We start from the raw sequence: 132,288 nt of genomic DNA on the forward strand, positions 1-132,288 counted from the left end.
TGTTTTATAGGGGCTGTGATTGGGCAATCGATACCATTCAAAGCGTCATCACGTAAAGGCATCCAGGGGAAGACGTAAGCAGTGTCCGTATACTCATAGCAATAACAGTGGCCTTAAAACTGACTCCAGAACAGGGGCCAAAATGTGTGAAATCTGACAACATGTCAGGGAAATTGCTGTAGAATGAGTTCTGTTCCACTCAGAGACAAAATTTCAACGGCTATAGAAACTATAGACTGTTTTCTATCCAATAATAATAATAATAATATGCATATTGTACGATCAAGAATTTTGTAGGAAGCCGTTTAAAAAATTACACGATTCCCATAAATAGTGACAACAGCACCCCCTAGCCTTAACAGGTTTTAATGCATCATCTGTGGATCTGTTTAGGCGGTATGCAAATAGAAGTGGGTCTAGGGTTTCTGGGATAATGGTGTTGATGGCCACGGACGTGAGTGCTACATCCTTAGATTTTGTGCACCGGCTGTTGTTTACAAATATGCACAGTTCAATGTAAATGAAGAATCCATTGAATTTAACCACTTCTGGGAAAATTGGAAAACTCTAAACAAACACGAAACAGTTATCTTTCCAAAAAGATGATGTATGGATAAGCCACTTCTCCAATCATTTGGCTCTATAACAAAGAACAAAAAATATATACATGATCAAATACAAATCTTAGAATCAACTATTAAAGACTACCAGAACCCACTGGATTCTCCAATTACATTGAATGAGCTACAGGACAAAATAAAAACCCTCCAACCCAAAAAGGCATGTGGTGTTGATGGTATCCTTAATGAAATGATCAAATATACAGAGCACAAATTTACAATTGGCTATACTTAAACTCTTCAACATCATCCTCAGCTCTGGCATGGTCCCCAATATTTGGAGCCAAGGACTGATCACCCCAATCCACAAAAGTGAAAACAAATTTGACCCCAATAACTACTGGGGGATATGCATCAACAGCAACCTTGGGAAAATACTCTGCATTATCATTAACAGCAGACTCGTACAGTTCCTCAGAGAAAACAATGTACTGAGCAAATGTCAAATTGGCTTTTTACCAAATTACCATACCACAGACCATGTATTCACCCTACACACCCTAATTGACAAACAAACAAACCAAAAATAAGACAAAGTCTTCACATGCTTTGTTGATTTCAAAAAAGCCTTCGACTAAATTTGGCATGAGGGTTTGCTATACAAAATGATGGAGTGGTGTTGGGGGGAAAACATGTGATATTCCATGTACACATGTACAAAAAAAACAAGTGTCCTGTTAAATGTGGCAAAAAACATACATTTTTTTCCACAGGGCCGGGGGGTGAGACAGGGATGCAGCTTAAGCCCCACCCTCTTCAACATATATATCAATGAATTGGCAAGGGCACAAGAACTGTCTGCAGCACCCAAATGTCTACTGTTTTCTGTCAAATGTCTACTGTTTGCTGTCAAATGTCTACTGTTTGCTGATGATCTGGTGCTTCTGTCCCCAACCAAGGAGGGCCTACAGCAGCACCTAGATCTTCTAAACATATTCTGTCAGACCTGAGCCCTGACAGTAAACCTCAGTGAGACAAAAATAATGGTGTTCCAAAAAAGGTCCAGTTGCCAGGACCACAAATACAAATTCCATCTAGACACCGTTGCCCTAGAGCACACAAAAACCTATACATGCCTCAGCCTAAACATCAGCGCCACAGGTAACTTCCACAAAGCTGTGAACGAGCTGAGAGATGCCATAAAATTTGACATACCAATTTGGATCTGGCTAACAATAATTGAATCAGTTATAGAACCCATTGCCCTTGATGGTTGTGAGGTCTGGGGTCCGCTCACCAACCAAGAATTCACAAAACTGGCCAAACACCAAATTGAGAATCTGCATGCAGAATTCTGCAAAAATATCCTCCGTGTACAACGTAGAACACCAAATAATGCATGCAGAGCAGAATTAGGCCGATACCCACTAATTATCAAAATCCAGAAAAGAGCCGTTAAATTCTACAACCACCTAAAAGGAACCGATTCCCAAACCTTCCATAACAAAGCCATCACCTACAGAGAGATGAACCTGGAGAAGAGTCCCCTAAGCAAGCTGGTCCTGGGGCTCTGTTCACAAACACAAACACACCCCACAGAGCCCCAGGACAACAGCACAATTAGACCCAACCAAATCAGGAGAAAACAAAAGATAATTACTTGACACATTGGAAAGAATTAACAAAACAACAGAGCAAACTAGAATGCTATTTGGCCCTAAACAGAGAGTACACAGTGGCAGAATACCTGACCACTGTGACTGACCCAAACTTAAGGAAAGCTTTGACTATGTACAGACTCAGTGAGCATAGCCTTGCTATTGAGAAAGGCCGCCGTAGGCAGACATGGCTCTCAAGAGAAGACAGGCTATGTGTTCACTGCCCACAAAATGAGGTGGAAACTGAGCTGCACTTCCTGACCTCCTGCCCAATGTATGACCATATTAGAGAGATATATTTCCCTCAGATTACACAGATCCACAAAGAATTCGAAAACAAATCCAATTTTGATAAACTCCCATATCTACTGGGTGAAATTCCACAGTGTGCCATCACAGCAGCAAGATTTGTGACCTGTTGCCACAAGAAAAGGGCAACCAGTGAAGAACAAACACCATTGTAAATACACCTCATATTTATGCTTATTTATTTTCCCTTGTGTACTTTAACCATTTGTACATTGTTACAACACTGTATATATATATATATATATATATATATATATATATATATATATATATATATATATATATAATATGACATTTGTAATGTCTTTATTGATTTGAAACTTTTGTATGTGTAATGTTTACTGTTAATTTTTATTGTTTACTTCACTTTTGTATATTATCTACCTCACTTGCTTTGGCAATGTTAACACGTTTCCCATGCCAATTAAAACCTCTTCTGGCTGCAGGGTGAATATTGAAAAAACTGGAAAATATGCGCACATTTTCAAACGGCCTCTTAAGAAATTTTTGATCTTACAATATGCATATATTTACTACTATTGGATAGAAAACAGTCTATAGTTTCTCAAAACCTTTGAATTATTTCTCTAAGTGGAACAGAACTATTTTTACAGCCCATTTTCTATCCAGAATTGAGATTTCCAAATGCGATGTCTCTCTTTAAGACCTTGTCTATAAAAGGTCATGTCACTTAGGACCGTAGAAACACGTCATACGCCTTCATCTGGGTGTAATGCGGAAGTGAGAGAAAAAAGCAGTTGAATATCTCTTCCAGGGGCTGAACACAACATCTTGTAGTGAGACCTGCGCACTTTATTTTTATTTCTGGGCGCGAGGTAGAACCTGGACTCGGCTCCTGGAATACGCTCGTTAAAGGTGAATATGACCTCTGGCTATGATATTATTTGATACATGTCACAAAATCATCCTAAAGTATGTTTTTTCAATATACTTTAATTATATTATTGAAATTTATTCTGGACTTTAGACGTGATGCTTTGGAAGAATTTTTTGAAGAAAGAGAGATTAGCGCCGCACGGCCATTGTGCTTGCTAGCCCAAGAGGGAAATAGTTCGTTCTGGAACCCAACTAAAGACTGTACTGGACAATGGACCCCTTTACAACATTCTGATGGAATATCAACAAAGATAAGGACCCAATTTGGGATGCTTTTTCATATATCTGTCGAACTGTGCTATGCTAGCGTTTGACTAGAATCAATGCTGCCGTATGCTAGCTAATGTTGTAAGCTAATATAACGATATATTGTGTTTTCGCTGTAAAACACTTCAAAAATCGGAAATATTGGCTCTATTCACACGATCTTTGTCTTTCATTAGCTATCCACCATATGTTTTTCTGAAATGTTTTATGAGGTGTAATTAGTAGTTGACGTTGGTGTCTGTATTTTCTCTGGCTACTCCCGTGCGATTTCAGACTGTAGCTATGATGTAGCTATGATGGGAGCAGTAATGTAAAACTGATTTATAGCTAAAATATGCACATTTTATGAACAAAACATAGATTTATTGTGTAACATGTTATAGGACTGTCATCTGAGGTAGTTTTTTCTAGGTTGTTTAGGTTGGTTCTAGGTTAGTTAGGTTGGCTTGTGCATGCTACTTGAATCATACTTGTGCTGCTGCTACATGTCTGTCCACTTTTTTATTTGGTGGTGAACTAACATAAATATATGTGGTGTTTTCTCTGTAAAACATTTTAAAAAATCGGACATGTTGGCTGGATTGACAAGATGTTTATCTTTCAAATGCTGTATTGGACTTGTTAATGTGTGAAAGTTAAATATTTAAAAAAAAATAGATTTTGAATTTCGTGCCCTGCAATAGAGCTGGATGTTGTCATAAGTGTACCGACATCGGGACAGCCCGCCTAACAGGTTTTAAGCCCCTTGAATTGAATTGAATTGAATTGAATTGAGAGAAAGACAAATGGAGAGAGAGAGAGAGAGCGAGACAAATGGAGAGAGAGAGAGAGAAATGGAGAGAGAGAGAGAGAGAGAGACAAATGGAGAGAGAGAGAGAGAGAGACAAATGGAGAGAGAGAGAGAGACAAATGGAGAGAGAGAGAGACAAATGGAGAGAGAGAGAGAGAGAGAGAGAGAGAGAGACAAATGGAGAGAGAGACACAAATGGAGAGAGAGACACAAATGGAGAGAGAGAGACACAAATGGAGAGAGAGAGACACAAATGGAGAGAGAGAGACACAAATGGAGAGAGAGAGAGAGACAGACAGACAGACAGACAGACACTTGAATTGAATTTAGAGCGAGAGGGACAGAGAGAGACAGACAGCAGTGCTCCCCATGTGGCTGCCTATTTCTCCCATTAGTACCAAGACTCTGCTGTAGCTAGTGCAGTAGTGGTCTGTCTGAGGAGGTCTGCTTCTCATTTCAGCATAGTGGGGCTTTAGAGAGGAGTCTAATGGCTGACTCGAGTTTTAACCCTGTCACTTCAAACCTGCCCTGCCACCCCCAACCACCAAGCCCCACACTGAGCCTCTCAGTCACACTCACACTATACCATTAAATATGAAACAGCCCGTCGCTGTCTCATGTCAGCCCCTTAGTGCCTGGCACTCTATTCATCAGAGCCGGAATGGAGGCCAATGCAGGCTGATGTTGAGACATTCATTAGAGCCGGAATTAACGTGTGAGTGTGCCTTGGGCTGTATCGATCTTAATCCATGGTATAAAGGATCTGTCAGGGGTCTGGCCTGAGAATGTGTGACTCCTCAGAGGATAAAATACAGGTGATACCCTGAACTTGGAAGGAGATGGCGCCAACAGGGATGGTCGCCTCGCTTTGCGTTCTTAGGAAACTATGCAGTATTTTGTTTTTTTATGTATTATTTCTTACGCTGTTACCCCAGGAAATCTTAAGTCTTAATACATACAGCCAGGAAGAACTATTGGATATAAGAGCAACATCAACTTACCAACATTATGACCAGGAATACGACTTTCCCGAAGTGGATCCTCTGTTTGGTCCACCACAATGGATCGGATCCCAGTAGGCGACCCAAAAACAATGGCGCCGCAGAAGGGGCAGACGGAGTGGTCTTCTGGTCAGGCTCCGTAGACGGGCACATCGCTCACCGCTCCCGAGTATACTACTCACCAATGTCTAGTCTCTTGACAACAAGGTAGACAAAATTCGAGCAAGGTTTGCCATCCAGAGAGACATCAGAGATTGTAACATTCTGTTTCATGGAAACATGGCTCACTCGGGATATGTTATCAGAGTCGGTACAGCCACCCGGTTTCTTCACGCATCGCGCCAACAGAAACAAACATCTCTCTGGTAAGAAGAAAGGCGGCGGTGTATGCCTTATGACTAACGAGTTGTGGTGTGATCATAACATAAAGGAACTCAAGTCCTTTTGTTCACCTGACCTATAATTCCTTACAATCAAATGCCGACCGCATTATCTACCAAGAGAATTCTATTTGATTATAATCACAGCCGTGTATATCTCCCCCAAGCAGACACCTCGACGGCCCTGAAAGAACTTCATTGGACTCTATGTAAACTGGAAACCACATATCCTGAGGCTGCATTTATTGTAGCTGGGGATTTTAACAAGGCTCCCTAAATTTGATCAGGATATTGAATGCGCGACCCTGACTGGCAAATTCTGGATTATTGCTACTCTAATTTCCGCTACGCATACAAAGCCCTCCCTCGCCCTCCTTTCGGCAAATCTCACCACGACTCCATTTTGTTCCTGCCAGCCTATACAGAGAAACTAAAACAGGAAACGCCCATGCTCAGGTCTGTTCAACGCTGGTCCGACCAATCTGATTCCACGCTTCAAGATTGCTTCAATCACGTGGACTGGGATATGTTCCAGATAGCCTCAGACAACAACATTGATGTATACACTGATTCAGTGAGCGAGTTAATTAGCAAGTGCATCGGTGATGTTGTACCCACAGTGACTATTAAAACCTTCCCCAACCAAAAACCGTGGACTGATGGCAGCATTCGCGCAAAACTGAAAGCGCGAACCACTGCTTTTAATCATGGCAAGGCGACTGGAAACATGACTGAATACAAACAGTGTAGCTATTCCCTCCGCAAGGCAATCAAACAAGCTAAGCATCAGTATAGAGACAAAGTAGAGTCGCAATTCAACGGCTCAGGGTCTACAGTCAATCAAGGATTACAAAGAGAAAACCAGCCCCGACGCAGACACCATTTTCTTGCTTCCAGACAAACTAAATATCTTATTTGCTCGCTTTGAGGACAATACAGTGCCACTGACATGGCCCGCTACCAAAACCTGTGGGCTCTCCTTCACCGCAACCAACGTGAGTAAAACATTTACACGTGTTAAACCTCGCAAGGCTGCCGGACCAGCATCCCTAGCCGCGTCCTCAGAGCATGCGCAGACCAGCTGGCTGGTGTGTTTACGGACATATTCAATAAATCCCTATCCCAGTCTGCTGTTCCCACATGCTTCAAGAGGGCCACCATTGTTCCTGTTCCCAAGAAAGCTAAGGTAACTGAGCTAAACAACTATTGCCCCATAGCACTCACTTCCGTCATCATGAAGTGCTTTGAGAGACTAGTCAAGGATCATATCACTTCTACCCTACCTGACACCCTAGACCCACTCCAATTTGCTTACCGCCCCAATAGGTCCACAGACGACGCAATCGCAATCACACTGCATACTGCCCTAACCCATCTGGAATACCTATGTAAGAATGCTGTTACGAATCCCTTTGGCCCGGCAGTCTAGGGGAGATGGTAACGAGACCCGTAACATAACTCATGCAAAGTATAATAGTGAAAACGTAACAGAGAGAACGAAAAACCACAGACAACTAAATTACCATCAAACACTCATGGTTTATTTGGTAAACAAATGGTAAAGGGGGGACCCAAGGAAAGAAACAAATATCTAAAAACACCCCTAAGCTAGACTAGCCTACTTCAATACTGGATAGCTAGCTAACGAAAAATACAGAGGGTGGTCCGCCCAGTTCTAACTAGTGTATTTAGACAAAGTTCACCTACGGGTAGTGTCTGCCCATGCGCAACTTGTCTTGGTACGCCCTTTTCCCACCATCAAACAAACAGTCAAACACCATAACAAAAACAATACTCACAGGGTAACGGACAAAGTGACATGTAGTTGCAAAAACAAGAGCTCTACAGAGAGATTGCATGACAGAGAGATCGAGCTCCAGAAAGAACAACTGAATGGGTTTTTAAACCAAGGGAAAGGGGATGTGATTGGGTAATGGAAACAGGAGGAGGTATGTCTTCTGATTGATGACTGATTGGGGAATGATGATTGCCACATGTGAGGGGAGAAGGAGAGAAAAGAAACACACACAGGATACCTGTATCCGTAACAGCTGTTCATCAATTACAGCTCAGCACTTAACACCATAGTACCCTCCAAACTCGTCATCAAGCTCGAGACCCTGGGTCTCGACCCTGCCCTGAGCAGCTGGGTCCTGGACTTTCTGACGGGACGCCCCCAGGTGGTGAGGGTAGGAAACATCTCCACCCCGCTGATCCTCAACACTGGGGCCCCACAAGGGTGCGTTCTCAGCTCTCTCCTGTACTCCCTGTTCACCCATGACTGCATGGCCATGCACGCCTCCAACTCAATCATCAAGTTTGCAGACGACACTACAGTGGTAGGCTTGATTACCAACAACAACGAGACGGCCTACAGGGAGGAGATGAGGGCCATTGGAGTGTGGTGTCAGGAAAATAACCTCACCCTCAACGTCAACAAACAAAGGAGATGATCACGGACAAACTGAAATGGTCCACACACACAGACAGTGTGGTGAAGAAGACGCAACAGCGCCTCTTCAACCTAGGAGGCTGAAGAAATTTGGCTTGTCACCAAAAACACTCACAAACTTTTACAGAAGCACAATCGAGAGCATCCTGTTGGGCTGCATCACCGCCTGGTACGGCAACTGCTCCGCCCAAAACCGTAAGGCTCTCCAGAGGGTAGTGAGATCTGCACAATGCATCACCCGGGGCAAACTACCTGCCCTCCAGGACACCTACACCACCCGATGTCACAGGAAGGCCATAAAGATCATCAAGGACAACAACCACCCAAGTCACTGCCTGTTCACCCCGCTATCATCCAGAAGGCGAGGTCAGTACAGGTGCATCAAAGCTGGGACAGAGAGACTGAAAAACAGCTTCTATCTCAAGGCCATCAGACTGTTAAACAGCCATCACTAACATTGAGTGGCTGCTGACAACATACTGACTCAAATCTCTAGCCACTTTAATAATAAAAAATTGGATGTAATAAATGTATCACTAGTCACTTTAAACAACGCCACATTATATAAGGTTTACATTCCCTACATTACTCATCTCATATGTATATACTGTACTCTATACCATCTACTGCATCTTGACTATGCCGTTCGGCCATCGCTTATTCATATATTTATATGCACATATTCTGATTCATTCCTTTACACTTGTGTGTATAAGGTAGTTGTTGTGAAATTGTTAGATTACTTGTTAGTAATTACTTTATTATTACTGCACGGTCGGAACTAGAAGTACAAGCATTTTGCTACATTCCCATTAACATCTGCTAACCATGTGTATGTGACCAATAACATTTGATTTGATTTGAATCATGGACCATTTAACCTAAAGCATACTGTAATTACCAGAAGGTGTGTGCTACGTTCCACTGTTTCCAGTCAACATAGCTTCCTTTACGCTCCTCCTACAGAGACTATATTTTCACAGTGAAAGGAGAAGTGGAGGAAAAAGCAGATGAAAGATGTGCAGTCGAGTAAGTGAAGGAAGGAGCTGGTGTTTGTTGTGGTATTTTCTCCCTGAGGGTTATTTTCCTTCTATTAAAAATGTTACAAATAGAGCACTGTATTAATACCGACAGACCCAGCGTATTTGTTGACATCTCTCTGACTGTTCTCTGGGGCTAAGACACACACACACACACAGACACACACACACGCTCTAAATGAGTGACAGAAGGCATATAGTCCATAGAAACGTCTTCCTTAGAGCAGACGCCAGTAAATCGGGCTGGCTACGGTGTGGCTATTACTGGCGTGAGGCTTGTGTCTGAATTCACCACAATAGAGTGTGGTTCAGAGATGGGATATACTGTATTAACCTACAGTTCAGTGAGTCACTTCCACAATTTATGAGAGTCATACTGTATGTTTATCTCTGTATGTTAGGTTTAGCTCTCCACCTGCTGAGCTCTGACCCAAAAGGCAGTGTGTAAGAAGCCTAAAAGTACAAAAGTCTAAGGGGGATTCCCTTTTAATGCACTTTTCTCTATGATTATTCTGACCTTGAATTTAAGCATGAGAATAGCATGCTATTCACCAGCTATTCATTTGAGGTGGAGCAGGAGGGCAGCTAGACATTGGTGGTTGATTACACACTTTTCCTGCCTGTCAATCTCAATCCAGCTGCTGTAAATCCAGCTCACTCCCCCCTAACATACTGTACACATTGTACACATGCGCATGCACGCACACACACACAAACCCTGCATTTCTTCCACAGGTGGTAATTGCTTGTTTTTAAATGTGTCCTCTGACAGAGTGAAAGGATAACACATGGGTCATATAAATCTCCCTCAGTCTTCACCTCTCCACCTCCATTTCTCACTCTCTCTCTCCCTCACTTTTTTTCAGTCCACTCCTGCCCAACTCTCCCCATCTCTTTCTTCCACTCCATTGCTCTCTCGCCATCTCTGTATTTGTCATCTCTTTCTCCTGGTAGCCTGCTGTGGCAGTTCATCATTTTTAATGACTGACCTGTTGTTAACCCTTTTTCATGTCTGGCCCAAACAGAGGGACTAATTTACTGCCCAGTCAAAACACCCCGTGGCCAGCGGAAAACAGATCATTCACAGCACACGTATATGGTTCATCGCTGCATTATCTAATAAACATACATTCAAACCTCTCCCCTGATAAATAGTTACTGCTCTTAAAAGTGTCATATCCATTTAATACATTGATTTGGCTCATTGTAAGGGGTCTACTATGTCAGAGTCACTGTAGGTTCTACTGTGTGCTTAATTTGAGTTACTTTTGGTTCCTTTTTGATATTTTCAACCAGTGCCTTTAAAAACTTCTGTTGATTTGTGTGTTTCACAATTGTTGCTCCAGCTTCAAACACAGTGCCAGAAAGGTTTTTCTGAATGGATAATTGGCTCCCTGAGAGATCCAGATGTGATCTTCCGGACAGCTGGGCTCTGGGACTGGCAAGAGAGTACCCACTTCCTAGCATTGTGGGGAAAATAGATTTCCTACCTGTCAGAATGTGGGAGAAGAGAACCATGGAGGGCAATAGCAGAGCAGGATGGGTACAGGACTGGAGATCTCCCTCAAGACATACCTCAGCCAAACACTTAAACTATTTCTGACAATCATGGCTACTTCCGAGCGTGTACATGCTTAAGTATAACTACTCTTGATTTGGCGAATGCTAAGATGCCAGAAACCTCATTTATACGTTCAGGGAAAGCTCCTGGTCCTACCTCATAAACACTGTCTTGCTCACATAAACACTACAAAAAGCATGAGCTCCCCCTTATCTGTGTGGCTTCCTATGTTCTGGAACAGCCTTCCCAGTTAACCCCAAGCGTTCTGACCATGTTCCCGGTGTGCCTCTGCTGTGTGGCAAGGGTCGTGTTCAGACGAAATGAGGATGCTCGCACTGGCTCCAAACACCACATAGGAGTCATAGATCAAAGAGGCCTCTTAAGCCTTGTTCACAATACAGGACTTAATGCTCAAATCAGTTTTGGTTTTTCAAATCTGTTTTGGAAACTGACTGTCCAAACAGCAAGTTACAAGTAACCAAATCGGATTTGTGTGTGTTCAGACAGCAGTCATTTGCTGACATGCTATGGTAGGTGTCATAGTAACGACTGGTGTGTGCACAGTGGTGTAGGCTGATTGGTGGTAGTGCTTGTGCTTCCTATCACTCAGAAGTTATGTAGCAAGCTAAGGCAGGGTCTGTCTTGGGCCAAGACCAAATTTGGGAAACCCTGAGATGAGGTGACAACAATGCCTGCCATGGACGTTTTGCAGTTGCTTTGAATGTTCAAAACAGTGTAGGAACACTTTTAAAGCCTCAAAGGATAAGATGATCCAACTTTCAAAACAAGTCATTTTTTGCTAGCTACAGCAGTCAACTAGTTAGGTAGCCATTTAGCTTTCTAGCACATTCACTCATTTGTTTGTTTAAACAATTAATAAGCTAGTTAGCTACCACATGTTCTTGTCAAACTGTCAGAGTAGCTAGCAAGCTACAAGATATGCCAAATAAGTCTAAAAACCACTTGATGGCAAATAAATCAGATTTTACCATTCAGCCTTGTCGCATGGCCAGGAATCATATTTGTATCTGATTTCAAACCACCTACGAAGGTGGTTTGAAATGTGGCTTGAAATACCCAACTCCATGTGCTTTTTGGCTGTTCAGACTGCAGGAAAAATAACAGATTAGAATATGAAAAACCCCAAAAAGGACTTGAACAAGGCTTTTCACAACAAGCGGCCACAGATACATTGCCTGGCTGATGCGCGAGCTGCAACTCACTGGTCTGGAAACTCCGGCTTGTAAAAGGGGGAGGATAGCTCCAATTTTTAGCTTTTTTTTTTTATTGGTTCTCATATGCACGCTATTTGCATGCGCAACGCCCCCCATGCTTCCTCATCAATTTGCTACACCGCACTAGAGCCAAGATAAAGTTAGGCTAGCTGGCTAACTAAAACTGTAGGGAAAACAACTCAGTGATAGAGCTTTCTGAAAAGAAGATAGAGAGATGACACTGCCACATAATATTGACCAACTTAGGGATTTAATTAAAATAGGAGTAACTTGAAGCATTTCCAGCCTTTGTGTGAGGGGAGGATGTACTGTATATTAGTGGTCTTGCCAACAGGCTTTGGGTAAAGCCTCATTTACCAGCTAGCTAGTTCTAGTCTTCAAGAAGCAATGAAAACATCCTCTACATGCTAAAGTCCATGGTGGATGGAAGAACAAATCCGATAGGCAACAGCCCTGGGTCTCAGAGCGGTGGTTGTGGAGGAAGACAATAATGCTATATGGGAAAGTAAATGCAACCTTGTCTTCGGAAGTCCGGAGAGCCGTTTGGGGAAGACAGGGGGAGATGTTGGCTTCAGTCCAATACAACTCCAAAATCGTCAGAATTGTTAAGGATGAAGTTCATATGGCCTACATCAGTAGTGGCTCCTCAGAGGAGGAAATTGAGGACCATCCTCAGTGAATTTCATAAAACCTTTAATTGTAAAATATTTAAAAGTAAAAAATGTTGATAAAACTATAATCACGTCACCAAATTATTGATTATAATACATTATTTTGCAAAGACGGTCTACAGTAGCCTTAACAGCACTCTGTAGGGTAGCACCATTGTGTAGCCGGAGTACAGCAAGTTTCCGTCCTCCTCTGTGTACATTGACTTCAATACAAAACGTAGGAGGCTCATGGTTCTCACCCCCTTCCATAGACTTACACAGTAATTATGACAAGCTTCTATCTCAAGGCCTTCAGACTGTTAAATAGCCATCACTAGCACATTAGAGGCTGCTGCCCTATATACATAGACTTGAAATCACTGGCCACTTTAATAATTGGAACACTAGTCACTTTAATAATGTTTACATATTTTGCATTGCTCATCTCATATGTATAAACTGTATTCTATCCTATTCTACTGTATCTTAATATATGTCGCTCTGACGTTGCTCATCCAAAAATAATATATTCATAAATCCATTCATTTACTTTAGATTGTGAATATTGTTAGATATTACTTGTTAGAAATTACTGCAATGTTGGAGCTAGAACCACAAGCATTTCGCTACATCCGCAATAACATCTGCTAAACACGTGTATGTGACACGGCAACCGGGAGTTTCCGAATGGAAAGGAGTCATGGGACTACATTGAAGTGCTCTGCTTGCCCCTCAATTTAAGAGTTGTGGTGTAGGGGTTACTGACCGACCATCATCAACATCACTGACTTCTGAGTCTAGCAAAAGCCGGACTGAACGGAGAAGACGACGTGAGTCAATGGAGAGCCTGAGGTAATGTTAACCGGTCAAGAGAGTTGCAACTCTAGTTAAAGGTAACCAGCTAATTGCGTCTGAAGTGTTTTGTGTAACACCCCCCAGCAAATAACATTAGCAAGAAACTCAACTGCAATACAGTTTCTCCTTGTAGCCCTGTTATTAGGTAGTTACTGTAGCTAGCTTCCACCTCAGATAGCACTGTAATAATTTTTTTTTACATATTTTCTTTTTTAGAATGCTTTGTTAGCTCCACCTCATTTAGCTAGACTGAAGTTGACGTAGCTTATGTTTGCTGAAAAATATATGTCCGTGTGTGTGTGTTGACATAGCATACAAGACAGGTAGCTTGTTAACGCCAACTGATATACACTGCTCAAAAAAATAAAGGGAACACTTAAACAACACAATGTAACTCCAAGTCAATCACACTTCTGTGAAATCAAACTGTCCACTTAGGAAGCAACACTGATTGACAATACATTTCACATGCTGTTGTGCAAATGGAATAGACAAAAGGTGGAAATTCTAGGCAATTAGCAAGACACCCCCAAAAAAGGAGTGATTCTGCAGGTGGTGACCACAGACCACTTCTCAGTTCCTATGCTTCCTGGCTGATGTTTTGGTCACTTTTGAATGCTGGCGGTGCTCTCACTCTAGTGGTAGCATGAGATGGAGTCTACAACCCACACAAGTGGCTCAGGTAGTGCAGTTCATCCAGGATGGCACATCAATGCGAGCTGTGGCAAAAAGGTTTGCTGTGTCTGTCAGCGTAGTGTCCAGAGCATGGAGGCGCTACCAGGAGACAGGCCAGTACATCAGGAGACGTGGAGGAGGCCGTAGGAGGGCAACAACCCAGCAGCAGGACCGCTACCTCCGCCTTTGTGCAAGGAGGTGCACTGCCAGAGCCCTGCAAAATAACCTCCAGCAGGCCACAAATGTGCATGTGTCTGCTCAAACGGTCAGAAACAGACTCCATGAGGGTGGTATGAGGGCCCGACGTCCACAGGTGGGGGTTGTGCTTACAGCCCAACACCGTGCAGGACGTTTGGCATTTGCCAGAGAACACCAAGATTGGCAAATTCGCCACTGGCGCCCTGTGCTCTTCACAGATGAAAGCAGGTTCACACTGAGCACATGAGCAACAACTGAAACATAAACTAAACAAGTTCCACAGGCATGTGACTAACAGAAATGGAATAATGTGTCCCTGAACAAAGGGGGGAGGTCAAAATCAAAAGTAACAGTCAGTATCTGGTGTGGCCACCAGCTGAATTAAGTACTGCAGTGCATCTCCTCCTCATGGACTGCACCAGATTTGCCAGTTCTTGCTGTGAGATGTTACCCCACTCTTCCACCAAGGCACCTGCAAGTTCCCGGACATTTCTGGGGGAATGGCCCTAGCCCTCACCCTCCGATCCAACAGGTCCCAGACGTGCTCAATGGGATTGAGATCCGGGCTCTTCGCTGGCCATGGCAGAACACTGACATTCCTGTCTTGCAGGAAATTACGCACAGAACAAGCAGTATGGCTGGTGGCATTGTCATGCTGGAGGGTCATGTCAGGATGAGCCTGCAGGAAGGGTACCACATGAGGAAGTAGGATTTCTTCCCTGTAACGCACAGCGTTAATATTGCCTGCAATGACAACAAGCTCAGTCCGATGATGCTGTGACACACTGCCCTAGACCATGACGGACCGTCCACATCGATCCCGCTCCAGAGTACAGGCCTCTGTGTAACACTCATTTCTTCGACGATAACGCGAATCCGATCATCACCCCTGGTGAGACAAAACCGCACCTCGTCAGTGAAGAGCACTTTTTGCCAGTCCTGTCTGGTCCAGCAGCGGTGGGTTTGTGTTCATAGGCGACGTTGCTGCTGATGATGTCTGGTGAGGACTTGCCTTACAACAGGCCTACAAGCCCTCAGTCCAGCCTCTCTCAGCCTATTGCGGACAGTCTGAGCACTGATGGAGGCATTGTGCATTCCTGGTGTAACTCGGGCAGTTGTTGTTGCCATCCTGTACCTGTCCCACAGGTGTGATTTTCGGATGTACCGATCCTGTGCAGGTGTTGTTACACGTGGTCTACCACTGCGATGATGATCAGCAGTCCGTCCTGTCTCCCTGTAGTGCTGTCTTAGGTGTCTCACAGTACGGACATTGCAATATATTACCCTGTCCACATCTGTAGTCCTCATGCCTCCTTGCAGCATGTGTAAGGCATGTTCACGCAGATGAGCAGGGACCCTGGGCATCTTTCTTTTGGTGTTTTTCAGAATCAGTAGAAAGGCCTCTTTAGTGTCATAAGTTTTAATTACTGTGACCTTTAATTGCCTACCGTCTGTAAGCTGTTAGTGTCTTATTGACCGTTCCACAGGTGCATGTTCATTAATTGTTTATGGTTCATTGAACAAGCATGGTTAACAGGTTTAAACCCTTTAAAATTAAGATCTGTGAAGTTATTTGTATTTTTACGAATTATCTTTGAAAGACAGGGTCCTGAAAAAGGAACGTTTCTTTTTTTGCTGAGTTTACCAGCGAAGAGTGTGTGCAAGATCTGAAATACATAGTCATAGTGTTTGCCAGTGATGCAACAGTGCCAATACGGCGATTTAGTTGACTGGTGTTCTAAATACTAGAGTTTGTCCCCTTTAATGCCACAATTGCTAAAGTGAAAACCATTAGGTTTAAGGAAACCAATGTGATTTAGAGCATAAACAGCATGTACAGAGAAGAACATGACATTCCTCAAGTATCCTTCACACACTAGCTTTGAGCATGCTGTTGGGTGGGAGGGGCATGCCCAAGTGGATTGCAACAGAATGCCAAACTCATTGGCTGTGAGCTTCTGCTGGACATCCTCTGAGCTGGAGGCCCCAATCACCATCAAAGCTGTCTGAGTGGGGTGAAGGTACGCTGTATTTCACCCAGAAGCCCTTGCAGCCATGTGCGCCATGCCTCCAGCATGATTTTGAGCCTCAGAGGGGATGTGGGGTGGAGCCAGAACCTGGAACCTAGTGCAGGATGCTGTTCTATAGGGAGGCAATTCAATTATTCAATAACACTGCTCAAGTAGATAAAACATTAATTGATATAGCCAACTGAAGTAATTGGCCAATTAGCAATGGCAACCTGTAAGTCAAATACTTATAATAAAAGCAGACATCCAGTTGTGATAACAGATGAAAGCAGAAGCTCATTGCAGTACAGCAGTCCACATGCTGGTAGTGTCAGCCAAGCCTAACATACCTGCAGTGGCCACAAGGTGACATTCATGTCTCCATTGGCAATGAACATAGACCCTGGGATCCAGTGGTGAAGAGCATGGCTTTTCCTGTAGGGAAACGAGGTGAGACATTGAGGGACAACAGAAAGGGAACCATGAAGGAGAATGGCAAAACCAACCATTTGAAGTTTATTCAAGGCCCATTGCTGTACATTTCTCCTGTTTCACATTGTATAACGGCTGATGAAACAGTGTGATCAGAGTCATTCCTGATCATTGCTGGTTGACAATTCCATCTACACATGGCCTTCTAATCAGCAGGCTTTGCATTGGAGTAGATGCTTGCCAGTGACATCAAACCCAGCAGTAAACTAGTTAGACTAAACAAGTTCCCCAGCCTAGTTTCCCCTCCACTGTGGTAGCAAAATTCTTGCATGAGAAAGTTGCAAAAAAGCAATTGTTTTTTTGAACCTTTTTTTTTTTTTTTTTAATGAAACACTAGCGCCTTAATTGTTAACCAGAAATGACAACAGACCTGCATTGGGATTTTAAGGGATTGCATACCTTACCTTGAAAATGCCCTGTCTGTAAATTGCTAAAAGACCATTATTGTTGCAATACTGTTAATGAGGTACTTAGACCAAATCATTTCCAGTTTAACAGCTGCATTGGCCTTTCAACAGTGATTATGGGATTGCATTCCTTACCTTGATGCCCTGGCTGTACCTATTTTCTGAAGTGTAGGCAAATCCTAGTGTGAGCACCCGGTCCATCCTGCCCTTCATGACAGCAGGACAGTGAACCAGCACATGGGGACCTGAGATGTGGGAGACACTAGTCAACCAGTACCATGAATGGGTGCATTTCAGCCACCAGCCAAAAAGTAAAGCGCTGAAGGGTCTACACTTAAAATAAGTTCTAGGCTCAAGCTGATGAAGTCAATTTTCCTAAGTCAGTAGACAATACTACAGCAGATCACCTGGAATATGACAACCTCCGCTTCAGAGAGTTTGCGGTGTTCCTCAGTGATATCAGCAGAGTCCGCCCTCCTTCCATGCCAGCATGGTCTCCTCTCCATACTGGAAGTGCTCAGCATCCTTCACCTCCCCTGGTAAAGAATAACAGAAGTGAGAAAAAGCACTTGCCCACAGAAAAGAGTTATGACCTTATTAAGCATTTAACAGGCACTCAAGCTTACAGATTATTCACTACTGCAATTAAGCAACACATTGTTCAGTCTGTTACCAGTGATGTCTTCAGCAGTAGCAGAGGCTTTAAACTTCATGGCATAGAGGTCAGACACCTCCACCTTACAGCCCTGAGTAGTCAGAACTGTCTCAGCCATGTCTTTGGCTGCAGCGTTAAATGACCCAGTACTCTGGTGGGCGTACACGATCAGAACCTTCTTATCAGCTGCAACAGAAGATAAAAAAAATGAGATGAAAATGGCACACACAAACATTTAGGACTGTTACACATCACTCACCCATTTTGTATAGTGTTGCACTAAGGATAAAGGTGGCTTGGAGAGGAAACTGACTGTGACTGAAAAATGGCTGAGACTGCTGCTTTTGTAATGCTCTTTGGACCGAACATACCCTCTCACACAGCTGCCTGTCAATCAGCAATCAAGCTAATCATCTGTCAATTAATCAATCAATCTGTCATTTTTCTCTCCCTCTCCCCTGGAGAAGCTCAAATGGGTTTGTGCGACTTTTAGCTGATTCCGCCAGACATTTTATAGATAAAAGATATGTAGCACCTGGTTTTGAAATCTGTCCATGTTTTTCTACTATAAGAGAAAACAACAGCTGATTCAAAGGGGGGTGTGGTGGATTTCAAAACCCTTCCATGCACTTCCATACACTACAGCTTCCTCGGCAGAAGGAGGCTATCGAGGAGAGGAGGGCACTCTTCTGTTCGCCTACTAACAAATTGACACTCTCCTCAACCACTTATCGGTTTCCAGATCTCGGGTGAGAGGAGGAAGGACAAGTCTAGGAGAGGACAGACTTTTTTCCAATTGAGAATATCCCCCCTTATCACAGTTTTGGACAGTGTTCCTTGTTGCCTGTGAAGCATGCCAAGCATTGTTGAAGCTATTCTGGACAACATTTGTATCCTATGGTGCAGACAGTGTGGAACGACTGACCTTGGCCAACCAAACTATATCCCTGGGTTTTCGTATATGTGTACAGGTGCAGGTGTGTGCATCTGTGTGTGAGCTTAGAGTATTTTCATGCTGGCATCAGGGTGTTTTGTGTGTGTGTGTGTGTGTGTGTGTGTGTGTGTGTGTGTGTGTGTGTGTGTGTGTGTGTGTGTGTGTGTGTGTGTGTGTGTGTGTGTGTGTGTGTTCGCTATAGGTGCAGATAGGTTTCTAAAGGGATGGTATATTTTTGATAACATCCGAAGCTTAGCAGTAAACTTTCAAGGATTGTATGTAATTTATAACATGACATCTAGTGGCCTTTTTCCTCCCAGATTATCGCAGGTGTCTAATTATCAGTGGCCCTGTGTGGACTTACCACATGTACAAAATATAAAACAATCTGATTTTAAAATAGAAAATATGATGACAAGGCTATAAAAGGTTATATTTAGGATAACCTATCAGCTTAGTGAACACCATATTTATTTTTCTAGCAATGTCAATCTGTCTTTGTTGTAAATGTTTTGGCACGAAAGTGGTGGCAGTTGTGAAAAGTAAATAGTTGGAGGAGTTGCAAAGTTAATACCATTGTTGATTATGCTTTAATCATTAATTAGGCTTTTTTCTCTTAAACCATATGGTCGATCTACTAACAACACATGGACATTATGGACACATAAAAAAGTAATACTTTATATGAAGAAAAAAAGTGTTATTCAAGTATAAATGACCAAAGTTACCATAGTTTACCTGATAATTACCAAAATTACTGAAAATACTGGTAACTGTGGTAAATAACCTGTGTGCAACCCTATGTGCAGATGTGATTGAGTAGTTGTGCACTTTACTCTGCTGTGTTGCTCCTGTAATGTTGTTATAGGTCCCCTCTCCAGGCAGTGGTCTCTCTGCGGTTAAACTGACTCACGGGATGCGGTCTCATGAAAAGGAACTCTGACCAACACGGAAAAGACAACAAAGCCTGGGCAGGCCTACATCTGGACACACACACACTAACCCTGTTTCCATGGGGGTACTAAGGAACAACTGCTACTCATTAGCATTTGGGTATGCATGCATGTAAACACAGAATGAGCCAGAACATGAGTGAGACATATGGGTTTGGTTTGTCACGCCATTCTCTCTATCTCTATTTCTAAGTTTGCTTGACGTCAGTACAGACGTGCTTTTTTGGGGAGTCTTTTTGTGTGTGGTATGTGTGGACTGGTACAGGGCATTGCAAGATGGTAGCAGTCCAGTGTGAAGATATAGACTGAACAAAAATATAAACACAACATGCAACAATTTCAAAGATTTTACTGAGTTACAGTTCATATAAGGAACTCAGTCAATTGAAATGAATTCATTAGGCCCTAGTCTATGGATTGCACATGACTGGGAATGCAGATATGCATCTGTTGGTCACAGATACCTTTAAAAAATGGTAGGGGCGTGGATCAGAAAACCAGTCAGTGTGACCCCTATTTGCCTCATGCAGCATGACACATCTCTTTGCGTAGAGTTGATACCTTGATTATGGCCTGTGGCTGGGCAAAGTTTCTGGATATTGGCGGAAACTGGAACATGCTGCCATACATCAATCCAGAGCATCCCAAACATGCTCAGGGAGTGACATGTCTGGTGAGTATGCAACTAGGACTTTTCAGCTTCCAGGAATTCAGTACAGATCCTTGAGATATGGGGCTGAGCATTAGCATGCTGAAACATGAGGTGATGGCAGTGGATGACTGGCACAACAATGGGCCTCAGGATCTGCTCACCGTGTCTCTATGCATTCAAATTGCCATCGATAAAATGTTATTGTGTTTGTTGTCTGTAGCTTATGCCTGCCCATACCATAACCCACCTCCACCATGGAGCACTCTGTTCACAATGTTGACATCAGCAAACCGTTCGCCCACACATCGCCATACACGAGGTCTGCTGTTGTGAGACTGGTTGGGCATACTGTCAAATTCTCTGAAGCAACGTTGGATGTGGTTTATGGTAAATAAATTTACATTAAATTCTCTGGCAAAAGCTCTGGTGGACATTCCTACAGTCAGTGTGCCAATTGCACGCTCCCTCAAAACTTGAGACATCTGTGGCATTATGTTGTGTGACAAAACAGCACATTTTAGTGTGGCCTTTTATTGTCCCCAGCACAAGGTGCACCTGTGTAATGATCATGCTGTTTAATTAGCTTCTTGATTTGTGACACTTGTGTGTATTTGTGTACAACATGATAGAGAAATAAGTTTTTTGTGTGTCTGGAACATTTCTGAGATCTTTTATTTCAGCTCATTAAACATGGAATAAACAGTTTTTATATGTTGCGTTTTAAATATTTGCTCAGTGTATGTTTGGCCTATGCTGATGTGTTTTCAGGGTGCTGATGGTGTATCATGTGTTGCTCTTACTGGAATGTTTCTCAGTTCACTGTAAAGGTACATGTATTATGCTCAGTATGTTGTGAAGGTAAGGTACAGATGTAGTCGGAAGTTTACATACACTTAGGTTGGAGTCATTAAAACGCTCAGGAAGGAGACCCGTTCTGTCTCCTAGAGATTAACGTACTTTGGTGTGAAAAGTGCAAATCAATCCCAGAACAACAGCAAAGGAGCTTGTGAAGATGCTGGAGGAAACAGGTACAAAAGTATCTATATCCACAGTGAAAAGAGTCCTATATCGACATAACCTGAAAGGCCGCTCAGCAAGGAAGAAGCCACTGCTCCAAAACCGCCATAAAAATGCCAGACTACGGTTTGCAACTGCACATTGGGACAAAGATTGTACTTTTTTGGAGAAATATCCTCTGGTCTGATGAAACAACAATGTAACTGTTTGGCCATAATGACCATTGTTATGTTTGGAGGAAAAGGGGGAGGCGTGCAAGCTGAAGAACACCATCCCAACCGTGAAGCGCGGGGGTGGAAGCATCATGTTGTGGGTGTGCTTTGCTACAGGAGGGACTTGTGCACTTCACAAAATAGATGGCATCACGAGGAAGGAAAATTATGTGGATATATTGAAGCAACATCTCAAGACATCAGTCAGGAAGTTAAAGCTTGGTCGCAAATGGGTCTTCCAAATGGACAATGACCCCAAGCATACTTCCAAAGTTGTGGCAAAATGGCTTAAGGACAACAGGGTCAAAGTATCGGAGTGGCCCTGACCTCAATCCCATAGAAAATTTGTGGGCAAAAACTGAACAAGTGTGTGCGAGCAAGGAGGCCTACAAACCTGACTCAGTTACACCAGCTCTGTCAGGAGGAATGGGCCAAAATTCACCCAACTTATTGTGGGAAGCTTGTGGAAGGCTACCCAAAACGTTTGACCCAAGTTAAACAATTTACAAGCAATGCTACCAAATACTAATTGAGTATATGTAAACTTCTGACCCACTGGGAATGTGATGAAAGAAATTAAAGCTGAAATAAATCATTCTCTCTACTATTATTCTGACATTTGACATTCTTAAAATAAAGTGGTGATCCTAACTAACCTAAAACAGGGAATTTTTACTAGGATTAAATGTCAGCAATTGTGAAGAGTTTAAATATATTTGGCAAAGGTGAATGTAAACTTCCGACTTCAAATATATGTCATATGTTTTGCTTGGGGATATGTTTATTGTGAGTGTTGCCTATATCATGTGTTGTGCTGGGGGGTATACACTGAGTTTACAAAACATTAAGAACACCTGCTCCTTCCATGACAGACGGACCAGGTGAATCCAGGTGAAAGCTATGATCCCTTATTGATGTCACTTGTTAAATCCACTTAGATCTGTGTAGATGAAGGGGAGGGGACCGGTTAAAGAAGGATGGTTAAGCCTTGAGGCAATTGAGACATGGATTGTGTATGTATGCCGTTCAGAGGGTGAATGGGCAATACTAAATATTTAAGTGCCTTTGAAGTATTTTTACTAAAGTACTTTACACCAGTGGTGTTGCGTAAGGTTAGATATCAGACTGGGGCACACAGGCTCCAGGGGGTTATAACAGCACGAAGGAAACATATGCAACGCACCTTTAAAAGGTCCCCTCGTATAACGCAGACCATGCAGTTTACAGAGTGAACAGATGTCACAAACACTTTCATGTACACACACATTTTCATTCCAGAAGCGCCAATGATGCTCTGGGTTGGGAAATGGGAGGTATTACTGCCATCTTGTGGTCATTGTACAGTGTTCCAGTGCATTTTATGAAAACGAGCCATGGGTTCATCCTTGGTGTAAATACTGAGTGGAACATTTTAAGATAGGAATATTGATACATTTTTCATGTTTTACTTGTTACATTTGAAATCCATTTACAAAGACAAAGATGCTGATATTATCTGTGCTGAAAGTTTGAGTAATGACTGATCTCCCATGACGGGATTGGTAAAAGCTGTAGTGGAACCCTTGTTTTCAACCATCTTAGATTGTGTTAAATCAGTGATAACTTCAAGGAAGGGAAAAAATACTAAGGCTTTTTCAAAGTGTAAGAACAGAGCCAATCAGTGTGTTTAAACAATGCTGACAGGTGTGTGTAATAATCTTAGCTGGTAGGCAATTCACTAAATGAGAAACAGGGCGGAGTCATGTGACTATAAAAGATGTTCTTAGTACAGAGAGGTCTTTATTGTGGTTGCTGTAAAGCAGGCCATAGTCATAACAATAATCATCGTCATCAACATCATCATGGGGCAGCTGGCGCGAGGATCTCTATATTTATTTGTGCTTCTCTGTTTGGGCTGGGTTTGTGAAGCACATTGGAACTCACAGAGAGGGCCTGCTCGACAACCTGTCTCATTGAGCTACGATGATGTGTCATCAACTAAACCTGAGCTTAGGGAGCAAGTCCAGGACCAAGCCAGGCCCCAGGTCACAGCCTGGGCTCCTGATCCCGAGTCTGTTGTGAAGGTGGTGTTGACCCCTCCAGAACTTGTCAGGAGTGTGGGGGCCCGCTGTGGGGAGAGCAGGGTGCGGGTGGAGGCCAAACTGGACCTGTTTGGGACGGGCCAGCTAGTGAAGGCGGAGGATGTCTCCCTGGGAGGTTGTGTCCCCACGGAGTTGGACCTTTCAGCCCAGGTCCTGCTGTTTGAGTCGGAGCTGCACGCCTGTGGAAGTGTGCTGACGGTAAGGGCTTCAGTGTTCGGAATAGCTAGCTAGTAATTTAATGCGGTTCTACATGTACTGTGATTTCTTCCACTGCATGAAGGTTACTTAAATATGGTGTAATGTTTTTTGGGGTGTAAGATGACAGAGGACTACCTTGTCTATGCCTTCACCCTGATCTACACCCCAACACCGGAAGGTGTCAGTTCCATTGTCAGGACCAATGATGCCACAGTCTGCATTGAGTGCCACTATCTGAGGTGTGTGGCTTACTATAGTTCCAGAATAAATGTACCATTATACTATGATCTCAATGGAAACCTGATCCCTTACCCTCTGCCTACCCCCAGGAGACTCAATGTGAGTAGCAATGCCCTGAGGCCCACCTGGCTTCCCTATGGTGCTACCAAAGTAGCTGAGGACTCCCTGACCTTCACCCTTGCACTCATGAATGGTGGGTAATCCTCTGAACAATCTGGGTTCAATAGAGCACACCTACTGTTAATCCATCTATGCACATCTGCTCTGTTTACTGTACAGTGAGTGCATCTGTTTTCAAATGTTTCATAGACGACTGGAAGTATGAGAGGTCATCTAATGTCTACTTCCTGGGAGACATTATTCATCTGGTGGCATCTGTGCAGCAGTATCACCATGTGCCCATGCGTGTGTTTGTGGACAGCTGTGTGGCCACCCTGGTCCCTGACACCAACTCCACTCCCATATATGACTTCATCCAGAACCATGGGTAAGGGCCAATATGAAAATATATCTTATTGTCTTTAAATTTGCATTCACCCCCCCTCCTGCAACTGTCTTGAATTTAGACTCCCCTCAATGAGTGCTTTCCACACCTCACTCTTGTACTAAGGAAATTAATGTTTCCCCTTATCCATATATAGCTATGGTAGAACGCAAGTAGCTACCATCAGAGGGACCAGGATGTCCCACTACCCTCCTAACCTACCTTTGCCCATCCAGGTGTGTAACTGATGCCCTGCAGACAGGCTCTGTCTCCCAGTTCCTGGTCCGCTCTCAGCTGGACAGACTCCACCTCCAGCTAGAGGCCTTCCGCTTCCAGCAGCAGACCAGCCCCAATGTGAGTCACTTTGTCGGGGCTGCGGACAGGCCTTTGATGGGGTTATACCATAATGGCGTTTACTTAAAACATGCCAAATCTGAGGTTGTATTCAGTGTCTCAAAGTAATTCTAATCTAGAATTAGGTCTACTCTTAAATTCTTTGTTTCAAAGGTCAATCTCATCGTAGTTCAGCACTTCTGAGGTGCTTTGAATGTGGGCCATATGTATGCACGGCTTAGGACTTAATGTAAATATCAGAAACAAAGGGAATGTATTTGACTTGGGATGTGTGCATATGGTGTTGAGTCCATATTAAATTTCCACCAGTTAATAGAAATCTCTCATAGATCTACATCACATGTAGCCTGAAGGCCTCTGTAGCAACTGCTCCCCTAGACATGGAGCACAAGGCCTGCTCCTTCGCTTTAGGACCCAACCGGTATGCATGGGCTTCTCTTTGTCATTGGTATTGTTAGAGGCCTATCAATGGTATAGCGTCATAATCCACTCTTCTCCAGCTGGGTGGGAGCTGATGGAGATGATGAGGTGTGTGGCTGCTGTCAGACTTCCTGTGGCCAGAGGAAGGGGAGGAGTCTGCCCTCTGATACAGGTATGTGTTGTGTTCCCCCTCAGATTCTGCTGATGCATGCCAGGTCTTACAATGCCTGGATAGGTATTTTGCATGTCAAATAACATGTTATAGCAATCTGGTGCCCAACGACATGGTATGTGACCATTGGTTAATGCATGCAACATCGGAGCAGGGGAATGCTTGAAGATGAAGAAAAGCGTAATTGTACTAGAATGAATCTGACCTATATGGAGAAATTGTTTAAGTGATTTCAATGGCTAAATTAGCCCTATACAAGAGCTATGTGTGACTGGAGTTCTTCTCTCTCCAGATGTAGTGTGGGAAGAGGATGCTATGCTGGGGCCAATCTTCATTCAGGACACCTACGTGAAATGGGACCAGGAAGTACATGCTGGAGAGCAGGAAGTGCAGGCTGAAGCACAGCACTCTCATATGTTGGCTGAGGATCCATCTGAAGCAGGTAACTATGCTACAACACAAACTTTACCTTAATTGAGTGTTATTAATCTTAAAATAAATTGTTCCATGTAGCCTGAGCATTGTTGGATCACATTAAATCCAAGTCCTTTTGTATCCTAGGTGTCTCTGCAGAGGCAGTTGTGGTGGGATTGGTGATGGTGTTGGGCCTTCTCTGTGTGGGCATTCTGATAACTGTCCTGTACATGAGGAACAAGCCCAATACCTACTCCAGTGATTTACCCACAACCTTTAACTGAAATGAATAATAAACATGGCAGCAATGCGTTTTCTCTACCTACCTGGATGCTGTGTTAATTATTTTTTGTCTTTGCTTGGCGGTGGTTCACTGAGTTAATGTTCAGCTGGCCAGCAGAATGCATGATGGGCTTCTTGCTGCCACTCCTCCACTAGATGGAGACAGATGTTAGCCTGCTGTACCAGTGCAGTGTTTTGTAATTATCTTAGACTTCAAGGTTGAATCATTTGGTTTCCCATTGTCAAACATGTTTCATTGAATGTGAATAATGAGCATCCCAGATGGCGGTCCATGAGTTGTGGCTGTATTTTGGAAGGACTCGGTGCCTCAAAGGCACAAACACTAAACTTAAACCAAATTAATGTCACTGATCTAATCACAGTAACAAACACGATTTACTGTTAATCCATAGCACTGGCACAACATTGCTCATTTGGGTAGCAAACAAATTAAAATGACCAGCCGTGCTGACTGGTTAAGGCATGGTGATGGGTGCGTTCACTTAATTTATTCATAGGTGACCGAAGACTACCTTCAAAGTACATTGCTTAAGAGTCTACAATCTTGTCATTTCAGTTATTACGGTCAACCAGGTCAGTCTTACACCTGTTGGACTGACTACTGTGCTGCAAGTATCAGTCATGCTGACATGATGGTGTCATGACACAATTTATCCACCAAGGAGCAGAATTCTGCATGTTCTCAGGTCCCATGTGTGGTTCATAAGAGGAGCATCTGGGAACCAGCATATACCATCTACGGTTCAATGCAGCTAATTTAATAAATCATTTCTGGGTGACAATTAAGTACCTTACTGTGATTTGAGTTCCATTAAATTTGCCAAAAATGGCTCTTTAGCATAACTACATGTCCAAGTTGCTCATCGAGCATCCAATTCCAAAATGATGATTTAATATGGTTGAGCAATTAGTCCTGGCTTGCAGTCAGCATTCCATATTTATCCCAAAGGTATTCGATGGGGTTGAGGTCAGGTCTCTGTGCAGGCCAGTTTTTCTCAACAAACCATTTCTGTATGGACCTCGCTTTGTGCATGGGGGCATTGTCATGCTGTAATGGCAAGGGCCTTCTCCAAACTGTTGTGACAAAGTTGGAAGCACAGAATTGTCTGGATGTCATTGTATGCTGTAGTGTTAACATTTCCCTTCACTGGAACTAAGGGGCCTAGCCCGAACCAACAGCCCCAGACCATTATTCCTCCAGTTGTAACTATTCAGTGGGGCACGTAGAGTTGTCTTGGCAGCTGCCAAACCTAGATTTGTCCATCGGACTGCCAGATGGTGAAGTGTGATTCATCACGCCAGAGAACAAGTTTCCACTGCTCCAGAGTCCAATGGCTGCAAGCTTTACACCATTCCAGCCGACGCTTGGCATGGAAACCCATTTCATGAACCGAGGACAGACCATCTTTTTATGCGCTTCAGAACTCGGCCGTCCTGTTCTGTAAGCTTGTGAGGCCAATCCACTTTGCTGCCGAGCCGTTGTTGCTGCTTGCGTTTCCATTTCATATTAACAGTACTTACAGACCGGGGCAGCTCTAGCAGGGCAGAAATTTGACAAGCTGACTTGTTGGAAAGGTGGCATCCTATGACGGTGTCACGTTGAAAGTTACTGGGCTCTTCAGTACAGTTTATTCTTCTGCTAATATTAGTCTATAAAGATTGCATGGCGGTGTGCTCTCTTATTCACCTGTCAGCAACGTGTGTGGCTGAAAAAGCCGAATCCACTAATTTGAAGGGGTGTTCACATACTAGTGTATTCTCAAGCAAGAATTTTGCTAGGGCTATTTGGTGTGTAGATTGAGTGGCGAGGGGAAAACAAGCTCATTGGCAGAGGTTTGGAACTATTAACCAATTTACCACATTGGGATGCCACCATGGAAAGCTGAAATTCCTGCCAATGCAAACCTGATTAGAAGATCCTGTGTATATTGTATTTTCATCCAGCAACTATCAGGAAATAACACTAGTTTCAAAAGCTCTTGTACAATATGGAAAAACTGAAGTTCGACTGCACTGAGCCTTACACGGGTTGTGATGGTACCAGGTACAGCATTGATTAATGGTATGTTAGCCATGTTCACTTTTATTTTATTAGCATTTCTGCTGTTGAACCATCATCCATTGATCATTTGTATTTATTCTGATGGTGGCAATATCACAGTTATAATACTGCAGGCCCTACCAGGGTTGGGTAGGTTACTTTCTAAATGCAATCTATTACTATCAAAAAGAAAGGAGGACCAAGGCACTCTCCATATAATGAATTAAAATGTAATAAAACGTTTTATTTTGTGCTTAGAGCAATCCGTTAGTAGTTACCTTTCCCAAACTGTAATCAGTAACGTACCTTTTTGAGTTTCTAAATGTAAAACTAATCCAATAAGTAATCTAGTTGTTCAAAAGTATCTGAGTACATGTAATCAGTTACTCCCCAACCTTAGGCCTATGTATTGGGAACACACAGGCTACATTATAAGGAAATTCTGATGAAATGCTCGGGCTACATGGAACAACTTCCAATAGAGGCGTTAGATGTGGTCTCGTTGTCTCTCGTTTCCTTGCAATGCTGTCAAACAGTGTTAAGTTATCGGTTATATTTGAGATGGATTCCAACATTATTGGTGTGGCTTGTTATGCATATATACTGAACAAAAATATAAACGCAACATGCAACAAATTCAACGATTTTACTGAGTTACAGTTCATATAAGTAAATCAGTCAATTTAAATAAAGTCATTAGACCCTAATCTATTGATTTCACATGACTGGGCAGGGGTGCAGCCATGGGTGGGCCTGGGAGGGCATAGGCCCACCCACTTGGGAGCCAGGCCCACCCACTGGAGAACCAGGGTCATTCAATCAGAATTAGTTTTTCCCCACAAAAGGGCTTTATTACAGACAGAAATACTCCTCAGTTTCATTAGCTGTCCAGGTGGCTGGTCTCAGGTGATCCCGCAGGAAAAGAAGCCGGACGTGGAGGTCCTGGGCTGCCGTGGATATACGTGGTCTGTGGTTGTGAGGCCGGTTGGACGTATTGCCAAATTCTCTAAAACGATGTTGGCAACAGCGCTCGTGGACATTCCTGCAGTCAGCATGCCAATTGCATGCTCCCTCAAAACTAGAGACATCGGTGGCATTGTGTTGTGTGACAAAACTGCACATTTTAGAGTGGACTTTTATTGTCCCCAGCACAAGCTGCACCTGAGTAATGATCATGCTGTTTAGTCAGCTTCTTGATATGCCACACCTGTCAGGTGGATGGATTATCTTGGCAAAGGAGAAATGCTCACTAACAGGTATGTTAACAAATTTGGAGAGAAATAAGCTTTTGTGAGTATGGACAATTCCTGGGATCTCTTATTCAGCTCATGAAACATGGTACCAACACTTTACATGTTACGTTTATATTTTTGTTCAGTATAAATCCTTCTGTTCTTGTGCCACCATCCAATAATGTAGGCCTACGAGCAGACAAAAAAGATGCCTATGAGGTCTGTGTGTAGGCCTATATCTTGGTTAGGCATGGTAGGGAACCATGAGATTTTCCTGTCCTATAGTTAACTTCAACACATTTTTTGTCACTAGATCTGGTAAATCACATTCAACGCACAAACTGAGCAATCAATTTGCATGTGTTATTCCACAGTGTATGGACTTCCCAAGAAAAAATAACAGTTAAAATGTCCAAACAAACCCTAATTTTCCATCCTTTGGTCTACAGCTGTGGGTTTATAAATAATGGAATTGGTTTTTGGGCAGGTTCGGGTCCGGCCATCCATCCTTGAAGGGAATGGCTCGGTTCTGCTGCTAGATTCGATTAATTCCCGTTCCGTCACTCTTCATTCCCTGTCCCCCAGTTGCATCCCTTTGCGCCGTATAATATTATAACAATCAGCCACGGCTTTGGTGGAGGCGCGAGGAGATGGGCAGATGGCTCGTAATTAGGTTGAGGCGCAAGCCAGGGGAGACTACGCCCCCGGGTCTCGAGGGAGAGTGTTTCTAGAAGTGCAGGTGCGTTGGGTTTTGATCAAAAACGGCCTAGCAGAACTGTCCGAGATTTAAAGCATCAAAAAAACTATCCTCTCACCAGAAGAGCAACTTCTCAAAAGCGTGTTTACTTAATTAGAGAACGTGGATGCTCCAATTAAGTCCATGGAGTTAAAACAGGGGGATTGATTGGTTCCACCGCTTAATAGTGTTCATGAAATTCTAGTAGGCCATGTCCTACCAAATATGTCCAAACCTCAAATTGATGGATGTCACAGCATGACACTTTTAAGAGCTGTCAATATAAACTACAATTCAAGACCATGGACAGCTTCGTGGAGCCACACCAATGCTCGTCCATGGTGCTGATTTTGAGCGCAATTTTTGTCAATCTTTCAATAGAGCCAATAATGGTGTGCTGTCCATGGGGCTGAATTATTTGGCGCTCCCGCGGGTTAGTGTGACCTCATCATCCCATAATAAATCGTCCTGTGGTAGGCCTATGTGTGGGATACACAGACAATCGAGATAGAAGAGGGCATGAAGCCCTGTTTCGCCATGGCACACAAACATCGAATCATGCTAACAACGTCACCATGGGAGTCGGTCTAAAGCAGACTGCTGGGTGAGACAGATATGCAGATATACTGTAGGTCCTCATCAGACAGGTAGCAGGTCCAATTTATCTCCAGAAATAGTACATATGAAATAAAATGTCTTTACAGTCTCATAAGAAATGCAGCGGAAATGTGTGCAGTAGCGTTTTGCAAGGCCCTACTCCTGTACAAGCTCATCCTGGCTCATCCTGCCTGTATCAGACTAATAAATTAGGCCCAGATTTACCATAATGGTAGAATAAGGGTCTGATTTAGCCAACAGCTGTGACCCAGGGTTACCTAGCAACATGTTAAGCCCAGAAAATAGTGTATTCACTCTTAGAAAACCTTTTTTGGGGGGGGTTCTAACCTTTTGGTTCTTTGGATGAGATTAAAGAACACTACTAAAAAAGGTTCATATATAGACACTCAGTGGCCAGTTTATTAGGTACACCACCCGTTCACGAAAATGGTTCGCTCCTACAAACAGTGTCACATAGCCATGGCTTGCTAGCAGGCAGACAGGCATTGAAGCATTCAGTTACTGTTTGATCGAATGTTAGAATGGGCAAACCTAGTGGCCTAAGCGACTTTGAGCGTGATATGATCATCGGTAGGCCTCCTGGGCTTTTCTTGCACGGCAGTATCTAGGGTTTACTGAGACTGCCACAAACAAAAAAACATCCAGTCAGCAGAAGACATATGGGCAAAAACAGTTTGTTGATGAGTGGTCGATGGAGAATGGCAAGAATCGCGCAAGCTAACAGGTGGGTCACAAACAGGCAAATAATGGCGCAGTACAACAGTGGTGTGCAGAACAGCATCTTGGAATGCGCAATTCGTTGGTCCTTGTCACAAATGGGCTATTGCAGCAGACGACCACACCGGGTTCCACTCCTATCAGCTCAAAACAAGAAGAAGCGGCTCCAGTAGGCAACACTGGACAATTGAGGAGTGGAAAAACATTGCCTGGTCTGACAAATCCCTGTTACTCTTGCGTCATGCTGATGGCGGAGTCAGAATTTAGCTTAAGCAGCATTAGCCATGGCCCCATCCTGTCTGGTGTCAACAGTACAGGCTGGTGGTGGTGGTGTAATGATGTGGTAAAATCTTCCTGGCACACGTAAGGTCTCTTGATACCTATTCAGCGTTGTTTCCATTCCCCACAAAATTCAAGCTGTTCTGCAGGCAAAGGGAGTTCGACCCAGTACTAGGTTGGGGCAACTAATGAACTGGCCAATAAGTGTATGTACCCATTGAAGGCAAAGAACTTTCAGGGGTTCTATCCCTACCCCAGAGTGTAATGGGGATTTTAGAAATCAACAGCTAAGAAAAGCTAAACCAGTTACATCAAACTCTGAAATTACAGCTGAAATCGACTTTTAATTTGTTGTAACTGTTTTCCATTGACATTTGTATCCATATTAATGATGCTGCATGATTTTGCCTGATCAGAAAAATGGCTAGCAGACATCCGATACAGCTCTCTATGGCAAGGGGAAATTCATATTTTGCAACATTGTTGCCGAGGTCTAAGTGGCAAACAACAAGGTTCATACAAACCTGTGCTGCTGCAAGCTAAATGCTAGCTAGAAGCAAGAGGAGATATTGTGTTTATTAAAAGCATAAAATCAGATACAAAAAATGGTTCTATTTAGCAGGGTTTCCCAAACTTAGTCCAGGACCAAGTTTGGTCCTGCTATATAGAACCGTTTGGATCAGTCAATTCAAAATGTAACTGCCAATGCCATTGGATTAAAAAAACAACTGCCAATCCATCCAGCATGATGAGGCAAGAGGATGGTGGTTGAACCAACTTGCAAGTAGCCTACCAATAAAGCATGTTATTTTCCAATGTATTAAGTTAAGCAAAGTTGATTATTTAATTCAAATATATTAAACCAAGGTCATATGATAAACTATAGTCAAGATAAGCAAAGTTTATCTGCTGTTTATCTGCTGGCTGGGAGGAGGTACAGTATGTATAAATTATTTATAACAAGTCTTGGTGATTCAATAGCCTACTTAATCATTACATGACTTTAAACGCACTATCTTTTCCTCAAACTGCCAGTAACTCCGAACTATCAGAGGCAGATGATATCTCTTCTGGTTTGTGCTAACAATAAATGCATGTAAATTGTTCTTCTACATTGTAATAATTATATGTCTTCATAGCATTTTGTCTTCATGTTTATTTCTGCAGATTAACTCATGTTTATTTCTCCAGATTAACTCATGTTTATTTCTCCAGATTAACTCATGTTTATTTCTGCAGATTAACTCATGTTTATTTCTCCAGATTAACTCATGTTTATTTCTGCAGATTAACTCATGTTTATTTCTGTAGATGAACTCATGTTTATTTCTGCAGATGAACTCATGTTTATTTCTCCAGATGAACTCATGTTTATTTCTCCAGATTAACTCATGTTTATTTCTGCAGATTAACTCATGTTTATTTCTGTAGATTAACTCATGTTTATTTCTGCAGATGAACTCATGTTTATTTCTCCAGATGAACTCATGTTTATTTCTGCAGATGAACTCATGTTTATTTCTGTAGATGAACTCATGTTTATTTCTGCAGATGAGCTCATGTTTATTTCTGTAGATGAACTCATGTTTATTTCTGTAGATTAACTCATGTTTATTTCTGTAGATTAACTCATGTTTATTTCTGCAGATTAACTCATGTTTATTTCTGCAGATTAACTCATGTTTATTTCTCCAGATGAACTCATGTTTATTTCTCCAGATGAACTCATGTTTATTTCTGTAGATTAACTCATGTTTATTTCTGTAGATTAACTCATGTTTATTTCTGCAGATTAACTCTTGTTTATTTCTGCAGATTAACTCTTGTTTATTTCTGCAGATAAACTCATGTTTATTTCTGAAGATTAACTTTTTGCTGTTTTTTTATTTTTCTCTGGAACCAGTCAAACAGGTAGCCCTGCAGCTAAGGATTTGAATCCCGGGACGGGCGCTGGACAAAAATGGGTGGAATTGATCTGACAACTGGAGGGCTGCTGGGTGTTCACATCCTCAAAACATTCCACTACTTTGGTCCCTGGCGCAAGGCTCCTAACCCCACAACATGCTTTCCATCCAGAGGCACTGCACGCAGCTTGAACCAGCTTGAACCTGAAGCTTGAATCTTAACTGTATGTGTGAAGTCTGCTGTTTGGGGGGGGGGGGGGGTTGAGAATGGAGCAGAATATACATTTCTGTTGTTCACTGTAACTAATGGCCAAAGTATATTGCATTTTATTGTATTGTATTGTAAAGAAGTCAGCCAGAGTTGACGAGGCCATCATTCAAACGAAGCGATTCCCCCCGAGCCACAAACGTATATAATGACAATAACTTCTGAAAACTATGCTGGTATACTTTTGTCCATTATTTATTTGTTTATTAAAATACATTCTTAGCTCAAAATATGACTATTTTATAGTAGTAGCCATAATTCATAAATTGCACCATGTAGGGTTCTATATGGAACCATTTAGGTTCAGTGAAGTTCTGGACTAAAAAGCTCTTTCAATGCTTTAGTCCTAAACTAGGCTTAATCAGTGTCTGGAAAATTGGATAGATCCCTAGAGGGAGAGATGGGCATCTATGGAGACAGAGACATACAACAGACTGTTATCAGACTCACTCAGAGCTTACAGGCAAACACACATCTGTGGAAGTGAGCAAACAGGCAAGAGTGGTCCTGTCGCACAGGCACACACACACATATATAGACACATTCACGCACACACATTCTGCATGTCCCAGTGCAGCACACATAAGTGATGTCCAGCCTGTATAGATTGTACTGAGCTGGGTGAAGACCTTCAGAGCACAGTGTGTCACAGTCAGGACTGAATAAATGTATTAGACCCTGAGTTTACTGCATAGTCGTATAGTGGAAAGGTCACTCACATCCTCTAAGGGAGTGTGTTACTCTCCTCTTCTTATCTCCTGTCCTCTGCTTTACTCCTCTCCTCTCCTATTCACTCCTTTCCTCCCTCCTCCCCACCTCTCCTTTCACTCCTCTCTGCCTTTTTCTTCTCCTCTCAAGGATGATTGGGCACCCATCTTTGGATGTTTTCTGTTTTCTTTACCCATACTCCCACAGGGCCAAGGGGCTGAAGTGATGTTCACTCATCCATAACAGAAAGAGCCCCAACACAGAGGGAGTTTATAATAGACATTCTGTTGAAAGTATCTTGTGTGGGTCTGTACATTACTGTAGCATGTTACAGATCTACCATATACTAGTTCATTGATCCTGACATATGTTGTTCAGAATCACTCCTTGTGACACTATGGGTCATTATGGTAGGGTAGAGGCAAGTGGTAATCTCTCTTTCTAACCTTTCTCTCTCTCTCTCTCTCTCTCTCCTCACTCTCTCTCTTTCACCATTTCTGTGGATCAGAGGAACCCCTGTGACATTGACATACCCATCCAGTTCTCTCCTGTTGATTACAGGTCTCAGTTCAGAGGAATCTCTGTGACATTGACATACCCATCCAGTTCCCTCCTGAACACCCTGTAAACCAGAAACAGGTGTCCTGTCTGATGCCTATTTCAATACATCACTGAGATTTGCGTAGCATTTAGCTGCTTAGCGTGCGTCGCTAATTGAAGTGGATGGATTTTTTAATGGGGAAGCTAACATTAGCATTTCACCAACAGTCATGCATACATGGGGATGCCCAGCAGTGATGCTCTCAGTCTCAGGTGTGTGTTCTGCCCACAGCGAATACATCTCCTCTTCTTTTTCATTCACCCTTCTCCGAACCAATTACACATTTGCTAAGCGGTTTTTCTGCTGCTTTGTTGTTGTTTTTTCTTGCTTGTATTTTAATCACTGTTCAGTGTGGGAATTAAGTGGAAGGAAGCTTGGGGGAAAAACTGGAATGGATTTCAAAGCTAACATGGAATGGATGGACTACTGTACAGTATTGTATTGTACTATTTTCTATATTCTATTGTATTCCTACCATTCTTAGTCAGAGGGGTGGGGAATGTTGCTTCAGGTGAGAGGAGATGACTGAAGGGAAGTGTGTGGGGACACGCACGCACACACACACACACACACAATGTGTGTATATGTCTGTGACATCTAGCAGCCATACAGTTGGGCTAGTATTATTCCATAAATAAAATACCTCTGCCTGTAAAACTGCATTCCAAATCGGATCAATTATACATGGAAAACCTTGGAATAATTTGTATTGATTTCTGCAGGCACCTTTCCTGAGCTCAGTCTCAGTCTCAGCATGAACTAAAAAGCAGGGGATGAATTATTACCTAAATTATTTTCAACACACATGCAGCAAAAAGGATTTATTATTATTTTCTTTAACTATTACATGTTTTGTTTTTTTGCACACATGTGCGTGTGTGTGTGTGTGTGTGTGTGTGTGTGTGTGTGTGTGTGTGTGTGTGTGTGTGTGTGTGTGTGTGTGTGTGTGTGTGTGAGAAGCAATGGAACAATCACTCCATCCCTTGTTTTTTCCTTCATTCCCTCCCTTACTCCTCACGCCCTCCCTCTCCTGTCTTCCAGTAGCCATGGTTACAAAGGTGATCGATTAGATGCCATCTGATTCCAGACCATCAGAAACAAAAGATGACAGCAGATGGCAACCAGACAGACAGAGATAGAGAAAACAGAGAACAGAGAAATGAACTGAGTTTCACTCTGCATTTTGGTCAATCATGGTACTTCACCATCTGCAGTCGATGAGAGTCTCCACTCAAACAATGAAAGATACAGAAACAAGCAAACAGTCAGAATATGAGTGAGAGAAATGGGACGGCTTCAAAACCTTGGCGATACAGACCTTGGCGATACCTTGGACAAGAAAACACTGTAGGGAGGAAGAGAGGGAAGATGAAAGGGATGAAAGAGAAGGAATGGTGAAATGAAGGAAAAAGAAGGCTTAATACAAAGTAACAGATGGTCCTCAAACACCCTAGACTCAAGGGAGACTGGGAGAGCACACACACGCACACACACAGACACACACTTGAATATTTTATTTGGTTCCACAATGACACGTATGTAGTTTGAGGGTTCTTTCAATGGTGGTTGGATGACTCTCTACAGAGGACATAAACTGGGATGGAGACTGATCACTATTTCGTAGATTTAATCATCAACTGCACACAGATACAGTCATGCAGGAACTCAGCTACTTCCTGTTCTCTCTTTAAATTAACTCACATTCCACCAATCACAAAACAGCAAGGTGGTTTCTAGATAAATACTCAATAGAAATTATCATTCCAAACAACTGATTCCACTCTCTTTTTGACTAACCAACAGTGAAACAGAAAATAACAACTCTCATAAAATGTCCCTACACATACAAGGAAGGATCCATATTTTAAGGGTCACAGATTGACTTGGTTCCACACACACAGACAGATGAGAGATAAGGTTTGGGGCTCCCTCCATCCTTTTACATGATGGAACAGATGGTTTCCATGCTAGAGCAGACCTGGGGTACCCAAAAGAGAGAGGGGGGGGGGGGGGGGATGAGAGAGAGTGGAGCAGAGGAAGAAGAAAAGGGGGAGAGTCTTACTTTGGTTTATCCATATAGAAATATAGTGAAAATGAAGTTGGCATATTGTTACTGTTGTACTATAAAATGAGGTTTTCCCATAAGGGTCCATTGTTTGGGTGGCTAACTGGTTGGTAGGCTACAGCACGCTGGAGAGAGCACAAGTTGGTAGAATCCACCCCCACTGAAAGTTGGTAGAATCCATCCCCACTGAAAGTTGGTAGAATCCACCCCCACTGGAAGTTGGTAGAATCCATCCCCACTGAAAGTTGGTAGAATCCATCCCCATTGATTCAGTGTTTAAGGTGAATTAAGCTGTTGAAAGGATTCCCAATTCATCATCCTGTCAAAAGGTGCCACAGAAAATCAATAGGTGTGATCTATCCTTCCGGTCTGGGTGACAGGCAGCTGAATATGCTGTTGCACGATTACATTACTGCAAAATGATGACAACATGGAACTGAGACACTTCCTTTTCATAGTACACAACATGACTCCTCCCATAACAATAACCTCTGGGCTCTGTTATGCAAGTCTTTTTAAAGAATTAATAGCAAAGTAATTCATAAGTTAGTTTTCATGTGGTACCGTTGTCATATTATGCATTGTAGAGTTACAGGGAAACAGTGAGTTTATATGTGAGTCTGTGATGACTGGTGACAGGGTCTGTGTGTGTGGGGGGGAGGGGGAAGTTGGTTTGACAGAGAAAGCCTAATTACATGATAGCACTGAGCCTCCCCACTCCTCACCCCTGGCCTTGTATGACACTCCTCAGTCTGGCTCGGTCCTGTTCTACTTCACCCCTGGCCTCTGAGCCAAGTTGAGAGGTGCAATACTCTACCCTCTGTAAGGTCCAATTACTGTAAACAGCTGTTTTACCTTGGGACACACACTATACACACACACACACACACACACTTTTTGTTCTGATGTACACCCCCCCCCCACACACACACACACTATACACACACACACACACTTTTTTGTCTGACCCACACCCACACACCCACACACACACACACACACACCTATACACACCCCTCCCCTGTGACAGTGTGTGTTCATTCTGGCAGTATGGCCTCTTTATTCCCATGACACCCCTACACAGTCTGACTGGGATGGGGCCACACCACGCCTTATGTTCCTTTCTCATCGATGCTGTTTCATTCATTTATTAGAGTCTGCTTGTTTTTCTGAGTGTGAGGGGGCATATTGTACATGTATTGTGGTAGCATGAGCTTAATATAATGATATTTCAGGAAACTGGTCCAAGTAATAGAGTAACGTTTATTGAGCTTCTGTTGGTCTGTTTATGTTTCTCATTGGTTATACAGGGAAACACGTGACTTCCAATATATCCTCCATCTCTCCTCCACCTCACCCTACCAACCTTGTAGAGTAGCTCCATTAACTCCCCAGGCCTATTAAAGTGACAGTGATAGCAGAGCAGGTGTAATTCTGTAGTTTTACAGCATATGAGGTAACAAAGCCCTATCTTCTCTCCTCCTTTACTGCTCCCAGACCTGTCTATGAGCGCATTGAGCTGTTAAACCTGCATTTTTCATCACCAGGACCATGTCCACCAAGGCTGGGCTGCCTCGGACCATTAGACCGTTTTACTTATTCAATACTAAAGGTGCTCCTAAAACAGGCTGGTGGCTATCTGCTTTGACTGTGGTGGTCAGCTATGTGTGAGTGGATGGGGGAGTAAGATAGCAGCTGTTTCAGGTTGATTCAGTAATGGAGTTGATTTGTGTTTTGGAGATGACATATAGATACACATTTTTTTTAATTGTTTTTTTTTATATTTCTCCTTTATTTAACCAGGTAGGCTAGTTGAGAACAAGTTCTCATTTACAACTGTGACCTGGCCAAGATAAAGCAAAGCAGTTCGAAACATACATAGAACACATACAACAACACATACAACAAATGAAGCACACAGTGCAGCCACAAGGCACAGAAACAGACGAAAATCCTTACTGGAACAGTTGCATTACATCAATAAAACGGATTCATCAATATGGTGTCCTGTCACTTATGGACATCATGATCATCTCAGGAACACATTTAGTCAAATGATTAAAGTATGTGTCCAGAACCGGGATCTGTCCAATACACACTACCATATGTCACCATTGGTGTCCATATATCCCTGCAGGGGAAAGAAGGAAAGAGGGTGTAAGAAGAAAAAAGCAGACAATACAATTCCACATGTATTGCTTCTTGTGCCGTCACTCCGCGGGAGGCTTTATTAGGGGTCGGCTCGTCTTATCTCTCACACGATCTGGCACGCGCAAGAGGGCAGCACGTGTGGAGGAGAGACAAGTCTAGAGGAGGCAGGAGGATTCCCTGTAATCGGTCCTCTCACAGAAGAATGGCCCCTGGCATGCAGTTTACTATAGTGCGTCTGATATGATCATAATATCACGGAAAAACAAGACGGACTACAGGAGCAGTCGTTTTGTCCACGAGCGCACCCTGTCACGACGACAACTTTCTTTGTTTTCCTATAGCGGAGGTCAAGAGACAACACTTCTGAATATCTTTATCCTCAGACAATCAAGTGATGCTCCGAAAAAGTGAAAGAAAACATTAACACCTGGTTAAGGCCTAGTTAATAGTCACGTAAAATAGTTTTGAATAGTCAAACATTTCATTTGAAGACCTTTGATGGCATCACCTTTAAATGTAGTTTTTCCTCGAACATGAAATGTTGATGAGAAGGGTTGGAAATGTTTGGCCGTGAGAGAAACCAACAAGAGTCACAGTTTTTAACGTGGAAATAACTCCTCAGCGGTACACACTTCTTGGATACAGTTCAACAAATGTATAAGGTGAGTTTAAACATTCCTACAATTGAAACAAACATTTTGGAAGAACATAAGAACGTTTTATAGGCCTATCTGTTTCCATTTTCCAATTATGTTTATTTTGGTATGGAAATAATTCCAGTGTTGTATAATTATTTATGTTATCCCCTCTAATCTAAAAGTAACATGATAAATATTGTGCCTTTATATAACGCGCATAAAGGATATATCGTTTGTATATCAGCATAATCATAGCCTATACAGCACGCGAATCGTATGCGAGACAGATGGTCAGCTGCTCACGTGAATTCAGAGCTCTCCCAATAATTAATTTCAATTAAGTCTTCATTCATGTCTGCCTTGTTTTGTGATGTATGTTCGTAGCTATCGGATTTAATCGAATGCAGCCTGTGGAAATTTGTTCCCATGAAATGGACAGACGAGACAGTTTTAAAATGGGCAGACTAGCTAGAATTGCTAAACTTTATGAGTAGTAGGCTAATAGGCTATTTCGATAGACCCTACTACATAGAGCTTTTAAAAAATCCAGATAAGACAATCCATATGGATTGTGTTTACACAGGCAGTCCACTTCTGATATTTTTGCCACTAATTGGTCTTTTGACCAATCACATCAGATCTTTTTCAGAGCTGATCTGATTGGCCAGAAAAATATCAGAATTTAGCTGCTTAATAGGCCTAGACAATGAAGTGAGTTGTTAGAATCAGCACCAAGGACAGTGCACAACAAGAGTGCGAACATGCATCTCACCAAAATATTTTCTCACTTTTAAAAATCTAATTGTCCACAGAAACCTAACACATTCTCACGCCTGATCTCTCCTCTGTTATAAGACTAAACCCATATATCTCACACAGGGGTTGTTGAACTTTTGATCTGAAAACTGATCACAGAACAGACTGCTTGAAGATGATGCTAAGTCCAGACCAGCCAGATGCCGGGCTGCCCACAGAGACCCTGCTGAACGGCATCAAGATGGAGTGCGCCCCCATGCCCGCGGAGCCCACAGAAGGCGAGGGCAAGGCGCGATCTCTGTCCATGCCTTCCCTCAGCAGGGAGGAGAAGAGGAGGCGGCGGCGTGCCACAGACAAGTACCGGTCCGCACACGCCACGAGAGAGCGCATCCGCGTTGAGGCCTTCAACGTTGGGTTCGCCGAGCTGAGGAAACTTCTCCCGACACTTCCGCCAGACAAGAAGCTGTCCAAGATCGAGATCCTCCGGCTGGCAATCTGCTACATCACCTACCTCAACCATGTGCTGGACGCGTAGGGGACGCATTAGGGATAGACATCTGTCAGTGAAGGAGAGAAGACTGAACATGGGGAAGATCTCAAGTGCATACTCTTCGCATCCTCTCTCCTTTCTTCTCTTCTCCTTCTCAAAACGAATTGGATGAGAAAACCAGAGGTTACTCCTCTCTGACCATCTCCTCCAATGGGTTTTGAAAAGGAGACAAGGAGAGAGGAGAGAGGACACAAGGAGTATGTAATTGAGATCTTCCCATGGAGACCGAGAAGGGTGCACATTGTTGCCACATATCTGACCTCGGAGCCCTGTCGTGCCTATGGTGTCTGCCGAAGTCCCCTGGTGTGGTGCCACTAGGCCAGGGACACATAATAAAACAGGACCTAATGTCTCTCTCTCTTTCACAGTGCTGTGATGGAAAGAAACTGCTGCCCCACTGGACTTCCCCACAGACTTATTCAGTGCTGCTGCTGAGTCACCTCAATCCAAATTTGTTGTCAGAAAATGCAATAATGTCGGGTTGTCCTACTTCTTATAGGCCTATGTTCCTAGTATTGAAAGCTATAGTACTGTTAGCTTATAGACTTTACTGCCAGGGCCAAACTTCTCTCCATGGACAGGGCTGATTTAAAGGACCTATAGCTGCAGAGACGTGCTGAAATCAGCACTGATGTTCAAAGTAGAATATAACTCTGCACTTATTTACAGAAATTAGATGTTTCATATTGTATTTGTTGTTGGTTTGTGGATTAGGCCTGGTAAGTTATTTATTTCTCAATGAATGTTTACATTGTGTAATTTCTTATGTCTGGTGTTTGCACATGCATATTTATTTTAATTATATAACAATCATTTATACTCTGACAACAGAACTGATATTGCTGCTCTTTAATTGCAGTTTTTATGAGATTTGATCTGTTTAACATTTTTCCCCAAAAAGGTGATATCCTTGTTAAGTCCAAAGGTTGCAAGGGAAATAGCAATATTTTGTTTAGTATGGTGAGACAGTTTCAGATTTAGGCTGACAATTTTTAATTGTTCGATTTTTCGATTGTCCAGACGTTTGTTGGTTTCTTGCTTTTTTTAGACAATTTTTTGGGGTTGACAAAAACTCCATAGTTTACTGTAGCCAAAACCTGCTTTCCAAAGATTGCTTAACATTTCAGGGTGTCCTTTCGTAGTAACCCATGGATATGAAACATAGAAATAGAATTTGTTAAATCAAATAAACAGCTTTTTAATTTAAAATATTCTTAAATGTTTGGTGTTGTATGGACATTCTGGAAAGATAGACAGATGTTCATGTGGAATTTCGAAAAACAAAAAAAATCTGCTAAAGATGTCGGTGACGCCAGGCTATTTCATATTTTCTCCAGATTGGAGAGACGAGGTCTGGGGCACTGGGCCAGTGTCCGAGCTGGAGCTTCGCTCTGTAGTCGGCGGACAGACGCTCTCCCCACGGACGGGGCAGGTGTTCCTCCAGACGAGCCGAGACAACCACATTACGGCCCATCTGTCTGCCACGTCCCCCGGGACACGGGCGGGCACACGCACACGCACACACACACACACTTAGGGAGAGATGACCTGGGAATTATGGACAAGAGAAAAAAAAGCATATTGGCTGGACAAAGAGGCTATTCGTGAAATAAATAATAATGACAATAATTGTAGGCTATAGGCCGAACAATAATTATATAGCCTACCCTTAATTATTTGAATATTGGAAAGCCCATTGAACAATAATTCGACCTAAAAGCATCACAGAAAACCCTACATGAAAAACATAAAATATTTATAAACAAACAAGATTTTCTACATGGAAATTCATGTCAGTTTTGTGAATGCAGAAGAAGCAGGTTGTAGTTCTAATTCGTAAGACAACAAAAACAATTGAAACAGACTGCTACTTTGTTCCAGGTAATTCATTACAACTAAACAATACAAATATATATAGGCTATAGGCTACATCAAGTAAAACCGGATAGCTAGAGAGCTTGCATTAACTACATGCCAGAAGAGAATCAAATGAAATATCACATAGCCTACATATATGAAAGGGAAGTGAAATGGGACAACTTATCAGTTGTACAACTGAATGCATTCAACTGAAATGTGTCTACCGCATTTATCCCAACCCCTCTGAATCAGAGTCAAGTTGTATTACTTGTATCCTATATGAAGTCATTTTCATCTATAGTGAAACAATAGCATTTCTTTACATTTTCCACAGACCACAAAATGTTAATTACACATATCATAAAGGGATTATATCCTTTCTTCCTTTTTCTTTTCATTCCATTTCACATTCTTGTCATCTATCCATTATAACCAGTATCTGTTTGTGTGCTCTCTCTCTCTGTCTCTGTCTCTCTGTCTGTCTCTCGCTCTCTCTCTATGTCTCTGTCTCTCTCTCTCTCTGTCTGTCTCTCGCTCTCTGTCTCTGTCTGTCTTTCTCTCTCTCTGTCTCTCTATGTCTGTCTGTCTCTCTCTCTCTCTGGCATATTTATACAAAAAAATAACGGAAATATCACATTTACATAAGAATTCAGACCCTTTACTCTGTACTTTGTTGAAGCACCTTTGATGCTACAAGCTTGGCAGACCTGTATTTGGGGAGTTTCTCCCATTTTTCTCTGCAGATCTTCTCCAACTCTGCCAGGTTGGATGGGGAGCATTGCTGCACAGCTATTTTCAGGTCTTTCCAGAGATGTTCGATCAGGTTCAAGTCCGTGCAATGGCTGTGCCACTCAAGGACATTCAGAGACTTGTCCCAAAGCCACTACTGCAATTCTTGGCTGTGTTCTTGGAGTCGTTGTCCGGTTGGAAGGTGAACCTTTGCCCCACTCTCGGATCCTGAGTGCTCTGGAGCAGGTTTTCATCAAGGATCTCTCTGTACTTTGCTCAGTTCATCTCTCCCTCAATGCTGTGACTAGTCTCCCACAGCATGATGCTTCAACCAACATGCTTCATTGTAGGGATGGTGCCAGGTTTTCTCCAGATGTGACGCTTGGCATTCAGGCCAAAAGGTTCAATCTTGGTTTCATTAGGCCAGAGAATCTTGTTTCTCATGATCTGAGAGTCTTTACGTGCCTTTTGGCAAACTCCAAGCAGGCTGTCATGTGCCTTTTATTGAGGAGTGGCTTCCGTCTGGCCACTCTACCATAAAGGCCTGATTGGTGCAGTGCTGCAGAGATGGTTGTCCTTCTGAAAGGTTCTCCCATCTCCACAGAGGAACTGGAGCTCTGTCAGAGTGATCGTCAGGTTCTTGGTCACTTCCTTGATGAAGGCCCTTCTCCCCTAATTGCTCAGGAAGAGTCTTGGTGATTCCAAACTTCTTCCATTTAAGAATGATGGAGGCCACTGTTATTGAGGACCTTCAATGCTGCAGACATGTTTTTGTACCATTCCCCAGATCTCTGCCTCAACACAATCCTGTCTTGGCTTGGTTTTTGCTCCGACAAGCACTGTCAACTGTGGGACCTTATATAGACAGGTGTGTGCCTTTCCAAATCATGTCCAATGAATTGAATTTACCACAGGTGGACTCCAATCAAGTTGTAGAAACATCTCAAGGATGATCAATGGAAACAAGATGCACCTTTTGCAAAATTTGCAAAAATGTCTAAAAACCTGTTTTCACTTTGTCATTATGGGGTATTGTGTGTAGATTGACGAGGGAAAAAAGTAATTGTATCAATTTTAGAAAAAGACTAATGTAACAAAATGTGGAAAAGGTCAAGGGGAATACTTTCCGAATGCACTGTATAAGAAGCCCATCTCACCCTCTCTATCCTTGCCCCTCCCCCATCACTGGTCATTTTTGTGAGAACCCTGACAGCTGGACACGTCTGACATGTATCTTTACTAACAATGGAATTGCAGAGACTATCAATGGCCGTCAGTCACAATTGAAAAGTTTTAATTTCTTCCCTTATTCAAGATGTTTATTACTAATATTGATTTATTTAAAGCAAGGGATGATAAGGGCCACAGAGAGAGAGAGAGAGAGAGAGACAGTGAGAGAGAATAATTGCAAATGGGTGAGTTTGTGGTGCAAGGCTGCCCTCTGTTGGTCTATAGAACTACATGTTCAGCCAGCACCAGCACGTCAATGATCAAATACAATTTTATTTGTCATATACATGTATTTAGCAGATGTTATTGCGGGTGTATCGAAATGTATGTGTTTCTAGCTCCAACAGTGCAGTAATATCTAACAAGTAATATCTAACAATTTCACAACAATACACAATACACACAAATCTAAAGTAAAGGAATGGAATTAAGAATATATAAATATTTGGACGAGCATTGTCGGAGCAGCATAGGCTAAGAGACAGTAGAATAGAATTCAATAGAATACAGTGTATACGTATGAGATGAGTAATGCAAAATATGTAAACATTATTAAAGTGACCAGTGTTCCCTTATCAAAGTGGCCAGTGATTTGAAGCCTATGTATATTAGGGCAGCAGCCTCTAAGGTGCTATTTAACAGTCTGACAGTCTGATGGCCTTGAGATACAAGCTGTTTTTCAGGATGATAGCGGGGTGAACAGGCAGTGGCTCGGGTGGCTGTTGTCCTTGATGATCAGCAGCTCTTTAAATGTCAGTGCATTTTTTTAAAGATGGGAACATTCACAAACAAACTGACTAAGGAGAGTCTGGCAAATCTCTAGCCACAACTACCCCTTCAACATTGACAGATCTGAGAGAATTGTTAAGGTAAAAGCAGGCTGTGGAAGATGTTATGTGGGCGGTGTCATCATTTAATGCATTCAGTCCTTCACATCTGCTAAGACCATAAGGACTTTGTCTAATTAGATGAAGTGGTTAATGACAGAAATGGAACAATGCTTATGTGGTTCCTAATTTATTGTACAGCAAAGTATAGCCATGGCTAGCTACAGTGTCATGGATGTTGTCACAACTGACTGCCTTTGACCCGTTCACTGTGTGTGTGTGTGTGTTCCTATGTTACTGAGCTCATAATTCTACATACTGTAGGAAAGACTACATTTCATCACTGAATGAATTGCTAATAAATTAATTAATATATTCTACATTTGGGAGATGATGATAACTGCCTACACAGCGATGCCCTCTAGCGTATACCTATCATCGCCCCAATCTCCCCCAGAATCCCTTCACTGTCTGTCCACAACTGTACTACTCCCATGGAGAAGCAGCAACACCGTCTGTGGATCAGTTCGTTTTGCAGCCTAGGTGTATAGCAGGCTGTATTTCACGCCCAAACGCAGGTGAAGGAATGTCGCTCCCGTGAAAAGGTGAGTTATGTGCGCATTGTAAATATATTGTAGCCAATTCATCTGTGATTCATATCGTAATTCAACGCTATTCGGTGGCTCAACAACTGGAGCTCGAAGCACGAGACCAGGATCAGAGTGAAGTTCAGTGCCGCCGCGAATCAAGTGACGGTTCTTTGCCGTCGCATTACATTGACTTAGTTAAAAATTCTCACTGCTATGATATGTTTTGATGTTTATCATATTTGTTGCAATACAACCGCATAACGTTTTAAATGAGCTGGCATCTCGTTCAGCTGGCATCTCGTTCACGATCCAGTAGAAAACAGATAGGCTACAGTCATAGCCGCGGGAAGTATGGGTGCTGAGCGTCCTCTGAAAAATCTGAATAAAAAACAAAACAATAATAGGAATATAATTTCATGTTGTTTTTCTTCACAAAAGTAATGCACTGGGCCTTTACTGGTGTATTAGCACAGGGTTTCACAAAGTTGGTCCTGGTGCACGTTTTGTTTTTTTCCATCGCACAACACAGTTGATTCAAATAACCAACTCATCGTCAAGCTTTGATCATTTGAATCAGATGTTTAGTGCCTTGGGGAGGGGACGGAGTTTGGGAACCCCTGTATTAGCAAACAGATATAGCCCTCTGTAGCGCAGCAGGCTACATAATCTTTGCTCCAGCTAAAGGTAGGCCTAACTACTTACAAAAAGCGTGTTTAAAAAATAGACATGTTTTATTGTCACCAGATAGGTGCCGTGAAATGTGTTGTGATGAAGATCTACAAAAGTAAGTGAATGGCAGTATTAGACTGAACGATATTAGGTCATTTCGTCAAACTTGTGAGGCTCTCCATGCCTATTAGTTGCTGATTCAACATATTTGCTGTGATTTAACTCAATCCAGTTTTAACAGTTCCACACCCTAATTGTTTTAAACTCCCAGAGATGCACCAAACATATTTAGTTGGCCAAATATTCCCAGATTTTCATAAAAAGGCCGCATGTGGTCTCTAAATTTTGCCTAGGCAAAAATAGTTGGGTAGGTGCACAGCAGACAGCAGTGGTCCAGAGCACACCGAGCTTCACTCGGCCATTTCTCACAATGGTGCTCTTTTAGAAAAAGTTAAATCAAAGCTGAATCAATGTTTTGGAAGATCATATCATTATTAATGAGTATTCTACATAACATAACCAAATATAATGGCATAGCATAACGTTACTGTTACACCAAAAACACCACCTTTATTTATTAGGAGATTTTAGGAGATTTAGCTGAATAGTCAAAAAGAATAGCCCAAACATCTTCCCACGGCTATGGCTACAGTGCGTTAGCCACCCGGTGTAATAGCCGTTTTATAGCTTTCTAAGGTCTTTAACCAGGGTCACTATATCTCAAAGGTCGTCTCCTTTCTTTGAACTCGTAGATGGATCGATCAGATGCGATGTTCACTGGGCTAGGTTCACTGTTAAGCACCATTCTAGTACGTTACCTCAGTGCACACCTGGAATTGCCTGCTATAGCGCCTTTGAATGCAGGATATGGGAGTTTGTAGGCACCTGTCAGCTGCCAAGCACTCTCCTATGGATATATCAGTGGAACCACTACAGTGGTTCTCAACCAGGGGTACTAGGACCCCTGGGGGTACTTGGTCTATCCACTCGTGAGACCATAGATCTACTAGTAAAATGCACATGAGGGGGTACTTCAGGGTACTCCGGGCAGAGCTAAATTCAGTTGGTGGTACAGTAACCAAAAAATGTTGGGAATAACTGGTTTACTACACCTATGTGCTGTTTTAGGAGGCAGGTGGCATACAGTTGAAGTCAGAAGTTTACATACACTTAGGTTGGAGTCATTAAAACTCATTTTTCAACCACTCCACAAATTTCTTGTAACAAACTGTAGTTTTTGCAAGTTGGTTAGGACATTTACTTTGTGCATGACACAAGTCATTTTTCCAACAATTGTTTACAAACAGATTATTTCACTTATAATTCACTGTATCACAATTCCAGTGGGTCAGAAGTTTACATACACTAAGTCGGCTGTGCCTTTAAACAGCTTGAAAAATGATGACATGGCTTTAGAAGCTTCTGATAGGCTAATTGACATCATTTGAGTCATTTGGAGGTGTACCTGTGGATGTATTTCAAGGCCAACCTTCAAGCTCAGTGCCTCTGCTTGACATCATGGGAAAATCAAAAGAAATCAGCCAAGAACTTAGAAAGAAAATTGTAGACCTCCACAAGCCTGGTTCATCCTTGGGAGCAATTTCCAAACGCCTGAAGGTACCACGTTCATCTGTACAAACAATAGTACACAAGTATAAACACCATGGGACCAAGCAACCGTCATACCGCTCAGGAAGGAGAAGTGTTCTGTCTCCTAGAGATGAACGTACTTTGGTGTGAAAAGTGCAAATCAATCCCAGAACAACAGCAAAGGACCTTGTGAAGATGCTGGAGGAAACAGGTACAAAAGTATCTATATCCACAGTAAAACGAGTCCTATATCGACATAACCTGAAAGGCCGCTCATTAACGAAGAAGCCACTGCTCCAAAACCGCCTTAAATAAGCCAGACTACGGTTTGCAACTGCACATGGGGACAAAGATCATACTTTTTGGAGAAATGTCCTCTGGTCTGATGAAACAAAAAAAAACTTGTTTGGCCATAATAACCATCATTATGTTTGGAGGAAAATGGGGGAAGCTTGCAAGCCGAAGAACGCCATCCCAACCGTGAAGCACAGGGGTGGCAGCATCATTTTGTGGGGGTGCTTTGCTGCAGGAGGGACTGGTGCACTTCACAAAGAGGCAGGAAAAGTATGTGGATATATTGAAGCAACATCTCAAGACGTCAGTCAGGAAGTTAAAGCTTGGTCGCAAATGGGTCTTCCAAATGGACATTGACCCCAAGCATACTTCCAAAGTTGTGGCAAAATGGCTTAAGGACAACAGGGTCAAGGTATTGGAGTGGCCATCACAAAGCCCTGACCTCAATCCCATAGAAAATTTGTGGGCAGAACTGAAAAAGCATGTGCGAGCAAGGAGGCCTACAAACCTGACTCAGTTACACCAGCTCTGTCAGGAGGAATAGGCCAAAATTCACCCAACTTATTGTGGGAAGCTTGTGGAAGGCTACCCGGTACGTTTGACCCAATTTAAACAATTTAAAGGCAATGCTACCGAATACTTTTGAGTGTATGTAAACTTCTGACCCACTGGGAATGTGATGAAAGAAACAAAAGCGGGAAAAAATCATTCTCTCTACTATTATTCTGACATTTCACATTCTTAAAATAAAGTGGTGATCCTACCTGACCTAAGACAGGGAATGTTTACTAGGATTAAATGTCAGGAATTGTGAATAAATTAGTTTAAATGAATTCGGCTAAGGTGTATGTAAACGTCCGACTTCAACTGTATGTCTGCGCAACAGTAATACCCATTATAGTAGGCACATACCAAGCCTGTTACCCTGTTAGTGCTCAAGCCTTCTTTCTTCTCTCTCCTGCCGGCATATCCTCAATCATGATCACTGTACTTGGGCTACTGTTTCATTCACATGAATGGGTTTGGATCCAGGGAGGCTGGAGGGCATACCAGAGAACTGTCAGCTCGCTTCTCTTCTTTTTTTTACTCGGGTGTGAGTGTTTGTGACCATTGTCAACTCTCTTCTCTTGTGTGCGGTAGAACCCTGTGTGTTTGTCTTTGTTTTAATGTTTTTTTTCTCCCACTAGCTAACCTTGGACGATGATATCTTATGTGAATGTTTGTTTGTACTTGAACACACATCCCCCCCTTAAAAATAACCCTTTTGTACACTAACACTCACACTTGACTCTTTCCCCCCCTTATTAGCTCTGACTTTGCTACTTTATTGAGGAAACTTACTATGGCTTACTATGGCTGAGATATGTGGTAGTACCACCTTCAGAAAGTATTCATACCCATAGACCTATTCCACATTTTGTTGTTACAGCCTGAACTCAAAATGTATTAAATTTAGCTCAATTTGGAGTGTCATAGCAAAGGGTGTAAATACTTATAGTACCAGTCAAAAGTTTGGGCACACCTACTCATTCCAGGGTTTTTCTTTATTTTTACTGTTTTCTACATTGCACAATAATACTGAAGACATCAAAACTATGAAATAACACATGGAATTATGTAGTAAGCAAAAAAGTGTTAAACATACCAAAATATATTTGATATTCTTCAAAGTAGCCATCCTTTGCCTTGATGACAGCTTTGCACACTCTTGGCATTCTCTCAAACAGATTCACCTGGAATGCTTTTCCATCAGTCTTGAAGGAGTTTCCACATATGCTGAGCTCTTGTTGGCTGCTTTTCTTTCACTCTGCGGTCCAACTCATCCCAAACCATCTCAATTGGGTTGAGGCCAGGTCATCTGATGCAGCACTCCATCACTCTCCTTGATCAAATAGCCTTTACACAGCCTGGAGTTGTGTTTTGGGTCATCGTCCTGTTGAAAAACAAATGATAGTCCCACTAAACGCAAACCAGATGGGATGGTGTATCACTACAGAATGCTGTGGTAGCCATGCCGGTTTGGTGTGCCTTGAATTCTAAATAAATCACCAACAATGTCACCAGCGACGCAACATCACACCACCACCTCCGTGCTTCACGGTGGGAACCACACATGCGGAGATCATCCTTTCACCTACTCTGCATCTCACAAAGATAAGGCGGTTGGAACCAAAAATCTCAGATTTGGACTCATCAGACCAAAGGACAGATTTCTGTTACTTGATCTCTGAAGCATTTATTTGGGCTGCAATCTGAGTTGCAGTTAAGTCTAATGAACTTATCCTCTGCTGCAGAGGTAACTCTGGGTCTTCCTTTCCTGTGGAGGTCCTCATGAGAGCCAGTTTCATCACTGCACTTGAAGAAACTTTGAAAGTTCTTGACATTTTCCAGATTGACTGACCTTCATGTCTTAAAGTAATGATGGACTGTTGTTTCTCTTTGCTTGTTTGAGCTGTTCTTGCCATAATATGGACTTTGCCCTTTTTGATAAAAGACAATCTTCTGTATACCACCCCTACCTTGTCACAACACAACTGATTGTTTCAAACGCATTAAGAAGGAAAGAAATTCCACAAATTAACTTTTAACAAGGCACACCTGTTAATTGAAATACATTCCAGATGACTATCTCATGAAGCTGGTTGAGAGAATACCAGGAATGTGCAAAGCTGTCAAGGCAAAGGGTGGCTACTTTGAAGAATCTAAAATATATTTTGATTTGTTTAACACATTTTTGCTTACATGATTCCATATGTGTTATTTCATAGTGTTGATGTCTTCACTATTATTCTGCAATGTAGAAAATAGTAAAAAAGAAAGAAAAATCCTGAAATGAGTAGGTGTGTCCCAACTTTTGACTGGTACTGTATGTAATTGAGATTTCTGTATTTTATTTTAAATACATTTGCAAAAAAAATCTAAACATGTTTCCACTTTCATTATGGGGTGTTGTGTGTAGATGGGTGAGAATATATATATATATATATATAATCCATTTTGAATTCAGGCTGTAACACAAAATGTGGAATAAGTCAAGGGATATGAGAACTTTCTACATGCACTGCTATCTTAAAGGGATAATCCACCCCAAACCACACATTTTTCTGATTAACAGTTAAATAGCACTATGTGAAAAATGTTGAACAAATGTTTCCTTTTGTCGTTATAACAAGGTTGGTACAAACATGTGAAAATCGTTTTTGGAAAACTGTTGCAGCTCAAGTCTAATTATTATTTCATTTTTTTAAACCATGCAATGCCCTCCCTCTCTGGGCTGGCTGGCTGGCTAGCTAGTTAGAAAACAAAGCTACACACAATAATACCAAAGTCAATATCAGTATGTGAAGCTGCATCAATTTGGGAGTCTTACTCACCGAGTTCAACTTGCAGTCCGTCTCTGCCCAGAGCGAGAGCAGGGTTTCCCACAGAGATATTTTTTAGGAGATGGGGAAACTCCATTAGAATCGTATTAACTCCCAATGTGTACGTTGCCCATAAGTCATGCATTCTGGGTGATTCTGGGACAAGGAGAGCTCTCCTTCAATGAATGAATGGGAGTTAATTGTACAATGTTGCAAATATTTTCCAAGATGGGAGATAATTAATGTTGTAGAGCTTTGGAATCGTGACATTACGGACGTTCAAGGAAAATAAGCAGGCTTCTCAAGTCTTACTTTGAGAAGCGATTGTGTGACGATTAGCTTAGCATCCGCGTGATGCAGCATGACAACGTGAATGTGATGGGTCGACAGTCAGTTGGGTCCGGTGTTTCTCCATTCATTGTTCAATGGGATTCCTATCTCCTTCTCTCTGTTTCCCACAGACACAGGGCACATTTCAACATGGTACTTGAAGCGGAAACGGAGTTGAATAATTTGGTACACTGTTTAGATTGAGCACATCTAAGCGAAATATATAATTTTACAAAAAAAGCAGGAGGAAGGGAAGCGCTACTAAGGTACACAATAGTAGATTTTGGTTGACAGAAGGTGCTCTTTGGTAAAAGGGGTAAATTGGTCATCAAAAAGAAAGAAATCTACCTTTCTGATGGTTCTAGCCTTGAGTTGTATTTTTGATAACATATCTACAGTATTTCACTTTTGAATGTGTATAGTATTGTTTACTAGGTGTTGTCCAATGAATTCTGTAACCACTCCCTCTTCAAATCAGGGTTGATTGCAAAAAGCTGTTCAAAAAAGGACATTCTATTATCATATCTTTGTACTCCCTGACGAAGGCCATGCAGCTGAAACGCGTCTGAGTTTTAAACTTTATTTTCATTGAACATGACATACAAATAAAGGCATTTTAATGAATTATATGAGGAGTGCCTTGGTCCTTTATTTTTGATAAAATATATACTTATCATGACAATATAAGCAGATGGATGTGTTCTAGACAAGTATGCCCATTCTATCTATTGGCTGATCTGAAGTGCAGGTAATTGTTTTAAAAGCGTTATGAAATATGATAGTGTGTTATCCTCTATCTCCAGTGACGATAATTATGTAGCGGATGTGTTGTTACCTACCCTTACCACCTGGTGGCGGCCCGTCAGGAAGTCCAGAATCCAGTTGCAGAGGGAGGTGTTTAGTCCCAGGGCCCTTAGGGCCCTCGAAGCTCATCAATAAGCTATGGTGTTGAACGCCAAGCTGTAGTCAATGAACAGCATTCTCACATAGGTGTTCCTTTTGCTTCTAGTGGGAAAGGGCAGTGTGGAGTGCAATAGAGATTGCATCATCTCTGGATCTGTTGGTGCGGTATGCAAATTAGAGTGGGTCAAGTGTTTCTAGGATGGTGATGTTGATGTGAGCCATGACCAGCCTTTCAAAGCACTTCATGGCTACAGACGTGAGTGCTTACGGGTTGGTAGTCGTTTAGACAGGTTACCTTAGTGTTCTTGGGCACAGGCACCATGGTGGTCTGCTTAAAACATGTTGGTATTACAGACTCGGACAGGGAGAGGTTGAAATGTCAGTGAAGACATTTGCCAGTTGGTCAGCGCATGCTCGCAGTACACGTCCTGGTTAACCTTGTGAATGTTGACCTGTTTAAAGGTCTTACTCACATATGCTGCATTGAGCATGATCACACAGTCTTCCAGAACAGCTGATGCTCTCATGCATGTTTCAGTGTTATTTCCATCAAAGCGAGCATAGAAGTAGTTTAGCTCATCTGGTACGCTCATGTCACTGGGCAGCTCTCGGCTGTGCTTCCCTTTGTAGACTGTAATGGTTTGCAAGCCCTGCCACATCCAACGAGGGTCAGAGCCGGTGTAGTACGATTCGATCTTAGTCCTGTATTGAGGCTTTGCCAGTTTGATGGTTCGTCAGAGGGCATAGCGGGATTTCTTATAAGCATCCGGGATAGAGTACCGCTCCTTGAAAGCGGCAGCTCTAGCCTTTAGCTCAGTGCGGTTAAGTTGAATGCTCTGGATAAGATGACTAAAGTGTAATGATTTATGAGTCATCATGCATTATGGGATCTTAACCAGATCAATGAATGGCTCAATACTTATTGGAGGAACACAAACACACACCATACGCATGTCACATGTTACCATTTACAGTCTCAGCTGTACAGCCTCTATCTAAGCTGTATATGTGTAAACGCTTATGTTCTGCCCTGAGTGGATTTATTTGACTCCTACTGTTAATTAACCCACACTGTCAGACATGTCTGGCTTTACCAGGCAGTGTTCACAACACAAGCTGCAGGGTCACCTCATAAATAATGTGAACTCTTACTGGTTCCCCATACCGCCCAAAGGCCCCCCTGTGTGTGTGTGTGAGTGTGTGTGCATACATGTGATGTGTGTGGGTGCGCTTCAGTATTGTGTTCATCAACAGCTGTTCTAGGGTTATCTCTTGTCAATGGACAGATTGCTCTCTTTATAAAGCCCTGCTGAGGTTCTCTGTCACCATTTTATTTAATTTCCAACAGACTTAAATAGACTTACTTGGCACATTTGATCTACAGTATTTGTGTGTGTGCATTCAGTTTGTGTGTTCCTGTATCTGGCTCATCTTTGCCTTTGTGTCTGTCTGTGTTATTTGTTGTTAATAACTGTGTGTCTTTATGTTTACTTCGTCTTTCATCACATACGCTGTTTGTCGCCCATGTGAATACAGTACATATCTTTGTGTTTGTGGTGGTGAGTAGGCATATGTGTGTTAAACTGCTAAACAAACAAAAATACCATAACACATGCTAAATCCCTGGCATGGCATGGCATTTTGCCACCATCAGGGCATTCTAAGGGAGAGGAGGGGGGCTAATGGGGTGGGTGAGGGAGGGCACAGTGTGGATGCCATGGTAACCAGGGATCCCTGCAGGCTAGGTTAGTCTGTGCCACACAGGATGCTGGCAGGCTGCTTATAACTGAATGTGTTGGCCTTGCTGATCACACAACGCCCTTCCCCTCTGCCCTGTTTATGGGCCAAATGATTCTACAGCTGGGTCAAATGAGTACAAAAAGACATACAGTATACACACGCATGTTTTAGGCGACACAGGCACACGCACACACACACACACACACACACGCACACGCACACGCACACGCACGCGCACACGCACACACACACACACACACACACACACACACACACACAGGGGTTAGATAAACACACACACACACACACACACACACACACACACACACACACACACACACACACACACAGCACATCATTCTTTGGCTGTGTAACTGATGGCATGAGATGAGAGTGATCTGTAGGGAAAAGTTTATACTGAGTGGCCTAACTGACCTTTCATACTGTCTATGTCTCTCTCATGACTGTAATTCTTCCATAGACTTCTCTTTAAGACAAAGGAATGCTTTTAATGTTATTAGTATGGAAGTATGCATCTCTGAGGATGCTATAATAAGCATGCCTATACTCCTGGCTTGACTGGCTCCCTGACCTGAATCTCGGTTCACATCCTAGATAAACAGCCTAATGAGTGTTTATGTAACGTTAGTTTCACTTTCTGATCTCAAGACTGTCTCCTCATTCCACTAAACCACAACGGCATACAGAAATGTCATTATAGAAAATATATTGATCCATATATGGTGTATTTCACACATATGTACTTCCAGTGTATGCCCTACATGCATTTTAAGATGTGTTACTGAATTCTAAGGATGGATATAAAGACAGACAGCTGTCACACTCATTGTTATTTCAGTAGGCTGTATTCATGTTCAGTGTTTAACGCGTTGGTTTGTAACTGATAGTTTGTCTTGCCTATAGGCTGTGATTTTCCACATGACCCGGTTGGCTATATCTCTTTATGTTGACTCTCGGATGACTGGCTGACTTTTCTAAGGGAGATCGCTGCCCCACATACCACTGTGTGCGCACACATGCACACACACGTGAAGGCATCAGCTCTCCAGGGGTTAAAGCCTTGCATTTGGTGTGTGTGTGACAGAGAGAGAAAGGGGACTATGTGAGAGTGATGAATATGAGAAGGGAGTGCTCAGGTACTCTTAAGCCAATGATTCACTCACAGTTCCAACATGCCTTTCTCTGCTCGCTCTCTCTCTCTTACTCACACACATCATTATTATTGCAATCCACAGGGAGCCTTACGCTTCTGTTGTTACCAAGGCAACAGTAGACACTTTAATTCTGGTTGCTCTTTCTCCCTCTCACTGGGGTAAGAATTTGATACTGGAGTAATGTTAGCCCTAGAAGGTGTTTGTCGTTCCTCCCCTTTTTGACTCGTTCATATATTTTCCAAAGAATTCCTGGTATGCTTGTGTTTTTATTTAGAAACCCTCACGTTTCTTGAGTTACAGACACAATGCAGATGCTTTCAGCTGCAGTCATTGTATCATATATCTGGAGTCCTTACATTCCTCAGCTAGCCTCATGCTAAAAACATGTGTAGGGTGCCGTCTTTCGGATGGGACGTTAAACGGGTGTCCTGACTCTCTGAGGTCATTAAAAGATCCCATGGCACTTATCGTAAGAGTAGGGGTGTTAACCCCGGTGTCCTGGCTAAATTCCCAATCTGGCCCTCAAACCATCATGGTCACCTAATAATCCCCAGTTTACAATTGGCTCATTCATCCCCCTCCTCTCCCCTGTAACTATTCCCCAGGTCGTTGCTGCAAATGAGAACGTGTTCTCAGTCAACTTACCTGGTAAAATAACGGTAAATAATAATAATAATAATACAGGTAACACTAAATCCTTCAAATTGATTTATTGAGCTGAACAGTGGGACCCATACAGTAGTCATCATAATATAATGATCACTGTTATACTCAATGAACCAAGAGCAGATATTCACACATATACCATAACACTGGATTTGCATGCACATTTGCTTAGTGTGCTATTTGGGTGTTTGTGTCCCATTGGTCAGGCAGATCATTTATAAGTGTAGTTATATTTGCATAATACTGAGATGAGGGAGTGGTGATTGGCAGGGGGTCATTTGGGCAACTGCATTGGGACAAATGGATCCAGTAAATAAATGAAGTCAGGCATGACGGGGTGTAACGACCCCTGTCTGGAGCATGGATCACACCAGAGTCAGGCATGACGGGGTGTAACGACCCCTGTCTGGAGCATGGATCACACCAGAGTCAGGCATGACGGGGTGTAACGACCCCTGTCTGGAGCATGGATCACACCAGTCAGGCATGACGGGGTGTAACGACCCCTGTCTGGAGCATGGATCACACCAGAGTCAGGCATGACGGGGTGTAACGACCCCTTTCTGGAGCATGGATCACACCAGAGTGAGGCATGACTGGGTGTAACGACCCCTGTCTAGAGCATGGATCACACCAGAGTCAGGCATGACGGGGTGTAACGACCCCTGTCTGGAGCATGGATCACACCAGAGTCAGGCATGACGGGGTGTAACGACCCCTGTCTGGAGCATGGATCACACCAGAGTCAGGCATGACGGGGTGTAACGACCCCTGTCTGGAGCATGGATCACACCAGAGTCAGGCATGACGGGGTGTAACGACCCCTGTCTGGAGCATGGATCACACCAGAGTCAGGCATGACGGGGTGTAACGACCCCTGTCTGGAGCATGGATCACACCAGAGTCAGGCATGACGGGGTGTAACGACCCCTGTCTGGAGCATGGATCACACCAGAGTCAGGCATGACGGGGTGTAACGACCCCTGTCTGGAGCATGGATCACACCAGAGTCAGGCATGACGGGGTGTAACGACCCCTGTCTGGAGCATGGATCACACCAGAGTCAGGCATGACGGGGTGTAACGACCCCTGTCTGGAGCATGGATCACACCAGAGTCAGGCATGACGGGGTGTAACGACCCCTGTCTGGAGCATGGATCACACCAGAGTCAGGCATGACGGAGTGTAACGACCCCTGTCTGGAGCATGGATCACACCAGAGTCAGGCATGACGGAGTGTAACGACCCCTGTCTGGGGAATGGATCACACCAGAGTCAGGCATGACGGAGTGTAACGACCCCTGTCTGGAGCATGGATCACACCAGAGTCAGGCATGACGGGGTGTAACGACCCCTGTCTGGAGCATGGATCACACCAGAGTCAGGCATGACGGGGTGTAACGACCCCTGTCTGGGGCATGGATCACACCAGAGTCAGGCATGACGGGGTGTAACGACCCCTGTCTGGAGCATGGATCACACCAGAGTCAGGCATGACGGGGTGTAACGACCCCTGTCTGGAGCATGGATCACACCAGAGTCAGGCATGACGGGGTGTAACGACCCCTGTCTGGGGCATGGATCACACCAGAGTCAGGCATGACGGTGTTGTGTCTTTGACTATGTCAGATTAATTGCTATGACATGCTATTCTATAAAATAATTTCTCCGTAATTAATATTACCTGATTGAACTAATCATGTAAATATTAATTAACTAGAGGGACACCAAGAAATAATATTTATAGAGCTGTTATCTTCCGAATAAACCCTTAAAGATTTAGTAATATTTTACATCCATAGCAGTCACCTTAATCGTCATTTTATTCAGTCTCGTCTGAAAGTGGTAAATCCTTGTTATCTGCAAGAATCCTGGCTAACAAGTTGAATCAGCAATACAAAATTGGGTTTAATTATTTATTTACTAAATACCTAACTAATCACACAATCACACATACACAATGAAATCATAACTTGATCACAAATTACGTCATACAGAAAAACGTCACTAGCGGGCGGAATAGATATGACAGCTTGTTACACAAAGAAAAGGGTCGGGATTTTAGTGAAAGAGCGGGAGACTGGAACATAGGCGAAGCTGTAGCATCGTAAATACAGTATCTTATGCATTCTATATTACCGCCCATTTGAAAAAGGAAAATGCAATAAATATTTACTCTGAGCTGCGCTTCAGTAGGTTGGTGGTAGATGGACGACCGTATCGCCAACCCGAGTCCTCTGTCCTTTGAAGAATGTCTCTGGTGGTCACTGGATTCGTTGGAGTAGCGTCGTGTGTAGTAGACGGGATACTCTGACTGTCCTTCCTAACCTGCGTTTGTAGCGGCTGTTACTAACTCAACGGCTAGGCGGTATCACTTCTGTAGTGAATACGAGTTCAAAGTTCATACCATTTGCAACCAAAGTCCATGCTGATGTTGGCTTAGTTCTGTAGTTATTATCTGAACCATTCTGATATCGGATCGTCATCCTAGTGTCCGGAACAGGAAGTTATATTTTTGTCAATGGCTTTATAGTGGAGGGAGAGGGGTGTGTCTGAAAAGTTTAAAACCCATGTCTCTTCACAGAGGCGGGCCCCTAGTTGAGCAGAAGCCCAAATTTATGAAAATCCAAATCTCTCATTTGGAAGCTAAAATTACATTTAATCTTCTCACAAATAATTTCATATTCAAACATTTGACTTAAACAACAATTCCATGTGAATCCGATACCTCTGACGTTTAGACTTTCCACAGTAGAGTTTATGTCATTCTATCATTGATGAGAATGTGTCAGAGGGCAACCGAACTGACATAATATACCTTAAGTACCACGGCATATGTTCAGTTGGTCGGATTACCAGAATATAGTTAATTTCCCTCCACTTCTGATGTTCCCAGAATCTCTATGTTAACCAAGGGGTTTTCTTATGTCACATCAGTTATAGTAGGGAGAGGGAAAAGGGGGGAAAGAGGTATTTATGACTGTCATAAACCTACCCCTAGGCCAACGTCATGACAACGGGGTGTAACGACCCCTGTCTGGGGCATGGATCACACCAGAGTCAGGCATGACGGTACGGGCTGGCACATAACTCTTTAGTTTGCCTTGCTTTTAGCTTTACCTGCAGTGTACTCTGTGAATAGGCCTCTGGTAGCAAGCGCAGAACTGAGCTGTATATTTCATTGATAACAGACATGTCTGTCTCTCTTTCTGTCTCTCTGTTTCTCACAGGTCAATATGTCTACTAAAGGACATCTACAGGTTTGTCAACATAGATCCCTGATCTTTTCAGTCTGCTGCCAGTCTGTTTAGTTAGTTAACCCATCTCTTCCTGGATCAGACCACCATCACCCTGCTGCACGACACCCTGAGACCCTCCTCAGACACCTGGCCAATCGCTGGCTCTGAACAGAGTTGCCATGGACACTGAGTCTATCCAGTCTGGCTACTCCAGCCACTCCAACAGATCTAACATACACGGGTAAGACATTATTTCGCCACTCACACTCTCTTACACACACACACACTCCCCACCAGGGAGAGGCTTATGTCTCAATCTGCTGCAGAGCAACTGGATGCTGGTTGTCCCCACTGTATATTGTTTGTCATTTAAGACTAGCTACATGTCGGTTGTTGGAACACAAATAACAGGGATTTTTCTGCCATTGTAATCCTTGGGCAGGTCGCCTAAGCGGTTATTCATATGGCTGCAATCCCGCTACCGGGATCGATATGACAACAACCAGTGATAGTGCAGGGCGCCATATTCAAACAACAGAAATCTCATAATTAAAATTCCTCAGACATTCATGTGTCTTATATAATTTCAAAGGTAATCTTGTTGTTAATCCCACCAAAGTATCCGATTTCAAATATGCTTTTCAGCGAAATCACTACAAACGATTATGTTAGGTCACCACAAAACCACAATAAGCACAGCCATTTTTCCAGCGAAAGATAGCTTTCACAAAAAACAGAAATAGAGATAAAATTAATCACTAACCTTTGATTATCTTCATCAGATGACACTCATAGGACTTCATGTTACACAATACATACATGTTTTGTTTGATTAAGTTCATATTTATATAAAAGAATCTGAGTTTACATTGGCGCGTTAGATTCAATAGTTGCAAAAACATCAAGTGATTTTGCATAGCCACATCGTTTCAACAGAAATACTCATCATAAATGTAGATGATAATACACATGGAATTATAGATACAGTAATCCCTCGTTTATCGCGGGGGTTACGTTCCGAAAATGACCCGCGATAAGTGAAATCCGCGAAATAGAAAACTTTTTTTTTTTTTACAATTAGCAACTATTACATGTATACAAATACAGTGACTCACGTGTAGGCCGTTTCACTGCTCTTCAGACTGGGCCGCTGCATCCTGACTGCGCTCTGCAGTGTTCTCTTCTTCTGAAGCCCGCGGTGCAGGTGTGTTTGTTCGGGAGAAGAACATGGTGATAGGCAGCTGTTGTCGCTCTTTTTTCTTCTTTGCAAAAAGATCCTTGTACACCGACATGCCACCATCGATTACGTTGGAGAACTGTAATGAACGGCTCATCAAAGGGTCCCATTCCTCAGCTACTCGCTTAAGTTCAGTGGCCATTCGCACCATGGTTGCTAAGCGACCAAGCGTTAGTCCTTCCTCATCTCTCGTGTCCAATTCGTAGCATGTTTTGATACAAGAAGCGGGAGTGAGTTTTTAGCGAATCAGAATGCAGAGCACAATGCACCAAAAAAAAAAAAAAAATGCATTATGAAAATCCGCGAAATAGCGAATCCGCGATAAGTGAACCGCGAAGTGGCGAGGGATCACTGTATACCTCTCCTTAATGCAACCGCTGTGTCAGATTTCAAAAAAACTTTACGGAAAAATAAACCATGCAATAATCTGAGACAGAGCTCAGAACAATAGCCAAATTAGCCGCCATGTTGGACTCAACAGAAACCAGAAAATACATGATAAATGTTTCCTTACCTTTGATGAACTTCATCAGAATGCAGTCCTATGAATCCCAGGTCCACAATAAATGCTTGATTTGTTCGATAATGTCCGTTATTTATGTCCAATTAGCTACTTTGGAATTGTTTACCAAAAGCCCTAACCAAAGTCAGAAAGCGCGACCACTATAACGTGACGAAATGTCCAAAAGTTCCGTTACAGTCAGTAGAAACATGTCAAACAATGTACTGAATCAATCTTTAGAATGTTGTTAACATACATCTTGAATAACGTTCCAACCGGAGAACTACATTGACTTCAGTTGAGAGATGGAACGGACGTCCTGCTCATGTGAAGGCGCATGGTGAATGCGTGATCAGCTCGTGGAAGTGATTACTCATTCCTGTCTCCTTCGGCCCCCCTTCACATTAGAGTCATCAGACGTCATAGAGTCATTCCACTGTTGACATCTAGTGGAAGCCGTAGGAAGTGAAAACCCATCCATATCTCTCTGTATTTTCAATGAGAGTTTGGTTGAAAATCTGGCACCCCCAGATAAATTCCAAACAGGAAGTGGAACTTCTCAGGTTTTTCCCTGCCATATGAGCTCTGTTATACTCACAGACATAATTCAAACAGTTTTAGAAACTTCAGAGTGTTTTCTATCCAATACTAATAATAATATGCATATATTAGCAACTATGACATAGGAGCAGGCCGTTTACTCTGGGCACCTCTGTGCACCTTTCATCCAAGCTACTCAATACTGCCCCTGCAGCCATAAGAAGTTAAGACTAGCTACATGTTGGTTGTTGGAAAACAAATTACAGGGATTCTTCTGCCATTGTAATCCTTGAGCAGGTCGCCAAACAGTTATTTTATGGTCACCTAAGTCCAAACAGTGTAAAAAAAATGATATGTGTAGTACACTGAACAAAAAACATAAACGCAACATGTAAAGTGTAGGTCCCATGTTTCATGAACTGAAATATGCCAAAATAATCCATCCACCTGTCAGGTGTGGCATATCAAGAAGCAGATTAAACACCATGATCATTACACAGGTGCACCTTGTGCTGGGGACAATAAAAGGTCACTTTAAATTGTGCAGTTTTGTCACACAATGCCACAGGCGTCTCAAGTTTAGTTTAGAAGGAGCGTGCAATTGGCATGCTGACTGCAGGAATGTCCACCAGAGCTGTTGCCAGAGAATTGAATGTTCATTTCTATCGTCATTTTAGAGAATTTGGCAGTACGTCCAACCGGCCTCACAAACTCAGACCACGTGTAACCACGCCAGCCCAGGACTTCCACATCCGGCTTCTTCACGTGTGGGGTGGGGTGGGGGGGTGGGGTGGGGTGTTGAGGAGTATTTCTGTCTCTAATAAAGCCCTTATGTGGGGGATAAACCCAGTGGGTGGGCATGGCTGTTAAGTGGGTGGTCCTATGCCCACCCATGGCTGCACCCCGGCCCAGTCATGTGAAATCCATAGATTAGGGCATCATTTATTTATTTAAATTGACTAATTTCCATATATGAACTGTAACTTAGTAAAATCTTTGAAATTGTTGCATGTTGTGCAAAGCTGTCATCAAGCCAAAGGGTGGCTACTTTGAAGAATCAAAAAATATATATATATTTTGATTTGTTTAACACTTTTTTGGTTAGTATATGATTCCATATGTGTTATTTCATAGTTTTGATGTCTTCAGTATTATTCTACAATGTATAAAATAGTAAAAATAAAGAAAACCCTTGAATGAGTAGGTGTGTCCAAACTTTTGACTGGTACTGTACATGCATGTATCCATACATATTCATTTTTGGGATGGAAAAAAATGCTTTAAGTGTAAACTTAAACAACTAAAACCAAATTATAAAGTATGTAGAAAAGATAATGGAACTATATAATCTTTGAGAAGTAGCTAACAATCACGAAAATAAAAGCTAGACAGTCAGGGAGAATAAAAAATTCCCAAAACTATGAATTTAGCATGATTTATTTTATTATGTTTGAGCACAGCATTATCTGGCAAATTGCAAGAAACTAGCTTCAAACAAATGTTTTCTCTCAGCTCCATGCCATAATATTGTATGTAGAATCTCAGGAAATTAGCTTTAAAGCTGCAAACTCCTCTCTCAGCTGCATGGCAAAATGTGTAGAATTGCAGGAAATTGACTTCTAAAATGTAGCCGTGCCGATGGCCAATCGTGCTCATTGCCACACCCCCTGCCACTCCCACTGTCACGCCCTGACCTTAGAGATCCTAATTATTCTCTATGTTTGGTTAGGTCAGGGTGTGACTCGGGTGGGAAATTCTATGTCTTCTGTTTCTTTGTTTTTTGGCCAGTGTGGTTCCCAATCAGAGGCAGCTGTCTATCGTTGTCTCTGATTGGGGATCATACTTAGGCAGCCCTTTTTCCCACCATTAGGTGTTGGGATCTTGTTTTCTGTTTAGTGTCTTAACCTGACAGAACTGTGCGCTTTCGTTTTCACTTTTGTTATTTTGTTTGAGTGTTTTTTAAATAAAAGAAACATGAACACTTTCCACGCTGCGCTTTGGTCTACTCTTCCTACCACCAACGAGAGCCATTACACCCACCAACTAAGCCCGTTTTTGATCCCAAAAGAAACCCTGAAATAAAGGCGGGAGAGAGATGAGACGGGTTAATCTAGTGGATTATTGTTGTCACAGCCTTCAACCTATGTTGAAGGCTGTGTTTTTTAAATAAAAGAATCATGAACACTTTCCACGCTGCGCTTTGGTCTACTCTTCCTACCACCAACGAGAGCCGTTACAGAAGATCCCACCAAAAACGGTCCAAACAGCGTGGCCAGGATGAGTGTACATGGGAGGAAATCCTGAATGGAGAAGGACCCTGGACGTGGGTCGGAGAGTATCGCCGTCCAAGGGAGCAGATGGAGGCAGCGAGAGCGGAACGGCGACGAGACAAGGAGTTAGGTCAACAACGGAAGCCCGAGAGACACCTCCCCCCCAAAATTTGGGGGGGGCACACGGGGGGATTGGCGGAGTCAGGGTTTAGACCTGAGCCGACTCCCTTTGCTTACCGTGGGGAGACTGTGTCTGGCACTGTGTCTCCAGTGCGCATTCACAGCCCGGTGTGCCCTGTGCCAGTTCCTTGCATTTGCCATGCTAGAGTGGGCATCCAGCCAGGACGGATTGTGCCGGCTTAGCGGTCCTGGTTTCCAGTGCGTCTCCTCGGTCCAGGTTATCCTGCGCCAGCTCTACGCACAGTATCCCCAGTTCGCCAGCACAACCCAGTGCGGCCTGTGCCAGCTCCTCGTACTTGCCGTGCTACAGGGGGTATTCAGCCAGGACGCGTTGTGCCAGCTCTACGCACTATATGCCTCCAGTGCGCCTTCTTAGCCCAGTGTGTCCTGTGCCAGCTCTCCACACTCACCGAGCTAAAGTGGGTATACAGCCAGGATGCGTTGTGGCAGCTCCCCGCACCAGGCTTCGAGTACGTCTCCTCAGTCCGGTGAGACCTGTTCCGGCTCCACGTACGAAGCCTCCAGTGATGATCCATGGCACGAAGCCTCCAGTGATGATCCATGGCACAAAGCCTCCAGTGATGATCCATGGCCCGGAGCCTGCAGTGATGATCCATGGCCCGGAGCCTGCAGTGATGATCCATGGCACGAAGCCTGCAGCGACGATCCAGGGGAGGGAGCCTCCAGCGACGGTCCCCAGTCTGGAACCTTCGGCAACGGTCCCCAGTCAAGAGCCTCCGGCGAAGGTCCCCGGGCCCGGGGCCCCGGCGACGATCCCTGCACCAGAGGCGCCACCGAAGTGGGGGGAGCCTCAAGCGGAGCGGGGTCTGCGTCCCGCACCGGAGCCTCCACCGAGAGTAGATGCCCACCCAGACCCTCCCCTATAGGTTCAGGTTTGCGGCCGGAGTCCGCACCTTTTGGGGGGTACTGTCACGCCCTGACCTTAGAGATCCTTATTATTCTCTATGTATGATTGGGTCAGGGTGTGACTCGGGTGGGAAATTCTATGTCTTCTGTTTCTTTGTTTTTTGGCCAGTGTGGTTCCCAATCAGAGGCAGCTGTCTATCGTTGTCTCTGATTGGGGATCATACTTAGGCAGCCCTTTTTCCCACCATTAGGTGTTGGGATCTTGTTTTCTGTTTAGTGTCTTAACCTGACAGAACTGTGCGCTTTCGTTTTCGCTTTTGTTATTTTGTTTGAGTGTTTTCTAAATAAAAGAATCATGAACACTTTCCACGCTGCGCTTTGGTCTACTCTTCCTACCACCAACGAGAGCCATTACACCCACCAACTAAGCCCGTTGTTTGATCCCAAAAGAAACCCTGAAATAAAGGCGGGAGAGAGATGAGACGGGTTAAGCTAGTGGATTATTGTTGTCACAGCCTTCAACCTATTTCTCTGATTCACTCTGACTTGTTCTATAAATGAGAGAGGGAGTGTGAGAGACTATTAAGAGGAATTCAGCTTTCTTCTCTTTCATCCTAACCCTCATCCGCTTGTCAGTTTCAGTATTCTTAGTATGTGTGTTCTCTGTAGGGTACAGAGTCGGCGTGAGCATCATAAACTTAGCAGTAAGGACAGTAGCCGGTCGGAGAGGTCTGTCATCAACACCCCCGATGGGCCCACTCAGGCCCCCACCCACAACAACGAGCCCCTGCTGAAAGACCCCACCTCCGTGACTGGAGACGAGGCTCCCAGCCTCCAGGTAAGCTCCAACACATCAAAGTCACACAAACCATGGTTGAGAGATTCAGAAAGCCCTGCACAGCTACAGTATACTGTACAAAACAGAACCTGCTTACAGTAACCCTGTACTCAAGCAATCATCAGCCAACCAATCTCATTCTCTCAGAGTCAAACAGAACCCTTACAGGGACCCAGCTGGCAGTGTGTCACAGGATGCAGGACTGAGGCTTTTGGAAGTAGTGGAAGGCGATGGGAATGTCTTTGATCTTTTGTCCTTTTGTCCCCTGTGACACACACACATGCAGTACACATTTCAGAAAACCTCTAGCCATACCAGTGAGGTTCCAGTGAATGGCATTGCTCTTTTTTCTAGTATTCCCATGTAACACACGCACACAGATGTTAGAATGACCTTCAATCATACCAGTGAGGCTCCTTTGTGTGTTGGGTTAGTAGATTACTGTATGTGTCTGAGCAAAGCCTTTTAGTCAGTCCGTGTTAGTCTGTGTTGTTGTGCTTTGTTATAGTGTGTAACAGGACTAACCAGGGCTCTGAATAATCTATATTCACCCTCTGCCAGAAGAGAGGGCTGCCAAGCAGGTATCAAACACCACCCACCTCTCTCTCTCTCTCTGTCTCTCTCAAATTCAAATTGTTCAGGGTGAATTTATATTTGTGTTTCTGACATCTGTTTTTTGGGGGGAAAATCATGATTTTCGTTTTATTTTTTACTGCCAGGGCCCAATTATGGAAATATTGCTGTAGAATATTAAGGTTCTGTTGAAGACCTTCTTTGGTTGGTGATCGAAGTACCAAGTCATTAGCATATAGCAGGTATTTTACCTCTGTGTCAAGTAGTGTGAGTCCTGGGGCTGCAGAATTGTCCATGTCTGCTAAATCATTGGTATAAATGTTGAAAAGATTTGGACTCAAACTGCAGCACACCTCAACGTTGTGAAAGGAATTCTGTTCTTTGGTTTTTGATTTTTATTGCACACTTGTTTTCTGTGTACATACATTTTATTAAGTCATACACCTTACCACCAAGCCCACCTTGGAGAATTTTATAGAATAGCCCTTCGGGCCAAATATAATTAAATACTTTTTTTAAAGTCATTAAAGCAAGCAAAGATTTTGCCCACTTTTTTTCGGTGGACGTGTTTATTAACTAGTGTCTGTAAGGTGTGTGTATATATGGTCAGTAGTGCGATGGTTGGGGAGAAAGAAGTAAATGTCAAATTGGCTGTCTCGCTCTCTGTCTGTCTCTGTCTGCCTGTCGGTCTCTGTCTGTCTGTCTCTCTCTGTCTGCCTGTCGGTGTCTCTCTCTCTGTCTGCCTGTCTGTCTGTCTCTCTCCCTCTGTCTGTCTGCCTGTCGGTCTCTCTCTGTCTGCCTGTCGGTCTCTCTCTCTCTGTCTGCCTGTCTGTCTGTCTCTCTCCCTCTGTCTGCCTGTCGGTCTCTCTATGTCTGCCTATCGGTCTCTCTCTGTCTGCCTGTCGGTCTCTCTGTCTGCCTGTCGGTCTCTCTCTGTCTGCCTGTCGGTCTCTCTCTGCCTGCCTGTCTGTCTGCCTGTCTGTCTTTCTCCCTCTGTCTGCCTGTCGGTCTCTCTCTGTCTGCCTATCGGTCTCTCTCTGTCTGCCTATCGGTCTCTCTCTGTCTGCCTGTCGGTCTCTCTCTGTCTGCCTGTCGGTCTCTCTCTATCTGCCTGTCGGTCTCTCTCTGTCTGCCTGTCGGTCTCTCTCTGATGGTCTCTCTCTGTCTCTCTGTCGGTCTCTCTCTGTCTGCCTGTTGGTCTCTCTCTGTCGGTCTCTCTGTCTGCCTGTCTGTGTCTCTCTGTCTGCCTGTCTGTGTCTCTCTGTCTGCCTGTCTGTGTCTCTCTCTGTCTGCCTGTCTGTGTCTCTGCCTGTCTGTGTCTCTCTCTGTCTGCCTGTCTGTGTCTCTCTCTGTCTGTGTCTCTCTCTGTCTGTGTGTGTCTCTGTCTGTGTGCGTCTCTGTCTCTGTCTGTCTGTCTGTCTGTCTGTCTGTCTGCCTCTCTCTGTCGGTCTCTCTCTCTCTGTCGGTCTCTCGCTCTCTCTCTCTCTGTCGGTCTCTCGCTCTCTCTCTCTCTGTCGGTCTCTCGCTCTCTCTCTCTCTGTCGGTCTCTCGCTCTCTCTCTCTGTCGGTCTCTCGCTGTCTCTCTCTGTCGGTCTCTCGCTCTCTCTCTCTGTCGGTCTCTCGCTCTCTCTCTCTGTCGGTCTCTCGCTCTCTCTCTGTCGGTCTCTCGCTCTCTCGCTCTCTCTGTCGGTCTCTCGCTTTCTCTGTCGGTCGGTCTTGCGCTCTGTCTTGCTCTGTCTCTGTTTCTCTGTTTCTGTTTCTCTTCCTTCTCTGTGGAGTCTATTCATGGATGCCAAGGGAAACCAGGATTCCCCAAAAAATTGACTCCAGAACTCTGTCTGGTCCAAAGGAGTATGACATTGTTGCCACCTATAGCATTCAATGCAAGGGAAGCCAGTGAGCATGTGGCCTCCCTTGATAAAGAAAAGTATAAAATAATAGATAATCAGCGTTGAGCAAAACTGAGTGAGCTCAACTGTGAATTGTTCTGGGAAGCCAGTTTGGATTTTCACTCCTATCAAATCACATTGAGAGCATACGTCATTGATAGAGACAATTATAATTTTTGTGTTGTCCTCCAGTGGCTAACTAGCGAAAATTGTCCCTTTCCTAAATTCGCAATGGATGGAGTAGGGGATTTAGACTTGGACTTAATACTTCGTACTGGCCATCGATTGTAACGGCGATTCTGATCCAACCATAAATTCCTACATTGTGCTCCTGGCCTGAGAGGATGGAAATTCAGTATGTAGTAGGCTAATGTTAACTAGCTGGCTCATCGTTGCCCATGAAAGGAAGTTAGGCTAGCTAGCAAGCATTTTAGCCAGGTAGCCTAGGACAACAATAACTAAAAGGATGTACTGTATCAGAGTGATAGACCGTTCCATCAACATGAAAGAGGAAGATGGCGTTGGCGTTTCTCTACAAGTAGGATGAGTCAACATGTTTTTTTTCATAGACAGCCACATCATATTTAGACATCATAGACAGCCACATCATATTTAGCTTACATTGATTGGACTAAATTGTTTTTGGTATCTTTTAGTTGGTACTGTATTAGACTAAGCAGAGGTGATTTGATGATGAAATGGTGCTGGAATAGTGGAGGCAGCTCCTGTTTCCTTTGTGACTTGCGGGTAACTCTCAATAGTTGTTTTGTGGTCGAAAATGTTGGAAACATTACAGTGCATTCAGAAAGTTTTCAGACCACTTGGGGCATTGTGTGTAGATTAATGAGGGGGGAAAAACTATTGAATCAATTTTAGAATAAAGCTGTAACGTAACAAAATGTGGAAAAAGTCAAGGGGTCTGAATACTTTCCGAATGCACTGTACAGTACATGCAATATGCTTTGTGGACTTCACCTGACAGAGGTGGCCCTCCGGTTTTGTGATGAAACAAAGGTGTGATTGAATTTATGCTGCCACTGTGTCTTCTTATTGTCTCTGCCTTTAGGCCTATATATCATGGTCACAAGGCATATGAACTAACAGATTATAGAGTAAACAACACAATTATCACGCAGGTTTTAATATGGCATTTTTCTTCTGGTTTGGCCAATTTTTTTTGGGGGGGGGGGGTCTGTCTGTCTGTCTCACTGTCTGTCTGTCTGTCTGTCAGTCTGTCTGTCAGTCTGTCAGTCTGTCATGCCAAAAAGTGTGTCCCCTGTGTTACAATGGGATTCACTAACTCAGTTTTGCTCACCTTAATGACCTAATGTGAAATTTGAGATCATTACAGCCAAGATTACGTTATCTTAATTCCCGCTATGTATACAAAGCTGTTTAAACAAGTATTGTTTCGCTAATAAAATGAAAACATTACTTTAGCATGTCAATCTTGGTGGGTCTAACTCAAAAAAATGGATCCATGCCAGCAATGCCACTACACAACAAGCGGTGCCCACAAACTGTTAGGGCCTTCATAAAGATGTCCCAACCACAGAGCATTCTTTTCAACACCATGGCGTGTGACCACCCCCCCAGTCTGTCTCCCGTATTCTTTCTCTTTGCTCTTGTTTTCTTTATTAGGATGCCGGTGGGCGGAGCCGGGAGGGTCGTCAGCAAAATGGGACACACCTGGGCCTGGATGTGTCCCGGGAAAAATACACCTCTTCCGCATTCAATGAGGAGACTCTCTCCATGCAGACACACTGTTTGATTTTGGTTGTTGCATTTTTGTGTCCGTTTTGTTTGTTTGCACCTTTCAACACCCCTCATTATCACATCTGTGCACGCAACCACTCACTTACACTACTGATTACACACACCATTGTTTATTCTATATAGGTCACTTCAGTTATTAAATGTATTTTTGTTATTCCTTATCTCCATGTTGTCTCCCTTTTTGTTACGGACTTCGAGCCGGTTCGTGACAGGAGTGAATCTTTACCATCGCTACACCTGGCGATCAGCGGAGCCTTGTCTGGCAACGAAACAGTTCATTCAGCCTCATTTACTGCCTTTTTAATAAAACATAGCTGATATAGATGACTTGCTTAAACAAATGTGGTTTCTACTGACAATTGAGATGTACAAACTATGGCATAAGAGGAGGACGAGCGGATAAGAGGCAATCCTTTATTTCGATTAAGACATTAATGAGCGAGCTAGGACGGACGTAGTCAATATAACTATTTGTTCAGCACTTTTGAAATGTACAGCGACAGAATTCAGAACATGAGCAGTTCCAACATTATTCTCCCTGTATACAAAGTCAGAACCTTAGGATAAATTTATTTTTTATTTTATTTATTTAACCTTTATTTAACCAGGTAGGCAAATTGAGAACACGTTCTCATTTACAATTGCGACCTGGCCAAGGTAAAGCAAAGCAGTTCGACACATACAACAACACATAGTTACACATGGAGTAAAATCAAACATATAGTCAATAATACAGTGAAAAAAAAATAAGTCTATATACAATGTGAGCAAGTGAGGTGAGATAAGGGAGGTGAAGGCAAACAGATATATGTATAAATAAATAAAATATAAAAAGGCCATGGAGGCGAAGTGAGTACAACACAGCAAGTAAAATAAAAACTAAAAAACACTGGAATGGTTGGTTTGCATTGGAAGAAAGTGCAAAGTAGAGACAGAAATAATGGGGTGCAAAGGAGCAAAATAAATTAATAAATAAATACAGTAGGTAAAGAGGTAGTTGTTTGGGCTAAATTGTAGATGGGTTAAGTACAGGTGCAGTAATCTATGAGCTGCTCTGACAGCTGGTGCTTAAAGCTAGTGAGGGAGATAGGTGTTTCCAGTTTCAGAGATTTTTGTAGTTCGTTCCAGTCATTGGCAGCAGAGAACTGGAAGGAGAGGCGTCCAAAGGAAGAATTGGTTTTGGGGGTGACTAGAGAGATATACCTGCTGGAGCGCGTGCTACAGGTAGGTGCTGCTATGGTGACCAGCGAGCTGAGATAAGGGGGGACTTTACCTAGCAGGGTCTTGTAGATGACCTGGAACCAGTGGGTTTGGCGACGAGTATGAAGCGAGGGCCAGCCAACGAGAGTGTACAGGTCGCAGTGGTGGGTAGTATATGGGGCTTTGGTGACAAAACGGATGGCACTGTGATAGACTGCATCCAATTTATTGAGTAGGGTTTTGGAGGCTATTTTGTAAATGACATCACCGAAGTCGAGGATTGGTAGGATGGTCAGTTTTACAAGGGTATGTTTGGCAGCATGAGTAAAGGATGCTTTGTTGCGGAATAGGAAGCCAATTCTAGATTTGACTTTGGATTGGAGATGTTTGATGTGGGTCTGGAAGGAGAGTTTACAGTCTAACCAGACACCTAGGTATTTGTAGTTGTCCACATATTCTAAGTCAGAGCCGTCCAAAGTAGTGATGTTGGACAGGCGGGCAGGAGCAGGCAGCGATCGGTTGAAGAGCATGCATTTGGTTTTACATTTACATTTACATTTAAGTCATTTAGCAGACGCTCTTATCCAGAGCGACTTACAAGTACATACAATCATACTTTTTTGTACTGGTCCCCCGTGGGAATCGAACCCACAACCCTGGCGTTGCAGGCGCCATGCTCTACCAACTGAGCCACACGGGACCACTTGTATTTAAGAGCAGTTGGAGGCCACGGAAGGAGAGTTGTATGGCATTGAAGCTCGCCTGGAGGGTTGTTAACACAGTGTCAAAAGAAGGGCCAGAAGTATACAGAATAGTGTCGTCTGCGTAGAGGTGGATCAGAGAATCACCAGCAGCAAGAGCGACATCATTGATGTAAACACAGAAGAGAGTCGGTCCAAGAATTGAACCCTGTGGCACCCCCATAGAGACTGCCAGAGGCCCGGACAACAGACCCTCCGATTTGACACACTGAACTCTATCAGAGAAGTAGTTGGTGAACCAGGCGAGGCAATCATTAGAGAAACCAAGGCTGTCGAGTCTGCCAATGAGGATGTGGTGATTGACAGAGTCAAAAGCCTTGGCCAGGTCAATGAATACGGCTGCACAGTATTGTTTCCTATCGATGGCGGTTACGATATCGTTTATGACCTTGAGCGTGGCTGAGGTGCACCCATGACCAGCTCTGAAACCAGATTGCATAGCGGAGAAGGTGTGGTGTGATTCGAAATGGTCGGTAATCTGTTTGTTGACTTGGCTTTCGAAGACCTTAGAAAGGCAGGGTAGGATAGATATAGGTCTGTAGCAGTTAGGGTCAAGGGTGTCCCCCCCTTTGAAGAGGGGGATAACCGCAGCTGCTTTCCAATCTTTGGGGATCTCAGACGACACGAAAGAGAGGTTGAAGAGGCTAGTAATAGGGGTGGCAACAATTTCAGCAGATAGTTTTAGAAAGAAAGGGTCCAGATTATCTAGCCCGGCTGATTTGTAAGGGTCCAGATTTTGCAGCTCATTAAGAACATCAGCTGACTGTATTTGGGAGAAAGAGAAATGGGGAAGGCTTGGGCGAGTAGCAGAGGGGAGGGCAGTGCTGTTGTCCGGGGTAGGGGTAGCCAGGTGGAAAGCATGGCCAGCCGTAGAAAAATGCTTATTGAAATTCTCAATTATAGTGGATTTGTCGGTGGTGACAGTGTTTCCTATCTTCAGAGCGGTTGGAAGCTGGGAGGAGGTGTTCTTATTCTCCATGGACTTTACGGTGTCCCAGAACTTTTTTGAATTTGTGTTGCAGGAAGCAAATTTCTGCTTGAAAAAGCTAGCCTTGGCTGTTCTAACTGCCTGTGTATATTGGTTTCTGGCTTCCCTGAAAAGTTGCATATCACGGGGGCTGTTCGATGCTAATGCAGAACGCCATAGGATGTTTTTCTGATGGTTAAGGGCAGTCAGGTCAGGAGAGAACCAAGGGCTATATCTGTTCCTGGTTCTAAATTTCTTGAATGGGGCATGCTTATTCAAGATGGTGAGGAAGGCATTTTAAAAAAATGACCAGGCATCCTCTACTGACGGGATGAGATCAATATCCTTCCAGGATATCCCGGCCAGGTCGATTAGGAAGGCCTGCTCGCTGAAGTGTTTCAGGGAGCGTTTGACAGTGATGAGTGGAGGTCGTTTGACCGCTGACCCATTACGGATGCAGGCAATGAGGCAGTGATCGCTGAGATCTTGGTTGAAAACAGCAGAGGTGTATTTGGAGGGCAAGTTTGTTAGGATGATATCTATGAGGGTACCCGTGTTTACGGAATTGGGGTGGTACCTGGTAGGTTCATTGATAATTTGTGTGAGATTGAGGGCATCAAGCTTAGATTGTAGGGTGGCTGGGGTGTTGAGCATGTTCAAATTTAGGTCGCCTAGCAGCACGAGCTCTGAAGATAGATGGGGGGCAATCAGTTCACATATAGTGTCCAGAGCACAGCTGGGGGCAGAGGGTGGTCTATAGCAGGCGGCAACGGTGAGAGACTTGTTTTTAGAGAGGTGGATTTTTAAAAGTAGAAGTTCAAATTGTTTGGGAACAGACCTGGATAGTATAACAGAACTCTGCAGGCAGTCTTTGCAGTAGATTGCAACACCGCCCCCTTTGGCCGTTCTATCTTGTCTGAAAATATTGTAATTGGGGATAAAAATGTCTGAATTTTTGGTGGTCTTCCTAAGCCAGGATTCAGACACGGCTAAAACATCCGGGTTGGTAGAGTGTGCTAAAGCAGTGAACAAAACAAACTTAGGGAGGAGGCTTCTAATGTTAACATGCATGAAGCCAAGGCTATTACGGTTACATAAGTCATCAAAAGAGAGCGCCTGGGGAATAGGAGTGGAGCCAGGTACTGCAGGGCCTGGATTCACCTCTACATCACCAGAGGAACAGAGGAGAAGTAGGATAATGGTACGGCTAAAAGCTATGAGAATTGGTCGCCTAGAGCTACTAGAGCAGAGAGTAAAAGGAAGTTTCTGGGGGCGATAAAATAGTTTAAAGGAATAATGTACAGACAAAGGTATGGTAGGATGTGAATACAGTGGAGGTAAACCTAGGTATTGAGTGATGATGAGAGAGATCTTGTCTCTAGAAACATCATTGAAACCAGGTGATGTCATCGCATATGTGGGTGGTGGAACTGATAGGTTGGATATGGTATAGAGAGCAGGGCTAGAATCTCTACAGTGAAATAAGCCAATAAACACTAACCAGAACAGCAATGGACAAGGCATATTTACATTAAGGAGAGGCATGCTTAATCGAGTGATCAGTAAGGGTCCAGTGAGTAGAGGTTGGTTGGGGTCGTGGCGATCCAGACAGCTGGCCGGGTATATGGCTATCGGTAGCAGCATAGGATGGAGGTCTGTTTGTAGATACCTCGTGCGTTTCCGTCAGTAGGTTCCGTGTAGTGGGGTTTTGTTCAGATAGCAGCCGATAGGACAGCTAACGATTAGCGGGCCTCAGGTGAGCGTTCAGGTAACGTCGGGACGGATTTGCCGGTTGGATAAATCCCTCGGACAGATAACGTCGGCAGTCAGTCGTGAAGGCCCGGTGGGGTTCCGTATCTGCAGCAGCAACAAAAGAAACGGGTCCGGATGGTGATGGAACTCCTCAGCTGGCTAGCTCCAGCATGATTTGAGTTTGCTCCGGGGTCGACGTAAGCCAATAGTCACACGGTATGCAGCTAGCTAGCTGCGAAATCAAGGTGCAAGTGTCCAGAGCCTGCGGTTGGAATCCGGGGAAACTGAGAGAAAAAAAGTCCCGGAATGCTCCGGTCCGAGTCGCGTTGCACAAAAGTAAATAAATAAATAAAGGGGGCATATAAGCAGACAATGAAAGCTCTTACAATATTCAATGATGACATTTCTCTTAAACAGGTTAGACTACACGTGCACCGCCAAGTCAGAACAGTAGGCTAAATTAAGAGGGGAAAAGGGACCAAATTAGTAGGCTGATGCAAATGGGCTACTAACAGCTTACTACACAACATACACTTAGTATTACCTTCTTAGATACACTACACGTATCTCCCTGGCATATTACAAACTTTATGCAGCAGCGTACAATACATTTCTGGGCTCACCTTGTTGTGCTGTTCCGAGTTGGATGTTCATTCAAAACATATTTTCAGAATTCACAGTTGTCTTGAACTCACTGAAGTCTGAGATTTCCCAGTTCCGAGTTTCCAGTTATTTTGAACACTGCAGAAGTCATGCTGGATTGACAGCATGGCCAATGTATTCAACCCTTTCTGGCCCATGGTGTTGCATGTGAATGTTTATCCTTGTTATCTTGGAAAAGAGACCCTTAAACCCAGACTTGGACCACACACCCGCTCCACTGAATAGCAGGCTAGTGATTGCTTTGCAACGCTTGCTGTTAGCCCCTGATTCCTTCCAAACCACTCATTGCGATTTCCAACATGTTGGGTAATGTTTATGTCCTATGAGCACTGATACAGTTGATCTATAATTTCTCTTCATATGACAAGGATTTGCCAGTAGGTTTTCGACTTGATTCATTATGATGAATGCTTGTCTAGTTTGCTAGCTAATATTTTGAAAGTATGATGTTGACATGATCAGTCCAATCAAAGCTATAGTAGATAAGACATTAAATCATGTTATATCTGTGGCCAATGACCTTGAGCCTTCTTGGATGGGCACTTTTAATGGAACTAAAGCAGCACACAAGGGGCTTGAACTTTCTAGCTTTCCCTGTAGATTTTGCGGTGATGTAGTGTCCCCATGAGTGACCGAACACTGAGCCAATCACGGCTCAACTAGAGAACATTACCAACCCCTACACTCTGTATTTTCCACTGGCTGCCCCACCACAGAAAGCACTGAGCTAGGCTGAAACACCGGCATTTTGGAGCTGCCTTACTCAAGATAGCAAAAAAGAGACCATGCAAACATGTGAAGAGGCAACTCCGGGATGCTGGCCTTCTAGGCAGAGTTCCTCTGTCTAATGTCTGTGTTCTTTTGACCATCAACCTCTCCACAAATTTCTTGTTAACAAACTATATTTTTTGCAAGTCGGTTAGGACATCTGTGTGCATGACACAAGTCATTTTTCCAACAATTGTTTACAGACAGATTATTTCACTTATAATTCACTGTATCACAATTCCAGTGGGTCAGAAGTTTACATACACTAAGCTGACTGGGCCTTTAAACAGCTTGGAAAATTCCAGAAAATTATGTCATGGCCTTAGAAGCTTCTGATAGGCTAATTTACATAATTTGAGTCAATTGGAGGTGTACCTGTGGATGTATTTCAAGACCTCAGAAAAAAATTGTAGACCTATACAAGTCTAGTTCATCCTTGGGAGCAAATTCCAAACTGCTGAAGATACCACGTTCATCTGTACAAACAATAGTACGCAAGTATAAACACCATGGGACCACGCAGCCGGCATACCGCTCAGGAAGGAGACATGTTCTGTCTCCTAGAGATGAACGTACTTTGGTGCGAAAAGTGCAAATCAATCCCAGAACAACAGCAAAGGACCCTGTGAAGATGCTGGAGGAAACAGGTACAAAACGATCTATATCCACAGTAAAATGAGTCCTATATTGACATAACCTGAAAGGCTGCTCAGCAAGGAAGAAGCCACTGCTCCAAACCCACCTTAAAAAAGCCAGACTACGAGTTTGCAACTGCACATGGGGACATTGATCGAACTTTTGGAGAAATGTCCTCTGGTCTGATGAAACAAAAATAGAACTGTTTGGCCATAATGACCATTGTTATGTTTGGAGGAAAAGGGGGATGCTTGCAAGCTGAAAAACACCATCCCAACCATGAAGCATGGGGGTGGCAGCATCATGTTGTGGGGGTGCTTTGCTGCAGGAGGGTCTGGCGCACTTCACAAAATTGATGGCATCATGAGGCAGGAAAAGTATGTAGATATACAGTCATATGAAAAAGTTTGGGTACCCCTCTGAGGCTGCATAATAATTTACTCTGTCGTCACAGAAAATGATCACAGTGGCATGCCATTCATTTTCTAATAAAAGCTGAGTACTGGGGTATTGTCCAGACAAAGATTTTTAGTGTAGCAATATTAAGTTGTATGAAATTAAATCAGATGTGAAAAATAGGCTATGCAAAAATGTGGGCACCCTTGTCATTCTGTTGATTTGAATACCTGTAACTACTTAGCACTGATTAATTGGAACACACAATTGGTTTGGTGAGCTCATTAAGCCTTGAACTTCATAGACAAGTGCATCCAATCATGAGAAAAGGTATTTAAGATGGCCAATTGCAAGTTGTTGTTCTCTTTGACTCTCCTCTGAAGAGTGGCAACATGGGGGCCTCAAAACAACTCTCAAATGACCTGAAAACAAAGATTGTTCAACATTATGGTTTAGAGGAAGGCTACAAAAAGCTATCGCAGAGATTTAAGCTGTCAGTGTCCACTGTGAGGAACATAGTGAGGAAATGGAAGACCACAGGCACAGTTCTTGTTAAGGCCAGAAGTGGCAGGCCAAGTAAAATATCGGAGAGGCAAAGGCGAAGGATGGTGAGAACGGTCAAAAACAGCGCACAGACCACCTCCAAAGACCTACAACATCATCTTGCTGCAGATGGTGTCACTGTGCATCGTTCAACAATTCAGCGCACTTTGCACAAGGAGAAGCTGTATGGGAGAGTGGTGCGGAAGAAGCCTTTTCTGCACACACGCTACAAACAGAGTCGCTTGAGGTATGCAAACGCACATTTGGACAAGCCAGCTTCATTTTGGAATAAGGTGCTGTGGACTGATGAAACAAAGATTGAGTTATTTGGTCATAACAAGGGACGTTATGCATGGCGGCAAAAGAACACAGCGTTAAAAAAACAAACACTTGCTACCCACAGTCAAATTTGGTGGGCGTTCCATCATGCTGTGGGGCTGTGTGGCCAGTGACGGTACTGGGAATCTTGTTAAAGTTGAGGGTTGCATGGATTCCACTCAATATCAGCAGATTCTTGGGAATAATGTTGAAGAATCAGTCACAAAGTGGAAGTTACGCCGGCGCTGGATATTTCAACAAGACAACGACCCAAAACACTGCTCAAAATCTACCCGGGCATTTATGCAGAGGAACAAGTACAATGTTCTGGAATGGCCATCCCAGTCCCCAGACCTAAATATCATTGAGAATCTGTGGGATGATTTGAAGCGGGCTGTCCATGCTCGGCAACCATCAAACCTAACTGAACTGGAGATGTTTTGTAAGGAGGAATGGTCCAAAATACCTTCATCCAGAATCCAGACACTCATTAGAGGCTATGGGAAGCGTCTAGAGGCTGTTATTTTAGCAAAAGGAGGCTCTACTAAATACTGATGTGATTTTTCTATTGGGGTGCCTAAATTTATGCACCCGTCTAATTTTGTTTTGATGCATATTCCACATTTTCTGTTAATCCAATAAACCTCATTTCACGACTGAAATATTACTGTGTCCATCACTTATTTGATAGATAAAAATGAAATTGCTGATCAAAACACCCAATTATTTATAAATGGAAATCATGGAAATTGTCAGGGGTGCCCAAACTTTTTCATACGACTGTATTGAAGCAACATCTCAAGACATCAGTGAGGAAGTAAAAGCTTGGTCACAAATAGGTCTTCCAAATGGATAATGACCCCAAGCATACTTCCAAAGTTGTGGCAAAATGGCTTAAGGACAACAAAGTCAAGGTATTGGAGTGGCCATCACAAAGCCCTGACCTCAATCCCATAGAACCAGCTCTGTCAGGAGGAATGGGCCAAAATTCACCCAATTTATTGTGGGAAGCTTGTGGAAGGCTACCCTAAACGTTTGACCCAAGTTAAACAATTTAAAGGCAATGCTACCAAATACTAATTAAGTGTATGTAAACTTCTGACCCACTGGGAATGTGATGATAGAAATGAAAGCTGAAATAAATAATTCTCTCCTATTATTCTGACATTTCACATTCTTAAAATAAAGTGGTGATCCTAACTGACCAAAGACAGGGAATGTTTACCAGGATTAAATGTCAGGAATTGTGAAAAACTGAGTTTAAATGTATTTGGCTAAGGTGTATGTAAACTTCCCACTTCAACTGTATATTATTTGTGTGTGTGTGTACCTAATGTAGGTAATAGGATATAATAATGAATAATGTTGAACTAACATACCATCAAGGGAGATTTTAAAATCTACAACAATGAACACCTTGTGAAACTGCTGTGAAAACCAAGCTGGCAATATTTAATAATTTAAATATATAAACCTTTGATATTTTGGTGGTACAGGTGTCATAAATTTATTTTCACCAATTTTTTGTTTGTATGTACACTTACATGGCAATCATATACTGAATCATGGTGTGTGGAATAGAGAGGAGGTGGGTGCTATGTGGGTGGGATGTTCTGCCAGCCAGTCTCGGAAGGGGGGTGTGAAGGAGACTGAAGTCCAGGCACTGTAGCTCTCTTTCTTCCGAGTGTTTGCAGTGCTAGTGTTTTTAGTTCATCTGTTTATCTCGCATATTATGTGCCCAGTATGATACAGTTAGCAAACCTTCTTAGCAGATAATGACAACATAACGAAAGCAGTAGCTGTAGATGATGTAATGAAAAGCTGGAGGGTGGTTGGTAATGGAGGACATCAGGTGGATCCATGTCTGGGTTTTAGGCAGAAACCCTTAGTTCCTAGAGAACAGGAGCACAGTTAAAGGGAACAGGGTAGGAGACAGAGACGTAAACAAGCAAACACACAGGTAACAAGTAGATTAGGTATGTAAAAATACAGATATTGATTGATTGAATTTAAAATAAATGTTCGATTAGTCATGCAATAATGTTAATGGCAGACATAGAAAAGAAAGAAGGGTTACCTTTCTGTAATTTTGTCATGTCAACCGAAACTTAACATACTTTGTCTCACGGGCTTCACCGAAGTGTAGAGCGTCAGGGCTTTCACTGGTCGACCTTCCAAATGCTCCAACTGGAGAAGATTGTTGGCTTCCACCGAGGAAACTCTAGGAAGACATAAAGATAAAAATATCAGTGTCATGAAAACTATAATTAGCTTCAGGTTATTTTGTGTTCAAATGCATATAGTTATTATCTGAGATTTTAATATTCATCTTAACGGATGGTGACCCCAGCTGGGAGTGAAAGACCAACAAAGTTTCACAGTTTTCTCTTTTCAGTCTTTTCGGTCTACTGAAGCAGTTAGTCACAGTCAAAAACACTGTCTTTGGAGAGCGATTTCTGAGGTAATGAATTTGCGTGGACCAAGCATGCACTTATGAGGCGAACTAGAACTGCCCACGTCCTCCGTCCTCAGCGACCAACCGCTACTAGGTAAAATGGAACCAAGCAACCAGCATAGCAACAGACGCTTTTGTTCATTACGTAGGCCAGTCAGAATTCTAGCAACAGCCCTAGCAACGGAAGCTAGAGAGCATCAAATCCCATTGTGATGCAGGTGGAGGGACACTTTTGTCAGGGGGACACTATTTGGCATGACAGGCCCCCAAACTGGAGGTGGCCCCCATAAAATTAGAATACTAGAATGGGAACGAACCTTCTTATGATGGCATGAAGGTCAGGAAATTGGTCAACCATGGCTTGCCAGTGCTGTGATATTGTGTGAAATAATGAATGTGAAGAATTCATCTGCACTGTATGTTTGTTAGCTAGCTAGCCAGCCAGTTTTAGGGGAATGATTCCATTCAAACAATGCAGTCAATCCACAGACAAACACTGGCTGAAATCAGTTGATGATAGGACTTAGACAACGTTTAAATGCAACAGGTACTGATATTGTATCATATAATAGCACACTCAGTTATGGTCTGTTTAAATCTATTTTAGAGGATATTTATACAGAAAATGTGTTTAAAACCCGTATAAACTGTATTTATGATGATTACTATTTTAGGTTGGAAATAATTATATTACCCAATTTTTGATATATCACATGCCTTTATTTTTTTCCCCTGTATAAGTAAAATCAGGATTATGCCTCGAAAGCCATTTATTCCAGTTGCTGGTTTGGATTTCTTCCTGACCAATATGGCTGCCATTTTCACCCCATTCTGGAACTTCGAGTGTTTATGACATAGTCCCTCTAGTCATTTACTATGATCTCTATAGACCTTTTCAACTGTAAAAAACAATAACTCGTTCTATTTGCACGTGTGTCCAAGAGGTTCCAAGTAGGACACAAACCCTATTCAAATTACAGCAGCTAGCATGCCAACCCCTGGAGAATGACAGAGAGTGTAGCAGAATGAAGAAAATCGGCACAAAATTGCAGGAGGAGATACTCCCGCAGCCGAGATGCTTACAGTATTAAAATACAGATACATTCATGATAGACAGGAGACGACAGTACTTCAAGTCTCGGGGGTAACATCACATCACAGTGACTACTAGAACTCGCCTGCAGCTCACCTCAGCTACAGTCACACCCCTTTCATCACAGTATAACTCAGCCGCCAACTGTGTGATCCGAGTCAATGTTGTAGAATTAAATACCCACAAAATTAATTCTGTGGGTGCTAGATTGACTTAGTTCACACAGTCTGCTCTGCTGGCTGCTGAGGTTTATGTGGAGAAAGACGTCAGTGAGTGTAGCAGAAGGGTGAGTATGTATCACATGTGAGCTAGTTGACAGGTGAATGCTAGGCTCTATCTCTATTCATCCTCCCTCGATTCCTCACCCCGCCTCCTAAAAAACTATTGGAGAAGGTCAGAGGGGAGGGACCTTGTACTTTATACAGTTGCAATACAATACAAGTGAGCAGACAGGATGCGGGTAATCAAGGAAAGACAAAGGGATAAAGCCCTAGTAGCCATCCTGTGGTGATGTCACCCACCCTGAGACCTAAAGTATTATCCCAGACCAACCAAGATCATGGTTTTGTTATGATAATGGATGTTGCTTTGTGGGTATGAAGTGCTGTTATGGACAGAGGTTGCATCCTAGGTCAGACATACAGGGTTTTCTACACTCACACCAATGATCAACAACATCAGCTGCAATATCAGACAAATTGACTGAGTGACAGCCAAATAAAACATACAAACAGGGAATGTTCAATGACCAAAATTCACTATATATAATTCAAAGAATCAACACTAATCAATATCATACAAAGAACGCCTATTTAAATAGTTAGTGGATTTAGACATTCATCTTACTCAAAAACAAGAGATTGAAAAATTCAATGAATAGTGTCTAATAAAAATGATAAGCAGAACGTCAGTGCTGGGCTGGAACAGAAACCTGCACACCCAGTAGCTAGATCAGTAGCTAGGAGCAAGTTCGCCATGCATGTTCTAGGTCTATGCATTGTTACTTTTACCAGTATTTTTGTAGACCTACAAGCAATTATAACAGTAAACCAGAAGCATATATAACCCATTGGTGATGTACCCTTCAGTCTCTCCAGGTCTTGGAACGTTCTTTGGGACCATCCACAGACAGGTTTTAACAGCTTTCACAGGTCTCTGTATCTGTGGTTAGGAGACATAGAAATTAGACCAGAACATGCTTCCTTATTTTCAAGCGATATAACATTTGATGTTCATTGCAATTGTGTTTTTGTATTTTCATAATTCTCTTTGGGACTGGAAATCTGTGGATTTGGTGTCACGCTGTATAGTGATAGGAGACAGGCACCGGAATACATAATAGGGGGTTTTATTTCTCCACCCAAAATAAAGTATGTCATGAAACGACGGGGACGAAGCCCAAAACAAACACGTGTGTGTGTGTGTGTGTGTGTGTGTGTGTGTGTGTGTGTGTGTGTGTGTGTGTGTGTGTGTGTGTGTGTGTGTGTGTGTGTGTGTGTGTGTGTGTGTGTGTGTGTGTGTGTGTGTGTATATACTTAAAAAATTACTTAAAAATCATACAATGTGATTTTCTGGATTTTTGTTTTAGATTCCGTCTCTCACAGTTGAAGTGTACCTATGATAAAAAATTACAGACCTCTACATGCTTTGTAAGTAGGAAAACCTGCAAAATCAGCAGTGTATCAAATACTTGTTCTACCCACTGTATATATAAACACAGGGATGTAACCCAAACAAAAGAGCGAGGTGTAAACCTCTAAATAATACACTGGACGAGACCCATAATAAGTGCACAAAAACACGTAGCACCAAAGCCGATACAACAGAGCACAGGTACTCACGACCAACGGACATGGGACAATAATCGACAAGGACAATAGGGAACAGAGGGCACATGCATACACATACTAATCAGGGGAAATGGGAACCAGGTGTGCTAATGAGACAAGACAGTCCGGGGTTGGTGGTTGTGAATCCAATTCAGTGATGCCTAGAAGGCCGGTGACGTAGACCTCCGAAGCTGGTGAATGGAATGAGCAGTAGTACCTGGGGGGGATCCGTGACTATTAGCTAGTTCGCTTCACTTGTCATTTTTAGTAGATCAAGCTAACGATTGTGTCATTAAAAAAACAAATGTTAAATGCCTGTCTATCCTAGCTACCTGACATGATCTAGAATAGATGGTTAACTTGATAAACAACCTAACCATGTGCTACACATCATCCTGGCACTGCCACCTCCTGCTGCTGCTAACGTTACTATACATGCAGGCAATGCAGCCCGCTGCGATTTTTCTTTGGGAAATCTAGCTATTAACTTTAATTTTCCCCAGACATAAGGACCATCGCATCCGCGAATACTACGGTCAAAAGTGCTCATTTTGACCTTGAGAAAACTATACTAGGTTAGCTTAGCTAACTAGCTGTTTACAAATGCACCAGAAGTTCTTTGGGGTGCCAGGGTTCACTTCCGCTCCTTCTCAAAAAGCCATTAAAAAGGTCTATAGACAGAATGTCACGGCCCTGCCCGCCTGTGGGGAAAACAACCTGTGGTTACCTAGGTTACTCCATTGGCTCACAGCAAAAAATATATATAACGCAATTTTATTGTTGTCATGGGGAATTCCTTATTGCGTGGTTATCGACTCAGACTACGGTCACCCCCCCTCGCCAGATAGGATATGAACACGTCATAAGCCATGTCATTGTTTACAATTACAGGAAATTAGCTGTAAAACTGCTCAATTCTCTCAGCCTCATTGCTAAATGTGCAGAATAGCATGAGATTAGTTATAAAATGGCAGTACACGAAACTGCGGTACGCCACTGCACACACACACAGTTTGGACCAATGTGACTGATTGCCTGATTGCCACCTACTGGAGAGCACAATGTGGATGTGAGGCCAAACACAGCCATTACAGTCACCACAACCAAGTGACTCTCCTCACCTGTCCTGATCACTAGAAATAGACTTTGATTTCGGACATTTGAAAAGGTCCTGAGAACGTCAATATATGCCTTCCTCGGCACTCAGAAAAAAAGAAAAAAAAATATTGCCCAGTGTACCTGGTGTGAAATGTCTAGCTAGTTAGCAGTGTGCGCTAATAGTGGAAAAGTGGCAAGTGGAAAAGGGAGAAGGTTGCCATATATTAAAAATACAAATTGTCTGAAAGGAACTGTCATGAATAGAAAAATACACTAGTTTAATTAGAGGACAAAAATGTTGACAGGTGCGCCATACAGGTTGCAAAATAAATGGGAAGATATTTTTGATTTACCAATTCCATGGCATATGGTTTATGAACTGGTACAAAAAACTACACTTGATTCAAAACTTCGTTTTTTAATTTAAATTATTGTATAAAATTCTTGCCACCAACGGAATGCTATATATATGGGGCATACAACAACCTCAGCTCTGTAGATTTTGCTGCGAAAAGACAGAATCAATAGATCATTTATTCTGGTATTGTCCCATGTAGCTTTTTTCTGGTCACAGGTTCAAGAATGGAAAACAAATCACAACATGCACTTAAAATTAACCTTACATATAGCAGTGTTGGGCGATTTGGAAAGCCATAGTCAGTCTATAAATAATCTAATAATACTCGTAGGAAAGGTTTTGATCTCTTGCTCACAATCTATGAATACTGTACAATTAGAAAGGTTAAAAAATTATGTAAAACATTACAGCACAATTGAAAAATATATGGCACATGGAAACCAAACAGAGGTGGTCTATGGTGATAGGTGGGATGGGCTGAGAGTGGCTGAGGGGTGGGATTAAAGAGTTTATGTTTGGTAATGTATTATTATGTGACTGCTTTGTATAAAAGTACAATGTATGTCAAATGTGTATGCAAAATATATATGTAGAATGTATGTATATGTAGCAGAAAAGCTGTAAAAATTAATATTAAAACATGTAATATATTTTTCCCCAGAAGGGTGGGGGGGGGGGGGGGGGGAAATAAAGGTCTCAGGGCAGGTGACATCACCAATTGAAACACTATTAGCTAGCAATTTCACACTAGCACTGGGCGTGAACTCATGATGCTCAAAGCCAAAGCGCGCTGCTCAGACCACTGCGCCACCACAGTTCACAATTCTTTAACAATACTTGATGGTAATAGCACATCCTTTTTCATTATTTTGTTTTAAGCCTTCCCCAAACCATTGCCCTAACATTAATCCTGTGGAATGAATGCTTTAACTGTTAACATTTTGAGTTGTTTCTGTTTTAACCGTGTAACCACACATAATGAATGCATCAAAAATAGATGTTCATCCATAGTACGTCACATTCCAGAGGGAAACTATGAGACCTTGTTTCCTCACCACCATTTATCAAATCAAATGTTATTGGTTACATACACATGGTTAGCAGATGTTAATGCGAGTGTAGCGAAATGCTTGTGCTTCTAGTTCCGACCATGCAGTAATATCTAACAAGTAATCTAACAATTTCACAACAACTACCTTTTACACACAAGTGTAAAGGAATGAATAAGAATATGTACATATACATATAAGGATAAGCGATGGCCGAACGCCATAGGCAAGATGCAGTAGATGGTATAGAGTACAGTATATACATATGAGATAAGTAATGTAGGGTATGTAAACATTATATAAAGTGCTATTGTTTAAAGTGACTAGTGATACATTTATTACATCCAATTTTTTATTATTAAAGTGGCTAGAGATTTGAGTCAGTATGTTGGCAGCAGCCACTCAATGTTAGTGATGGCTGTTTAACAGTCTGATGGCCTTGAGATAGAAGCTGTTTTTCAGTCTCTCGGTCCCAGCTTTGATGCACCTGTACTGACCTCGCATTCTGGATGATAGTGGGGTGAACAGGCAGTGGCTCGGGGGGTTGTTGTCCTTGATGATCTTTTTGGCCTTCCTGTGACATCGGGTGGTGTAGGTGTCCTTGAGGGCAGGTAGTTTGCCCCCGGTGATGCATTGTGCAGACCTCACTACCCTCTGGAGAGCTTTACGGTTATGGGCGGAGGAGTTACCGTACCAGGCGGTGATACAGCCCGACAGGATGCTTTCGAGTGTGCATCTATAAAAGTTTGTGAGTGTTTTCGGTGACAAGATACATTTCTTCAGCCTCCTGAGGTTAAGGAGGCGCTGTTGCGCCTTCACCACGCTGTCTGTGTGGGTGGACCATTTCAGTTTGTCCGTGATGTGTACGCCAAGGAACTTAACTTTCTACCTTCTCCACTACGGTCCCGTCGATGTGGATAGGGGGTGCTCCCTCTGCTGTTTCCTGAAGTCCACGATCATCTCCTTTGTTTTGCTGATGTTGAGTGTGAGATCATTTTCCTGACACCACACTCCGAGGGCCCTCACCTCCTCCCTGTAGGCCGTCTCGTCGTTGTTGTCAATCAAGCCTACCACTGTAGTGTCGTCTGCAAACTTGATGATTGAGTTGGAGGCGTGCATGGCCACACAGTCATGGGTGAACAGGGAGTACAGGAGAGGGCTGAGAACGCACCCTTGTGGGGCCCCAGTGTTGAGGATCAGCGGGGTAGAGATGTTGTTTCCTACCCTCACCACCTGGGGGCGTCCCGTCAGAAAGTCCAGGACCTTTTTGCACAGGGCGGAGTCGAGACCCAGGGTCTCGAGCTTAATGACGAGTTTGGAGGGTACTATGGTGTTAAATGCTGAACTGTAATCAATGAACAGCATTCTTACATAGGGTGGGTTAGGGCAGTGTGCAGTGCAATTGCGATTGCGTTGTCTGTGGACCTATTGGAGTGGAAAGCAAATTTGGGAGTGGGTCTAGGGTGTCAGGTAGGGTGGAGGTGATATGATCCTTGACTAGTCTCTCAAAGCACTTCGTGATTACGGAAGTGAGTGCTACGGGGTGATAGTCATTTGGGAACAGCAGACTTGGATAGAGATTGATTGAATATGTCCGTAAACACACCAGCCAGCTGGTCTGCGCATGGGATGCGGCTAGGGATGCCATCTGGGCCGGCAGCCTTGAGAGGGTTAACACGTTTAAATGTTTTACTCACATTGGCTGCGGTGAAGGAGAGCCCGCAGGTTTTGGTAGTGGGCCGTGTCGGTGGCACTGTATTGTCCTCAAAGCGAGCAAACAAGTTGTTTAGTTTGTCTGGGAGTAAGACATCGGGGTCCGCGACGGGGCTGGTTTTCTTTTTGTAGTCCGTGATTGACTGTAGACCCTGCCACATTCAACTCGTGTCTGAGCCGTTGAATTGCGACTCTACTTTGTCTCTATACTGACGCTTAGCTTGGTTGATTGCTTTGCGGAGGGAATAGCTACACTGTTTGTATTCGGTCATGTTTCCGGTCGCCTTGCCCTGATTAAAAGCAGTGGTTCGCGCTTTCAGTTTTGAGCGAATGCTGCCATCAATCCACAGTTTCTGGTTGGGGAAGGTTTTAATGGTCGCCGAGGGTACAACATCACCGATGCGCTTGCTAATAAACTCGCTCACCGAATCAGCGTATACATCAATGTTGTTGTTTGACGCTATCCAGAACATATCCCAGTCCACGTGATCGAAGCAATCTTGAAGTGTGGAATCAGATTGTTCGGACCAGCGTTGAACAGACCTGAGCACGGGCGTTTCCTGTTTTAGTGTCTGTCTATAGGCTGGGAGCAACAAAATGGAGTTGTGGTCAGATTTGCCGAAAGGAGGGCGAACAGGGCTTTGTATGCATCGCGGAATTTAGAGTAACAATGGTCCAGAATTTTGCCAGCCCGGGTCGCGCATTCGATATGCTGCTAAAATTTAGGGAGCCTTGTTTTCAGATTAGCCTCGTTAAAATCCCCAGCTACAATAAAAGCAGCCTCAGGATATGTGGTTTCCAGTTTACATAGAGTCCAATTAAGCTCTTTCGGGGCCGTCGAGGTGTCTGCTTGGGGGGGGGGGGGGGGGGGGGGGTATACACGACTGTGATTATAATCGAAGAGAATTCTCTTGGTAGATATTGCGGTCGGCATTTGATTGTAAGGAATTATAGGTCAGGTGAACAAAAGGACTTGAGTTCCTGTATGTTGTTATGATCTCGATAATCATAAGGCATACACCTTCGCCCTTCTTCTTACCAGAGAGATGTTTGTTTCTGTCGGCGTGATGCGTGAAGAAACCAGGTGGCTGTACCGACTCTGATAACGTATCCCGAGTGAGCCATGTTTCTGTGAAACAGAGAATGTTACAATCTCTGATGTCTCTCTGGAAGGCAACCCTTGCTCGGATTTCGTCTACGTTGTTGTCAAGAGACTGGACATTGGCGAGTAGTATACTCGGGAGCGGTGGGCGATGTGCAGCTTTATAACCCCCCATAGAAGGTTATAAAGCTGCTTTTACTCAGCAAGCACAATGAGGATTTCTCTCTCCCCCTATTTCTCTCCCTCTCTCTCCCAGTGTAATTTCCTAATGGCATGTCAGGTGGTGTGTCCGTCTAGCATGGGATGAAGTTTTAGGTGTGTCGTGTGGGTTAGTGTTTGCTAATTAAGTGTGTGCATGCTTGTGTATGTGCTGACACAAGAAGAGGGCCTGCGGTATTCAAATCCACACACACACTCTGTTCCCAGCTCCTTACCTGACAGACATTGAGAGAACAAAGCTCTGTGCAGCAGGCACAGAAAGAGAAAGAGTGAGAAAGGGAGAAAATGAACAGATAAATACATAGCTGAATAATTGACAGAGAAATGCTCTCTTCAGCAGACAGGTATTTTAATCAGTGGCTCACTGTGCTCTTTCCTCCTCGGGCACATTTATTATAAACTGCATCCTGAGCTGGGAGATGAGATTTGACTCTAATTTGCAATGATAGGCCTGAATAACATCAGCCGTGTGCGTGTGTCATCCCTACCTGGTCATTATGTGCAGTCTGACTGTGTACTGTCAATGTCATCCTATGTGGATCAGTGGAGAGCTGAAAGCCTGTCAATGTAACACAGAACTCCAGGAAACCAAAGGCCTCTTTTAATAGAATGATGGATGGGATGTTTGCAATAAACCTCAAAGGATTTAGTCAGTGTGTCTCCAGTCTGTCTGGCTTTGTATGTACAAGGGACAGAGACTGGAATCACACCAGAATGTCTACCAGTGTGTGTTTGTCACTTTGGCTTGTCTCACATACCATCCCTCCATAGAGTATTTCTGTCCTTTTCTATCTTATCTTATCTATCAGTCAGAGATGATCAACCATATGCTAAGTTTTAATATCTTTTCATCTCTTCTCTCTCCTCTCTCCCGCTGTCCTCCTCTCTCTCTCTCTCTTCTTTCTTTCTTTCTTTTTTCCCACCCCCTCTCTCAGGATGATAACTGGGGGGAGACCACCACGGCAGTGACCGGCACCTCAGAGCTCAGTCTATCCCAGGAGGAGGTGGTTGGTCTGTGGAAGGTACCGGACGACGGCCAGAGGCAGGGCTGTCGGCTCTACACTCCCGTGGTTCTGGGCTTCTGTGTGGGGCTAGTGGTCCTGGCAACCCCCCTGGCCTTCCTGGTCCTCCCGGCAGTGCTGTGGCCAGCCAGGCTGCAGGCCTGTGGCTCTGCCTGTGAAGGCCTCTTCCTCTCTGTCTCCTGTAAACTCCTCATTCTCCTGCTTGCTGTTTGGGCTATCTTCCTGCGCCAGGCCAGTGCCAGCCTGCCCAGAGTGTGTGTGTATCGAGCCCTCCTGGCCATGCTCACGCTGCTGCTCACACTCTCCTACATGCTGTTCTATGGGGTCCGCATCCTCGACTCACAGGTGTGTATGCTTCATAATTGTGTGTGTGTGTGTGTGTGTGTGTGTGTGTGTGTGTGTGTGTGTGTGTGTGTGTGTGTGTGTGTGTGTGTGTGTGTGTGTGTGTGTGTGTGTGTGTGTGTGTGTGTGTGTGTGTGTGTGTGTGTGTGTGTGTGTGTGTGTTGATCCTGTGTTGTGTATTCTCCAGGATGAGGACTACCAAGGTATCGTCCAGTTTGCTGTGTCTCTGGTGGACTCTCTGCTGTTTGTCCACTACCTGGCCATCGTACTGCTAGAGATCAGACACCTCCAGCCCTGCTACAGCCTGTGTGTTATACGCTCCACTGACGGGGAGACAAGCTGCTACAACCTGGGACAGCTCAGGTAATACACACAACAATCTATTGCTAAAATGTTGCTGCTGACCGTAGTGACGTCGTTCTTCTACCAGCAATATGAAGATAAAGATCACTTTATTCACATTAAGGTCAGACCGAAATGTTCCTTCTTTTTTTTCTTTTTTTTTCTTTTTTTACCGCCTTTTCCCCCCAATTTTCGTGGTATCCAATCGCTAGTAATTACTATCTTGTCTCATCGCTACAACTCCCGTACGGGCTCAGGAGAGACGAAGGTCAAAAGCCATGCGTCCTCCGAAGCACAACCCAACCAAGCCGCACTGCTTCTTAACACAGCGCGCCTCCAACCCGGAAGCCAGCCGCACCAATGTGTCGGAGGAAACACTGTGCACCTGGCTACCTTGGTTAGCGCGCACTGCGCCCGGCCCGCCACAGGAGTCCCTGGAGCACAATGAGACAAGGATATCCCTACCGGTCAAACCCTCCCTAACCCTGACGACACTATGCCAATTGTGCGTCGCCCCACGGACCTCCCGGTCGTGGCCGGCTGCGACAGAGCCTGGGCGCAAACCCAGAGACTCTGGTGGCGCAGCTAGCACTGCGATGCAGTGCTCTAGACCATTGCGCCACCCGGGAGGCCTCGAAATGTTCATTCTGCTTGAACTCAGTCTGTATACAACAAAGAGGGAACTGAAAGGTGTGGCCCAGATGAATTGAGAAACCATGTTGTGTCCACTGATGCCACTAAACAGAACCCAGTCAGCTGATCACTCAGATAGCAGAAATGTTTACAGAAAATCAGGCTATTAGAGAATGCCTTTAGAACGCCCCCACCCCAACACACCCACCCACAACCGACTGCCCTGTTGAACTGTGGGTAATTGGAGACTCGTGTTCAGGGGGAAGCGTGGCAGTAATTTAGTTACAAAATCACCCAGAATGCTCCAGTCCAGTCCTTTTGCTCTAGGGTGCTATTCTGGTAATTAGGTGGGCTGGGCCTGAGAAAGAGGGGCTTTGATGCAGTATGATGAATGTACCTTCCAGATACTGATCTACAGTCGGATTTGGCATTTTCTTCATAACTGTTCAGGCTAGACTTTATGGCTAGTAAACTGATCGTAGATCTGTGCCTTAGGAGAACTTACACCCAGAGCTGTTTCTCTTATCAAAAGCATATGGTTTAAAGGCCCAGCGCAATAAAAAACATGATTGTTCTGTGTTTATTTACAGTACCAGTCAAAAGTTTGGACACACCTACTCATTCTAGTACCACACCTACTCATTCTCATTCTTTTTACTATTTTCTGCATTGTAGAATAATAGTAAAGACATCAAAACTATGAAATAACACATATGTGTATTCTGTATTTTATACCATCTATTGCGTCTTGCCTATGCCGCTCTGTCATTGCTCATCCATATATTCATATGTACACTACCTGTAACGGTTGTCGTCGGTGGAAGAAGGAAAGGACCAAAGCTCAGCGTGGTACGTATCCATATTTATTAGAATACTTTTCAGAATGAACAAAACAATAAACAGTCGAAAACCAACGAAGCTACAGTCCCGAACTAGTGAACACAGAAAAAACAGGAACACACGAACAGGAACAATCACCCACAAAACCCAACACAAAACAGGCTACCTAAATATGGTTCCCAATCAGAGACAATGACTAACACCTGCCTCTGATTGAGAACCATATCAGGCCAAACAAGAAACCCCACATAGAAACAGAAAACATAGACTGCCCACCTCAACTCACGCCCTGACCATACTAAAACAAAGAAAAACCAAAAGAACTATGGTCAGAACGTGACACTACCGTTCAAAAGTTTGGGGACACTTAGAAATGTCCTTGTTTTTGAAAGAAATCACATTTTTTGCCCCTTTAAAATAACATCAAATTGATCAGAAATACAGTGTAGACATTTTTAATGTTGTAGATGACTATTGTAGCTGGAAACAGCTGCTTTTTAATGGAATATATTATCAGCAACCATCACGCCTGTGTTCCAATAGCACGTTGTGTAAGCTCAAGTTTATAATTTGAAAAGGCTAATTGATCATTAGAAAACCCTTTTTCAATTATGTTAGCACAGCTGAAAACTGTTGTTCTGATTAAAGAAGCAATAAAACTGGCATTCTTTAGACTAGTTGAGTATCTGGAGCATCAGCATTTGTGGGTTCGATTACAGGCTCAAAATGGCAAGAAACAAAGAACTTTCTTCTGAAACTCGTCAGTCTATTCTTGTTCTGAGAAATAAAGGCTATTCCATGCGAGAAATTGCCAAGAAACTGAAGATCTCGTACAACGCTGTGTACTACTCCTTTCACAGAACAGCACAAACTGTCTCTAACCAGAATAGAAAGAGGAGTGGGAGGCCCCAGTGCACAACTGAGCAAGAGGACACGTACGTTAGAGTACCTAGTTTTAGAAACAGATGCCTCACAATTCCTCAACTGGCAGCTTCATTAAATAGTACCCGCAAAACACCAGTCTCAACGTCAGCATTGAAGAGCTGACTCAGGGATGCTGGCCTTATAGGCAGATTTGCAAAGAAAAAGTCATATATCGGAACTATAAGCACAAGCATTTTGCTACATTCGCAATAACATCTGCTAACCATGTGTATGTGACAAATAAAATTGTACTTTATTTGATATGGATTCATGTAGTAACACATTTCTTGAACATATCAAAATATATTTGATGTTTGAGATTCCTCAAAGTAACCACCCTTTGCCTTGATGACAGCTTTGCACACTCTCAACCAGCTCCATGAGGAATGCTTTTCCAATATCCAATACAAAAGTTCCCACATATGCTGAGCACTTGCTGGCTGCTTTTTCTTCACTCTGCGGTCCAACTCATTCCAACCCATCTCAATTGGGTTGAGGTCGGGTAATTGTGGAGGCCAGGTCATCTGATGCAGCACTCCATCACTCTCCTTGGTCAAATAGCCCTTCACAGCCTGGAGGTGTGTTTTGGGTCATTGTCCTGTTAAAAAGCTAATTATAGTCCCACTAAGCGCAAACCCAATGGGATGGTGTATCGCTGCAGAATACTGTGGTAGCCATGCTGGTTAAGTGTGCCTTGAATTATAAATAAATCATTGATGGTGTCACCAGCAAAGGACCATCACACCTCTTCCTCCATGCTTCACGGTGGGAACCACACATGCGGAGAGATCATCCGTTCACCTACTCTGCGTCTCACAAAGACACAGCGGTTGGAAACAAAAATCTCATTTGGACTCATCAGACAAAGGACAGATTTCCACCAGTCTAATGTCTTTTGCTTGTATTTCTTGGCCCAAGCAACTCTCTTCTTATTGGTGTCCTTTTGTAGTGGTTTCTTTGCAGCAATTTGACCATGAAGGCCTGATTCACTTAGTCTCCTCTGAACAGTTGATGTTGAGATGTGTCTGTTACTTGATCTCTGTGAAGCATTTATTTGGGCTGCAATTTATGAGGGTGGTAACTCTAATGAACGTATCCTCTGCCGCAGATGTAACTCTGGGTCTTCCTTTCCAGTGGCGATCCTCATGAGAGCCAGTTTCATCATAGTGCTTGATGGTTTTTACCACTGCACTTGAAGAAACTTTAAACGTTCTTGAAATTTTCCAGATTGACTGACCTTCATGCCTTAAAACTTCTTATGGCTGCATCCCGCTACCGGGATCGATATGACAACAGCCAGATAAAGTGCAGGGCGCCAAATTCAAAAAACAGAAATCTCATAATTAAAATTCCTCAAACATACATGTGTCTTATATCATTTTAAAGGTATTCTTTTTGTTAATCCCACCAAAGTGTCCGATTTCAAATATGCTTTTCAGCGAAAGCACTACAAACGTTAGGTCACCACCAAACCACAATAAGCACAGACATTTTTCCAGCGAAATATAGCAGTCAGAAAAAGCAGAAATAGAGATAAAATGAATCACTAACCTTTGATTATCTTCATCAGATGACACTCATAGGACTTCATGTTACACAATACATGCATGTTTTGTTTGATAAAGTTCATATTTATAACAAAAAATCTGAGTTTACATTGGCGCGTTAGATTCACTAGTTCCAAAAACAACCAGTGATAGTGCATAGCCACATCGTTTCAACAGAAATACTCATCATAAATGTAGATGATAATACAAGTTATACACATGGAATTATAGATATACCTCTCCTTAATGCAACCGCTTTGTCAGATTTCAAAAAAACTTTACGGAAAAAGCAAATCATGCAATAATCTGAGACGGAGCTCAGAACAATAGCCAAATTAGCCGCCATGTTGGACTCAACAGAAACCAGAAAATACATGATAAATGTTTCCTTACCTTTGATGAACTTCATCAGAATGCAGTCCTAGGAATCCCAGGTCCACAATAAATGCTTGATTTGTTTGATAATGTCCGTTATTTATGTCCAATTAGCTACTTTGGTTCGCGCCTTCGGTAAACAATTCCAAAGTCAGAAAGCGCCTCCACTATAACGTGACGAAATGTCCAAAAGTTCCGTAACAGTCAGTAGAAACATGTCAAACGATGTACTGAATCAATCTTTAGAATGTTGTTAACATACATCTTGAATAACGTTCCAACCGGAAAATTAAATTGACAACAGAAGAGCGATGGAACGGACGTCCTACTCATGTGAAGGCGCATGGTGAATGCGTGATCAGCCCGTGGAAGTGATTACTCATTCCTGTCTCCTTCGGGCCCCCTTCACATTAGAGTCATCAGACACAGTTCTGTTGACTATTGACATCTAGTGGAAGCCGTAGGAAGTGAAAACTCATCTATATCTCGCTGTCATTTCAATTGAGAGCATGGTTGAAAATCTGACACCTCAGAAACAATTCAAACAGGAAGTGGAACTTCTCAGGTTTTTGCCTGCCATATGAGTTCTGTTATACTCACAGACCTAATTCAAACAGTTTTATAAACGTCAGAGTGTTTTCTATCCAATATGAATAATAATATGCATGTATTAGCAACTGGGACTAAGGAGCAGGCCGTTTAATATGGGCACCTCTGTGCACCTTTCATCCAAGCTACTCAATACTGCCCCTGCAGCCGTAAGAAGCTAAAGTAATGATGGACTGTTGTTCCTCTTTGCTTATTTGAGCTGTTCTTGCAATAATATGGACTTAGTCTTTTACCAAATAGGGCTTCTGTATACCACCCTTACCTTGTCACAGCACAATTGATTGGCTGAAATGCATTAAGAAGAAAAGAAGTTCCACAAATTAACTTTTAACAAGGCACACCTGTTAATTGAAATGCATTCCAGGTGACTCCTCATGAAGCTGTTCGAGAGAATAACAAGAATGTGCAAAGCTGTCATTAAGGCAAAGGATGGCTACTTTGAAGAATCTCAAATATAAAATACATTTTGATTTGTTTAACACTTTCTTGGTTACGACATGATTCCATATGTGTTATTTCATAGTTTTGATGTCTGTATATTGACTGGTACTGTATATTTCCACACTATGGGGGGGAAAAAATCACTATTCGAATGGTATCATACATTTTTGTTGGATATTAAAAAAGCAGACGGAGTGAGCGACACCAAGGCAACTCTGCTCCAACCAAGACTAGCTAACTTGTAGCAGCCACAACGTTATTTATCATCCCATATAACAGTGTCTGTCTTGACTGGAGTGGTCTAGAGAAGGTTTTAAGATAAGTTCGCCAACTATAGCTAGCCAGGCTATTTGAGGCCACATGCTACGCTTCTCCCCAAATACCATTTCGATAAAACAGCCTTCCTGTTGGTTGCTCATTGTAGCCGACTCCTTCTCATTTCGCTAACTTTTAAATCCGTAATTTTATTCCATCTTGCATTGAATTAGTGAACTCTCACTCCACTTGCTACACATTGACGCTTTGATTGGCCAACATAAACAAAAAGCTACAGACATGAAGGCTACTGGTCGGCTACTGGTTCTTTTTATGGGGCGCACTGTGCACCTTGTTTAATTAAATTAATCATTTGAAATGTCATTGTATATCCTTGTATGTAACAATGTCATATGGATATTTAAATTTAATTTAGTAAAGGCGTTTTCATTGTTAAAGTAGGCCTGTAATTTTTTATGCTCGCAACAATTAATACTCACACAAGTATTTGAATACTAACGTCCGTTCAGATATTTCAATAGCTGTGCTGATCCCTAGCAGAAAGGTTAGCTAAGTGTACGTAGACTTGACATTGATACTGTGTATGCGTGGTTGTGTCTGTCTATGCTTCCTCACCTCTAGCCTCTCTGTCTGATACGGACTGATCTCCTGTAGAAAGGCCTGAGGCTCGAGGACAGTTTAAAGCAGGGAACGCTGTATAATGTGGCCCTGGTCTGCAGTAGTCTGGTCTGGGGGAGTAGTGTAGATATGAGGCATGCTGCTCAGTAAGAGCTATTTTATCAGGTGAATCAAATCAGCAGGGACAATAATGAACTTCATTCCCGACCTTCTTTTATAATACATCTATCTGTTTTCTCTTCCTCCTACTACTTCATGGCCTTTTTTCTTACCCCATCTCTCTCTCCCATCTTTCTCTGCCCCTCTCTCTCTTCCTCTCTCGCCCCTCTTTTGCTTTTTTTCTCCCTCTGTCTCTGTCTGTGTCAGTATTCAGAGGGCAGCTCTGTCTCTGCTAGAGTTCTACTACAGAGACTTTCCTCTTCATAACCCCGCCCTTCTCTCCGCCTCAAAGCACCGTGCCGCCAACCACCTGGCTGGCCTCAAGGTCTACACCGTGGATGGTTAGTATAGCTACAGATTCAGTGGTTCTTCAATGGTTACATTGGATTTGTGTCCCTGTATGTGTCGTCCACCTTCCAATCATCTCTTTTCCTCTTTGTAACTGCATCATAAAGTGAAACTCTTTCTCGCTCTACCTGTCTCCATCTGTCAGCTGTCTGTCGACCGTATTTGTCCATGTATGTGCTTCCTTGTGATGCTGTTTCACCATATACCTTCCCATGCTACCCTAAGCAACATTTAAAGCTAAACTGAGAGCTTACCTTTTGGACAATGACTGTAAGTAAAGCTGGGTAATAATCTCTTCTGTGTGTCCTCACACTTTTTACAAGTGCACTCTACTAACCTAGTGTACATTACTAACCTCACTCATCACTTCCCTTCCCTCACCCACAATGTTTGCACTGCTTCTACGCATTCACACACAGATACATACCAATCTAACCACCCCTTTCATTCACCAGATATTCTACACAGACACACAGGCACCGACTGCCTCTGGAGTACTTGGGCCTTCCCAACTCTACTTTATGGGTTTTCTCTATGATCTTTGTAGTGGAGTTTGGTAGAGGAGTATGCTGGTACGGTGTCCTCACAGAACCCTCCCACCCTCCCCTTGTCAAAGTATGAAATGGGAGGGAGGGAGGGCTTCAGAGGCTTTGGCATTTCTGCCTTTCAATAATTCATCACAGTAGCTTTCAGCTTTACACACACACATACACATTTGTGCGCACACACACACACACACACACACACACACACACACACACACACACACACACACACACACACACACACACACACACACACACACACACACACACACACACACATACATACAGTACACACCTTGGTGTTAATGATTCATTGATTCATCTCTCCTGACCTGTATCTGCCGGGGTTACTGTACTGAACTCCTCTCATACCCACATATCCCTCATGAATATGGACCAGATTCCACTACTCCATATTCATATCCCCCAGGAACCATAATTTATGCTTTTACTACTTCTGGGTTAGTTATTGGTATTCACCATAGAGAGATGTGAATTATATGATCAAACTGGTATTGTCTTTTATTTGATGAATATTTACTAGCCTGGTAGCCAGATGTTAGTTTCGACTTTGGCTAACTCTGTTGTCATTTGGCAGATGGCTAAACCATATAGTCAGCTGTAATTACCAGGCTGAATATTTCATCAGTCTCAGTCAGATTTTTAGATTTAGAATCCTCACTGAGATCTGTGTTTTCCCCGGGTGTCTGTTGATATGCTGATTGGGCCACAGTGACCTTCCCATCATGCCTCTGTGATTCCTGTTCATAGGCCCAGGGAACCCGGCGGAGCCGGCAGAGGGGTCGGGGGGACTGAAGGTGGGGGGCAAGTCTCGGACCATGATCTCTGCAGCAGCCAGGCACAAAAACACCACTCATAACGAGCTTTACTACGAAGAGGCAGACTATGACAGACGAGTCTGCAAACGCAGAGCCAGGTGAGTGAGTGAGAGAGAGAAAGAAAGAACACTGAGTGAATAGGAAGGTGAATATTTGGGTTAAAAGGAAAGAAATGAGAGAAGAAAGAAGGATGAAAGATACATAGGTACAGTGCCTTCAGAAAGTATTCATACCCCTAGACTTATTCCACATTTTGTTGTTACCTGAATTAAAAATGTATTAAATATATTTTCTCACCCATCTACACAATACCCCATAACAACAAGGTGAAAGCATGTTTTTAGGAATCTTAGCAAATGTATTGAAAATAAAAACAGCAATATCTCATTTAGGTAAGTATAAATGTAATAAAAAAAAATGTAATAAGTATTTACACCCCTGAGTCAATACATGTTAGAATCACATTTGGCAGTGATTACAGTTGAGTCTTTCTGGCTAAGTTTTTAAGAGCTTTGCACACCTGGATTGTACAATATTTGCACATTATTATTATTTTTTATTCCTCTAGCTCTGTCAAGTTGGTTGATCATTGTTAGACACACATGTTCAAGTCTTGCCATACATTTTCAAGACGATTTAAGTCAAACTTGTAACTAGGCCAGTCAGGAACATTCAATGTCGTTTTGGTAAGCCACTTGGTAAGCCACTATGTATATTTGGCCCTGCATTTTAGGTTATTGTCCTGCTGAAAGGTGAATTTGTCTCCCAGTGTCTGTTGGAAATTCTCTAGGATTTTGTCTGTGCTTAGCTCTATTCCGTTCATTTTTATCCTAAAAAACTCCCTATGACAAGCATACTCATAACATGATGCAGCCACAACCATGCTTGAAGATATGAAGAGTGGCTCTCGTTAACGTGTTCTGTTGGATTTTCCCCAAACAATGCTTTGTATTTAGGACATAAAGTTTTTTGCAGTTTTACTTTAGTACTTGTAGCAAACAGGATGCATTTTTATTCTGTATACCCTTCCTTCTTTTCACTCTGTCATTTAGGTTAGAATTGAGGAGTAACTACAATGTTGTTGATCCGTCCTCAGTTTTCTCCTATCACAGCTATTAAACTCTGTACAGTATCTGTTTTAAAGTCACCATTGGCCTCATGTTGAAATCCCTGAGTGATTTCCTTCCTCTCCGGCAACTGAGTTAGGAAGGACGCCTGTATCTTTGTAGTGACTGGGTGTATTGATACACCATCCAAAGTGTAATTAGTAACTTCAACATGCTCAAAGGGATATTAAATGTCTGCTTTTTTTGCTTTTTTTATTTTTACCCATCTACCAATAGGTGCACTCTTTGTGAGGCATTGGAAAATCTCCCTGGTCTTTGTGGTTGAATTTCACTGCTCGACTGACAGACCTTACAGATAATTGTATGTGTTGGGTACAGAGATGAGGTAGTCACTCAAAACGTATTGCACAAAGTAAGTCCATGCAACTTATTATGTGACTTATTTAGGCTTTCCATAACAAATGGGTTGAATATTTGACTCAAGATATTTCAGCTTTTAATTTAATTCATTTGTTAAAAGAAATTCTAAAAATATAATTCCACTTTGACATTATGGAATATTGTCTGTTGGCCAGTGACACAAAATCTCAATTTAATCAATTATACATTTGGTCTGTAAGACAATAAAATGTGAAAAAAGTCAAGGGCTGTGTATTCTTTCTGTAGGCTCTGTATGATGCTTAATGCAATGATTTAAAATATAGAGGAGGATTTACATAGATGGACTTAAGAATAGATACAGTAGGGTACATTGTCTTGTGTTTTTCTAACTTGTAGGATGTAAGAACAGATGTAAGAACAATGTACAGTAGTATACTGAATGTTGTGTCTGTGTGTACATTACTTTAACGTTAGGCTAGTGGTGGCTGTGGAGGAGGCCTTCATGCATGTGAGGCGGATGCAGCAGGAGGAGCAGAAAGTGTCCCCCGGGGATGTGATGGATGTACGGGAGGCAGCCTCGGCCATCTTCCCCTCCATTGCCCGCACCCTGCAAAAATACCTCCGAACCACCAGGAGGCAGCACTGCCACAGCATGGACAGCATCCAGAGACACCTGGCCTTCTGCCTCACACACAACATGAGCCCCAAGGTAAGCAAGAATGAACCCATTAGCCCTACTCTAGTGCCAAGTCAGTCCCCGTGCCCTAACACAATACTCTTTATTATGTCATTATGATAGTGTCAGCAATTCTGAAATGTGTTATGTATTTCCATATCTGTCTGCCTGTCTGTCTCTGTCTGTCTGTGTGTGTGTGTTCAGGCATTCCTGGAGGCCTATCTGTCCCCTGGTCCTACGCTGCAGTACGGTCAAGAGCGCTGGATGGCCGATCAGTGGACTCTGGTCAGCGAGGCTGCGGTCACCAGCGGTCTAAAGGAGGGCATGGTCTTCTCCCTTAGGTGTCTAGACTTCAGCCTAGTGGTCACGGTCAAGTCCATCCCCTACATTCGAATGACCGAGGAGTACGTTGACCCCAAGTCACACAAGTTTACCCTGTGTCTCCAATCTGAAACATCAGTCTAACAGACACGAAAGACTGTGGCTGTTCTAGAATTACAGTATCTTACCATTTTGGTATGTTTTTTGTTTTGTGTTTCTTAAACCCTTTTTTACTTTGATATGCTATTATTGTGGTATTTTGTGTCTCTTAAATTATTTATATTACTGTTTTTTTTTTTTGGGCTGCTTTGCAATTTTTCTTTTTTTTATTGTATGTGTTTTTTATGAACAGATGCATATGGGATATTGCAAGATGAAGTGTTAGCATAGTTAATAAACCCTATGGTTCCCCAGCCTATAGCTCCTTTGCAGTGAAGATGAGACAGATAGTGAGAGATAGGCAATATGCTCTGGTTTCTATTGTCCTGAGGAAAACTGGAACACTGGATTATGTCAAGGTTTTTTCTATGCACTGTAGATGACCCCTGCAGCATTTTTGTTCTCCCTCTCTGTGTGTGTGTGTGTGTGTGTGTGTGTGTGTGTGTGTGTATGTGTGTGTGTGTGTGTGTGTGTGTGTGTGTGTGTGTGTGTGTGTGTGTGTGTGTGTGTGTGTGTGTGTGTGTGTGTGTGTGTGTGTGTGTGTGTGTGTGTGTGTGTGTGTGTGTACACAAGCTGTATCTACACACAATCTGGCTCTACATGTACCTGTCTCTGGATCCTCCCTAGGGTTGCTATAGCAACAGTGAGTATTTTCATATGGTCTGCCCATCTAATATGAATGAAATACTACCTAATCATCAACAGTTCAGGTTCAGTTGTCTCAAACTAAAGACTGCTTGTCTTTACCGCCAATGGATTGGACATGTGTTTGTATTTATTTAAACCTGTGGGTTATTTCCATTTAATTGATACATGTCTTACTTGTCTGACTGCCCACAGTTATGTTCAGTCATTGTACTACCCAGGATTCCTAGACATATCTGTAAGAGGTTGTCAGAATCTGTTGTACTCAAACCCAAAGCGGACTATTGCTAGATACTGTCCTCTAACCATGAACTCACTGTTGAGAAAACAAACAAGCTGGGAGGGTGGGAGAGCATTTATACAGACATATTCTATACTTTTGGCATCTAATGAGAAGACATATGCAATAGATTTGTGTCTTATCTCCAGATGAAATAAAGGTATTATTACATTTCTACAGAACCTAACCCTTAAAGCTAAGTGAAACAGATTGAGTCTCAAGTTTTTCCATCTTCAGATATAAAAGAAAACAACAGATGAAATGATGGTACAATATCCTCTCTTTTATGAGAGTTTGAGATGACAAACACAGAGAAGTAGCTGTGGTAATGTATTTTGTTCCAGACATGACTGACTGATCTGATACCACTAATCAATATCACATTTTTTATTGGTCACATACACATATTTAGAAGATGTTATAGCGGGTGTCGTGAAATGCTTGTCTCCAAGACTGCATACACATATCCTGGAACTGATTCCAATAGTCCCAGGCCATTTCTTTTTTTTACATTTGGATATTGGACAGTATTGTATCCCCAGTATTGATGTGCAGACAACAGTCTCCTCATAGTGAGGGATCTCTACATTCACAACAGAAGCTGTAGTGCCATCTAGCCACAACTAGTAGTACTACCACTGCTATGGGATTTTTATACTAATCTGTGGACAGTATTTATTTATTTTTATATTGAATTGTTTTTATCCAAATCTTCCCTTTTACATGTGCTTATTTTTCAAAACTATGATAATTCAATTGTTAGCCATTGTACGATCATTGTTGTCACTAAAAAGTTCAATGTTGAGGATTTTATTGTGTTGAAATCGTGGTTGTGAATTCTGTTTGAATACTGTTTGAATTCATCCTTAATTCCTTGTTTTCTTGAGGTAATCGCAAGTCATAAGTGTTGGATAGATCAAAGGAAGATTGCCAACCAATGCTTTCCCTTATACAACCAATTCAGATATGTGACTACTTCAAGGAAGGGAGAAAGGAAGTATTCGAATGGGGCCTTTGTCTCCTGTTATGTATCCTTCACTACAAAGGTGCCTATGTTTTGAAACACATATAATGTATGCTCAACTTGTTTGTGTTATTGTATGCAAGAATCTTCGTCTGAAAGAGAGAGAGAGAGAGAGAGAGAGAGAGAGAGAGAGAGTGTGTGTGTGTGTGTGTGTGTGTGTGTGTGTGTGTGTGTGTGTGTGTGTGTGTGTGTGTGTGTGTGTGTGTGTGTGTGTGTGTGTGTGTGTGTGTGTGTGTGTGTGCCAGCCATCCTAAATTTCATACTGACAAATTCAGTCTTAAGTTTTTGCTTTAAGATCACAGATATGGAATTACAATAACTGTATCAAGATTTGTAAAATAAATATTTGTATGAACATTTTCAACATATTCTCATACTGTATGACTTATTTTTGGAACGCAAGTGTGTGTGCGTGTGTGTACTGCAGTGTATTTGTCTTGTGTACTATACAGAATGTGAGAAGGCGGAGAGAGAGCGAGCAAGAGAGTTAGTGGTTGTAATATGAAGGTTGAGTATAGCCATTGAGTTAATATCTGAAGGCCCCATCCCCCTACTGTGCCCTGGTCCTACGGAATACTGAGAACTCTCTCCTGCCACTACACATCTCCTCTTCTAATAGCCCACGGAAGGAGGGAGAGAACTAGCAATGAGTCAAGGAGGGAAAGAGACAGAACGATGAAGAGAACGAAACATGGAGAGAGAATAAATGAGAGAAATTGAGACTTGAGGAATTTGCATTTAAATAGGCTTTCCTCTCCCATCTGGGTGTGTAATGCTGATATTATCTCACTTTGCAGCTGTTGCATACTCAAACACACATGAATACAGAGATGGAGAGGAGGAGGAGGGGATGAAAGGGGAGAAAGTGTTGTGGAAATTGGAAAGTGTCAATAGTAATGACAAAGATCTAGCCCTTGGGAAAGGGAGAGACAGGTGTGTATTTGCACTGAATCCAGGAAGTAGAACCTAAAATGCAATTATCTACACAGAGTATATAATAGAGGGCACAGAAAAGCACACAAAGATGCCAACATTTTCAGTGACTTCAGTGAGGTTTAGGATAGTGTACAGCAGCACTTCATTGATCAAACTAAAGTTTGATTAATGTATTTGTCGTGGTTGCCAGTCATTGTTATAAATTAGTAGAATTAAGGGAAGGATGGAAAGTACTGTTTGGGGTTTTCTGAAGTATCTCTGTTGGTCAACATAGTGTTACTTCTCTCTTTCAGATAGATTTCAGTTTATCTACAGTATTTTTATCAGATTCTTGAAAAACAAAATCTGTTGATGGGTTTTCTTCTAATGCAGAAAGGTTGATTTTGGCCAGTGATGTACAGATTGTACAACATATTCTATAAAAGCATATAGATCTATTCCTCTCTCCCTGAACTCATTCACTTTGATGATAGTACAGTGAAGACTATACAACAATGTTATGAATTTTGGATTACAAATTTGTAGTTTTTTAATTATTCATCATCGCCATCATCTCCGTCGTCGTCATCATCGTCATCATCTCCGTCGTCGTCATCATCGTCGTCATCGTCATCATCTTCGTCGTCTTCATCATCATCATCGCTATCGTCTTCATCATCATCGTCGCTATCGTCTTCGTCATCATCATCGCTATCGTCTTCGTCATCATCATCGTTGTCATCTTCGTCATCATCATCGTTGTCATCGTCATCATCCTCTGTGTTGACCTTGCCAGACAGGACGTCCTCTATCCAATCCTCCAGCTCCTGGGCTGTGGGCAGGTCCTGTTCGTCTATCTCCAGCCAGATGCTGTCAGCCTGTCCAGAGGGAGGGAGAGAGAAAGAGAGGTCAAAGGTCAGGGGCCAACGTGTTTGATCTGAGTTTCATAAATTCTGGACAGGTTGCCAGCAATTTCTTATGCTGTACTGGAGCTGTTAGGGGACTCACATCAGTAACGTTGACCACACCGATCTGAGGCTTGAACAGGTCCACGTGGAAGGTCTTCTCCCAGTAGGGGATCAGCTGAGGAGAGAGGGAGAACACACTGTGAGACCTGAGAACTGTAGGGACTTGTAGAAGAGTTCCTTTAGCCCTGTCTGTCTGTCTCTGTATGTGTGTCTCACCAGGGGGAAGTCATCCGGGTCGATCCAGATGATGCTGAGACCAGGGTGGTGGGTATTGTCTCTGGCCACCTCCTTCAACAGCTCCAGGAACTCATAACCATCTGAAAAACGCATCAAGAAGGTTTGTCTGTGTTTTATCAATCCCTGAGAAGTTTGTTGAATTTCCTGGAAGCTGTGATCCATTTCAGTGATTCTCAGGTTCAGATAAGACTGATACAATGCCTACAGAAAGTATTCACACCCCTTGACTTTTTACACGTTTTGTTGTGTTATAGGCTGAATTTAAAATTACATTTAGAATTTGTGTCAGTGATCTGCACACAATGCCCCATAATGTCAAAGTGGAATTATGTTTTATAATAAAAAATGCAAACCTGAAATGTCTTAAGTCAATAACTATTCAACCCCGATGTCATGGCAAGCCTAAATAACTTCAAGAGTAAAAATGTGCTTAACAGGTCAGACAATAAGTTGCATGGACTAACTCTGTGTGCAATAATGGTATTTAACATGATTTTTGATTGACTACCCAGTCTCTGTACCCCACATACAATTATCTGTAAGGTCCATCAGTTGAGCAGTGAATTTCAAGCACAGATTCAACTACTAAGACCAGGGAGCTTTTCAATGGCTCACAAAGAAGGGCACCTATTGGTAGATTGGTTAAAAAAAAGCAGACATTGAATATCCCTTTAAAGATGGTGAAGTTATTAATTACACTTTGGATGTTGTATCAATACACCCAGTCACTACAAAGATACAGGCGTCCTTTTAACTAATTTGAGAGGAAGGAAATCGCATAGGGATTTCACAATGAGGCCATTGGTGATTTTAAACCAGTTACAGAGTTAAATGGCTGTGATAGGAGAAAAGTGAGGATGGATTGACAACATTGTACTGACACTAAATGACAGTGAAGAGAAGGAAGCCTGTACAGAATAAAAATATTCCAAAACATGCATCCTGTTTCCAATAAGGCGCTAAAGTAATACTGCAAAAAAGGTTGCAAAGAAATGTACTTTAAGTCCTGAATACAATGCATTATGTTTGGAGCCAACAACACATCACTGAGTACCACTCTTTATATTTTCAAGCATGGTGGTGGCTGCATCCTGTTATGGGTGTGCTTGTCATCAGCAAGAACTATGGAGTTTTTTTAATTAAAAAAAGAGCTAATAGCTAGGCACTGGCAAAATCCTAGAGGTAAACCTGGTTCAGTCTGCTTTCCAACAGACACTAGGAGACAAATCCACCTTTCAGCAGGACAATAACCTACAACACAAGTCAAAAAATATACACTGAAGTTACTTACGAAGAGGGGCTAGTTACAATTTTGACTTAAATCTGACTTAAATATATGGTAAGACTTGAAAATGGCTGTCTAGCAATGATCGACAACCAACTTGACAGAACTAGAAGAGTTTTTTACATGTTTAATGGGCCAATATTGTACAATCCAGGTTTGCAAAGCTCTTAGCGATTTACCCAGAAAGACTCACACCTGTAATCGCTGCCAAAGGTGATTCTAAGATGTATTGACTCAGGGGGGTTGAATACTTGTCTAATCAAAATATATTTCATTAATAAAATATACTTTTCATAATTTTTCTTTAACTTTGACATTACAGAGTATTTTGTATTGATTGTTGACAAAAAATGACAAATCAATTTTAATCCCTCTAATCTCACTTTTGAACACAAAAAAATATGGAAAAAGTCAAGGGGTGTGAATACGTTCTGAAGCAATGTGTATGAGGTTGCTCTTCTAAAAGCTATGTCACGTTCATCTCCTCGGGAACCTGTACTGCTGAGCTAAGTGTATTTATACTAATGTTTGCCTTGCTCAATACTAAAATTGTGTAATGATATTGATATAATGGCTTTTACCAGGGTCCTCCTCCTCTGCGAAGGCCACTACATGGATCCCCTCCAAATCGTCCTCCTGAGAATAACAGAAACAACATCATGAGAAGCTGTCCCAGGATTAAGGCAAGTAAAGCAAGATTGCATATCAAACACTTCTATATATTTTACATTGAGTAATTCTCTATTTAGAGGCTTAGAACTGAACTGAAAAATAATACAACTTCTCACCCAGGTCTCAAACATGTCCTCAGCACGCAGTTTTCTCAGTGTTGGTCTGAAAACAAAGACAAACAATCTTACACAACCCTATCTGTTCGGTGTCACTAATCGCACTGATCAGAGTGAAATAACTGTGTTCTGACAGCCATACTGATCCCTCTCTTACCTCCTGTGTTCAGTGACGAAGGCCACGATCTCCTCCTCAGAGTTGGGCCTGTCAGGGACAGTGACAGGCTCCTCCATGAAGGGCTCATAGAAATCCACCTCGTTCATCTTCAGGGTCAGCTCCTTGGCCACCTTAAACACCACAAACACCTTGAATCAGGACCCCATGTGCTGACCTGACAGGACCCCTACTCACAGACCAATTAGGATCCCCTGCCCTGACAGGACCCCTACTCACAAACCAATCAGGACCCCCTGCCTTGACAGGACCCCTACTCACAGACCAATCAGGACCCCCTGCCCTGACAGGACTCATACTCACAGACCAATCAGGACCCCATGCCCTGACAGGACTCCTACTCACAGACCAATCAGGACCCCCTGCCCTGCCCTGACAGGACTCCTACTCACAGACCAATCAGGACCCCCTGCCCTGCCCTGACAGGACTGCTACTCACAGACCAAGGAAACCGAATTTCAAGGTATGGATGTCAGTATACTCACAGATTTCTCAAAGGTAGCGAAGAATCTGATGTAGGGCTGGAACTGCTCTGCAGCCTCCTTGAATGCATGGTAGTCTGGAGGAGACCAGAGGTTTATGAAGAAGAGAAAGGAGAGCATTTGGTGGAGTGAGGGATGGAATTGAGGACACTTAACTTATTTTTAAGTCACTGTACTACTGTGTAACCACCTGCTACACCATTTCTTATCCATTGTGAAGAGTTGTAGACCTTCAGCATTAAAGTCTAATTCCCCGATTGGTTCTGTCAATTAGCATAGCCGTTACCGAGCATCTGTTAGCTTGTGTGTGCTAGCTGGACTATCATTAGCCTTTAAGGAGATGCCATTGACACATACAGGCACTGAAATAACTGAACACTGTTGACCCCTAGTTCTAGGCTCCCACAGTTGGTCAGGGGCGAGACAGCCTTTGTTGTGCTCATCATGAGTGCGGTGCTGCATCTTAGGATAAATGGGAAAACATTTGGGCCTCACAGCTGTCTGTGGAGGGAGGGTAAAATTGGTCATGAAGCTCGTGTAGCTCAGTTGGTAGAGCATGGCACTTGCAGCACCAGGGTTGTGGGTTTGATTCCCATGGCGAACCAGTATGAAAAAAAAGTATTAAAATGTCTGCATTCACTACTGCAAGTCGCCCTTGATAAGAGCATCTGCTAAATGACTGAAATGAAATCCGTGGTGGTGGGGAGTTTAAAAATGCTCTGGTCATTATCAAGCCCAGGGGATCATCCAATAGCAGTCCAACCCCTGCCATCACACATAAACACAGACAGACTGGCAAAAACACTCACTCACGTTCTGATTTGTCGTTCTTGAAGTAGCCAATAAGACGGATGTGTTCCTCCATCCTGTCGAAGGCCCTCAGCTCCAGAGTATTTCCTATCACCTCCACGGGCTCCTCCAACAGCTAGAGAGAGAAGAGAAAGATTGTTGTACAGGGAAAGGGACACAACAGCAAGCTGATCCTAGATCTGTGCCTAGTCTCAATGAGGCACTCACGTCTAGTAGGAACTCCACCAGGGTGTCTGCGGAGAGCAGGCCATCAAACTCAATCACACGGTCTCCCTTGAACACGTACACACTTCCCTCTTCCACCAGGCCTGGGTCATAGTTTAGGGTTCAGGGGGTCAAATACAGACCATTATTTACAGCCATTCACTGAAGGCTGTACAAGAGCCTTTTGGTGCTTCATAGTCATGCGGTATCATACTATTTGGCAACTATAGTGCAGGCTGATGTGTTAATGTGTTTTCTTACCCAGCTTCTTGGCAACCTTGACGTCTTCGTGGGAGTCAACCATTCCAAACCCAATCTCCTTTTCCTCCATAACCTGGGCAGCAAGCTGGAGATGACAAAAGACAGTTACGTCAACATCATCATAACACTAAAATTGGAACAGTGTCAAATAGATCTTACATCTGCCATTACTGGTACAGATGTAAGATCTTTATTTGATCACTCTTTTGTTGTTGAGAAATTTCCTATACAGCAGGCAATGCAAACTTGTAGTGTATTCTAAGTTTAAAAAGGCTTCTAAAGTGTGTTAGTTCCACTTTAAAATGTCAGACTTGATTTTCCCTAACAAAAAATGTATCAACCCCTACCAAAAATGTCCATTAATTATAACCCACATAATAATTCACATTTTCTTTTGCTGCATGATTATTTTCCTGCTGTAGCAAACTGGTTCAAATTAAGATTCTACGTCTGTATGTGCTCACAAACTGTGATCCAGTTTGAAGCATTGACAAAACATTGAAGCTTTTTTTAAACTTTAATCAATCATATCTAGGAAAGAACCCTAGAGAGAGAGAGAGAGAGACACTGCTGACCTATAATTTAAATCAAATCAAATTGTATTGGTCGCATACACATATTTGCACACACACACACACACACACACACACACACACACACACACACGTGCATAATCTGCGACTGTAAGTCGGCACTGGGACAGACAGGACTGAGATGAGCCTTAATTGGAGTGACGTTATTGAGTAGATAACAGTCCAGAGAACAGAAAAGCCCGAAGGCGACACACACACAGAGGGAGACAGTTCTAGAATGACTAAAAGTGCACAGCTCTACATGTACTGTACATGCAAACTAGAATGCTGCTGCCATTGTGGTCTCAATTAGGTGAGGCTCTGTCAGTCAAGGCCTTGAGCTCTGACAGGTCCCAGGTCAAACTTGGGCTCCTAAGAATACCTGACTGACAGAAATATCAGGAGGGGAACACTGATGTGTCTGTCTTTATCCAGATAATACGGTGACAGCTGATCATTTAGGGCTTTGAACATCATGTTTGAAAAAAATGATATAGAGGCAGGGGGAATATGCATTAGTTGTAGACAAGAAGAAGGGATTGTGTTTTTTGCAGCTCAGCAAAACTGTACACACCTTAAAAGGGATATGCTGTACAGTGTACATCTCTCAACTAGCAAACCAAAAGCAAACCAAAACCAATGAACACAAACAGAAAACTACAATTTAGTGTACATGCAACATGAAACAAGTAGCCTTTGTCCAAGCATGAGATACATTATGTCAATGATACATTGACAGAGTGACGAAGAAAGATCAGATAGGCTGTGGACTCTTCAAACAAATCTCACTCTGTAAGCGCCTTATGTCATGACGTCACCTGCTTGGGTATTGCAAACCCCATCCCCCCTCCCTGCCTTTCCCTTTCCTCCTTCAACCCATGCTGTGATCACAGAGAGACGTCGTAAATTCCTGAGAATCTCCTCATGGCCAAACAGTATTAGAGAGGGTAAACTTTCAGGACAAAGGAATTTTCTCCCACCTCACAGAACTTGAGGTACGAACATATTACATGTTCCTGCAAAAGTATAAAAGATCGGTGGAGAGTCCAGCTATTAACATGCCCAGTGGTCACCATGTGGGAAACTCATGAGAGACTGTGGGACTACATTACCATACCGCTGTTTATATAATAACCTCAGATATGAGGTTTACATCTGTTTGTTGTATAAAATGAATGAGTGAGTATGATACTGTTTGTATAATTGTGTAATATGATTTTGGACTGTTTAATTAAGAAAAATACAAATCCCTTTTTGATTTGAACTAAACCCGAGGACCTGCCCCTGAGCCAGTTGGGTCAGACATCCAAGGACAGCCCCTTTCTGCAATTCCGAATAAAACCCAACTCTGAGAAATGATCAGCAGACCATGTTTTTTCTCCATAGGAGGAGAACGAAGGTTAAGTACCATTGCTGAATCTTTAACCATACCACGTGGTCAAACTCTTATACGAATAAGAACAAGTTTTGATATTGACTACTAGTCTGCAGCTAGGAATTCAGTATCATTGAACGCGAAGAAAGACAACCGCCGAAACATACAATTCTATAACGAATGTCACTCTGAACTATCCACAATAACCGAGACAGAAGGAACTCCAACAGAAACTAACTTCACTCTAACGATCAAGACGACACACACCGAGCGTAAATATATATATATTGATCGCAATTGTTCCCGAATGAGTGAGCGTTCATGTGTAAGGATTAGCATGTCAATTGTTATAATTATGGACTCTGTAGTGAATTCTTAGTCGAACGCAATTCTCCCTTTTGTCTAACGAGCCGCCATGCCGGTTCAGCCACTAGGGCATATTTCTCCCATTTCATGTAACCCTTTTTAAGTTTGTTTGTTTGTTTATGCATATCTGTGAATTAATTAATTAGTAATAAATAAATGATTTAAGACAATTGATGTATGGATGACTCATAGTGAAGACTGGGTTCGTGCAGATAATCAACAATTTACGACGTTTGGAATGAGACTAACGTGAGGTAAAAAATAAATAAATCATTAATCAGAAGACTATTGATCAGATATGAAAATATCTGAATGGTTATATTGGGAAATTATAACTTTGTAATCTAATAACTTTCCCTGGTGCCCTCGAATTCATAGTTAATTAGTTACGTTATTACTCAAGTGATCGCGTAATCCCTAATTACAGGAATCTTTGATAAAAACTTCTTCAATTTAATGATAGCAAAGACACGACACTTATAAAATAATGCAACATGGATGTAATCTCCAGACCTGGGTTCTAATACATGTGTACTTGATTATTTGTTATGTAGATCTTTTCCATGTATTTCAGTATGTTGAAATAATGTGTCCCGAATCAACTACTTATATTGGAAGTATTTGAAAGTATTTTCAAATAATTTCCTATACAAAGACTACTTTTAAAAGTATTTCTAAAAACATTTTCAAATTGCCAACAGACCTGGTTCAAATGCATGGGTGTATTTTAATAGTTGTTATAAATACTGTGTATTTGAGTAATTCCAATATTAAACTATTTACGTTTTCAGCAACAACATATCTAAATACTTACTTCCAAATGTTTTTGAAAGTAATTTAAATACCCTAAATACTTTTAGAACCCAGATATGGTAATCTTATACAGAGATATTTTAGTGAAGCAAAAGAGCAAGTCCAGTTAATTATGATTACTCTGGACCCTAACCCTAGTGCAGTATTTTGGGGTATTTTATTAGGATCCCCATTAGCTTTTGCGATAGCAGCAGCTACTCTTCCTGGGGTCCACACAAAACATGAAACATTAAATAATACAGAACATTACTGGACAAGAACATCTCAAGGTCAGAACTGCATAGATCCTGTCTGGTTGGCGGCTCTGGCAGATCCTGTCTGGTTGGCGGCTCTGGCAGATCCTGTCTGGTTGGCGGCTCTGGCAGATCCTGTCTGGTTGGCGGCTCTGGCAGATCCTGTCTGACGGACGGCTCTAGCGGCTCCTGTCTGGCTGGCGGCTCTAGCGGCTCCTGTCTGGCGGACGGCTCAGTAGGCTCATGGCAGACGGGCGGCTTTGCAGGCTCATGGCAGACGGGCGGCTTTGCAGGCTCATGGCAGACGGATGGCTCAGATGGCGCTGGGGAGACGGATGGCTCAGATGGCGCTGGGGAGACGGATGGCTCAGATGGCGCTGGGGAGACGGATGGCTCAGATGGCGCTGGGGAGACGGGCAGTTCAGTCATCGCCGTGCAGACGGCAGACTCCTGCCGGCTGAGGCGCACTGTAGGCCTGGTGCGTGGTGCCGGGACTGGTGGCACCGGGCTGGGGACACGCATCTCAGGGCTAGTGCGGGGAGAAGGAACAGGGCATACTGGACCCTGGGAGCGCACATTAGGCCTAGTGCGTGGTGCCGGAACTGGTGGTACCGGGCTGGGGACACGCATCTCAGGGCTAGTGCGGGGAGCAGGAACAGGGCATACTGGACCCTGGGGACGCACATTAGGCCTAGTGCGTGGGGCCGGAACTGGTGGTACCGGACTGGGGACACGCATCTCAGGGCTAATGCGGGGAGCAGCAACAGGACGCACAGGACTCTGGGTATACACAGGAGGCTTGGTGCGTAATTTAGGCACTGGTGGTAAAGGGCTGGAGACACGCACCATAAGGCTAGTGCGTGGAGGAGGCACTGGTTGTACTGGGCTGGGGACCGTCACAGGAGAGTTAGTACATAGGGCTAATATAGGAGGTGCAGGACTAGGGAGGCGTACAGGAGGCCTGGTTCGTGGGACTGTCCTTTCCAGACGGTTAGCACGCACATCAGGACGAGCATGTAGAGCTGACTCAGGTAACCTCACATCCCGCACACGCTCTGTCGGGTGGATCTTGTGCCTCACGCACCAACACAGCAGCTCCCTCATTTCACTCTCTTCCAACCTCCCCAATAAATCCTTAACCGTCTCTGCATCATTCCCATTGCTCCCCTCCAATCTCAGCCCGACTGGCTCAGGTTCCCTCTTAGAGGAAGCACGGGAAGCACGGGAAGTTGACGCAGTTCTCCCATCTGGACTCGCCACATTCCCCATGAGCCCCTCCCCAAGAAATTTTTGGGTATTACTCACGGGTCTCCAGCCTTGCTTCCTTGCTGCCTCCTCATATCGCCTCCTCTCGGCTTTCGCTGCCTCCAGCTCTTCACGAGGGAGGCGATATTCTCCAGGTTGAGCCCAAGGTCCCTTTCCTTCCAATTCGTCCTCCCATCTCCAGAAATCCTGTGTAGGTAGGTCCTGTTGCCGCCTTCCATGCCGCTTGGTCCTATGTTGAGTAATTCTGTCACGATCGTGTGGGGGATTGACGGACCAAAACGCAGCAGTTGGAAAATAAGCCATCTTCTTTTATTTTAAAAGATGACAAAAATAAACACGAAACACTTTAACAAAACGAACAAAACAACAAAACGACCGTGAAGCTACAAACGTTGTGCACATACATACAGGCTACAAACGTTCTACATAGACAATTACTCACAACCAATGAGAGCCCATGGCCACCCTAAATAAGGCTCCCAATCAGAGACAACCGAAATCAGCTGTCTCTAATTGGGAACTCATTCAGGCAACCATAGACTCTCCTAGACAACTAAACATACATAGACAACGCTAGACATCTACACTCAACACAAACCCATATACTACACCCCATAACCCCTTTACCATATAAACACCCAAAACTAACAAAACATAAACATTCCCCATGTCACACCCTGACCTAACTAAAATAATAAAGAAAACAAAGAATACTAAGGCCAGGGCGTGACACTCTAACACAAGCCATGAGGAGCACAGGACAGCTAGGGAGAGGAGCTTAGGCTAAAGCAGCCCACTGTAGCCCACTGTCACAGCTCAGATATCACACTGTTGCAGTAGGATACTACACTGACACTTTACTTGAAGTAGCTTCTTATGACGTGCTGATTACATTAGAAACATATTCATAGCACATTAGACTGTAGATGCAGTCATAGGTCATTATGAAATGCTATAATCAATTAGCTAACCCTATAGCTATTCAATAACATTTGAATTGATATAGTATCTTAAATTTCAAAGCAAAACAGGGAGAGAGACAGACACTGCAATGCCCTTCACATGTATAGTTCAATAACATACAGTGCATGAGTGCCGGTCCTATTTCTGCCTGCGGCAGAGAGCTGGGGTGAATGACATACATTACAACGGGAGTGAAGTGGAGAATGAATTAACAGAAATGACCTTAACTGACAGAACTGGGCAGCCTCTCTCTCACACACACACACACACACACACTCTCTCTCTCTCACACACACACACACTCACACACACACACACACACACACACACACACACACACACACACACACACACACACACACACACACACACACACACACACACACACACACACACACACACACACACACACACACACACACACACACACACACACACACAGACACACAGACACACAGAGACACAGACACAGAAACACAGACACAGACAGACACACAGACACAGACAGACACACAGACACAGACACAGACACAGACACAGAGACACAGACACACACACAGACACAGACACAGACACAGACACACACACACAGACACAGAGACAGACAGACAACATTGATGTCTGTCAGTGTGTTGAAATCCTGGAAACAAGCAGAGCAGACACACATGGATTGATTTCTGTCTCTATACATTTATCTCAGACAAGCTTAGGGATTTGGAGACAGAGTGGAAGACAAAGATAAACGGGAATCAGAGTTAGTAAGACAGACAGACAGACAGACAGACAGACAGACAGACAGACAGACAGACAGATAGACAGACAGACAGACAGACAGACAGACAGACAGACAGACAGACAGAGACATTTAGTGTACAAAACATTAAAACCTTCCCACAGGGATGTCCTTTGGGTGCTGGACCATTGATGATACACACAGGAAACTGTTGAGGGTGAAAAACCCAGCAGCGTTGCCGTTTTTTACACAAACCAGTGCAACTGGCACCTACTACCATATCGCGTTCAAAGGCACTCAAATCTTTTGTCTTGCCCATTCACCCTCTGAATGGCACACATACACAATCCATGTCTTGATTGTCTCAAGGCTTAAAAATTATTCTAAAACTTGTCTCCTCCCCTTCATCTACACTGATTGAAGTGGATTTAACAATTTACATTAATAAGGGATCACCTGGTCAGTCTTTGTCATGGAAAGAGCAGGTGTTCATAATGTTTTGTATATTCACATTAAAGGAAATCTCCCCTCAAAACTATATTTTGGTATTTATTTAATTAATCCAGTGTTGATACAGTCCTAAAATGTTTTGGATGTCCGTGGTCAAGTTTTAAAGATGTTGGAATTTCAAGAAGCAAATGCCGCGTTCAACTAATTAGAAAGTCAAAAATGTCAGAGTTCCGACTAGCCTGTGAACGCAGCAATAGTTTCACATGCCACATCATCAGGATGATTGTCACGTTCCTGACCTGTTTTCTGTTAGTTTGTGTATGTGTTAGCTGGTCAGGACGTGAGTTTGGGTGGGCAGTCTATGTTTTCTGTTTCTATGTTGGTTTAAGGGTGACCTGATATGGCTCTCAATTAGAGGCAGGTGGTTTTCATTTCCTCTGATTGAGAGCCATATTAAGGTAGGTGTTTTCACACTGTTTGTTTGTGGGTGGTTGTCTCCTGTGTCTGTGTGATGTTACGCCACATGGGACTGTTTCGGTTTTGTTTGTTCGGTTTATGTAGTCTGTTCCTGTTTTCATGCGTTCTTCGTTATACGTAAGTTCTTATGTTCAGGTGCGTCTACGTCGTTTGTTGTTTTGTAGTTATTCAAGTATAGTTCGTTTTCTGTCTATGTCGTGTCTTGTTTAAATCAATAAATCATGTCATCATACCTCGCTGCATATTGGTCTTCAGATCCCTCTCTCCTCTCCTCGTCTGAGGAGGAGGAGGATTTAGAGTATCGTTACAATGATGCAAAAAAAATATATATATAATAATTTTGATGATGTGTCAAGTGTCACTTTGCTTCTTGAAAGTCCAAAATCTTGAAAACTTGACTGTTGACATGCAAAACATTTTGGGACTGTGAATAAAAAAAGACCAAAAGATAGTTTTTTTGTGTATTTTTCCTTTAACTAATCAAAAGAGAGCCATCGTGCTCTCCCAGAAGCTTGGCTGGTGTGTAAAACCTGCAAATTCAGACAAATAAAGAGGTGTAATGGGTTCGCACTCCAAAATATGTTGCATATTGCTTCATTCATTATTCAATGTTAAATTTGTTTAACTGCATCAGGGATAGCGTACACAGACGTTTCGGAGTTATAGTGTGTAGGTCTGTAATTCAGTGTGTAGGTCTGTAATTGAACACAGCATTTGTAAACAACAACAAACGAGCAGCAGGAGATGTTTTTCATTCACAGTGACATGTAATGAAGTACGCTTTATGCAACATATTTTGGAGTGTGAACCCAATATACCTCTTTATTTTTCCTTTAACCCTACTCAGCAAACCACTCAGTAAGTTGTGAGCTACGTGCCCATTGGAACACTGTAATGTCTTGGTAATGTAAATTATTTATGGAGTACTACTGTAGGTCTAGCTGACCCGGTGACCCCAGACTGTTAAATCACCTCAGTCCACCCCAGGTATTCCCCCTCCCTAGTGACTCTTTTTCTCCTCCACCCACCATCTCTTTCTCCTCCTCATCTCTTTCTCCTCCTCCTCATCTCTTTCTCCTCTCTTCCTCCTCCTCCTCATCTCTTTCTCCTCCTCCTCCTCATCTCTTTCTCCTCCTCCTCATCTCTTTCTCCTCCTCATCCTCCTCCTCATCTCTTCTCTTCCTCCTCCTCATCTCTTTCTCCTCCTCCTCATCTCTTTCTTCTCCTCCTCATCTCTTTCTCCTCCTCCTCCTCCTCCTCATCTATTTCTCCTCCTCCTCATCTCTTTCTCTTCCTCCTCCTCATCTCTTTCTCCTCCTCCTCATCTCTTTCTTCTACTCTTCATCTCTTTCTTCTCCTCCTCATCTCTTTCTTCTCTTCCTCCTCCTCCTCTTCTCTTTCTCCTGCTCCTCCTCATCTCTTCCTCCTCCTCCTTATCTCTTTTTCCTCCTCCTCATCTCTTCTCTTCCTCCTCCTCATCTCTTTCTCCTCCTCCTCATCTCTTTCTTCTCCTCCTCATCTCTTTCTCCTCCTCCTCATCTCTTTCTCCTCCTCTTCATCTCTTTCTTCTCCTCCTCATCTCTTTCTTCTCTTCCTCCTCCTCCTCCTCATCTCTTTCTCCTGCTCCTCCTCCTCATCTCTTCCTCCTCCTCCTTATCTCTTTTTCCTCCTCCTCTCCTTCTCCTCCTCCTCCTCATCTCTTTCTCCTCCTCCTCATCTCGTTTTCCTCCTCCTCATCTCTTTCTCCTCCTCCTCCTCATCTCTTTCTCCTCCTCCGCCTCATCTCTTTCTCCTCCTCTTCCTCCTCCTCCTCATCACTTCTCTTCCTCCTCCTCCTCATCTCTTTCTCCTCCTCTTCATCTCTTTCTCCTCCTCCTCATCTCTTTCTTCTCCTCATCTCTTTTTCCTCCTCCTCCTCATCTCTTTCTCCTCCTCCTCATCTCTTTCTCCTCCTCCTCATCTCTTCCTCCTCCTCCTCCTCATCTCTTTCTCCTCCTCCTCCATCTCTTTCTCCTCATCTCTTTCTCCTCCTCCTCCTCATCTCTTTCTCCTCCTCCTCCTCATCTCTTTCTCCTCCTCCTCCTCATCTTTCTCTTCCTCCTCCTCATCTCTTTCTCCTCCTCCTCCTCATCTCTTTCTCCTCCTCCTCCTCATCTCTTTCTCCTCCTCCTCCTCATCTTTCTCTTCCTCCTCCTCATCTCTTTCTCCTCCTCCTCCTCATCTCTTTTTCTTCCTCCTCCTCATCTCTTCCTCCTCCTCCTCATCTCTTTCTCTTTCTCCTCCTCATTTCTTTCTCTTTCTCCTCCTCCTCCTCATCTCTTCCTCCTCTATTTTTCCTCCTCCTCATCTCTTTCTCCTCCTCCTCCTCATCTCTTTCTCTTTCTCCTCCTCATCTCTTTCTCCTCCTCCTCATCTCTATCTCTTCCTCCTCCTCATCTCTTTCTTCTCCTCTTCATTTCTTTCTCCTCCTCCTCCTCATCCTCATATGTTCCCTCTCCCACATCCTCCTCCCCCACCATCTCCCTTTTCCTCCCCTCCTCCTCCTCTTCCTCATTCTCATCAAGCTTACCTCCAGCACCATCTCAGTCATCTGGTGTTGTTTCTGCAGCTCCTTGCCGTCAGGGATGGGTTTGTGGTATAGCAGACAGAGAATGCTGTATTTCTTCATAGCCTTCTTGTAGTTCTTGTCATTGATGTCGATGACCCTGTCATTCCCGTCATAGCGAGGGAACTCCAGGCCCTTCTCGGTCTGGACGAGGGGCGCCAGGGACAGGGACAGGCACGGGACCAGGAGCAGCCACAGGGAACGCATGGTCTGAGTTCGGAACGACCAGGCACCCAGAGAATCACAGAGTAACCTTCACTAGTTACTGCCTCCGCAAGAGCGCTTAGGCTTAGGAAAGAAAACAAACTCTCCAAAATGTTAAAATAATTTTTAAAACAACAATAGAAAGACAGGTGGAGAATAACAGGTTGCCCTTCAATTGCTGTATAAATCTCCTTGAGTTTCCTTCCAAGCCGCCCTCTAACGCCTAACGCTTGTTCAGGAACCTGCGACCCTCTCTCTCCCCGTTTCGCTCCCTCTCTCCTGCCGAGACAAAGGGAAAGAACAGCCCTGACAGGCCTGGAGCGCGCTGGGGGGCTGGATACCGTACATAGCAGCACCCCTCTCCCCCTGCCCACCACACACAGGCCCATTTTTAGGAGACCAGTTGTTTAGGTGCTAAAAATAAATAGGTGAGAGAGCGAAAGAGAGAGAAAGGACGACAGGAGATAGTGGGTTTTACACTGGGCCTCAGCTCTCTGCTCACACACCATGATGTCTCTATTTGGCATGTTGGGAGGAATGAGGAGATTTGGGGTGATAGTAATCTGGGGACTACATGTCTAAAGTCCTATCTGTCACAGTGTAGATTGGGTTAGTTACCACGAGCATAAAAAGAGCCTCCTGAGCAGGGCCCAGGGGCGTAAACTGGGTATTCCGAACAGGTTAGAATTATGCTAACAGTGTCCCACACCACATTATCTAGTGTAAGTTAATAGATGCTAATGTAGTGACAGGATAATGGACAGCACTAACAGGTTGCCTGATGGCAACTAGAATATCATTGAGATAGATTTATAGTAATTACTTTAAAGTAACTGCCCAGTGAAAATCGCACTTTTCAAAGTTCATATTCTGTTGTCACTTTGGGGGAAAAACGTGCCCAATTTAAACGGCCTCGTACTCAATTCTTGCTCGTACAATATGCATATTATTATTACTATTGGATAGAAAACACTCTCTAGTTTCTAAAACCGTTTGAATTATATCTGTAAGTAAAACAGAACTCATTTGGCACAAACTTCCTGACCAGGAAGTGGAAAATCTGAAATCGATGCTCTCTTCTGGGTCCTGCCTATAAATGGGCATGATACCTATTAGTATACATGCACGTCATACACCTTTCCCTGGATGTCAAGATGCAGTGAGAGAAGAAATTGAGTGTTTATCTTGGTCTGAGATGGAATACGTCCTCTTGGAATGACGTGTCACCCATTTTTTGTTTTCAGGAAGGTGCGAAGTTGGTCCTGGATTTGCCTTCTGAATAGCTGTCGTTATAGGCGACTACTATCTCCGGCTTTGATTTGATTTGATACATGTGACAATATCATCGTAAAGTATGTTTTTTCAATATAGTTTTATTAGATTTTAGAAATTTATTCGGGATGTTAGGCGTGTTGCGTTGTGTGCCTTTGTTCAGAAAGGAGAGCTTCGCGCCACTTGGCTAGTGCGCTTGCTAATTCAAGAGGGAAAATGGACGTTCTAAATCCAAACAACGATTGTTCTTGACAAAGGACACCTTGTACAACATTCTGATGGAAGATCAGCAAAAGTAGGAAACGTTTTATGATGCTATTTCATATATCTGTCGAACTGTGTACTAGTAGTTTTGCGCCCAGGTTTTGGCCACTCTCTCGCTATAACATAAGCCTTATGTCGTCATGAAGATATTTTTAGAATTCTAACACTGCGATTGCATTAAGAACTAGTGTATCTATCATTTCCTATACAACATGTATTTTTTTGTAATGTTTATGAATAGCTATTTGGTCAGAATAGGTGAGAGTCTAATAGAAATATCCGAACATTCTGGGAAAAAGAAGCTACGTTAGCATAATGGATAACCTCTGATTTCAGATCTAAATATGCACATTTTCGAACAAAACATAAGTGTATGTATAACCTGATGTTATAGGACTGTCATCTGAGGAAGGTTTATGAAGGTTAGTGAAAATTAATATCTTTTGCTGGTTTATTCGCTAACGCTAGCGTGCCTATTGCTATCGCTAACGTGCCTTGATGAATGAATGCGGTTGTGTGGTAGGCTATTGTAGTAAGCTAATATAATGCTATATTGTGTTTTCGCTGTAAAACACTTAAAAAATCTGAAATATTGGCTGGATTAACAAGATGCTTGTCTTTCATTTGCTGTACACAATGCATTTTTCAGAAATGTTTTATGATGAGTATTTAGGTATTCCACGTTGGTCTCTATAATTACTCTCGCTGCTTCGGTCCTATTTTTGACGGTAGCTGTGATGGTAGCTGCAATGTAAAACTGATTTATACCTCAAATATGCACATTTTTCGAACAAAACATAGATTTATTGTATAACATGTTATAAGACTGTCATCTGATGAAATTGGTTCTTGGTTAGTTAGGTTGGCTTTGTGCATGCTACCTGTGCTGTGAAAAATGTCTGTCCTTCTTTGTATTTGGTGGTGAGCTAACATAAATATACGTGCTGTTTTCGCTGTAAAACATTTTAAAAATCGGACATGTTGGCTGGATTCACAAGATGTGTACCTTTCATTTGCTGTATTGGACTTGTTAATGTGTGAAAGTTAAATATTTCAAAAAAATATATTTTGAATTTCGCACTCTGCCTTTCTTTTTTTTTCTTTTTTTAAAAAGATTTATCCCATTTTCTCCCCAATTTTCGTGGTATCCAATCGCTAGTAATTACTATCTTGTCTCATCGCTACAACTCCCGTACGGGCTCGGGAGAGACGAAGGTCGAAAGCCATGCGTCCTCCAAAGCACAACCCAACCAAGCCGCACTGCTTCTTTAACACAGCGCGCCTCCAACCCGGAAGCCAGCCGCACCAATGTGTCGGCGGAAACACCGTGTACCTGGCCCCCTTGGTTAGCGCGCACTGCGCCCGGCATGCCACAGGAGTCGCTGGAGCGCGATGAGACAAGGATATCCCTACCGGCCAAACCCTCCTTAACCCGGACGACGCTATGCCAATTGTGCGTCGCCCCACGGACCTCCCGGTCGCGGCCGGCTGCGACAGAGCCTGGGCGCAAACCCAGAGACTCTGGTGGCGCAGCTAGCACTGCGATGCAGTGCCCTAGACCACTGCGCCACCCGGGAGGCCCACACTCTGCCTTTTCAGTGGAATGTGGGAGGAGTTCCGCTGGCGGAACGCTGGAGCGGTAAAGGTTAACTCGTATTCAAATAATGTTGTTGACTCGTCCTATACTCGTATTTGTGGCCAAAGCATAAATTGGAGAAAAAAACATAAACATTTTTAAAAACCACCTAAAACTTTTATCGCAAACAGACTGTTTCAAAAATGTTTGATATTTTCTCATAAAACATGTCATCTCCCTGAGGAGGATGAGCTGGCCACTCCAGAGGAGGATGACTTTGGAACATCAGCAGTCTGCTTGTATAAATATTTTTAATGACCGGTATGCGCCCACACCATTCTGTTGTTGGGGTACACCCATACCATTCCAAGAGACAGGCATTTTGCTACACCCGCAATAACATCTGCTAAATATGTGACCAATATAACTTGATTTGATTTGAAAACAGACCTAATTACAATTTTTCTGGAAGGAAAACTATTTCACTCTTATTGTAAGTAATTCTAGGTCATATTTTATAGAAATCTGGAAACACTGGGCAGTGACTTTAAAACTAGTTCGCTATTTCTGTGTGTGTTGGTGCAGTTGTCAGAGCATACTGGGGTAGAGGGAGGTGTTGGCTTAGAGGTTACAGAGCATACTGGGGTAGCAGTCATCATCATGAATCAAGTTGACAATCTACTGGCAAATTCTTTTCAATCCTTGTCATATGAACACAAATTATCGATAAAACGTATCGGTGCTCATCGCCCATTGGACATAAACAATACACAACAAGTTGGAAATTGCAAATTCAACAATGAGTGGTTTGGAAGGAATCAGTGGCTAACTGCAAGCGTTGCAAATTAATCACTAGCCTGCTATTCAGTGGAGAGGGTGTGTGGTCCAAGTCTGAGTTTAAGGGTCTCTTTTCCAAGATAACAAGGATAAACATTCACATGCAACACCATGGGCCAGAAAAGGTTTAATACATTGGCCGAGCTGTCAATCCAGCACGACTTCTGCAGTGTTCAAAACAACTGGAAACTCGGAACTGGGAAATCTCAGACCAGTGAGTTCAAGACAACCGGGAACTCTGAAAAAATCTAGCTCTGACTGGGAAATGGAATGGTCATCCAACTCAGAATTCCAAGTCGGGAACTCGGGCCTCTTTCTAAGAGCTCCAACCTGAAGATCGCTGAAGTCACGATTCAACCTTTTTTTTTTCAGAGTTGTCAACCTTGTTGTTCAGTTGTCTTGGAAGCACCATAAATCCAGAGAATGCCAGACTTTGATGACAAAGTTTCATGACAAAATTTGCCCACTAGAGGGGCTGCCGCGCCACCGTCCTGTTCAGGTGAGCACAGCACAACAAGGTGAGTCCAAAAATGTATTGTACGCTTCTGCATAAGTAATTTGCTAGCTGCGTCACCCATGTGGCGGCGCACAATTGGCCCAACGTCGTCTGGGTTAGGGGAGGGTTTGGCCGGCCGGGTTGTCCTTGTCCCATCGTGATCTAGCGACTCCTGTGGTGGTCCGGGTGCAATGCATGCTGACACTGTCGCCAGGTGTACTGTGTTTCCTCCAACACATTGGTTTCCGGGTTAAGCAAACAATGTGTCAAGAAGTAGTGCAGCTTGGCGGGGTCGTGTTTCGGGGGATGCACAGCTCTCGACCTTTGCCTCTCCCAAGTCCGGATGGGAGTTGCAACAATGGGACAAGACTGTAACTACCATTTGGGGAGAAAAAGGGGTAAAATATATATTTATTTATATGTATATAAAAATAGAAAATATATAACAAAATAGAAAATAATTAAAATAAATGATGTAATATGCCAGGGAGATATGTATACTGTAGATAAGAAAGTAACACTAAGTGTATGTTGTGTAGTAAGCTGTTAGTAGCCCATGTGCCTCACCCAAATCATTTAGTCCCTTTCCACCTCATGACTTAGCCTACTGTTCTGACTTGGTGGTGCACATAACCTATTTTAGAGAAATGTCATCATCAGTGCTTTAGTAGTAAATCGGGAGGTCCCGGAGCACATAGTGAGCGCGGGGGGTTTATCCGAGGGGCTCTGAGGTACAGGAACACATTGAGAAAAAAAGTGTCAAACACAACATAGCAGCCAATTAGCCTACTCTCTATGGTGGTGAAACGGACAGCACTCTCCAAGATGCTTATTAATTCAAAGCATTTAAGACGTCACTGCAGTATGCCCACATACTTGAGTATTGCTGCGGGGCTTACACAAGTCCAAATTTCTTTTCGCCTAATTTTATAGACATCAATGTACAGCAACAATTTTAGACGACATTACAGAACACCTGCCATATGCACACATACTCAGCAGTTGGGCCTACAATACCTGAATTTCATAACATTTTCAAGACATCAATGTAGCAGTAGAACAAATATCACAATATCGGAATATGACTTCAATTTAAAGAAATGTATGTAGGCTACAGCGGAACACACATATGAGAATATATAGGCCTCCTGCCGATGTGATTATATGAAGAACATATTCACATTACAAACTTGTTCTGTGCTGTGAAGGTAATTCCTACCTAGTTTTCAAAAACTCCCACAATGACTCTCCCCATGTCAAGTCCATTTAACTCCTGAGAGTCAATTTCTATCTCAAAGCCATGAGTGGGCATGTGGCTGTGATGTTAAGCCTCCTTCTAAGGCTGTTCTGAACACTCTGGCTGTAGTGTCAAAAAACAAATAGGTATGTTGACTATGTCCGTTTCTAGCTCATTAATTAATCACTTAATCTAAATTACGGATTGCCTCTTATCCACTCATCCCGTATGCCATAGTTTGTACATCTCAATTGTCAGTAGAAACCACATTTGTTTAAGCAAGTCAGCTATGTTTTTTAAAAAGGCAGTAAATGAGGCTGAATGAACTGTTTTGTTGCCAGACAAGGCTTCGCTGATAGACAGGTGTATCAGTGGTCAGGATTCACTCCATGGTGCTGGAAAGAAAGCTCTGCTGTTGGGACAGCTTTATGTAGGCCCTAACAGTTTGTCACCATTATAGTGCTATTAATGTATTGTTTAGTGTTGTGTTTTTTAGTGGCTTTGCTGGCATGCATCTTAAAAAGTTTTGGGGAGTTTGTCCCACCAAGATTTACATGCTAAAATCACCACTGAGACAGATAGGAAGGGATGCAGACAGGTGGAGAAGAGAGATGAATGTGATTGAAAGAACCAGATTTTTCCTCATGATATTATCTTCTTGTTTTTATAAGTTGTCTTTAGGCAGGCCTATGTATTTTACTTAGTTGATGATGGAAGTTATAGGCCTATTGGCTATTTCTGAGTTATCTGCTCTCACTGTTCACTAACAAAGTACCTCATTTTGTTAATCTGTCGGCCCCAGCCTCGAACTCAGGTCCTGTGTGTACCTAACTGACCCTCTCTGGCCAGTCATCGCCTTTTAGCCATTGTTGTCTTAGCTCTCCCGATCAACACCTGTAATTGCTTTATGCCTCTCTAATATCAATTTGCCTTGTCTACTGCTGTTTCGGTTAGTTCTTATTGTTTTATTTCACTGTAGAGCCCCCAGTCCCGTTCAACATGCCTTAGATTGCTCTTTTGTGAAGTCCCCTAAACTGGGATATGCTTAACACCCCGGCCGTCCTAAAATCTAAGCTAGATGCCCCCAATCTCACACAAATGATCAAGGAACCTACCAGGTACAACCCTAAATCCATAAACATGGGCACCCTCATAGATATCATCCTGACCAACTTGCACACTAAATAGACCTCTGCTGTCTTCAACCAGGATCTCATCGATCATTGGCTCATTGCCTGTGTCCGTAATGGGTCCGTGGTCAAACGACCACCCCTCATCACTGTCAAACGCTCTCTAAAACACTTCAGCGAGCAGGCCTTTCTAATCGACCTGGCCCGGGTATCCTGGAAGGACATTGACCTCATCCCGTCAGTAGAGGATGTCTGGTTGTTCTTTGCAGGTGCTTTCCTCACCATCTTAAATAAGCATGCACAATTCAAACAATGTAGAACTAAGAACAGATTGGTTCACTCCAGACTTGACTGCCCTTGACCAGCACAAAAACATCCTGTGGCGTACTGCATTAGCATCGAATAGCCCCCACGATATGCAACTTTTCAGGGAAGTCGGGAACCAATGTACACAGTCAGTAAGGAAAGCAAAGGCTAGCTTTTTCAAACAGAAATTTGCAACCTGTAGCACAAACTCCAAAAAGTTTTGGGACACTGTAAAGTCCTTGGAGAATGAGAGCACCTCCTCCCAGCTGCCCTCTGCACTGAGGCTAGGAAACACTGTCACCACCAATAAATCTACGATAATCAAGAATTTCAGTAAGCATTTTTCTACGGCTAGCCATGCTTTCCACTTGGCTACCCCTATCCCGGCCAACAGCTCTGCACCCCCCGCGGTAACTTGCCCAACCCCCCCCCCCCCCCCCCCCCCCCCCCCCCCCCCAGCTTCTCCTTCACCTAAATCCAGATAGCTGATGTTCTGAAAGAGCTGCAAAATCTGAACCTCTACAAATCAGCTGGGCTAGACAATCTGGACCCTCTCTTTCTAAAATTATCCACCAAAATTGTTGCAATCGCTATTACTAGCCTGTTCAACCTCTCTTTTGTATCGTCTGAGATCCCTAAAGATTGAAAAGATGCTGTGTTCATCCCCTTTGAGACACTATCCCCTTTGAGACACTATAGACCCAAACTGTTACAGACCTATATCCATTCGGCCCTGCCTTTCTAAAGTCTTCGAAAGCCAAGTTAACCTGTTGAGGACAGAGGGCGCTGTTTTCACTTTGGGGGAAAATCGTGCCCAATTTAAACGGCCTCGTACTCAATTCTTGCTCGTACAATATGCATATTATTATTACTATTGGATAGAAAACACTCTCTAGTTTCTAAAACCGTTTGAATTATATCTGTGAGTAAAACAGAACTCCTTTTGCAGCAAACTTCCTGACAGGAAGTGGAAAATCTGAAATCGATGCACTGTTCTAGGGCCTGCCTATTAAAGTCCTTGATATTTCTTAGTTTAGATGCACTTCATACGTCTTCCACTAGATGTCGACAGGCAGTGAGAGAATAAATGGAGTGAATAGCTTGATCTGGGGTCGAACAAAAGCTCTTTGTATGACGTGTCACCAGTTTCCTGTTTTCTGGAGAGCGCGTGAAGGGACCTGGATTTGCCTTCTGATAAGCTGTCGTTATGGACGACTAATATCTCCGGCTTTGATTTTATTTGATACATGTGACAATATCATCGTAAAGTCTGTTTTTTCAATATAGTTTAATCAGATTATTGAAATTTTTTCGGGAGTTTTGCTGTGTTCTGTTCTCTGAGTTTGTTGACGATGGAGAGATTCGCGCCACTTGGCAAGTGTGCTTGCTACATCGAGAGGGAAAAAGGCCGTTCTAAAACCAAACAACGATTGTTCAGGACAAAGGACCCCTGGTACAACATTCTGATGGAAGATCATCAAAAGTAGGGCCCATTCTATGATGTTCTTTCATATATCTGTCGTACATGTGAACTAGTAGTTTGCGGCCAGGTTTTGGGCACGCTCTCGCCATAACGTAAATTGCATATCGTAATGAAGTTCTTTTTAGAATTCTAACACGGCGATTGCATTAAGAACTAGTGCATCTATCATTTCCTATACAACATGTATTTTTTAGTTATGTTTATGAATAGTTATTTGGTCAGAATATGTGTGTCAGAAAAATATCCGGACGTTGTGGGAAAAAGCTGCTACGTTAGCACAATGTATAACCACTGATTTCAGCTCTAAATATGCACATTTTCGAACAAAACATAAGTGTATGTATAACCTGATGTTATAGGACTGTCATCTGATGAAGCTTATCAAGGTTAGTCAAAAATTATAGATCTTTTGCTGGTTTATTCGCTATCGCTAAAGTGCATTGTGCTATCGCTAACGTGCCTTGATGAATGAATGCGGTAGTGTGGTAGGCTATTGTAGTAAGCTAATATAATGCTATATTGTGTTTTCGCTGTAAAACACTTAAAAAATCTGAAATATTGGCTGGATTCACAAGATGTTTGTCTTTAATTTGCTGTACACCATCGATTTTTTTCAGAAATGTTTTATGATGAGTATTTAGGTATTTGACGTTGGTGTCTGTAATTACTCTGGCTGCTTCGGTCCTATTTGTGACGGTAGCTGTGATGGTAGCTGCAATGTAAAACTGACCTCAAATATGCACATTTTTCAAACAAAACATAGTTTTTTTGTATAACATGTTATAAGACTGTCATCTGATGAAGTTGTTTCATGGTTAGTTTGGTTGGTTCTTGGTTAGTTAGGTTGGCTTTGTGCATGCTACCTGTGCTGTGAAAAATGTCTGTCCTTTTTTGTATTTGGTGGTGAGCTAACATAAATATATGTGGTGTTTTTGCTGTAAAACATTTTAAAAATCGGACATGTTGACTGGATTCACAAGATGTGTATCTTCCATTTGCTGTATTGGGCTTGTTAATGTGTGAAAGTTAAATATTTCTAAAAAATATCTTTTGAATTTCGCGCTCTGCCTTTTCAGTGGAATGTGGGAGGAGTTCCGCCAGAGCCAGACAGGTTAACAAACAGATCACCAACCATTTAGAATCCCACCGTACCTTCTCCACTATGCAATCTGGTTTCCGAGCTGGTCATGGGTGCACCTCAGCCATGCTCAAGGTCCTAAACGATATAATAACCGCCATCGATAAAAGACATTACTGTGCAGCCATCTTCATCGACCTGGCAAAGGCTTTCGACTCTGTCAATCACCGCATTCTTATTGGCAGACTCAACAGCCTTGGTTTCTCAAATGACTGCCTTGCCTGGTTCACCAACTTCTTCTCAAATAGAGTTCAGTGTGTCAAATCGGAGGGCCTGTTGTCCGGACCTCTGGCAGTCTCTATGGGAGTGCTACAGGGTTCAATTCTTGGGCCGACTCTTTTCTCTGTATATATCAATGATGTCGCTCTTGCTTCTCGTGATTCTCTGATCCACCTCTACACAGATGACACCATTCTGTATACATCTGGCCCTTCTTTGAACACTGTGTTAAAAAAAACTCCAAATGAACTTTAATGCCATACAACACTCCTTCCGCGGCCTCCTTCTGCTCTTAAATGCTAGGAAAATGAAATGCATGCTCTTCAACTGATTTCTTCCCGCACCCGCCCACCCGACTAGCATCACTACTCTAGACGGTTCTGACTTGGAATATGTGGACAACTACAAATACCTAGGTGTCTGGTTAGACTGTAAACTCTCTTTCCAGACTCACATTAAGCATCTCCAATCCTAAATATAATCTAGTATCGGCTTCCTATTTCGCAGCAAAGCCTCCTTCACTCATGCTGCCAAACATACCCTCGTAAAAGTGACTATCCTACCGATCCTTGACTTTGGCGATGTCATTTACAAAATAGCCTCCAACACTCTACTCAGCAAATTGGATGTAGTCTATCACAGTGCCATCTGTTTTGTCACCAAAGCCCCAAATACTACCCACCACTTTGACCTGTATGCTCTTGTTGGCTGGCCCTCGCTACATATTTGTTGACAAACCCACTGGCTCCAGGTCATCTATAAGTCTTTGCTAGGTAAAGCCCCGCCTTATCTCAGCTCACTGGTCACAATAGCAACACCCACCGTAGCACACACTCCAGCAGGTATATTTCACTGGTCATCCCCAAAGCTAACACCTCCTTTGGCTGCCTTTCCTTCCAGTTCTCTGCTGCTAATGACTGGAACGAAGCTGGAGACTTATTACTCCCTCACTAACTTTAAGCATCAGCTGTAAGAGCAGCGTACCTATCACTGCACTTGTACACAGCCCATCTGTAAATAACCCACCCAACTACCTCATCCCCATATTGTTATTCATTTTTTTGCTCTTTTGTACCCCAGTATCTCTACTTGCACATCATCATCTGCACATCTATCACTCCAGTGTTAATTGTAATTATTTCGCCTCTAT

The 132,288-nt window shown here is 43.0% G+C and overlaps 4 protein-coding genes and 1 pseudogene across 4 annotated transcripts; 3 read left to right on the forward strand and 2 right to left on the reverse strand.

The window, feature by feature from the left end:
- Nucleotides 1-16,469: 16,469 nt before the first annotated feature.
- Nucleotides 16,470-18,354, reverse strand: LOC129821589 (ribosyldihydronicotinamide dehydrogenase [quinone]-like; annotated as a pseudogene).
- A 5,302-nt stretch (nt 18,355-23,656) lies between these two features.
- On the forward strand, nt 23,657-26,535 carry LOC129821524 (zona pellucida sperm-binding protein 3-like). The gene is made up of 9 exons (XM_055879197.1): nt 23,657-24,138; nt 24,259-24,377; nt 24,468-24,571; nt 24,688-24,865; nt 25,099-25,216; nt 25,546-25,637; nt 25,717-25,808; nt 26,101-26,250; nt 26,370-26,535. The coding sequence occupies exons 1-9, from the start codon at nt 23,701-23,703 to the stop codon at nt 26,504-26,506; spliced, it is 1,428 nt and encodes a 475-aa protein (XP_055735172.1). The 5' UTR covers nt 23,657-23,700; the 3' UTR covers nt 26,507-26,535.
- Nucleotides 26,536-39,899: 13,364 nt separating this feature from the next.
- Nucleotides 39,900-43,000, forward strand: LOC129821011 (helix-loop-helix protein 2-like). The gene is made up of 2 exons (XM_055878209.1): nt 39,900-40,507; nt 41,363-43,000. Exon 2 carries the CDS (start codon nt 41,415-41,417, stop codon nt 41,772-41,774), a length of 360 nt encoding a protein of 119 aa, XP_055734184.1. The 5' UTR covers nt 39,900-40,507; nt 41,363-41,414; the 3' UTR covers nt 41,775-43,000.
- Nucleotides 43,001-46,825: 3,825 nt separating this feature from the next.
- On the forward strand, nt 46,826-104,041 carry LOC129821008 (vang-like protein 1). The gene is made up of 10 exons (XM_055878207.1): nt 46,826-47,040; nt 60,985-61,014; nt 61,094-61,234; nt 67,259-67,427; nt 91,521-91,952; nt 92,137-92,312; nt 98,921-99,054; nt 100,378-100,543; nt 102,368-102,602; nt 102,774-104,041. The coding sequence occupies exons 3-10, from the start codon at nt 61,173-61,175 to the stop codon at nt 103,032-103,034; spliced, it is 1,635 nt and encodes a 544-aa protein (XP_055734182.1). The 5' UTR covers nt 46,826-47,040; nt 60,985-61,014; nt 61,094-61,172; the 3' UTR covers nt 103,035-104,041.
- A 40-nt stretch (nt 104,042-104,081) lies between these two features.
- Nucleotides 104,082-121,459, reverse strand: LOC129821010 (calsequestrin-2-like). The gene is made up of 11 exons (XM_055878208.1): nt 120,941-121,459; nt 111,124-111,208; nt 110,866-110,966; nt 110,662-110,773; nt 109,852-109,925; nt 109,349-109,479; nt 109,192-109,237; nt 108,985-109,039; nt 107,098-107,198; nt 106,922-106,996; nt 104,082-106,791 (listed from the first exon to the last, which is right to left on the reverse strand). Exons 1-11 carry the CDS (start codon nt 121,181-121,183, stop codon nt 106,468-106,470), a joined length of 1,347 nt encoding a protein of 448 aa, XP_055734183.1. The 5' UTR covers nt 121,184-121,459; the 3' UTR covers nt 104,082-106,467.
- Between the last annotated feature and the right edge of the window lie 10,829 nt (nt 121,460-132,288).

The sequence above is a fragment of the Salvelinus fontinalis genome, chromosome 23 (genome assembly GCF_029448725.1).
Source record: "Salvelinus fontinalis isolate EN_2023a chromosome 23, ASM2944872v1, whole genome shotgun sequence".
NCBI classification, from domain to species: domain Eukaryota; kingdom Metazoa; phylum Chordata; class Actinopteri; order Salmoniformes; family Salmonidae; genus Salvelinus; species Salvelinus fontinalis.

What these genes read in the sequence shown, in the direction of transcription:
- LOC129821524 (XM_055879197.1), top strand. Translation starts at nt 23,701, where the DNA reads ATGGGGCAGCTGGCGCGAGGATCTCTATATTTATTTGTGCTTCTCTGT. An exon ending in CCTGTGGAAGTGTGCTGACG is followed by an intron (nt 24,139 to 24,258) that starts GTAAGGGCTTCA and finishes TTGGGGTGTAAG; the next exon opens with ATGACAGAGGACTACCTTGT. An exon ending in TGAGGATCCATCTGAAGCAG is followed by an intron (nt 26,251 to 26,369) that starts GTAACTATGCTA and finishes TTTGTATCCTAG; the next exon opens with GTGTCTCTGCAGAGGCAGTT.
- LOC129821011 (XM_055878209.1), top strand. Translation starts at nt 41,415, where the DNA reads ATGATGCTAAGTCCAGACCAGCCAGATGCCGGGCTGCCCACAGAGACC.
- LOC129821010 (XM_055878208.1), bottom strand. Translation starts at nt 121,183, where the DNA reads ATGCGTTCCCTGTGGCTGCTCCTGGTCCCGTGCCTGTCCCTGTCCCTG. An exon ending in TTCGTCACTGAACACAGGAG is followed by an intron (nt 109,238 to 109,348) that starts GTAAGAGAGGGA and finishes CTTTGTTTTCAG; the next exon opens with ACCAACACTGAGAAAACTGC. An exon ending in GTGTGGTCAACGTTACTGAT is followed by an intron (nt 106,792 to 106,921) that starts GTGAGTCCCCTA and finishes CCCTCTGGACAG; the next exon opens with GCTGACAGCATCTGGCTGGA.
- LOC129821008 (XM_055878207.1), top strand. Translation starts at nt 61,173, where the DNA reads ATGGACACTGAGTCTATCCAGTCTGGCTACTCCAGCCACTCCAACAGA. An exon ending in TACAACCTGGGACAGCTCAG is followed by an intron (nt 92,313 to 98,920) that starts GTAATACACACA and finishes TGTCTGTGTCAG; the next exon opens with TATTCAGAGGGCAGCTCTGT. An exon ending in CAAGGTCTACACCGTGGATG is followed by an intron (nt 99,055 to 100,377) that starts GTTAGTATAGCT and finishes TCCTGTTCATAG; the next exon opens with GCCCAGGGAACCCGGCGGAG.